The 138,335-nt window shown below is 33.4% G+C and overlaps 2 protein-coding genes and 1 long non-coding RNA gene across 3 annotated transcripts; 1 reads left to right on the top strand and 2 right to left on the bottom strand.

The window, feature by feature from the left end:
• Positions 1-18,299: 18,299 nt before the first annotated feature.
• Positions 18,300-19,425, top strand: LOC136974745 (uncharacterized). The gene is made up of 5 exons (XR_010880688.1): positions 18,300-18,429; positions 18,499-18,655; positions 18,790-18,991; positions 19,060-19,197; positions 19,274-19,425. It is a non-coding gene; the product is annotated as an uncharacterized lncRNA (long non-coding RNA).
• A 2,339-nt stretch (positions 19,426-21,764) lies between these two features.
• On the bottom strand, positions 21,765-25,832 carry LOC136974744 (cilia- and flagella-associated protein 58-like). Its single transcript, XM_067269690.1, has 7 exons — positions 25,724-25,832; positions 25,498-25,654; positions 25,164-25,363; positions 24,958-25,095; positions 24,722-24,881; positions 22,114-22,196; positions 21,765-21,978 (listed from the first exon to the last, which is right to left on the bottom strand). Exons 4-7 carry the CDS (start codon positions 25,093-25,095, stop codon positions 21,766-21,768), a joined length of 594 nt encoding a protein of 197 aa, XP_067125791.1. The 5' UTR covers positions 25,164-25,363; positions 25,498-25,654; positions 25,724-25,832; the 3' UTR covers position 21,765.
• Positions 25,833-55,967: 30,135 nt separating this feature from the next.
• On the bottom strand, positions 55,968-133,334 carry LOC136974706 (attractin-like protein 1). The gene is made up of 23 exons (XM_067269645.1): positions 133,213-133,334; positions 130,696-130,856; positions 129,142-129,304; positions 128,977-129,067; positions 126,547-126,811; positions 116,758-116,938; positions 112,119-112,273; positions 108,204-108,291; positions 106,587-106,651; positions 99,767-99,919; positions 98,026-98,189; positions 89,336-89,474; positions 80,412-80,621; positions 78,159-78,359; positions 74,354-74,431; positions 73,506-73,665; positions 73,365-73,423; positions 63,712-63,876; positions 63,413-63,638; positions 58,856-58,931; positions 58,635-58,751; positions 56,238-56,333; positions 55,968-56,144 (listed from the first exon to the last, which is right to left on the bottom strand). The coding sequence occupies exons 1-22, from the start codon at positions 133,293-133,295 to the stop codon at positions 56,325-56,327; spliced, it is 3,009 nt and encodes a 1,002-aa protein (XP_067125746.1). The 5' UTR covers positions 133,296-133,334; the 3' UTR covers positions 55,968-56,144; positions 56,238-56,324.
• Between the last annotated feature and the right edge of the window lie 5,001 nt (positions 133,335-138,335).

Genomic DNA, 138,335 nt, shown 5'->3' with positions numbered 1-138,335 from the left:
ATTTACAAAGAAACGATTACACACACTTACTAATTACTAATACAAATACATTTGGGACTGCGCGTAACAATGTCATCAATTAGTCCCCGCGTGCCGACAAGACAAAGAACTTATTCTAACTTATATCTAGCTTAACTAAGTACAGGGCCCTAGAGAAAGATAAGGTGGAAGAGAATTAAACAGAGATGATAAGACTGAAAATTGGTTCGAAGGGGTGACTGGCGGTAATAAATAAGAAAAAAAAAACCTCGGATCCGTTCCTTAATAACTTTCTTTGTTTCTGTTCGTCCCGTTTTTCTCTCTCTCCGAAAAATCTTCCTTCCTCTCGCTCCTGTCCTCCTATCTCCTCTGACGTAACCCCTCGACCCCTCGGTGTCACACCCTTTTTGTTTTTATTACCGTCCAGGCCACATGTGTCGACTAACTACCGCGTGGTTAAGTAAATAGAAAACGGAAGTAAAATTGTTACTACAGGAAGATAGTATAAGGAAAGTAAAGAAAAGAAAATAAATAAGGTTTAATAAAGCCACATACGTCCCCACCAAAAGACATATTAACAATTAACAGAAACATTAATATGGAGATACACAACCATTAATGGATGATGAACTACAGTTCATCTTCCAAAGTGAAGCCGGCGATAGTCCACTTTCTGCCCCCGTAAGTTATACGGGTGGGAGATATTACCCCTCTGTTCCAGCATGGTCTCATTACCCGAATCCTTGCGGTCTCCTTGATGCTGCTGGTTATGTTGATTATACCTATTGTAGCTCGCCCGTTGCGCAGTGGGTAGGTGAGGGATGTCTTCTTCCTCTTCAATCTCCTCGATCTCTCCGGATTGTGATCCTTCGTGTCCAATTGGGATGTTACGCTTCCGTCTAGGCTCACGGAAGTTTGAGAAGCACGGTTTTAGTCTGTCTATGTGTACAACAAGTTTTTCCTTTTTATTACAATTTTCGATTTCCGCGTTAACAGGCCCCAGGAGGCGAGAGACACGGAAAGGACCTAAATATTTTGGAGAAAACTTGCCTTGCTTCTTCCCTTTCCTTAACATCCAAACTTTCTGCCCTACCTCAAAGCTCCTCACCTTCCTCCCTGTGTTGATGCGGTTACGGTTAAGTTTGTTACGGTTGCGACTTAATTCGTATGCCGATTCACGGATGCATCGTAGCTTATCCATAAGGAAATCACGATACTCCCGAATACCCGGGTAGTCATTTGTCTGTTCAACAGGGAACGCATGAGGGAATTTAGGATCAAATCCGTAAAGAAGAAATGAAGGTGACTCACTAGTAGAGGAGTGTGTAGCATTATTATAAGCGAACACAGCAGTCTGTAAGAAGGTATCCCAATTGTTGTTGCTGCCGCCTGATATTCTGGCCAAAAGGTTACTGATGGATTTGTTCACACGTTCACAAACTGAGTTCGAACAAGGGCGATATGATGTCGTAACATTGTGCTTGACGGTAAGGATGTTGCACATTTCATTAAAGATGGAGGACGTAAAATTCGTGCCCCGGTCAGAGATGATGATCTCGGGACTGCCATATCTGCAGACTATCCTTTCGAAAAACACATTGGCTACAGAGGCCGCAGATTGGTCCCTTAAAGGGACGGCTTCTGTGTATCGAGTAAACATGTCAATTATGGTGAGAATATAACGATTACCCTTATGTGTTTGATTTAAAGGGCCAATTATGTCGATTGACACCTTTTGAAACGGATAATTAGCGACTTCCGTTTCTTGAAAGGGGGCTCTTCCTTGATGTAAGTTATGTTGTTGGCAAACTTTGCAGAACTTCACGAATCTATCGACGAGTTTTTTCATCTTCTTGAAGTAGTAGTAACGGTTGATCAGGTCACACGTTTTTTCTTTGCCGTAGTGTCCGGCTAATGGTGATTCATGGAATGCTTTAATTACGTCATTAATTGCTGTTTCCCCTACACAAACACGCCTCCATTGACGTATTCCAAACCGTCCCGGTCGTACGTGGACTAATACATCACCATCTACTTGATACTCAGGAAGTATGCCACTACTCGGGTAATCATTGTAAGAGGGTGGGAATTTAATTAAATGATTTCTCATTGGACCAAAAATTCTGTCCCCAATCTGGGACTTCTTTACCTTTTTCCACAACTCTTCACTGATGCAATTAATGACATCGCTGTTTGAGGGGGCTTCTTCTCTACTACCATGTGGTCGAGACAATAAATCAGCCACTGGGTTACTCTTCCCTTGAACATGCGTAATGACCAAATCAAAATTAGATAATTCTACGGCCCATCTCATGAGGCGGTTATTGTGATTTTTCATATTTTTCACAAAGGTTAAAGGTTTGTGGTCGGAAAGCACAGTGACCTTCTGACCAAGAATAAGATGTTTAAAGTGGCGGAGGGCTAAGATTATTGAGTAGCATTCCTTCTCGATAGTGGAATATTTTAGTTCGGGCCCACGGAACTTCCTACTAAAGTAGCCAATGGGAATGAGTTTCCCTTCGCTTTCCTGTTCTAAGACCGCACCAGCCCAGGTATCTGAAGCGTCCGAGTGCATGAAAAAAGGTATTTTAAAGTCGGGATGAGATAGCACAGGGGGTTTAGATAATAGTTCTTTAAATTTTTCGAAGCTTGATTGGCACTGGTCGTCCCATAAGAACTTTACATATTTTTTAGTCAGATATGTAAGAGGAAGAGCAATCTCGGCAAAGTTTGGGATAAAGTTGCGGAAGAATCCCACCATTCCGAGGAAACTCCTGACGTCTTTCACATTACGCGGGGGTTGGACTTCTTTAATCGCATCCACGTTGCAGGGATCAGGTCGTATCCCCTTACTATCGATGATGTGTCCCAGATACCGCACTTCTTTCACCATGAATTTCGATTTTTTTGGGTGCAATTTCAAGTTGGCTTTGTCTAATATAGAGATTACCTCCCTTAGGAGTTTCACGTGATCTTCAAAGGATTGGGAGAACAACACAATATCGTCTTGAAAGACGAAACAATTGATATCTATGAATCTCCCCAACAGCCTAGACATGGCGTATTGAAAATACCTCCCGCTATTCTTTCCACCTTGCGGGAGGCGGCACATCTGGAATTTTCCCCAAGGAGTAGAGAAAGCAAAGAAATGACGTGTTGATTCATGTATGGGTATCTGGAAATATCCAGACTTTAGGTCGATTACCGAGAAGAATTTGCTTCCCTGAAACTTCGTTAAGATCTCATCCACACGGGCTAGAGGGAACTCCTGGGACTGGGTTACTTCGTTAATTCTTCGTAGATCGAGAGTAACCCTTAACTCGCCGGACTCCTTCGGGACAATGTGAAGGGGGGAATTCCATTCAGAAGTACTCTCCTCGCAAATCCCCGCCTTCAGATATGAAACTATCATTTTCTTTAGTTCACTCAAATAACATTGCGGTATTCTATATTGTTTTGTATTAATTATTTGGTTACTTTTAATGATAGGTGTATGAAGAAATTCCTTAGTACCGGTCAAATCTTCTATTTTCCGTGCGAAACATCCGGGGTGTTCATTAAAGATACGCTCCACTTCCTTTTTTTCGTAGTCGTTCAAATGGGATAAATTAACCTCCATCGTATTATCGGATTCCTCCCTTCTGAATCCACAACACTGATAAAAGTCATCAATTTCGGTTCTATTCCAAGATGTTACATTCTCACCTGTTTCAATTAATACTTCCGGGAACCTGTTTAACACATCCATACCCAATACTCCTTCGTATTCGACTTCGGATGGCAAGTGCATGCAAGTCATTTGAACATTTTGAGTTCTCCCTCCTCTTTCGATCTTGATATTAGACTCCCATTCGCATTCGATAACCTCCCCACCGATTCCTCGTAGTCGTTTCCAACTCCTGTGAAGTGCACCGTTCGGTCCCCTACTCCATATCTCGCTCTGAGCGATCTTCAGGCTTAGCACGGACCTTTCCGCACCCGTATCGACCAGAAACTTGATACTGGTACCATAAGCATCACCAAGAATGAGGGGAAGGCCCTTTTTAGAGAAGAACACATTAGGGGCCAGGGTTAGCTCGATGCATGGGACGTGATACTGGCTATCATCACGCCCCGTAATTAGTTTAAATCATTTATATTCCGTTGAGGGCACTGGCGGGCCAGGTGGCGAGGATTCCCACAAATGTAACACCTTTTTAGGACAGATCGGTTCGGGCTATCCTTATTTTTATCTAGATTTCCACCCAGTCTTTCGACCAAACCATTAACAGTACTACATAACGACCCCACCATTTTTTCCAACCTTTCAAGTCTATCGTCTTCCTTTGTTTTCACAATATTCATCACACCATTCGGATCCTCATTAGCGGTTGGGTTCTTTATTTCAATGGTGTGTACAAATTTATTTTCTCTACTAACGTTACACTCGAGTTCGACCCGTTCTTCCCTCTCCGCTTCCTTAATTGCCTGATCTAAGGTCTGGGGTTCTCTCCTTAATACGTATCCCTTTAGCTGGGGCCTTAGGCCCTTTATAAATCTCTCTCTAATAATGTCATCCCTCAAGGCACCAATTTTTTCGTTATTGGAAGCGGCCTTCGACAACAGTGTATTCATGCGGATGACATAGTCACATACCGTCTCATCATGGTTCTGCTTAATACTTAAGAGTTGGTCGAGTGCATTCTTTTCCTTAAGTTCTCGCTTTTCGTAACATTGAATTAATTTTTGCCTAATTCCCTCAAAAGTACAAGGATCTTGGTCAGCCAAGCTGAAGAACGTCGATAATGGCCCCCCTTTTAACCGAGCTTGTAAGACAGCCAATTTCACTTCACTGTTCCACCCAGCCAGGCGAGATATATTATCTATGGTCTTGAAGAATTGGCGGACATTAACCAAATCACTGCCACCATTAGAAAAAATGGGAACCATTCCTAGAAACCCTGTGACTACCGGAGGGATCCCCTCACCCTCGCCTCCTGAGGATGTAGCAAGATTGTTCTGGTTACAATCATCCATAATTAATGATATAAAAATAATACAATTGATTACAAATTGTAGGGCCTTAAATCTACAGGCACGATAATACAATGCTACGTTCTATACAATAAAAACCGTATCCCGTTACTAACAGAATCCTGTCGCGGACGCCATTGTTAGCCGAGTATATGAAATAACAAGACCCTGAGAGTCGCTCGGCTTTGATAGAATTAAAAAAAGAGGTTTATTAATTTCAGCGAACATAAATAATTTACAAAGAAACGATTACACACACTTACTAATTACTAATACAAATACATTTGGGACTGCGCGTAACAATGTCATCAATTAGTCCCCGCGTGCCGACAAGACAAAGAACTTATTCTAACTTATATCTAGCTTAACTAAGTACAGGGCCCTAGAGAAAGATAAGGTGGAAGAGAATTAAACAGAGATGATAAGACTGAAAATTGGTTCGAAGGGGTGACTGGCGGTAATAAATAAGAAAAAAAAAACCTCGGATCCGTTCCTTAATAACTTTCTTTGTTTCTGTTCGTCCCGTTTTTCTCTCTCTCCGAAAAATCTTCCTTCCTCTCGCTCCTGTCCTCCTATCTCCTCTGACGTAACCCCTCGACCCCTCGGTGTCACACCCTTTTTGTTTTTATTACCGTCCAGGCCACATGTGTCGACTAACTACCGCGTGGTTAAGTAAATAGAAAACGGAAGTAAAATTGTTACTACAGGAAGATAGTATAAGGAAAGTAAAGAAAAGAAAATAAATAAGGTTTAATAAAGCCACACCTGGGAAAAAACCTATGAAACATGGAAAATTTCGGGAAAAAATTTCACATAGGTATTTTTCAGTTAAATTAAAATAATTAGTTTTACACAATAAAATATATGCATGTTTACAATAACCGTATTTTTAAATGAAATTTACAACTTCCTAGTTCAAATCTAATTGAAAGTACAGTATTTTGTGTAAATTTTCTAAATCATCAAATTTGTCTACTCTTAAAGGGGGGAACTCCCACCGAATTTGTGCCCAGGGCCCCTGGATTGGTAAATCCGGCCCTGCTCGGAAGGCATCCCTCCTAGGCAGATCGTCCAAGTGTTGGTTTGCCGTAATTTAAACAAAACAAAACAAACTTTTTATCTCTGACTCCTTACAACAAAAAATTTTAGATCCCATTTTACAATGAAGGTTTTACGAGACCCCCTTATAATACATGATGCAAAACAGGCCTTAGAATAAGGCCTGTTTTGCATCATGTATTATAAGGGGGTTTCCTACTTTCAGTTTTTTTTCCTACTGCACAAATATCAGTTTTGTTTTGGACGATAAATCTAGCGTTAATAAGCTGTTATAAAAGACATAAATAAAAAATAAGAACAATGTTACATCTGCATAATTATTTATTCATTTCAATCATCGTTCAATCTTAAGCCCTGGTCACACTATGCGATTTCCAGCCGCGCAGGCGACTGCAACCGCAACAAGCGCAAATCGCGCGCGTCTTCTCGTGGTCACACATTGTTCGTTGACGTTGCAACTGAGAACACGTGATCCTATAATAAACCAATAAAATTATAGTAGCTTGTTTTTGTCTACTTTCGTGAGTTTACTGACATGTGGTCCAAAGATCACGTGTTCTATTGCGTGATCCTTGGGTGGGCCGCAGGGTAAAGAAAGGATGGGCCGCGTTTTCGGAAGAAAAACAGAGAGGGGGAAGGAGATCGCGCATGCTCAAGGGAAGAAGAAGGACTTTTTCGGAAGAAAGAATAGAGAGTAGACGTGTAGACGATAGAGTCGCGAGATTGTTTTTTGTGTGTGTTGTTTCTTTTGTTTTAGTGTCTGTTATAGCGAAGGAACAGAGTAGTGATTGGAAGGACTGAAATAAACTTTAAGTTCCTTGCATTGGAGTCATAGAGTGAGTGATTTATTTCATTAAAGTTTCTTTTTATTTTGTTCCTGCACGGGGAATACTCTAAAGATCGAGTACTTCCCCACAGACATTTTACGTTCTACTGCAGAGTTTTTACGGAATTTTTACTACTTTTCTTATTAAAATAGCAAGCAGTTCCTTTTCTGGAATGAATAAAAGAAAAAAGGCAATAATTTTGTTAGAGCTGGCGAGAATATACGAAGAGAAAAATAAGAAAAAACGTTTATGCTGGGTTAAAACTTGGCGAAATGAAAATCAACAAACTAAACAATCGTGCTTTCACAAGCTGATGAATGAATTAAGGATTTCGGATGCCGAAGGTTATAGGGATATATCCGTATGAATATTATTTATACTTATATATAATTTAAACGAAATGTTTCGTAGTTTGGCATACCAATTTAGAGTAGCCCATAATTCGATATCAGTCATTATCCCAGAAGTTTTGGATGCTATTTATCAATCCTATAAAAGTGAATATTTGAAGGAAAGTGTTGTTTAGAGGAAAGCTTGAATGATTTAATTCATTTATAATCGATATATTTTTTCGGGTGTACTATAGATTACTCCCTATGGAATTTTAGGACTTTGATTATATATTTGAACTCAGGGGACCGAGACGAGTTCAACGGTACCCTATTTTTGGACCGGAGACGAAAAATAAAAAAGTTATCACACTTTTTAAGTTACCATACTTTTTTAATGCTCTCATGCAGACGGCACCGTAGTTGCTAGTATTGCCATCTTGCGGTAAAGTCTGCAAACCGTGACGTCGGACTACGGTCATCTCCCGGAGCGTTAAACACGCGATACGAGAGCGGAGAGAGCGACGCGACTTCCGATAATCGCGCGATCGCCATTTCGGTTAATGTTACTTATGGCAGCGAACATGGCGGCCCGACTGACCTCTCGTATGGGCGCCACCACACGCCGCCATGTGCTAAACTAGTGATCGATTCACGGTAGTTCTTGAACAAAGTAAAAAAAGGGGGAAACGTCTACTAAAGGCAATTTTAACGGCAAGCACGCGACTCCCGATCGCGATAGCGAGGCCGACTTAGCGACTCCCTATCATCGCGCGATCGCCGGAAAAAAGTATGATAACTTTTTTATTTTTCGTCTCCGGTCCAAAAGTAAAGTATCGTTGAACTCGTCTCGGTCCCGAGTTCAGATATATACCCAAACACACGAAATTCCATAGGGAGTAATCTATAGTATACCCATTTTTTCTTTTATATAAGCATTTATTTTATTTAATTGTATATTATTAAGAGTAATCAAAATAAATTTAACAATAACGTTTATAAATTCAGATTTGATTTACACCAAATATAATATTTAAATGTACCGAAACTGAGTTAATACGAATGTTATAATCAAGATATGTTGACAAATATACAACACAAAGTATGACGTGGCGCAAAGACGTTTTCTGATTGGATGCGCGTTTGCAACCGTCGCGAGTAGAACAAACCTTTTGTTTCTAGTTGCGGTTGCAGTCGCGCCCGTTTTCGAGGGGATTACTAGTTAACGGGAACAGCCGTCGCGGTTGCAGTCGCCTGCGTGGTGGAAATCACATAGTGTGACCAGGGCTTTAATCGTTAGACGTGCACAATGTGCACTGTGCGCCTACGTGTGATATAATTTACTATACGATAAGTGCGCTTTGGTTGTGGATTATAATTTAAATGATAATATTAATGTCGCGGATGCATAAAAAAAATATCTATTGTATATATTCAATACAAATAGTAAATCCTACCAGCATTTCTTTAGTAGCTATCTCGAGGACCAAATATATAGTAAAACTTGTGTAAAACGGAATCGCATGGTTCCGAATATTTTTCCGATTTGCCATGTTTCCTTTTTAACATATAAAATCGTTCGTTCCGAAAAATTTTTCCCTTTAAGATTGTTTCCTTTTTATTCAGGTTTCGTTTTAGCAGTGGCGTGCCATGACATTTGATGATAGGGAAGCTGTGTTTCTGTAAGAAGCCGACTTCCAGGGGCAATCAGTTAATTGCGCATCAGTGATGGCCTAGCGTCCATTCGTACGTGCGTGGTGGCGGAAGAGAAAGACGACAAGTATCTGATAAAAACCGTTTATTTTAACATAAAATAAACATACACTATGTACAAAATAGTTTCCTTTAGGACAATCAGCCGTTCGGACATTCTGGGCGTCAATGTGGTTCTTCGATGGTTGATCGAAGGTGGCTTCGGGACAGTGGCGTTGACAAGTCTGTACGGCACGGGGAGACTTCCTCTGTTGGAGTCGGGGACACGGTCAAAATCCGAAGTGGCACGGGTTACAGGTTGGCACCACAGACAAGAAATTGTTTTTTTTTTTTTTTTTTTTTTTTTATCGCGTTGACACACGGCGTTTTGGTTATTCGGAACGTTAACCGAGTGTCAGGTGTCCTCGATTGTCGGAGATTATATCAATCTCCGTTCTTTCTTTCGTCCATTTTGATTGGTCGTTCTCCCTCAATCACGCTTCCCGAGTGGTTGGTCCCTGGTTACTAAACGTAACGAGACTCTTACCTGGAGTCGCGAGAAAAGTCAAAATCGAAGATGAATTCGATCTTCCACCGATCATAGGACGACTTCCTTCCGCGATTTATGGTTTCTGCATCGCAGTTTGATATAAACAATGGGTGTCCGACTCAGGGCCGGATTATCGAATAGGCAAAGAAACAAATGTCTAGGGCCCGTAATTCGGTGGGGCCCGGCTTCAGTGCAGAAGATTTCTCTGTTACGATTTCGAAACTTGAATCGAAATGCGATAGGACAGAAAAGGCTGTATTTAACAATTCTTACTAAGCTCCGCTCGACTAGCCATTACCTAAAAAAAAAAAGGGTCAACAGCCACTCGCGCCATCTAGAAATATTCCTAGGGCTGCGTCTCGTGGTAGTACTGATGTATGGATGGTTATAATTTATTTTCTAAATCTACACTTATACGTCGCGACATCGCATATTCGATATAGCGTTCAAGTTGCTCGAGTGCGAAGATATTACAATTCAATAGTGTTTTATAAAAGAGATAAAAAGTTATGGGTGACACCACGATATCCGCACCGGGTGTCACCCATGCTAGCTACGCTAATGTCACATTATATAAGATTTGTTTAGATGCAACTTATTTAAATGGGGCCCCAATTTAAAGTTTGTCTAGGGCCCGCTAGAGGCTTAATCCGGCGCTGGTCCGACTACAAACGACTTTTACCTATGTTTTTTCAAACTAAAAATTTTTGTCTAAATTAACCGTTTTTTCGCGTCTTTCGTGACGGGTCAGACCTGTCCGGTACATGACATTTCCATAAAAGTTTTAAACAAATACTGGAAATGACAAAAATAAACAATTTATGTATTTTAGTTCTAAAATACAAATAATACATACATAATACAAATTGATATGATACAAACAATGATAGAAAAACTTGTTTAATTTTTTATAAACTAACTCTATTCGGCGATTTTTTCCGCAAAGTCGTTAATTACTTTATCATAAAAGTCGCTGGTCGTCGACTCCATCAACGTATTTAAAAGCTCTTTTTCTATCAAAAGTAACGCTAGCGACGACAATTTTTCCTCCGACCGAGTGTTCCTGGCCAATGTATGAATTTGCTTCGTGGTCGAAAAACTGCGCTCAACAGACGCACTGGTAGATGGTACCGTAGAAATTAATGATATTAAATCATATAATTCTTTTAGTACGTCTTTGTTCGGATCGACATTAATTATAATACTTTTTATGTTTAAGAGTTATTTGTCAATATAGTCCGGACACGAATATAAATATTGCGATTCAGTACGTAATTTAGATAGATCAAAAAATTTCCCATAAAATTTACATAACTTAAAATATATTTTAACCCAGTAATAGAAAACAAATTAATGAACTAACATTTAAAGAATATCATCAGGTTCTGATGATAGATAAGTTTAAAAATACAAACGATAGAGCAGTTCAAATCTTATTATACTAGTAGCTTGGGACGCCCCCCAGTGGGCATTCTAGCAGCAACGGTGTCATTCTGTAGTATAAATAATAAATATAAATTCCTATTACAAATAAAAATAATAATATACTGAATTTTTGATGGCGTGCCCTACTAAAATGCAGTCAAAAACACAAAAAAACCTCATTTAAAATAGTACAGTAGAAGCCGAGTTCTTCAGGGTAATCCTTAACTCTCTTCCCCATGGGGAAATTTTAAAAAATCCCTTCTTAATGTGCATTCTCATGGCATACCCTTCTAAAACACAGTGAAAAATGCAAAAAATTGCATCTAATAATAATATACTGAATTTAGTGTTAATTTAAATAATAGCTAGGAGTGCCCTTAGTGGCTGTTCTAGGTATACCAAGACAGATATACAAACAGTGCGATCAATGGTTTATATTATTAGATATTGCATGCTCAAGGGATGAATATACAAATTAATGTAAAATTAAAAATAAATACATAAAGATAGTTAAAATATCTAAAGAAAATAACTTAAAAAAATATATAAATGAATATGAAATAAGTATAAATAAAAGAACATTACTTACATGAGTAGACCTAGATCAAAAAGAGGTTAAAATTAATAAAAGTGTTATAATAACGAAAACATTAAATAAAAGTAGACAACTGCAAATAAAGCCCTCCATGCAGGTGATAATGGCACTATGTCTCTACTGTTAATTGTGGTCCTTTTACAAATTGCTTTATAGATTTTGAGTATTTCCAGATTAGATGAGGAATTGATGTGTGATATATTAGATGTGCCCTATCAAAAAAGACATTATTGTCCTGGTCGGAGGCAAAGGCTGCGAAGTAGTTGTAGTCAGGCATTTTTTTATTGAGTCCTGATGTTCTTTTATCCTGGTATGGAGAGATCTACATGTGACACCAATATATTCAACGGGAAGATATATCCTGTTGTCAAAGGCATTGAGTAAATGCCTGGAAGAGTAGTTAGATCGGGATCTTTGTCATTCCTGATTAAGGAAAATACATTCAGGCTCCTTTTATAAGCAATTTGAAAGTTTGAGCATTGGACGTCAATCAAAAAATGCCTGACTACAACTATTAATGCATAATTATTTATTAAACTATATTTAATTACAGTAGAGCGTCGTTTATTCAAAAGCCGATCAACCGAAACGTCGGTTAAACGAAAGCGTTCCAGTCGGACTGTGTCGTGATGAATCGAACGTTTTTGATACTAGATTAACTTCCAAAATATAATTTTTTGTTTTTATATTTTTCAACATATTTATTTTGTTTGTACAAAATAAATAAATAATTTTTAACGATTCAATAGCCATGATTATTATTTTAAAAAAATTATGTTAGGCTTAACATCGACGAAAATTCAACGCGAAGCGACACGCAACAGAGAAAAATTTCAACATGGGATAGGGTAATATATTTTTTCATACATAATCGGTTATTCGAAAAATCAACCCATAAGACCCATAGTTGATTTTAAATTTATTATATTATATAATTTGGAAAAATTCCTAAAACAAAAACTTAAAAAATATCAAAATTCGAAACACTCTATTCAAAACACAGAGGAACTTTTAGATAGTCTAAAAAACGTCTAAATAGAAAAACATCAAAAATGGCTAGCCTAGACGTGACTGATATGTACCCGTAGATAAAATGGGAACTAATTGAGGATAACCTTTAAAAAATAGAAGTAGAACCTGAAATCATAGAATTAATAGAATTTACGTATATGAGCAATTATTTCGAGTTAGATGAGAAATATTACACGCAGAACAATGGTATCAGCATGGGGTCTGTCATAGGTCCGAATCTAGCCGAAATAACAATGATAGATATCGATGAAGCGATTAATAACATACTAGGCATAAAATATTATAAAAGATATGTAGATGACGTTTTAATTATATATAATGATGCAGAAGTAAAACTTAGCACAATCCAAAACATAATAAATAATATAGATAAGGATATTCAATTTAAAATAGAAGAAGAAAATGTAGCCGATAATAGTATACGATATCTAGATGTCATAATAACAAGAAAGGAAAACGAATTAGACTTCGAACCCTTTAAAAAACCATGTTCGATTAATACTACAATAAAGTATAATTCAAATATACCATTATAAAACAATATACAGTCAAACCTGTTTTTGTGCGGTCTTTTTCTGTGCGATTTTTATTTGTGCGATTTGTTTTGTGCGATTTTTTTTGTGCGTATATGAAAATTTCAATCAAATTGGAACATAATTGACTCCTGTAAAATTTTTAAAAACTCTATTGGTTGTTTTCTATGACATCAGCAGGTTTTTTCATTTTTTATTCAGTAAAATTTTTTTCTCATACGTTTATTTCGGTCCCCTCTTATTTTAATAGCATAAAAACCATAAATATTATGTTATATTTGAACAGATGCGGTAAGCTCCCCTCCAGCTTTAGACTGCAGGTGTGAAATTTCATGCCTTGTTAAATGAAATAACACTTCCTGCAGCTATATTTATCAAATAAAATCATTATTTAACGATTATTTTTAACTTTTTAATGTTAGATTCGTATTTAAGTGGAAATAATTAATTAATATAAAAATTAAAATTCTTAGAGGATTTTTTCCCCATTAGGTGTTGCAGAAAAAGGCCCAAGGAGTTAAAAAAGCAATTCCTAGTTATTTCGTACGGTTTCGAGTTATTTTCTACGTGAGACTTTTTTTATGCGGTCCCTATTCACCTCATAAAAAAAATATTTTTTAATTGTGTCGCGGAAACTATTTTTTATAGCCACTCGTGAAGTTTCGCGCGATTTTTTTTACGCATTATCTTTTATGTGGTCCCTATCCACCGCATAAAAACAGGTTTGACTGTATAACATATAAAACAATATATAAAACAAAATATTTTTAACATGGAATACCAGAAAATAGAGAGTAGAACCAGTAAAGAAATTAATAAACTTAAACATAACGAATTAAAGAAAAAGTTTGTTCTAGACGGGTACCCAACTAGATTGATTAATAAATGGGAAAAGAAAATTAATAATAAGATTAAAACAAAGGATAAAAAAACTGAACCGAGAATAAAATATGCTAGCTTCCCATATATAAGGAACCTGTATTAAGAAATCGATATGGAGATGAGGAAAAATAATATAAAGCTTGCCCCTAAATACGAAAATTTGTTCACCAGACTTAAAGGTAAACAAAGAAAAAAGAAACAGAAGATAGAGAAAGATGATATGAGAAACATAGTTTATAAGATACCATGTACTTGTGAAAACACTAACTTCTATATAGGAGAAACGAAACGCAAACTTAAAGAGTAAAAGAACATATAGCTGACTTAAAGTATAATAGACTAAATTCTGCATTCCATGACCGTTGTACATTTGTAAAATCAATAATAATAAAACAAGTATTCTACACAGAGAAAAGAAGACATATAACAAAAAATTCAAAGAAAGTGTAGAATTCGTTAAAAATAAAAATAAGAATTGTATAAATACTAACTTAAGTATAAAAATCAATGAAAATTGGATAAAAATGCTATAAAATATAAAAAATGTTTTCAATATTCGATATTATGCCATTTGCATAATGATAGATATTAAAATTTAAAAATTAAACAAAAAAATTGTCAATGGGCATTTGTTGTATATTAATAAGCCCTAAGAATTGTTGTGGAGAAATGTTCTGGAATAATTTTGTTGGAAGAAAAAATTCCTCTAGTCACCATGAAAAGGTACCCCCAAATAACATGATGGGAGACAAATTTCAGATTCACACTGTTGGTCTACTCGTACTCTGTCTAAATTTTTTTGAGCGAGGTGCGGTCCATTCTTTAATGGTATACAAGCTCTCAACACCAAAGTAAATATTCACGAGGTAACAACCCGCAATAAATGCTGTGCTATTTGTACACATGTATTTGTAATATGCACAGATAATTTTAAGTTGGCTGCAGAGGGGCATCGGCCTGAAACGCGCAATGTAAAAAGCGTTCCAACCGAATAAAGGATGAAAATTTGCCCAGTGTTTAAATTAACTGTCACTGTATTGTGTCTGCGCAAAAAAGAAAACATAAAACATACGGTTTCATCAAAATAAAATTTTCACTTTCAATCAGTATCAAGTCAAAAATTAAATCACCTAATGTTAAGTAACATACAGTGTTGATTCAGGCATTTTTTGGTTACTCTGTCTAGTCATGGACAGGGGGTGTCCACTATTAAACCGTGAATGTCCGTTTATTGAAATGAGATGTTTCAATAGTGGACAAAACATGTGTGAGGGCGGGGTTAAACCTGCCCAACATATCTTAAATTGTTATTGTTCAAATCCCCTCGGAGATATCGGAGAAGCGATCAAAATTCAAAGGATGTGCAGCCTTCCGCCGTCGAAACGCACTTCCCTCCTCTCCGGATCCGACCTCTGAGTCACGGAGAGAGACTCATCACCCACCATCGCGATTGGTGATCGCAGCGGACTGAACCTGGAGTATATAAGGGGGAAAAAGCTGAGAACTGGGTCGATGAAGGTCTGCACAAGACACCCGACCTGTAGGATCCGTCCCGAGAATCGAGGGCCGAGACACAAAGAAACCGAAGCCCGCCGAACGACGAGCCGCCCCGACCGATCCTCCTGCTTACCTCCATGACCAGGGAACTGAGACGATTAATCCTACGATTACAGCTAATCCTTCGACTAATCCTAGGAAGAGGTATGATCCCCCAAAATTTGTAAAATCTCTCTCCCGCAGTTAGGAACGGAACGTGTTAGAGCTTTTGTATCTGTTTACCGTCTAAATAAATCGTTATTTGTTTTCCTCGTGGTTCCGTTTATTCGAATATCGCCGTAAACTTATCGACGAACCCACACACTTCCTCCACTCGACCTGACAATTAATTACCCGATCCCGACAAGTCGGGATATCGCGAAAAATTTAGCCATCCTTGACAGTGGGGTGGGTCTTGCCGACCTGTTCGCCGAAAAAAAGGAGGTACGACTCCGTCCTACCTCCCGGCGTTCCCACAAATTGGTGTCAGGAGTGGGGTTCGACTTCTTTGGACTATCGATAAGAAAAAAAAGCCATATTTGAGTAACAAGGTCGATTTAAGTCAAATTAGGGACTTAATTATAAGTAGAAATAATGGAACCCAATCCGCAACCCGCGGCAGGGCCTGCTAATCCAGCGAACCCGCCACCGATCCCAAATCCAGGACAGAACCCTCTTACGTTAGGCGGTCTAGACGGAATAATTCCATTGCTGCCCGTATTCTCTGGAGACCCGCAAGGCCCCCGTGTAATAGACTTTTCCGATTCGTTAGCAGATATTATGAAAGTTGCCGCATGGTCGAAAGCGCAAATGCTGGCAGTAGCGAAATTAAAACTAGCGGGGATAGCCCGGGAATTCGTAAGAAAGAATCGGCGAATCAAGGAAGTTGACGATTTTGATGAGTTTAAAAGAATTATGCTCCAGCGCTTTGATCAAGTGCCTCTTACTTTTAGATTAAATAGATTTTATTCTTGCGTTCAACGAAGGGATGAAGATGTCCAAGCGTATGCTGCCCGGTTACAAGCGCTAGCGACAGAGATAAAAATCACGCCGAAAACCGGTGCAGACGCGGCGAAAACCACTATTATTCAGCAAGTGCAAAGAAAAGAGTTAGATGAACGCCTAAAGGTCCAATTCTTGAACGGAATCACACCGAGGATCCAACAAAGAGTAATGAGCCATGCCCCTAAATCCTTTGATGAGGCGCTAGAAGCTGCAATTAATGAGGAAACAATTGAAGAACTCACCGCGCATTCACGCGGGAACATGCGAACAGTTAGAACTTCGGAGCGATTGACCGATCACCTCTCGTTAGACAGTTTAACCCAGTTAACTGAGACGCTGGAAGAAGTTAAAAGTAGAATGGATGGGCTCACTCGAGGTACAATTCCACGTGATTATAGGACCCCATTCAGGAGACGAGACAGTCGAGGAAGTTTTGCGAATCCCACCAATGTCAATCCCAACCGCAGACCCAACCAACCGAGCGACCAAAATCAACACCGGAATCAATATCATAACAATAACGACATAGGAAATGATAGAAATAGAGTTCGATTCAGATCCCAGTCTCCAGCAGAGGATCGAGATCGCTGGAGAGGCCAAGTGCGAAGTGTCAAAGGTCAACGACCTCGAATTAGACCTAAAAGAAATCCTATAGTTGAGCGGAACCGACGATATACTGATTCCTGCAGAACTTTTTCTCCCCCTTATACCGATTCGACAGGAGAGAAGAGTGACACGAAATGGAAAGGCAGGATCGGATTAATGAGAATTTCTTCCAGACCTAAACCTATCATTTTAGTTTACATTAATAATGTTCCTGTGAAGATGCAAGTTGATCTCGGAGCTGAAGGCACGCTTATATCAACTAATCTAGCAAACAACTTGAAGGGTAAAGTGCCCGTTAAATTTGGTATCAAAAAGAAGATGGCAGGTTCACAGGGGAATTCCGTTCTGACCGTAGGCACGGCGGTTCCCATCTTTAAATTAAGGGGACACAAGTTCCCCAGGTTTGCAGAATCGTTCGAGCAGAGATCACCTCTCCGTGTGACGGCATAATAGGGCGAGACATTATCGAAACTGTGCGATTGAATCTCGATTTCCATAATAGCCAAGTGATTCTACCGGATGGAAAAGTCGTTCACTTTTGTTCACCTTCCAAACCTGTAAAACGGAAGATAAAAGGATCCAAGAGTCAGGAGAAACGTCCTCCCGAACCAGGGCAAATACGAACGCTCCGAGCGCCTTTCACCAGGGACGCTATGACACATCGGAAAAAGAAACGCCAAAGAAGTACGGCCCATCGGAAGATTAAGCGACCGAAAATACAGCGGAATGACGCTGACATGACCGTCGATCAATCTGAGGTATCACAAGGAGAAAACACATTAAACACCTAGCGAACTACCCGACCCTTGGGATGAAACTATTCTGGCCTCCGTACTCCCTCCACTACCGAAAGAACCGTCGGAACCAGAAAGCGAAAGCGAGTTAGAGGAATCCGAGCTAGAAAGCGAAAGGTGTGAAGCGGAAACGACGGGGGACCAAGAAATTATGCCTCCATATACGCTTCGAAGTCGCGGCCCGGTGGAAGACCCACCGTAGGTTATGCCTAGACGTAGCCGCATACCTCGATTAATTTCTCCCTCCACGAGTCGAGCGTCCTCTCCTTAAACTTTAAGTTGACTATTGAAATTATCGATAACACTATAATCGCATGCTGAGCGTAGAAAAAGGTCTAGAAAAAGATATAAAAGAATAGTGAAGCAACTTCTCATTCATCATATCTTTCATTAACCTAACCTTGAATAAGATTTTCTTTGTTTTTTAATACATTTTAGCAATTAGAAGTTTCTCAAAATAAAGGAAAAATATTAGCAGATCAGTTATTCCAAATGAAAGAAGGCGGTACTTCATTAAGTAAATTAAAAACTACGGCAGAATACATAGAAGAAACGAAAGAAATAAATAGAAAGTATGAAGCAAATAATTCATTAAATTTAAAAATTCAAATTATTTTAAAATATGGAAATTATTGTGACAGGTTGAAAAAAGAACAGCACGAAATCGATTCCCTCAACCACCATATAAAAAACATGAAAAATAAAAAAATTGAACTGAAAGAAAAAATTTCAAATCAACTTAAAACAATATCGTCTCTCAAATATGAAATGGAAAAACTAGACTCTAAAATAAAAAGGGTTAGTTTATTTTAATACAGTAAAATCTCTATAAACCGGCGCGAATTTTTCCCATTTTATTCAGGTTTCGCTTTAGACAGATTTACCGTAATAAATAAATTTATAAATTGTTAATTTTTATACAATTATTAAAGGTAAATAATCAAATCGAAATAGCAACAAATGCTGTTTCTGAAGGGAAAAATACGTATGAAAAATTACAAAAGGAAGACGAATCATTAAGGCAAGAAATTGAGAAAAAAAAAAAAAAAAAAAAAATTTGAATCAATAGAAGATGAATTGTCTGAGAACTTGAAAAATCTGGACTTAGAAAAAAATGAATTAGAACAAGAAAGGGTACAAATTGTTATTAACTTCAAATTAATTAATTAATTTTATGACGTTTTCTCCTGTTCTTACTTCAGATGCAACTCAGAATTTTAAAAAATAAACATGAAACATTAAATGCAACTTTAGAAGAAGATAAAAAAATATTTAATGCACATCAGAACACAATAGCAAAATTACAAGTTGATTTGGCAAAACTTGTTACAGAACACAAGGTTTGTAAATGTTTAATAATTTAAAATGAAAATGAAACTAAATAAAATTATTGAAAATTGCAAATATAATTTTAAGAAAAGAGAAGAACTTTCATTAAATTATAAAGATCAACTTCATAAGAAAGCAAAAGAGAAAAGTTTATTAGAGAAAAAGATACAAAAATTAGAAAATTCTGTAGCGTTAATTGAAAAAAAAAATGATAGTGATGATGCTACAATCAATGATTTAGAAAAAGGTAAAATTTTAAATTTGAAATTACAAGTAGTATATAATATGAAAATGCAAAATTACATTAAATAAAAATATATTATTTTGATTATTTTCAAATATTCATCATGTTTATAAAATAACAATATTAAATAACATTTATTTCAAATATGTACGAAGTCACATGTGCCGTAATTTGTACCAGCTTATAATTATAATAATTGAAAACAATCAGAACAACGGATTGTAGAAAAAGATTTGATAATACGTTAGGCTTCTATCCTGCCAACTTGGAGAATCCGGTTCGTTCCGGGTTGGGAACATAGTAGATTTAATGGGCGGTGCTGTCTTCCATGATCTAGCCACCTCTACTGAGGGCCTGGCCGAACCCATAATGGGCACGATGTGGGTTACACACGACTCAAAATGTTTAAAAATTATAATGTACACGCACGGGTTTATTCAGTACTGAGAGTCGGGTTGTAATACTCACCTGTTGGAGGAAAATATTTTAATTAGTTCTATTTTTGTCCAGCTTTAACATATGCGCATGTGAATCACCAATTTTAGTTAGCCAGATAATTTACGTTGCACTGACAAGAAAATTCAAACCACTTATCTTGATGCCACTGGTTATTAATAGGTAACATAATTGATTTGAATTTTCGTAATCATATGGAAAGCTGAAAGTTATTTACTTTCCTACCAAAAGCATCTGTAACCTCATAAAGAACACCCTATTCGGCGTAAGGCTTCGTAATGCTGGTGTAGGCGATGTTCCTTAGCGTTAAGTAATTTATGGAAATCTCCCTATGCCAGACGAAATCATCGATGATTTCGTCTGGCATAGGGAGCGTCTGGCAAAGAGACCATATTCTACTCCCCCGACATCTTGTCAACTCAATCAGCCTTAAATTCAGCAATAGAAGCCATAAAACAAAGAGGGACTAATTCATTTATTACGATACAGTTATTACGATATCTTCTAAACGGGGCCTTAACCATAATATATATCCACTAACTCCCGGAAGGTTACGCGATGTTCGAACCTATACATCCGGTTTCGCTATTTAAATATTATCCAGTGTAGTCAAACGCGGTAGCCCTAACTGTCAATCTAAGCATCTTTGCAAGTCGAGACTAAACATCCGAGGATCGCGCTATCTAGGGACAGGCAGTCCTATATGCTATGGCAACGTCATGACTTAACTACGCGTAAGACCACTTACTTTCCTATGTGCTGCATTAGACTGCCCCATACAACGAGAGCTGCAGAAAAACTGTGAATATTCACTATTTAGTAGCAAGGAAACCAAGGTCAAAGCTAAAGCAATTTGCGATAATTGTTACTCTTATTGAGGGTTCCTCCATAACCCCACTAACCCAAACATTTATCCATATATGTATATGTTTAGCACTTCTCGTATTCATAGTTTATATCTTTCTAATTAACAATATTAAAGTTTCGTATATTCATAGGAATATCAGAAATTGTATTCGATTATTAATTTTTACCTTTAGAAGTTTTGAATTTTAGCGTTTAGAGAGAAATGTTTATATTTTGTTATCTAAATAATTAGCTATAATTCTGCGAGAGAGAGTAATATCCCGATCTACATATGTGTTTACATACCTCTATCCTCTCTACCAATGAACTTTAATCCAATTACTTTCTATGCTAATACGTTTTTGAATACCAAGACAGATACAAAAGCTCTAACGCGTTCCGTTCCTAACCGCGGGAGAGAGAGTTTACAGATTTAGGGGGGTCATACCTCTTCCTAGGATTAGTCGTAGGATTAACTGTAATCGTAGGATTAATCGTCTCGGTTCTCCGGTTGTGGAGGTAAGCAGGAGGATCGGTTGGGGCGGCTCGTCGTCGGCAGGCTTCGGTGACTTCGTGTCTTGGCCCTCGCTTCTCGGGACGGATCCTACGGGTTGGGTGTCTTGTGCGGACCTTCAGCAACCCCGTTCACAGATATTTCCCCTTTACAGGTATACCTGTATACCTGTAACAGGTATACAGGTGTCGTCCGCTGCGATCACCAATCGCGATAGTGGGTGTGAGTCGATCTCCGTGACTCTGTGGTTGGATCCGGAGAGGAGGGAAGTGCGTTTCGACGGCGGAAGGCTGCACATCTTTGAATTTTGATCGCTTCTCCGATATCTCCCGAGGGGATTTGAACAATAAAAATTTTAAATTTGTTGGGCAGGTTTAACCCCGTCCTCACACATGTTTTGTCCACTATTGAAACATCTCATTTCAATAAACGGACATTCACGGTTTAATAGTGGACAAAAATCCAAGCCAATCAGTGATCGAATGGATAAAACTGAACACTCGTAGTTGGTACTTATTCTTAATTATCATAAATTAATACCTGTTTAACTAATGCGCAATTTTTTATATAAAAATCTGTTGTTTCCTTTTCATTTCTCTCTATTATTTTTTCTAATTTGTTATTTTCCTTTTTCACATCTTCAACATTTTTTGTAATTGCTTGAACTTTTCTTTTACTGATTTTAAGAAGATTTTCTTGTAACTCTTTTTCTGCATATATTTTTTGCAATTCCTAATAAAAAAAAATAAAGAAATTTATATAAATTTTAAATATTATTTACTCATTATTATATTAAAAAAATATAAAAACTATTGTTCTAATTTTATGTCAATTTTCATAAAATAATATTTAAAATATGATACTTACGTCGTTTTCAATGGATTGCTGTTTTGTCATATCTTGTACGATGTTCTCGAGTTCAGCAGCTGTATGTTTCATATTTGAAATATCTAATTGAATAAAAATAAATTAATTTTCCAAACGCATTTTATATATAGGGTTTCAATCACATTGTGTATGTTAACACGATGAAAAATATTTTAATTTTCTTTGGTATTAACTAAAATGACAATTAAATTGACTCCTGAACATAGATTGTAGGCTTGTATTGATAATGACAAACTTGTGAAAACTTGACCATATGTTTGATGTGACTAATTGTCACTCTGTTGCTCTGGTGGATCTAGGTTCAAGTTCAGATCGTATTTACAGATATATTCATGAATGATCTACCCCTAGAAAGTGATAGATAATACCCTAATACATTTTCTCTCTTTACACGGTCGCTCTAATGTGACTCTGTGGTTCCTTCAGGGCGGAAAGAGGTGTTTTTCGTCAGAAAAAAAAGAAAGAAAAAGAAAACTCTGAAACTGAACAAATATCATATTACATATAAAATACGTATAATCCATTCTGTTTTCATTAAACACAATAGCCCCATGTACTATGTTACCATTTTTATGGATCATTCTATTCAAGTTTTTAATTTCTGATTTCAGCGCTGTATTTATTACGTTACACATTAAAAAAAATTATTTATTGAAAATGTACTTTTCATATATTCGATGACAGTAATATTTGAATGTTCTTCATTTTTAATGTGAAATTGAGACTTTAGATTGTTTCAATATCTACATGAAGAATCTTGAAAATACATGCATTTTATACCTGATATATAAAATAAACATATATAATTATATATGTTTAATTTATATATCAGGTATATAATTTATATATAAATATATAAATTTGCATTTATTTTATTAAACCATATGTATGTATACACCGGTGGCATAGCATGGGTGTCAGCCGCCTGGGGTGGAGGAAAATTTCGCCGCCCCTTTATTTAGGTATTTTTACAAGATATTATTATTTATTGTAAAATTTTGCCGCCCCCTAAAAGTGCCGCCCGGGGCGGCCGGCCCTGCCGCCCCCACTACGCTACGCCACTGGTATACACTATACAGAGTGTCCAACAAGTCTGGAAAATGGAATTATGTTGATTTTTGTTTATTCTTTTACAGCTAAAGCATGGCACTGAGTAAGGAGGAACGGTATTCGTTCCTTCTTACTCAGTGCCATGCTTTACCTGTAAAAGAGCAAAGATTAACATAACACTTAAGCTTCCAGACTTATGAAACAAGATTGAAACTAATAATATTGAAAAAGTATACAATTAATGCAGCCGTATATCAGTATTCGTGTCTGCCATGTGGCATTTGCGTTCACTACGAGGTTTATGAAATGGTATTATTCATATCAGACTGTAGCAGAATCAAATAGCGAACTGTTATGCGATTTTTGATAGCTGAAGGCAGCGTTACACTACAAATTTTTGTGCATACATGCTGCGATGGATCTCACTATGGATAGTCATGCATGTCGCTGCAAAAATCTTGTAAATGGGTTCGAAAGTCGAAGAAAGGCTGAAGTAACGTAGATAATGAGATAAACGCATAGACTTTTGAACCAAACTTTCTGTAGCGACATGCACGACTTTCCATATTGTGCTTATATCCTGCGATGAATCTTACTAGCTCTGATGCCTTCGGCTTAATGTTGGGTAAATTAGGCATTTGTAACAAGTAACGGTTTTATTTAAAATAACAGGAGAAAATTACAACTGTTACTAAGGCTGTGCGATGACTTCATCGATAGATTTGTGCAATCATCGATGATTTCGTCTGGCATAGGGAGATTTCCATAAATTACTTAACGCTAAGGAACATCGCCTACACCAGCATTACGAAGCCTTACGCCGAATAGGGTGTTCTTTATGAGGTTACAGATGCTTTTGGTAGGAAAGTAAATAACTTTCAGCTTTCCATATGATTACGAAAATTCAAATCAATTATGTTACCTATTAATAACCAGTGGCATCAAGATAAGTGGTTTGAATTTTCTTGTCAGTGCAACGTAAATTATCTGGCTAACTAAAATTGGTGATTCACATGCGCATATGTTAAAGCTGGACAAAAATAGAACTAATTAAAATATTTTCCTCCAACAGGTGAGTATTACAACCCGACTCTCAGTACTGAATAAACCCGTGCGTGTACATTATAATTTTTAAACATTTTGAGTCGTGTGTAACCCACATCGTGCCCATTATGGGTTCGGCCAGGCCCTCAGTAGAGGTGGCTAGATCATGGAAGACAGCACCGCCCATTAAATCTACTATGTTCCCAACCCGGAACGAACCGGATTCTCCAAGTTGGCAGGATAGAAGCCTAACGTATTATCAAATCTTTTTCTACAATCCGTTGTTCTGATTGTTTTCAATTATTATAATTATAAGCTGGTACAAATTACGGCACATGTGACTTCGTACATATTTGAAATAAATGTTATTTAATATTGTTATTTTATAAACATGATGAATATTTGAAAATAATCAAAATAATATATTTTTATTTAATGTAATTTTGCATTTTCATATTATATACTACTTGTAATTTCAAATTTAAAATTTTACCTTTTTCTAAATCATTGATTGTAGCATCATCACTATCATTTTTTTTTTCAATTAACGCTACAGAATTTTCTAATTTTTGTATCTTTTTCTCTAATAAACTTTTCTCTTTTGCTTTCTTATGAAGTTGATCTTTATAATTTAATGAAAGTTCTTCTCTTTTCTTAAAATTATATTTGCAATTTTCAATAATTTTATTTAGTTTCATTTTCATTTTAAATTATTAAACATTTACAAACCTTGTGTTCTGTAACAAGTTTTGCCAAATCAACTTGTAATTTTGCTATTGTGTTCTGATGTGCATTAAATATTTTTTTATCTTCTTCTAAAGTTGCATTTAATGTTTCATGTTTATTTTTTAAAATTCTGAGTTGCATCTGAAGTAAGAACAGGAGAAAACGTCATAAAATTAATTAATTAATTTGAAGTTAATAACAATTTGTACCCTTTCTTGTTCTAATTCATTTTTTTCTAAGTCCAGATTTTTCAAGTTCTCAGACAATTCATCTTCTATTGATTCAAATTTTTTTTTTTTTTTTTTTTCTCAATTTCTTGCCTTAATGATTCGTCTTCCTTTTGTAATTTTTCATACGTATTTTTCCCTTCAGAAACAGCATTTGTTGCTATTTCGATTTGATTATTTACCTTTAATAATTGTATAAAAATTAACAATTTATAAATTTATTTATTACGGTAAATCTGTCTAAAGCGAAACCTGAATAAAATGGGAAAAATTCGCGCCGGTTTATAGAGATTTTACTGTATTAAAATAAACTAACCCTTTTTATTTTAGAGTCTAGTTTTTCCATTTCATATTTGAGAGACGATATTGTTTTAAGTTGATTTGAAATTTTTTCTTTCAGTTCAATTTTTTTATTTTTCATGTTTTTTATATGGTGGTTGAGGGAATCGATTTCGTGCTGTTCTTTTTTCAACCTGTCACAATAATTTCCATATTTTAAAATAATTTGAATTTTTAAATTTAATGAATTATTTGCTTCATACTTTCTATTTATTTCTTTCGTTTCTTCTATGTATTCTGCCGTAGTTTTTAATTTACTTAATGAAGTACCGCCTTCTTTCATTTGGAATAACTGATCTGCTAATATTTTTCCTTTATTTTGAGAAACTTCTAATTGCTAAAATGTATTAAAAAACAAAGAAAATCTTATTCAAGGTTAGGTTAATGAAAGATATGATGAATGAGAAGTTGCTTCACTATTCTTTTATATCTTTTTCTAGACCTTTTTCTACGCTCAGCATGCGATTATAGTGTTATCGATAATTTCAATAGTCAACTTAAAGTTTAAGGAGAGGACGCTCGACTCGTGGAGGGAGAAATTAATCGAGGTATGCGGCTACGTCTAGGCATAACCTACGGTGGGTCTTCCACCGGGCCGCGACTTCGAAGCGTATATGGAGGCATAATTTCTTGGTCCCCCGTCGTTTCCGCTTCACACCTTTCGCTTTCTAGCTCGGATTCCTCTAACTCGCTTTCGCTTTCTGGTTCCGACGGTTCTTTCGGTAGTGGAGGGAGTACGGAGGCCAGAATAGTTTCATCCCAAGGGTCGGGTAGTTCGCTAGGTGTTTAATGTGTTTTCTCCTTGTGATACCTCAGATTGATCGACGGTCATGTCAGCGTCATTCCGCTGTATTTTCGGTCGCTTAATCTTCCGATGGGCCGTACTTCTTTGGCGTTTCTTTTTCCGATGTGTCATAGCGTCCCTGGTGAAAGGCGCTCGGAGCGTTCGTATTTGCCCTGGTTCGGGAGGACGTTTCTCCTGACTCTTGGATCCTTTTATCTTCCGTTTTACAGGTTTGGAAGGTGAACAAAAGTGAACGACTTTTCCATCCGGTAGAATCACTTGGCTATTATGGAAATCGAGATTCAATCGCACAGTTTCGATAATGTCTCGCCCTATTATGCCGTCACACGGAGAGGTGATCTCTGCTCGAACGATTCTGCAAACCTGGGGAACTTGTGTCCCCTTAATTTAAAGATGGGAACCGCCGTGCCTACGGTCAGAACGGAATTCCCCTGTGAACCTGCCATCTTCTTTTTGATACCAAATTTAACGGGCACTTTACCCTTCAAGTTGTTTGCTAGATTAGTTGATATAAGCGTGCCTTCAGCTCCGAGATCAACTTGCATCTTCACAGGAACATTATTAATGTAAACTAAAATGATAGGTTTAGGTCTGGAAGAAATTCTCATTAATCCGATCCTGCCTTTCCATTTCGTGTCACTCTTCTCTCCTGTCGAATCGGTATAAGGGGGAGAAAAAGTTCTGCAGGAATCAGTATATCGTCGGTTCCGCTCAACTATAGGATTTCTTTTAGGTCTAATTCGAGGTCGTTGACCTTTGACACTTCGCACTTGGCCTCTCCAGCGATCTCGATCCTCTGCTGGAGACTGGGATCTGAATCGAACTCTATTTCTATCATTTCCTATGTCGTTATTGTTATGATATTGATTCCGGTGTTGATTTTGGTCGCTCGGTTGGTTGGGTCTGCGGTTGGGATTGACATTGGTGGGATTCGCAAAACTTCCTCGACTGTCTCGTCTCCTGAATGGGGTCCTATAATCACGTGGAATTGTACCTCGAGTGAGCCCATCCATTCTACTTTTAACTTCTTCCAGCGTCTCAGTTAACTGGGTTAAACTGTCTAACGAGAGGTGATCGGTCAATCGCTCCGAAGTTCTAACTGTTCGCATGTTCCCGCGTGAATGCGCGGTGAGTTCTTCAATTGTTTCCTCATTAATTGCAGCTTCTAGCGCCTCATCAAAGGATTTAGGGGCATGGCTCATTACTCTTTGTTGGATCCTCGGTGTGATTCCGTTCAAGAATTGGACCTTTAGGCGTTCATCTAACTCTTTTCTTTGCACTTGCTGAATAATAGTGGTTTTCGCCGCGTCTGCACCGGTTTTCGGCGTGATTTTTATCTCTGTCGCTAGCGCTTGTAACCGGGCAGCATACGCTTGGACATCTTCATCCCTTCGTTGAACGCAAGAATAAAATCTATTTAATCTAAAAGTAAGAGGCACTTGATCAAAGCGCTGGAGCATAATTCTTTTAAACTCATCAAAATCGTCAACTTCCTTGATTCGCCGATTCTTTCTTACGAATTCCCGGGCTATCCCCGCTAGTTTTAATTTCGCTACTGCCAGCATTTGCGCTTTCGACCATGCGGCAACTTTCATAATATCTGCTAACGAATCGGAAAAGTCTATTACACGGGGGCCTTGCGGGTCTCCAGAGAATACGGGCAGCAATGGAATTATTCCGTCTAGACCGCCTAACGTAAGAGGGTTCTGTCCTGGATTTGGGATCGGTGGCGGGTTCGCTGGATTAGCAGGCCCTGCCGCGGGTTGCGGATTGGGTTCCATTATTTCTACTTATAATTAAGTCCCTAATTTGACTTAAATCGACCTTGTTACTCAAATATGGCTTTTTTTTCTTATCGATAGTCCAAAGAAGTCGAACCCCACTCCTGACACCAATTTGTGGGAACGCCGGGAGGTAGGACGGAGTCGTACCTCCTTTTTTTCGGCGAACAGGTCGGCAAGACCCACCCCACTGTCAAGGATGGCTAAATTTTTCGCGATATCCCGACTTGTCGGGATCGGGTAATTAATTGTCAGGTCGAGTGGAGGAAGTGTGTGGGTTCGTCGATAAGTTTACGGCGATATTCGAATAAACGGAACCACGAGGAAAACAAATAACGATTTATTTAGACGGTAAACAGATACAAAAGCTCTAACACGTTCCGTTCCTAACTGCGGGAGAGAGATTTTACAAATTTTGGGGGATCATACCTCTTCCTAGGATTAGTCGAAGGATTAGCTGTAATCGTAGGATTAATCGTCTCAGTTCCCTGGTCATGGAGGTAAGCAGGAGGATCGGTCGGGGCGGCTCGTCGTTCGGCGGGCTTCGGTTTCTTTGTGTCTCGGCCCTCGATTCTCGGGACGGATCCTACAGGTCGGGTGTCTTGTGCAGACCTTCATCGACCCAGTTCTCAGCTTTTTCCCCCTTATATACTCCAGGTTCAGTCCGCTGCGATCACCAATCGCGATGGTGGGTGATGAGTCTCTCTCCGTGACTCAGAGGTCGGATCCGGAGAGGAGGGAAGTGCGTTTCGACGGCGGAAGGCTGCACATCCTTTGAATTTTGATCGCTTCTCCGATATCTCCGAGGGGATTTGAACAATAACAATTTAAGATATGTTGGGCAGGTTTAACCCCGCCCTCACACATGTTTTGTCCACTATTGAAACATCTCATTTCAATAAACGGACATTCACGGTTTAATAGTGGACACCCCCTGTCCATGACTAGACAGAGTAACCAAAAAATGCCTGAATCAACACTGTATGTTACTTAACATTAGGTGATTTAATTTTTGACTTGATACTGATTGAAAGTGAAAATTTTATTTTGATGAAACCGTATGTTTTATGTTTTCTTTTTTGCGCAGACACAATACAGTGACAGTTAATTTAAACACTGGGCAAATTTTCATCCTTTATTCGGTTGGAACGCTTTTTACATTGCGCGTTTCAGGCCGATGCCCCTCTGCAGCCAACTTAAAATTATCTGTGCATATTACAAATACATGTGTACAAATAGCACAGCATTTATTGCGGGTTGTTACCTCGTGAATATTTACTTTGGTGTTGAGAGCTTGTATACCATTAAAGAATGGACCGCACCTCGCTCAAAAAAATTTAGACAGAGTACGAGTAGACCAACAGTGTGAATCTGAAATTTGTCTCCCATCATGTTATTTGGGGGTACCTTTTCATGGTGACTAGAGGAATTTTTTCTTCCAACAAAATTATTCCAGAACATTTCTCCACAACAATTCTTAGGGCTTATTAATATACAACAAATGCCCATTGACAATTTTTTTGTTTAATTTTTAAATTTTAATATCTATCATTATGCAAATGGCATAATATCGAATATTGAAAACATTTTTTATATTTTATAGCATTTTTATCCAATTTTCATTGATTTTTATACTTAAGTTAGTATTTATACAATTCTTATTTTTATTTTTAACGAATTCTACACTTTCTTTGAATTTTTTGTTATATGTCTTCTTTTCTCTGTGTAGAATACTTGTTTTATTATTATTGATTTTACAAATGTACAACGGTCATGGAATGCAGAATTTAGTCTATTATACTTTAAGTCAGCTATATGTTCTTTTACTCTTTAAGTTTGCGTTTCGTTTCTCCTATATAGAAGTTAGTGTTTTCACAAGTACATGGTATCTTATAAACTATGTTTCTCATATCATCTTTCTCTATCTTCTGTTTCTTTTTTCTTTGTTTACCTTTAAGTCTGGTGAACAAATTTTCGTATTTAGGGGCAAGCTTTATATTATTTTTCCTCATCTCCATATCGATTTCTTAATACAGGTTCCTTATATATGGGAAGCTAGCATATTTTATTCTCGGTTCAGTTTTTTTATCCTTTGTTTTAATCTTATTATTAATTTTCTTTTCCCATTTATTAATCAATCTAGTTGGGTACCCGTCTAGAACAAACTTTTTCTTTAATTCGTTATGTTTAAGTTTATTAATTTCTTTACTGGTTCTACTCTCTATTTTCTGGTATTCCATGTTAAAAATATTTTGTTTTATATATTGTTTTATATGTTATACAGTCAAACCTGTTTTTATGCGGTGGATAGGGACCACATAAAAGATAATGCGTAAAAAAAATCGCGCGAAACTTCACGAGTGGCTATAAAAAATAGTTTCCGCGACACAATTAAAAAATATTTTTTTTATGAGGTGAATAGGGACCGCATAAAAAAAGTCTCACGTAGAAAATAACTCGAAACCGTACGAAATAACTAGGAATTGCTTTTTTAACTCCTTGGGCCTTTTTCTGCAACACCTAATGGGGAAAAAATCCTCTAAGAATTTTAATTTTTATATTAATTAATTATTTCCACTTAAATACGAATCTAACATTAAAAAGTTAAAAATAATCGTTAAATAATGATTTTATTTGATAAATATAGCTGCAGGAAGTGTTATTTCATTTAACAAGGCATGAAATTTCACACCTGCAGTCTAAAGCTGGAGGGGAGCTTACCGCATCTGTTCAAATATAACATAATATTTATGGTTTTTATGCTATTAAAATAAGAGGGGACCGAAATAAACGTATGAGAAAAAAATTTTACTGAATAAAAAATGAAAAAACCTGCTGATGTCATAGAAAACAACCAATAGAGTTTTTAAAAATTTTACAGGAGTCAATTATGTTCCAATTTGATTGAAATTTTCATATACGCACAAAAAAAATCGCACAAAACAAATCGCACAAATAAAAATCGCACAGAAAAAGACCGCACAAAAACAGGTTTGACTGTATATTGTTTTATAATGGTATATTTGAATTATACTTTATTGTAGTATTAATCGAACATGGTTTTTTAAAGGGTTCGAAGTCTAATTCGTTTTCCTTTCTTGTTATTATGACATCTAGATATCGTATACTATTATCGGCTACATTTTCTTCTTCTATTTTAAATTGAATATCCTTATCTATATTATTTATTATGTTTTGGATTGTGCTAAGTTTTACTTCTGCATCATTATATATAATTAAAACGTCATCTACATATCTTTTATAATATTTTATGCCTAGTATGTTATTAATCGCTTCATCGATATCTATCATTGTTATTTCGGCTAGATTCGGACCTATGACAGACCCCATGCTGATACCATTGTTCTGCGTGTAATATTTCTCATCTAACTCGAAATAATTGCTCATATACGTAAATTCTATTAATTCTATGATTTCAGGTTCTACTTCTATTTTTTAAAGGTTATCCTCAATTAGTTCCCATTTTATCTACGGGTACATATCAGTCACGTCTAGGCTAGCCATTTTTGATGTTTTTCTATTTAGACGTTTTTTAGACTATCTAAAAGTTCCTCTGTGTTTTGAATAGAGTGTTTCGAATTTTGATATTTTTTAAGTTTTTGTTTTAGGAATTTTTCCAAATTATATAATATAATAAATTTAAAATCAACTATGGGTCTTATGGGTTGATTTTTCGAATAACCGATTATGTATGAAAAAATATATTACCCTATCCCATGTTGAAATTTTTCTCTGTTGCGTGTCGCTTCGCGTTGAATTTTCGTCGATGTTAAGCCTAACATAATTTTTTTAAAATAATAATCATGGCTATTGAATCGTTAAAAATTATTTATTTATTTTGTACAAACAAAATAAATATGTTGAAAAATATAAAAACAAAAAATTATATTTTGGAAGTTAATCTAGTATCAAAAACGTTCGATTCATCACGACACAGTCCGACTGGAACGCTTTCGTTTAACCGACGTTTCGGTTGATCGGCTTTTGAATAAACGACGCTCTACTGTAATTAAATATAGTTTAATAAATAATTATGCATTAATAGTTGTAGTCAGGCATTTTTTGATTGACGTCCAATGCTCAAACTTTCAAATTGCTTATAAAAGGAGCCTGAATGTATTTTCCTTAATCAGGAATGACAAAGATCCCGATCTAACTACTCTTCCAGGCATTTACTCAATGCCTTTGACAACAGGATATATCTTCCCGTTGAATATATTGGTGTCACATGTAGATCTCTCCATACCAGGATAAAAGAACATCAGGACTCAATAAAAAAATGCCTGACTACAACTACTTCGCAGCCTTTGCCTCCGACCAGGACAATAATGTCTTTTTTGATAGGGCACATCTAATATATCACACATCAATTCCTCATCTAATCTGGAAATACTCAAAATCTATAAAGCAATTTGTAAAAGGACCACAATTAACAGTAGAGACATAGTGCCATTATCACCTGCATGGAGGGCTTTATTTGCAGTTGTCTACTTTTATTTAATGTTTTCGTTATTATAACACTTTTATTAATTTTAACCTCTTTTTGATCTAGGTCTACTCATGTAAGTAATGTTCTTTTATTTATACTTATTTCATATTCATTTATATATTTTTTTAAGTTATTTTCTTTAGATATTTTAACTATCTTTATGTATTTATTTTTAATTTTACATTAATTTGTATATTCATCCCTTGAGCATGCAATATCTAATAATATAAACCATTGATCGCACTGTTTGTATATCTGTCTTGGTATACCTAGAACAGCCACTAAGGGCACTCCTAGCTATTATTTAAATTAACACTAAATTCAGTATATTATTATTAGATGCAATTTTTTGCATTTTTCACTGTGTTTTAGAAGGGTATGCCATGAGAATGCACATTAAGAAGGGATTTTTTAAAATTTCCCCATGGGGAAGAGAGTTAAGGATTACCCTGAAGAACTCGGCTTCTACTGTACTATTTTAAATGAGGTTTTTTTGTGTTTTTGACTGCATTTTAGTAGGGCACGCCATCAAAAATTCAGTATATTATTATTTTTATTTGTAATAGGAATTTATATTTATTATTTATACTACAGAATGACACCGTTGCTGCTAGAATGCCCACTGGGGGGCGTCCCAAGCTACTAGTATAATAAGATTTGAACTGCTCTATCGTTTGTATTTTTAAACTTATCTATCATCAGAACCTGATGATATTCTTTAAATGTTAGTTCATTAATTTGTTTTCTATTACTGGGTTAAAATATATTTTAAGTTATGTAAATTTTATGGGAAATTTTTTGATCTATCTAAATTACGTACTGAATCGCAATATTTATATTCGTGTCCGGACTATATTGACAAATAACTCTTAAACATAAAAAGTATTATAATTAATGTCGATCCGAACAAAGACGTACTAAAAGAATTATATGATTTAATATCATTAATTTCTACGGTACCATCTACCAGTGCGTCTGTTGAGCGCAGTTTTTCGACCACGAAGCAAATTCATACATTGGCCAGGAACACTCGGTCGGAGGAAAAATTGTCGTCGCTAGCGTTACTTTTGATAGAAAAAGAGCTTTTAAATACGTTGATGGAGTCGACGACCAGCGACTTTTATGATAAAGTAATTAACGACTTTGCGGAAAAAATCGCCGAATAGAGTTAGTTTATAAAAAATTAAACAAGTTTTTCTATCATTGTTTGTATCATATCAATTTGTATTATGTATGTATTATTTGTATTTTAGAACTAAAATACATAAATTGTTTATTTTTGTCATTTCCAGTATTTGTTTAAAACTTTTATGGAAATGTCATGTACCGGACAGGTCTGACCCGTCACGAAAGACGCGAAAAAACGGTTAATTTAGACAAAAATTTTTAGTTTGAAAAAACATAGGTAAAAGTCGTTTGTAGTCGGACCAGCGCCGGATTAAGCCTCTAGCGGGCCCTAGACAAACTTTAAATTGGGGCCCCATTTAAATAAGTTGCATCTAAACAAATCTTATATAATGTGACATTAGCGTAGCTAGCATGGGTGACACCCGGTGCGGATATCGTGGTGTCACCCATAACTTTTTATCTCTTTTATAAAACACTATTGAATTGTAATATCTTCGCACTCGAGCAACTTGAACGCTATATCGAATATGCGATGTCGCGACGTATAAGTGTAGATTTAGAAAATAAATTATAACCATCCATACATCAGTACTACCACGAGACGCAGCCCTAGGAATATTTCTAGATGGCGCGAGTGGCTGTTGACCCTTTTTTTTTTTAGGTAATGGCTAGTCGAGCGGAGCTTAGTAAGAATTGTTAAATACAGCCTTTTCTGTCCTATCGCATTTCGATTCAAGTTTCGAAATCGTAACAGAGAAATCTTCTGCACTGAAGCCGGGCCCCACCGAATTACGGGCCCTAGACATTTGTTTCTTTGCCTATTCGATAATCCGGCCCTGAGTCGGACACCCATTGTTTATATCAAACTGCGATGCAGAAACCATAAATCGCGGAAGGAAGTCGTCCTATGATCGGTGGAAGATCGAATTCATCTTCGATTTTGACTTTTCTCGCGATCCAGGTAAGAGTCTCGTTACGTTTAGTAACCAGGGACCAACCACTCGGGAAGCGTGATTGAGGGAGAACGACCAATCAAAATGGACGAAAGAAAGAACGGAGATTGATATAATCTCCGTCAATCGACGACACCTGGCACTCGGTTAACGGTAAACAATTTAAGTTTTTATTAATTAATTTTTTAATTGTATACTTTTAAGAATTGGATATTATTTCAATTTAAAATGCCTCTACAGTGTACTTTTTAAGTGCCACAGATTTGCTGTATAGTGAATCTTTAAAAAATGAAATCAGGGAAGTATGGTGCATTTGTGGCTCTCGGGAGTATAAATATATATAATATATACAATATACAGTCAAACCTCAATTTAACGTTGCCATTCGTTTGTGGAATTAGTACTAAATCAAGGGTGTGTAAACTGAAATATGTCAATCAATAAGGATTATATATTTAATTGTAATACACAGTAAGTCTATACGAAAATTTTGCAAATAGAAAGTATAATTAACTCATAAACTGTCAGAATACATTTGTATTTAATAATTTTAAGCTCGCTTATTCGTTTTTTAAATTTTTGCTTGTTATGATATCTCACATATTGTCAATAATCAATATGTATATCTGAAAATTCTTTATTTGTCAGAGCCTGTAATATCTGGAATAATTGGGCTTATGCTTTCTTGATTTTTAACCATGCCCAGTAGCTTTAATAACTGCGTAACGCCAGGTTGTGCAAATTGGGCAAGGATACAAACGAGTGAAAGTATGCAAGTATGAAGTTTTTCTTCATAAACCTGATTATTAAAGTCAAACGAACTGCCGAATTATCAGGCTGTAAGCTCGATACCGCTATTAAAGCAGCCGAGGTAGACAAATGAAGAATAGTTGAGAGCAAAAGTAGCACTGCAACGAAAACGAAAGTAGAAATCTTCCAGGTGAAAAAAACACATAACATTTGTCTTCTCTTAAATGCATTAAAGACGATTCCACCCACATCCATTGAATCGAAAAGAGCATTCTCGGTACCGGGACTTTTCACTATTAAAATAATAACCAGATTGAGTGATCGGAGTATTGACCACCTTTGGTTTTCAAAAATATTATAAAAATTTACAATAATATTTTGTATGATGTCTAATTAAAAAATGAAAATTATCTTCTAAGTTAATTTTTTCTTTAAATTTTAAACTCAACAATTCAAAGGCATTTTTTGTTTTTTGTAAGCAGTTTCCAACAAACTTTAATAAATTTTTTCTATTTGTGAAAATTTCTACGTAATTCAAAGGTAATTTTAATATATATTTTACACAGCACTATTAATATTATGATTTTGGAGGTTGCAGAACGTATTAAATTACTTATAATTATATTTCATTTTTAAATCATTCGATTTCAAGACACTTTTTATATTTTAAAAATAATTAATTATATTCCGGGAAACAGTTCACTTTTTTCCCGGAATCCCGGGACAAGCAAAAGACCGGGAAATGAGTAACCCTACATTTAGTAACGAGTGACGACCAATTAGAAAACGGGGTGAGTAGAAACAACCAATCGGAGTGGTCGATCTGGAACCCAAATAAGTTATAAAAATCAGAATTTCAAGGACACTGGGAGTTTCTCTCTATTGCTTCCTATTGTGCCACGCCTTCCTTGGAAGAATTATCTTCATCCTCAACTAAAAACAGGACCAAACATCCCCACTTCGGACTTCCTACAACTACGCCCCGGGGCCGTCGACTCCGAAAGGAACATCGAAGGACTTTTCTCTTAGGACTTTCGTTCTCAGTTAGAAAAGGAAATCTGAAGGTCTAGTCTCCGCTGTCAGATCGAAGAATATTGTTATTGTAAGCTATATTTTTAAGTTACAAGAAATCGGGAAGAAATTTATGTAACTGGAGAGTTGTCTCTGTGCCTAACTCTCCCACATACGATTCAGAACTGCTCGGATATCCTGTTATTACGCGCGGATCGGCAACCTCACACTAATACAGTATTGTATTTAGAATTTGAAAGTAGAATGCAGATTAAAACAAAAGAATGGGTGAAAAGAAATATATGAATTACAGTGAGAAAGTCTGTAAACGTCTTTAATATAATTTTTTTAAATGTGTAATATATTAATGTGTATTTTTTAAATTACACAGTATCAGGTTAACTATTAGAGAATTCGTTCCATTGAAAAATGCTTTTTGGTCGTGTTTTCTTTGATGGGATAAGGCGACACAACACAAGATCCATCTGCCAGAGAGGGATACCATTCTAGGTAGATTTTCTATGGAAAACTAGCCTGCCTTATCTAGGTGTTCGACATCTGAAAAAAAATTAAGAAAATCCCACACGGCCAACCCGTTGATCCTGCTACTGCAATTTTACAACCCGACCGAGATTCGTAAAACGAGCTGTAAATTTTTCTTTTATCCGTAATCATTGCACGAATTCTACGTGGCGATTAGATGATTAATAAATTTGACGTATTTCCGCAAACTTTTACTAATCTTGAGCACAGTTTACATAATTCAGCTGTATTTATTTATTTATTCATTTCCAGTAAAAAAAAGTCATACTAACAATTGGATCGAATTCTTAAGTTTTTCATTTGTTTTACTACGCTTTGCCGCCATCACCATTTTATTCCCATCCAATGCTAAATCTATAGTTTCCGAGATATCAATTACCACGCGCTTTTAAATTAACTAGAAAGAATTTTTAAGCGATATGCCGATTCAAATTTACAATTGAAAACTAATTGATCAGTTGATGAGTAATCGAAAAACAATTTAACCGATTAATTGTTAATCGATCAAAAAAAAAATTAATCGATTAACGCGTCCATAGGTTGCTTTTTCATTTTATTTAAACACGAGTAGAGAAAACATTAAAATTAAAATATTATCATTTTTATTTAATACTATCATTATACAAAATTAATAAATTAAAATAATTTTTATATATGATTTTTAATTTAAAAAAATTCAAAAAATTTGAGTAAAAATAAACATCTGTCAGGTGGCGATTGTGGTCATCTGAAGCAGTTTAAAAATGTGGTTGAATGTTTTGATGATCGGAATATGTAGTTGTTTCTCTTTAGCAGAAGGTTTTATAGAAGGTTTATATTGTGGTCAACGGGATTGTTACGAAGGTTTGAATCTTAATTTTCACGCTTTTCATAATTAGAATAATTTATTGCATTATTTCCTATATTACTCAAGTGTTACGAGGATAAAACTGGAGGATCTCTAATGATTAATTATAAAATGAATATCTGATTGCGAAATAATTACAGTTTTCTATATTAAATTATTATTGGTTTGTATTCGATTAAATGTTCATTCATCTCCGTCATTATTTTCCGGTTCGAGATTAATAAAACCAGATCCACGTGGTGCTATGGAAAGCAAAACATTGCCTGTTATTTTGGAGGTTATTTATTCTTAACCAACAGCTTACGTCTTTATAATTTCATAATTATACAAGAAATACTTTATACAAAATATTCATCTTAATTATTTATATATATATATATAACAAATGGTTTTTTAATTTTATATGTCTTTAATGAACTGACATATTTATTAATAAACTAATAATTATTTCAATATTTTCACACTAGTCAATACATGTCATCTAAAATAAATGCTGGAGTGGAATATTAAGTAAATATTAAAATTCAAATAATGTGTTTTTGATTTTTTAAATTTATATTATAGGGTAATGGCATCGGTAGTTGAGAATTTAAAGCTGTTTTGGTCTTTGATATTTTTTATTATGATGTGTAGTAACATGAAAAACAAAATTCATATATGAAAACAAAGTTTGTTCTATACTTGCAGACACCTTATACCTCTGAGAAATTATTAATTTAATAATGCAAACGTTTTCCACCTGTTCCACAGGTCATCTTCAAGCAATTTTTACTTTTGGAATGTTATCTCGTGCAGGATCGAATATATATGCGCAAGATATTTCAAATTTTAAAAAAACCGTTGGAACATTCCAAAAATATAAAATATAAACAATAATAAAAACATTAATAAAATTAATTAAATAAACGTATTGATCCGTTAAATAATAAGTTAAGGAATGTAAGCTGACATAATATATATCTATATTCTATACGGGATGAGGATATGTTGTATGCTTGATTAAATGGGGTGTTTGTCAATCATGAATTTCCACGCAGTTGGCAAATTCGTTGCAGTCTTTTATAGTTCTTCAAGTATAGAAATGGCGTCACCGGCCACATTGTATACGAAGTATAGGAAGATATCAGTTAAAGTGATAAGAATGGATACTAAGTTGGAATTCCTGAAGGAGTACAAATTAAATGGGGTGTACCCGATGTCAATATTTCGGATCAAACTGCCGGAAGAATGCAAGTCAGTAAGAAGAAGAATACAAGAGATTTGCTTAAATAGGTCAGTCAGACACACCAAGAATGTTAGGTATGAAACTCTAAATAAAAGTATTCAACTAGAGAATCAAATAAATGTACAAGACCGTAGTATGCTTGTAGATATCAACGCGGGTGTTACCGAATTAACGGACAAACTACAGCATAAATTAAGAATGAAGTATAAGAAAAAATTTAGTTGGCTATGTGCCAAGCAAATAAGGATGATTACAAAGGAAAAGCCAATTCCGTATATATTATGGCACCAGATATCGATTCCACCGGATATTAAAAGCGTACTAGAAAAAGGCCCCAACTATCCTAGACCAGGGGTCCCCAACCCTATGCCCGCGGGCACCGTAGCGCCCGCCGATCGTTTTACGTGTGCCCGCCGCTGTGCGACCACGATAGAAATAAAAATATTTCAGTTTTCAATAAATTGCTATGTAAAAGTTTTTCCGTTTTTAATGATTAACCACTCAAAAGTAGAAATGGCGTCCAACACAGATAAAAGCACAAAGCGAAATGCGACCGATCTCTTTTTCCCCTCGCCAAATCTTCACCAACCAAATTTCCCATACCTGAAATGAAATAAACCGGTCCGTTCTGAATATCATAAAATCAAAGTACAGATCACGACTTACAGATGAACACCTTGACGATTGCTTACGAGCAGGAATATCATCATACTCTCCTAATTACGAAGCAATGGCCAATGAAATGCAATGCCAAAAATCACATTTACTTTCAGATTTATATTTTTTATAAAGAATTTTTATACTTTGTAGATTTTGTATGCATTGTTTAGTAATTACTTGTTTTGTAAAAATTATTGTTAATAGTCTTGTGTATGTTTTATTACATTTTTGGAATTAAATGTTTTCTGTACATTATGTGTATGTATTATTAACTATGTCCAAATATAAATTCACCTTGAAAAAATAAATGGTGCCCGCCGTCCGGCCGGTATTCTAGAATGTGCTCTTAGTTACAAAAAGGTTGGGGACCCCTGCCCTAGACAATACCAAGGACTGGAAAAGCACCATGGCGGAAATTGAAAGAGGAATCAGAGGCATGGAAGAAGTAAACAAAGACTATTTTCGTTGGAAAATAATCCTTAAGAGCATGAACCAAAGACCAAGTCAAACAGAGGTGAAACAAATTAAGCGCACGAAACGGTGGTTGGCCGACAACAATTTAATATTGACACGAGCGGACAAAAGCAAACACAAAGTAAAGAGTATTCAATGTTATTTTTATGTACGATTTTTGCAAAGTTATATTTAATTATAATTTTTTTTTTAATTATACTGTAATTATATTGACAGATTTTCAGACATAAAATCTTTAGAATTTTTATCACTTAGATGTTAATAATTTTAATATTATGAAAAACAACTTTTTCAAGCGTGTTTTAATTCTATAAATTAATTATAATACATTCAGTTTTTTGCAGTAATTAATACTTTTATTAACAATAGTTCAATCCTCTACATTTCCTAATAATAGTAAATTTTAATATGTCAAAAACTGATGAAAATTTAGTTTTCACTCAATTTCTGAATGTATTTGTCTTAAAAGTGTTGAAGTAGTTATTAATAAACTAGAAAATAGTGATACAAATCACTGCAGCAGTTAAACAAAAATTCTATGGTAATTTTGATCAACAGTAATCTCAAATGAGAATGACAGTATTTGTCACTTCACTTTATTGTGCAATTGATTGTTATGAAAAAAGGTAATTCCAATTTATATGAATTGCATATTGGATAACAGATTCTGGAAAGAAAACTTTAACTCAAAAAATAGTTACTCAAACTTTATTCTTGAATTTTCTACTTAAATTATAAATGCTAATTTTGATTGATTTTTAATTCCATATTTACCATTTTATTTTCTTGGCGTCTTCGAACAACATGAGGTCGGAAATTATCTCCATAGTGTAAAAAATAGTAATAAGAAGTAAATCGATCTAAAGGTTTTCTAATAAGATTTATATAAATTGGTTGCTCTTTAATACCAAATCTGAAGTTTAAAAATTATAAAACAAATTAAATTTTTATAAATTTAGTAAAAACTATAAAAATATCTAAGAAATTTCATAATAAATGACCCATTGCTTATCTCTGAAAGTCTAAAAATGCCATATGTCCATGATATATAGCAGGCTTTTTTAACCCCCAAGATGTTATATTTTGTACAATTCTTGCCTATGATAATAAATTGCTTTGTCTTAAAAATATATATATAAAAATTTTTTAAATATATATTTAAATTTCTTTTTTAATTTAAAAGCATGCTGAATTCACTATTCTTTTATGTCAAACTGTATATGCTATATGTAAGGTTAGCCGATGGGAGAGAAAGAATGTTACGGCGGTCGAGCGGTCAGACTGTCTTGTGGGAATGGACTGACATCACTGAGACGGGTTACCATCTAAAACCGTTTAATAAACATAAAAATGGAGCTTACAACAACTCTATAAATTCGGCGTAAGGCCACACAAAGGGATGGATCAGTCCGTGCAATCGTTCAAAAGTCCAGTCGATCGTTTACACTTCCGATGAATTGAGGTGGATGGTGTCGGCCCCGGGGCGCACAGCACAACTTGAAGTGATGCTTTTCGACGGCGGGGTGTACCTGGGCGCAACTTTTCGGGAGCAGAGGTCGGAAACAAATTCGAAGCGTCGATCCAGATTTTGTTGTTAAACCTTAGCAAGAATCCAGTAGCGAAGCACTCTGAATCAAAGACCAAGAACTCCGAATGTCCTTGAAACGACGATTTTATAATTTTTCTCCCCAAATCGCCTCTCCATTGGTCTCTCATTGTCACCTGGTGCCAATTCGAAACCCGATGGAGGGCGCGGGAGAGGTCATCGTCGCGACAGAACTTGATTCCTCTCTCGGCGCGTGTTTCTCGAATTCGTTCTTTTCCATTGTTTAAATATAAAAAAAAAACTTCTATTAAACAATGGAAATCTCAATTTTGTCCCTTTTAGTCGACCCTCGTTCGGGTCCTCACATATATTTACAAAAAACACCTGAATTAAATGGTTATACGAAGTTAAATTAGAATAGCAATATGAATAAACAAGTTATAGTATAAGTACTCCTCACTTTACGACCGAGTTCCGTTCTGACGAATACGTCGTTAAGCGAATTGGTCGATAAGCGAGGAGCCGAGAATATAGGATCGTTGTAAAATTATGCAAATTATGCAACAAACTTCAAATTTAATCATAAAAAGACTATTATAGTACGCTATTATCCTATTATAGTACGCTTAGTGCGCATGTCACCATATGCCACTGACCGACACTCAAGCCGAGAAAGGGGATTCCCCGAATTGCAAGTCGAAAACTCGATTGGTCGTAAGTGCGAGTGGTCGTTAAGCAGATAGGTCGTAAAGTGAGGAGTACTGTATTTTCCAGAGTAAGAATGGAGCTTACGTCCTAGATCTTGAATATGTATCACTTCGCTGTCGTAGCTAAGCAGTAACTAGGATGCGTATTTTGAACGACAAAGAGACTGTATACAATTGTATTATATTGTAGGAAAATAACGGTCTTAGACTGTTATTAATTTTAAGACTTTATAATTACTTTAATAATGAAATTTATGAATTATTAAATTATTTATTATTTTTGTTATTGAAATTGTATAATATTTTAAAAATAACATAAACGGATTTTCCTTTCGTTCGTTCGTTTTCTGATGATAATCACTATTGCCATTTGATGCAAAAAGCAGAAGAGAGTGCCATTCGCAAATGCATTTTCATTGTCTTCATAAACAAAAATTAAGTGTTTTCCGCTTGGATTTTTTTTAATCCATTTGAGAACTCGCAAAGAAATGCATCTTGATAAGACTTCGCAGTTCTGTCTTTCTAACGTTTAGACGGTATAATCAGCACTAATAAATGAAAGTTCAAATGCTTTTGACAATATTGACAAATTGTTCTTAAGTAACGATGCTTCCATGTGATCAGTTCGGTTGATTCTTCCAGTTTTGAATTCCGATTTTGACGATCAAACACAAATCCAATTTCCTTCAATACACAATGCAAACTTGGCTTATTAATATTCGGTAAATCGGGATTGTCATTTATTTCATGAAAAATGAATTTAATGAAAGACTCGTTTCTAAAGAAGAATGGTCACGCATGACAAATTCATCACTCGTCTTTTCATCATGCGAAACTCTTTTTAACCGGCAACGTCACCCTTTCATGTGACCAGGACCGTTCCGACCCGGGGTGCAGAGGGTGCGGGGCACCCGGGCGGCAAGCCTAGGGGGCGGCGCGAGCCGCCTTAAAAAAAGGGAAAAATTAATATAATACATAAATATTATTCTAAATATTATCATTAAAATACTACTATTCTAATATTATTTGAATATATGTACTATTCTAAATATTATTAATTATATTTCAAATTCAAATTTTATATACACAACTTATTCAGGCCACAAGTGGCAAGTATAACAGTTTCTTGTTTTAAGGGCTGTTTCACACTATGACCGACTGGGCCGACCGGTCCGACTCCTAGTCGTATTGCCATGGCAACAGCAGTCGGTCGACCGACTGGTCGTTCCAGTCGGACAGATTTAAAAAGTTAAATATTTGTAGTCGCGTCGGAGCAGTCGGTGAGCTACAGCCAATGAGAGCTTCGAAGCTATAACCAATCAGAGTTTAGATTTATCCGAAGTTAGAAAATGGCGGAAGGTAAAGTTTCTCGGAAGCTTTAATAAACGAAGTCAGAAAATATCCATGGCTTTATGATATTCGGCGAGCCGATTATAAAGGCGACATTGAAAAAAATAATTGGTTAGAGTAAAGCGAAAGGTATCCAGCTAAAAAATAGTCTTAAACTTCATATTAACGAATAGACGTAGACATATCTAAATGTAATTTGATACGCTGAATCGATTGGTATTAAAAAAATATTACTTACGATCAACCGTTTAAAAGTTACGAACGATTTTTTATTTCCGTCTATTTGCTTCGTTTAAGAACAACTTTATTAAGAAATACGCAGGCACTTATCGATATTAACAAAACGAATTACTTTAATTCACCATAATACATTTCATTTACAAGAGAAAGCGACATTAAAAATGCTAAAATGGTGTCGTTAGCCCGCGAACACACGACAACCTTTCAAAGACGGCCATGTTTTCTGTTTAAATTGAAAAACTTACCACGATTGGCTAGTGTTCTGATCTGTAAGACGCGTTCCGATTGGTCCTTACGAGTCGGCCACCGACATAATCGTACTCAGTGTGAATTCTTTTACTACTAGTCGGTCCGATTATAGGCTCGGTCGGGTCGGACCGGTCGGTGACAGTGTGAAACAGCCCTAACTCGTCTTAAGCTATTTTTCACGTCGGTTGCGAGGAAGATTTTACAGGAAAATACTCGTCTGTGGTCAAAGCATAGAAATGCACGCGCCGGGGTAATTTCTTTTATTTTAATTTTAAACGTGTAATCGTGTAAATCGCAACAGCTTAAAAAGTTTTTGTTTGATATCGTGGTTAGAGAGACAGTAAAAATTAAAGGTGAGTACATACATTAATTTGATTATATTTTGCTTTTGCGCGGTTAAATAAAATTTAAATAATATTTTGTTAAATTAAATTTATATTGTGTAACAAATTTATAACTTAAATAATAATACCAACATAATAACAATAGTAAAACATTTTTCTTTTTTTTTATTAGTAAAATATAGTTTAATTAAAGATTAGCATAATCTTAATATTTTTTTGTTTTGATTAAAAATGTTGAAATTTTCAGACAAAATAAAAAATTTTGTAAAGTTTCCTTTCAAAAGTTGGTATTTTTTCGAAAAACAAAGCTTAATTAATTTATGCTTCTTTAAATCTTCGAAAACAAAATTTTTTCGACGAATCATAACTTGGATTCATTTTTTTTTTTTTTTTTTTTTTGGTAGATTTGGTAGATTTAGATTCGACTCTGATTCATTTTTTTTTTGGTAGATGTCTGATAATCGAAAAAGGCTTTCTGGCGCACAGTACAGAAAAAGAAAGCGTGAAAAGGAAGAATTAGTTAAAAAGGGTAGTGGTTCACTCGAAACGTTTTTAATCTCAACAACATCACAGGAGGCACCATCAAGTTCCCAAGCTCGAGATGTAAATGTGACGGAGACCGAATTCATAGTGGTCAGTAGCGGGGAAAAAAAGGAGGACTCGTCGAATACCAAAACTACAATGGAAGCAGGTGTTTTATTAAAAGAACAAAGTCCTGAAGAAGTAAGTTTTGAAAATGAAAATCTTCATGTTCATGAGGATCCTAACTATTGGCCTGGTGTTTTATTGGATAAAATTAAATTAACTCTGATAGAGTTAGGGCCTACCCAACTGACAGAAGCTGATATAACGTTTCCTTTAAATAAATACAATAGAGGTTTCTCGTCTATTTATTATAAAAAAAACTGTGTAATGGGGAAATAATTCCAAGAGTTTGGCTGGTGTATTCTAAATCAAAAGACTGTGTATATTGTTTTCCTTGCAAAATATTTAAAACTTTTTCTAGTGGTTTAGTTGAGGGTTATAATGATTGGAGACATTTAAGTCAGGTTATAGAACGACATGAAAAATCAAAAGGTCACATTTGTAATACAAAATCTTGGATTGATCTAAAACAATCAATTTCTTCTAAAACGACAACTGATTCACTAAATGAGAAATTAATAAACATGGAAAAAGATAGATGGGTTTCTGTTTTAAAAATTATAATTTATGTTGTTAAATTTTTAGCCGGTCAAAATTTGAGTTTTAGGGGTGAAAATAACAAGATATATGAGCAACAAAATGGAAACTTTTTAAAATTAATTGAAACAATTGCAAACTTTAATGATACGATATCCGATCATATTAACAGGATTAGAAAAACTCCATCAAATATGCCTCATTATTTAGGTGTTCATATTCAAAACGAACTAATTTCCCTTCTGGGAGAGAAAATAAGACATGAAATTATATCTATGTTAAAAGCTAGTAAATATTTTTCTATTATTTTAGATTCGACTCCTGATGCAAGTCACAAAGACCAACTTACTGTTGTAGTAAGGTTTGTTTTATTAAATAATAAATCAAAGCAAATAAAAATTAGGGAGCATTTTTTGGGATTCATTTCAATATCAGATTCGACAGGACAAGGCTTAACCAATGTTTTATTGGATTTTTTGGAGACTCACAACATTTGTTTAGGAGATTTAAGGGGGCAGGGTTACGATAATGGTGCGAATATGAAGGGTCGCAATAATGGTTTACAAAAAAAAATTCTTGAATTAAACCCTAGAGCTTTTTACGTGCCTTGTGCGGCCCATAGCTTAAATTTAGTTGTTAATGACGCTGCAAAAGCGTCTTTAGAAATTACAAATTTCTTTGCTATTGTGCAGGAACTTTACGTTTTCTTTTCTGCATCGACTAAACGTTGGCAAGTTTTAAAAGATGAAATCCCAACTTTATCATTAAAACCTTTTTCTAGTACTAGATGGGAAAGTAGAATAGATGCTTTGAAAGTTCTTAGATACAATTTGGCAAAAATATATGACGCTTTATTTGCACTTTATTCTGATAATAGCAGAGACCCTGAAACCAGAAATATGGCAAATTCATTACTCTTAAAAATCAAGTCGTTTAAATTTATTTGTTCTATTATTACATGGAATATTGTGTTAACAAAAATTAATATTGCAAGTAAAGTGATGCAGGAGTCAGATTCTACACTACCTAATATCGTTTTAATCTTGGAGCAGACGAAAACTTATTTATCTAATATTAGATCAAATGAAGGTTTTAATATTCTAGAAGAGGCCAAAAAAATTGCCGATGATATCGACTGTGACCCTTCGTTTCCTCCGATTAATATTGTGAGACCCCGAACAAAAAAGCGATTATTTGATTACGAGTGTGAAGACGAGGCACCTAAAGACCCGGCTGACCAATTCAAAATTAATTTTTACTTTGTAATATTGGACACCGCATTATCAAAATTGGAAGAAAGGTTCGAGCAAATAAAGCAGCATGATACATTGTTTAATTTTCTTAACAACCTATATAATTTTCTTCAAATGGATAAATCAATTAGATTTGCAAAATGTAAAGCTCTAGAGAATAGTTTATGTGATCCATGTAAAAATCAAAAAGATATTTTAGCTCAAGATTTATATGATGAAATTGACAATGTTGCACCCTATATTTCCTCTGAAATGAACGCATTGAATGTTATTAACTACCTATTCACAAATAACCTCATCTATCTATTTCCAAATTTAGTAATTTCTATACGAATTTTCTTAACATTACCTGTCACAGTAGCTAATGGGGAAAGAAGCTTTTCCAAACATAAAATAATAAAAAATTATCTACGATCCACAATGGGGCAAGAAAGGCTTTCAGACTTATCCATTATTAGTATTGAAAAAGAGCTGTCAGAAAATATAGATGTATCTAACATTGTTAAGACATTTGCATTAAAAAAGGCTAGAAAAGCAAACTTTACTGTATAACTTATTAGTAGAAATAGTAGATATGTTAGCATCCTTGCCTGTATGTATGAATTATGTATTTATTTCTTTATTACATTACAAATAAGTTGTAACATTATATTCTATTAAATAAACTGTGTATATTTGTACAATTTTTTTAACTTAAATTTACTTTATCTTTTTTATTTGTAAATTTTTAACAACTTTAGGGAAGGGGCGGCAAAATTATTCTTGCACCCGGGCGGCAGATACCCTAGGAACGGCCCTGTCTGTGACCGCCATTTTTCAGAGCAAATATGCTTGAAACTGACATCAATCAGAGCAGGCCGTATTCTGATCATCGTCTCTCGTCTTTGAGAGACAGTGTCTACGTCACAAGCCTGTCGCTGATTGGCTAATCATTTGTTTACGTCTCGAGAGATTATCGCGTCTCTCCAAACGCGATTCTGGACAACCTTTTCTCTCGAAGATTCTCTCGTCTTTTAGAGACGAGCGGATAATTGTCTTTTGTCTCGATTTCGTTATATTCAATATGGACGACTGTTTGCTACTCGCGCTGTACAGTACCTGTACAATCGCATTAGAGAACGTTCTCTATCTCGGGAAAGAATAATTCTTCTGATTTTTTTTCATTGACTACTCGAGAACACCACTGACTCTATATTTTTGTAATGATCCTATATCAATTACTGAACTATTGTATATGCTGTTAATCGTATCCGTCTCTATTTTTCAAAATTATTACCATCTAATTTCTCCTTAACTAAGTACGTACGCTTTTCTACGGTTATTAAAAATTTTATCTGTTAAGAGACAACGTTACCCGACACATTTTGACATTACAATCTGAAAAGTTATAAAACAAAAACATTACGTGCTTTATTTGAACTCGTGCCTTACCACGTGATCTGTAATTTCGTACTCTGACATTTTCGAAAGATTTCACAATTTCATTGTTATCTTTCATATGTGAATGATCTTGTTTGTTTAAAAATAAGTAATATAATCTTTTTCTATCATTACTTCATTCATAAATGTTTTTTTAAAGAAATTATCAATTATAATTTTGTTGGTTTGTGGAATTCAATTCTCACTTAACAGTTACTTAATTACACAAATTAATTTTAAAATGGAAGTGTTTGAGATATAATAAATCAACTCCAGAATTTAAAATATTGGAAATAAAAAGTAAATAATACATGTAATTAAATAAAGGGCTATTTTGTTACTTTGAAAGTTTTATATTTTTTAAAATTTAAATTGCTTTTTTGTATGTAAATTTTTAAATCATATTTTATATTTTTCAATAGCTATTACTGTAGCAGAACTTCAGTTGCATAATGGAAAGGAACAAAATTCTAAAATAATAACAAATCCCATGATATCAATGTTACAGGAAGATTATAGTGTTTCAAATTCCATGGAGAATGCAGTTATTATTTATAATCGTGTGCCAAAAACCGGAAGCACAAGTTTTATGGGGATTGCTTATGATCTTTGCAATCGAAAAGTTTCATGTTCTCCATATAAATACCACCAAAAATTCTCATGTTCTTTCCCTTTCAGATCAGGTAATCTTCTTAAATTAAAAAAAGAAATTTTAAATATATATTTAAAAAATTTTTATATATATATTTTTAAGACAAAGCAATTTATTATCATAGGCAAGAATTGTACAAAATATAACATCTTGGGGGTTAAAAAAGCCTGCTATATATCATGGACATATGGCATTTTTAGACTTTCAGAGATAAGCAATGGGTCATTTATTATGAAATTTCTTAGATATTTTTATAGTTTTTACTAAATTTATAAAAATTTAATTTGTTTTATATTTTTAAACTTCAGATTTGGTATTAAAGAGCAACCAATTTATATAAATCTTATTAGAAAACCTTTAGATCGATTTACTTCTTATTACTATTTTTTACACTATGGAGATAATTTCCGACCTCATGTTGTTCGAAGACGCCAAGAAAATAAAATGGTAAATATGGAATTAAAAATCAATCAAAATTAGCATTTATAATTTAAGTAGAAAATTCAAGAATAAAGTTTGAGTAACTATTTTTTGAGTTAAAGTTTTCTTTCCAGAATCTGTTATCCAATATGCAATTCATATAAATTGGAATTACCTTTTTTCATAACAATCAATTGCACAATAAAGTGAAGTGACAAATACTGTCATTCTCATTTGAGATTACTGTTGATCAAAATTACCATAGAATTTTTGTTTAACTGCTGCAGTGATTTGTATCACTATTTTCTAGTTTATTAATAACTACTTCAACACTTTTAAGACAAATACATTCAGAAATTGAGTGAAAACTAAATTTTCATCAGTTTTTGACATATTAAAATTTACTATTATTAGGAAATGTAGAGGATTGAACTATTGTTAATAAAAGTATTAATTACTGCAAAAAACTGAATGTATTATAATTAATTTATAGAATTAAAACACGCTTGGAAAAGTTGTTTTTCATAATATTAAAATTATTAACATCTAAGTGATAAAAATTCTAAAGATTTTATGTCTGAAAATCTGTCAATATAATTACAGTGTAATTAAAAGAAAATTATAATTAAATATAACTTTGCAAAAATCGTACATAAAAATAACATTGAATACTCTTTACTTTTTAAATCTTAAACAATTCACTTCGATAACTCCCACCCAGTGGCTAAGGGATAGAATCGTTGGAAGCGTTACACGTGTGTAGCTTCCACCAGCTAAACCGGGTAAAGTTGGTGCTCTGTACAGCGCATGCGCCAATGCCCTCTGGCTGCTTTACACCACTCAGTTATTCTCGCCGTGGAAACTGTCTCGTGAGCGCTTCCATTCCGCCACTGATATTCGAATATACAATAGCAATCTTATCGTTTACATGTAGTATAGAAATTTGTAATAAGATACATAATGCGGTTATAATAAAATATTAATTTTAATTAATTCAAAGTACGTTAAAATATGAAAATTTATATTTTAGAAAATACAAGGGAAGGTCATTGGAAGGTGAAAGCGGCGCTTCCACCGCTTCCAATGACGGCACGCCACTGATTATAATTAACATAACCAGAAGAAAGAAATACTTTTAAAATCCAGAATCGGACAATTAATTACTGCACAAATATAAAATTCCCTCTGCATAATTGTATATTTTGTGTTCAATTAGAATATGCTCTGAATGGGCATATCTAAAATCTACCGTGTCCTCATACAATTTCAACATATCAAACATTTAGAATGAATTAATTAACCTAATAAATAGGGATGTAATAGATTGGAGGTCTTATCACATCAGGCACACAATAAGTACACTAGATTTTACTAAAAACAACCTTTAATTACCTCAATCAAATTTTTAGCAGGAATGCATTTCGGATACAAAGACCCCTCATCAGCCTACATACACACATAGAGTATAACACCAGACAATTTTGTTTAAATAAGAAAATTGCCGATTGAAAACTAATTTTTAAATATTAATAGAAATTTGAATGCCAACACTCGTTACTGGATGGCGAGATAACGACGAAATGCAACTTCGGAAGGGAATTTAAGACGATTTATGGAAGAAACGATACACTTTAAAGAAATTTTCGTACGAGTAAGACGTTTCAGATGGAATTCAAATAAAAGTTTTAAAATTTGAGAAGCCGTTTTGTAAATAAATGAGTTGTGAAATATTAGCAATAAACGCGCAAAATTGTTAATAAAAGCCAAAGGTCAACAATAAACTTATTATTGCCAGGTGCTTACAATCTGTAATGCAACAGGCATCCGAGCTCCTTCGCTCGGCGGGGTTTTCCCCGGGACAACTGCCTGCTTGTTGTGCGGATTCGGCGCCCTGCGCTGAACTCGCAGTTGGTCGATTACATCCGGATTAAGATACGGATTCTGGTTCCGCCCTGCAAGCCCCTTTTGTAGCTGGGCCGCTCTCCGGGCGTATCCCGTTCTTGAGCCGCCCTCTGGGCCCCTTTGGGATTTTCGCTTTATCGGCAGCCCTGGGGCCCACTGTCCCGTTGGAAGAACCCCTTCAGACCACCAAAAAACCAAAAAGTAGAAATAATATAAATATGAACGATGCACTGGGCCGTGTTCCAGTCCGTCGTCGCAGCGCGTCCTTCCATTTATTCTTACACACACACACTTCCTGCATTTCCCAATCAATTTTTCTGCTGTACAACAATGTAATCCCTTTCCAACTCCCCTAAAATCTCCATTTTTATTGTAAAAATCGTCATTTAGTCTCCAACAATGCAAACGACAATGTATTTCGTAACAATGATAACAATTGCTTAACAATAAAAAAACTGAATTAAATTTTCCATTCGGCATAAATATGTTTATTTTTTCATTTTACGTGGCCAAATTATGCAAAAATGATTATCGTCCACTTAATTCTCTCAAACTTTACTCTATTCATTACATCTAAGTACTAAAATCTTATATAAATTTCTTTATATAGCAGTATAGACTCAAAATTCGTATATACATTTTTCGCATAAAACACAAGGCATTTCTAATTCAATTATCATTTACACCGAAATATTACAAGACATTTTTCATTAACATGCTACCATTAAAGAAAATGGAAAGTCTATAAAGCTATTCGAAAAAAGTTGAAAAGCAAAATGCCTGATTAATTCTTTAGTTGCTTCGCTTCTCAAACTGTTTTAGGATATTTTAAATTTTCCTATAGTTTATAAAAATTTTCGTTATGTTAATATAACTTACCGTATTTTACGGACTATAAGACTCATGTTAATTTTTAAGCAATTTTTTTAAAAAATACCTATAAGACGCTACGGACTATAAAAAGCACCTGAATTTTGGAGGCAATTTTTCGAAGAAAAAAGTGCGTCTTATAGTCCGTAAAATACGGTATATATTGATTCTTCTATCTCCTACTTCTTTTAGACTGTGTTTCGGCAATTGCGATTCTGTTAACCGCGCATTTTACTTGTATTCTGAATAGGCAATCTCTCTCTCTCCCACGTTAGCTAGGTATGGATTATATAGTGCGATGGTAAAGTGTCTTCGTCCCTAAGTGGCTGGGCTGATTTGCCGACGTCATAATTTACTTTGTGTCTTTTTTTTTTTTTTAACTCTTTCCGCCCTGTGGGCACTAAGAGGGCCTCTTTTAGTAGGCCCATTATGGGTTCGGCCAGGCCCACAATGGGGCGACCGGGTGGTGAGGGACGGGGCCCGACATATCCGAACGGACCACCCCCCGAAAAATTCCTGGGGATTATTCGACCCGTTCGGATTCGATCCCGGGTCCCCCAGAGCGGTAGGCTGCCACCTTAGCCGCTCGGCCATCCGGCCGTCTACTTTGTGTCTTTGGACGCGCCAAGTCATTATTTCGTTCCTGGAAGCGCCTGTCGTTTCCACGCCGTGCGGACGAATTTTAAATCGCACTGTTTTATCAGTGTGTCTATTAAATCTTAGGACCATAAGATTTGTGTCTATTTTTGTTTATTTCTTTATAGGCAGATAATGGTTTTGAGTAAAGCCCCTTATGGAAAAAATTGCGGAAAACGTATTTAGAGAAATTTTCCCTTTCCGTTCCACAAAACCAGTGCAGAAAATCGTGTCTAACTTTTCCTTTACGGAATATGGAAAAGGACTTTCCTGCACCGATAGCAATCAAGTAGAGATTTATGTCATCACCACTGCATAATAAAAAGTTTCGAAAGAATATAGTATTTGAAGTAAAAGAGCAATCGGGATTTTATGCAATCGTCTGTAGAAGAGATTCTCATCCATTGACACGCAGACATGCCAACTAAATGCTACAATAGCGTTTTCCTCCATCTCGGCCATATCGGCTGTGACGTCATTACAATAATATCCGATTGCTTAAATTATTTTCCGGATCTGACGAGGACAAGATGTATATTTCGCACAGAACCACTATAGAATTACTTTTCTGTATTCTTTTTCCGCATTACTTTTCCGTAGTGATTTTTCTTGCGTGAGAGCGGTCTTAAGAAGAAACGCATAAAAATTATTCTAATCGTAAACACCAGAAATCAGCGACAAGTCGTCAAAGATTTGACAAGCTGCATTTAACCTTCGCACCCCTCATCCGCGGCAATTTGGAGAAGAATTTCCTGCGGAAAATGGAAATTTGAATACGAAAGAAAAACTGTTTTATATTGGTTTTATTTTAGATATATTTGAATTATTCAAGTCTCAAAATTTATTATTTATTACAAAAAATATTGCGTGTTCCTTCGAATTTAAATTTTCGGCAGTTGGTCGATAGGAAGGAGTTGAAAATGTTTCCCTAAGCCTAAAACAAAATAATATAATTGTTCTTCGAGCGGATAAAGCAGAATAACTTAGTTTAGTTACTAACGAATGGGAAAGAATGAAGATTTTATAGAACTAGAAGAGGATTCTGCACCTGAAATTCTATCAAAGAGTAGAACGCCTATTTTAAAAATTACATTCAAAACTCATAAACCCGGGGGAAAATGTAGACCGTTAGTAGATTTTCGCAATTCTACTTAGAAGAATATCTTGAAAAGAAATTACACGGTGGCCCGTACTCGGATTACAGAAAAACACGGGCAGATGCAGTGAATTAATTAACGGAATATTAAGTGCGGAGATCCGTTCGAGTTTAAATTAAAAAATATCCAATCACCTTGGTTTATACACTGCAGTAAAAATAATATTAAAATTTTATTTCTACAACACCATGCATATCTACGGAAATTTGCAGTGATTAAAAATAATTATAACTTAATTTGAATAGCGGAATGTTAATACAACCTAACACAAGTAGTTAACCAAGATTAAAAGATTTTTCAGATATATACAGTGCACTGTTTACATAATATAGTTAAATCATTACAATATACTAAAAGAACCAAAAAATTAGAGCATATAAATTTTTTTTTATTGATGCGTTATGTTTTATCCGAGACCAGTAAATTTCTTTACCTTTCTTTTTTCAAATTCCAAAAGATAATTTCAATATTAATAATAAATTATTGTTAATTATATTATAAACATAAAACAGAGCGAATTGAATTTATGAACTTACATTATTAACAATTAGTTTTCCTTTAATTATCATTACATTATGATAATGTATCAATCCGATCTTTTCACACACTGTTGTTATGTTAAATTTATTTTTGAACTTATTTAATGAAAACAGCTTAATGAAAAATAAATATTTCGAAAAGAAAAAGATGGATGAACAATTTTTAAATTTCTGTAGGAATTTTAAATAACTAAATCAATCATAAGATTACTTTTGGATACTATAGATTACCACCTATGGAATTTCGGGACTGAGTATATATCTGAACCGAGGGGACCGAGATGAGTTCAACGGTACCCTACTTTTGAACCGGAGACGAAAAATAAGAAAGTTATCATAGTTTTTAAGTTATCATACTTTTTTAATGCTTTCATGCAGACGGCACCGTAGTTGCTAGTGCTGCCATCTCGCGGTAAAGTCTGCAAACAAATAAAAAAAAGCACTCTGAAAGGCAAGAAATTGCACGAAAAGTCGAATGCCACTTCCTTAGTTTTTTTATTAATACCTACCGTGAATCAATAACTAGTGACGTTAAACAATCGGCGGCTCCCTTCCGGGGGAGTCGTCGGGAACGCGAACACTTTATTCAGGGTACTGCACATTAATCAACAAATAAATTGAGTTCAAAATTGTCAACGCAAAATACAGCTCTTACGAGTCTTGTGGTGGCTGCCATCTTGTTTACTGGTGTATTCAGCACCGAAAAAGACACTTGCAACTCGCTAGCAGAAACCGGAAAGTTGCCTGAGATTTTGCACAGAGATGCTGAGAGGAGTTGGCTACTTGCTGAAATTTTGAAAATGCCCATAAACCAGAAAAAAAGAGATGAGCCTTGCACTGGCCGGTCATAGACAGATGATCATTTGCCGCCACGGAAAAGGCTATCCTTGTGCCTATCAGCCACAGAGAAGCGATCCAAAAGAGAACAAAACACATGAACAAAGCAATCAATGCCAGTATTCTTAAGTTTAGTTCGTTTTTCGCGCCCATTTTTCGTTATGCGTATGCAATTTTTTTTTATTTCGTTACTTTTAGGCACGTACAATCGCGTCAGGAAGTTTGGACATTATCGCTTTGTCGCCCCTGTATCTCGCAAACGAAATCGTGGATTCCCATTTTTTATTAAAGTTTTGGATTCCTCATCGCAATTAATGGAAAATGGCAGTTTAATCAAAATCGATCCATCAAGTTTTAAGAATGAAAGTGATCCTGTAAGCCACCAAAAGAGACTTCGCTAACACTCCACCTCAAATATATTGCAAAGATTCTTTGCATTGACAAATTAATCAGTCAATTACTTGAGAATATAACTTTATTAGTATATTTAAATATTAAAATTAACAATTTTTACTGAATTTTGCTTTATATGTTTAATTAAATTATATTTTTTAAATTTATAGCAGTAATGGAAACAGTAATGCTGATAAGAGAAAGGATGCTATATGGGCAATGGGTTGATTTCTGGATCCAGCTGCAATACAATTATATTAAGAAATAAACGTCAGAAAGAAAATTTAGCAAAATACATTTTGGTTTTAAATCCATAAAAAAGAAATTCACTTACTTGTAGCATTCTTTCCATTCCCTTCATCATCATCCATAGTTCCTTTAATATTGGTACAAGCAAATGTTTCTTTGGGTATACTTTTGTCTATTTTAACTATAAAGAAAAAAGAAATTTGAAATTCTATCTTGAGGAAACCGTGTTTTGTATTTTCTTTTCTTTTCTTTTCTTTCGAAGACACAATGTAGTGACGTAAACTTAAACACTGGGCAAATTTTTCATCCTGTTTATTCGGTTGGAACGCTTTTTATTACATAACGCGTTTCGGGCCGATGCCCCTCTTCAGCCAACTAAACATTAAAAAGTAAGAGATGGCTATATACAAATATTTAAAATAAATACCGTGACAGTATACATAATTAGTTTTTAGAGGTTGTTACCTTCTAAATCCTGGTGGTGAGAGCTTGTATACCATTAAAAGCTGGTCCGTACCTCATTCGGTAGTTTAGACGGATGTAATAGTCCAAGGGTACAAATCTTGATAAAATTCCATAAAAAAGGTTTAGTATCAGTCTGTAGAAGTATACTGGGTTATTCTTCACAAATCGTATTCGTGAAACCATACCTGAGATTCGTCTACCAGTGTGTTGTCTAACGCTAATCTCGTACTCCTCCACCTCAACTGCGGAGTACGATCTGTTTCTAATTTGCATATGTCTGGTCGAGCATCAGCAGGGGAATATAAAAAGGATGAAAAATTCGCCCAGTGTTTAAGTTTACGTCACTACATTGTGTCTTCGAAAGAAAAGAAAAGAAAAGAAAATACAAAACACGGTTTCCTCAAGATAGAACTAAATTATTATTATCGAAACGGCGAATATCATCACCTAAGAAAAGAACCCAACCGAATAAAAAGGATGAAAAATTCGTCCAGTGTTTAAGTTTACGTCACTACATTGTGTCTTCGAAAGAAAATAAAATATAAAATTGATATATTATATCAATAAAAATTTTTTATTGATATAAAATATACCAAAAAGTTTTTAATAAAATATCATAACAGATGGTGCCAACACAATTTTAAATTCTTTTGCCAGGAAAGTTACATAACTTATTGCAGGATCTTTTACACTGTATTTGTTTGCAAACTCAAGTGAAATGGAAGTGGAAATGGATGCCCGCAGAGAATGAGAGTTGGAAAAGCATTAGCGTGGAAAACACATTATGCCATTCTTTGTAGCTACACCTGATATACAGGATGGGTGGAAAGTAACTAGGCATCAAGAAATTGCTATAATTTCTATATTTTGAATCCAAAGATGAAAATTATTTGATATGTACCTTATTAAGTGGAAATAAGGATGCATATCTTAAAATTCAGGCACTGACACCAATTATCAACTTCCTCAAATGATTGGGGATCATGATATGAATGGACAGCCATTTCTCTGTGCAACCACAACCAAACCTGTGGTCATTAGTTTCAAACAACAATTTTTGATTGTTTCTGGACAGATTGTGACATGACGTAAGCCACCGTCTCTAGAAACAGCAACCACTGATTTCCATACCTCAATGTACTGTACAGCAATCTGTGCTCACTGCTGAATAGTGAGCACAGATGGCCATGAAAAAAGTGGTTGGCCATCTTTTTCACCACTACATGCAACCTCTCTCTGTCACTACCCACACGGGCCACACCACCAATGCAGGAATAATTTTATTATTCCTGCATTGGTTAATATACATGTACACACAAACTTTATTATGATTGAATTATTATTACAAAAATTATGGCAATTTCTCAATACTTTCTACTAGTTACTTTCAACACTAGTTACTTTCTACCCATCCTGTCGGCATGTATATTTTTATTTATATAAAACATGTACAATGCCACAATGTGTAAATACCATTTTCTCTAAATACATTTTATTAAAGAAATGAATTTTAAACACACTGCTTTCTGCTGTGTAAAAATATTGTGGTGATAGCGGTGCTGTGAGTGGTTGTATTTTTAAGTTGAATTTATGTTCAGGCCATAAGGTTTTAAGCACCAAAGTGTGAGTCACGTGTCTTTTCACATTTAAAATGCTCCAGTTTATGTTTACATCATTTTGTTATTCCAGAGAATTTGTAACTTACGAGTAGTGAGCGAGTTTTTCTACCATTTTCCTTCAAGACTTGAAGGAATTCATTCACTAGAAAAAGTGTTTTTTTTATCTCTCCTGAAAAGTTTGTTTTTAGAATTTACAACATTGCATGCATCATATATTAAATTTAAAGTTTTTCTAATAAACAGTTAATTACTACAGGACCAATAATTTACAGGAATTTTAAATGAGATACAATGAACAAAAAATAGCGACAGAAATTCCTCTCTCTCTCTCTCTCTCTCTCTCTCCTAACAATACTTTCTAAATAATTAAAATTTGTAAATAAGAAAAATTATAATACTTTCTTTCTCCCATCTAGTACATTCTTATCAGATGCAAACTGAGCATGCTTTTCTGTCTCCAAAGATACATCTGCAAAAGGATGACTGGACATTTGTTCCATTTCCACAAACTGCCGCTGACAATAATGATTATTATTAAACAATTGCTAAATTATTAATAAAAAAAATAAACACAAAATAAAATTATTAAATATTATTTCAATAAAAAAGTTTAAATTACCTGTCTTCTATAAAGATCATATTTTTGTTTAATTTTCCATAAAACTGCAGCGATAATTAGGACAGATAAGATGCAACTAGACAAGAATAATAATTTTAAAATATAATTATATATAATATTTATTTAATAACTAAGTACTGTGGTACCTTATACAGTGAGTGATCAGTTAATGAACAAATCGGATAACGAACACTTCTGTGAAAGATTTTTATGCTCGGATAACGAACACCTCACAGGACAAACACAAGAAGAAGCGATGTCAAATAATAAATACCAATTGGTCTTCCTTTGTCTTCAGGCAACAATTTGAAACTTTTAAGAGCGCAGGAGACGTCGACATCAACGCTCAACCTGGTATATACTGATCGAATAGTATTCCTCCAAACTTTGAAACTCTCCCTTGTAATTCCAGCCTTTTATTTTTCTGACAGAAACAATTCTTTATAGTATTTCGTGAGACTGTCAGGTGGACACTCATTAAGTTTTGTGTCGGTTTTTATTTTTGAAAGATGAGAGTATAATAGTAAAGGTAGAGAGTGGGCAGATGTCTGATGTTGCTGGGCAATATGGCTTGAACAGGTCTTCAGTAGGGCACAGTTCAATCTTATCTAAGAAAGATACAGTATAATGATGGAGACTCAAGCAGCTAAAGGAGTAACAAAAACCACATCTGAGAAATAAAGAACATTGAAGAGCTCATAATGGAACCTGAAACTGATATGACGACAAAAAAATGCCAAGAACTCTTGAATGAAGAACACCAAGAAACTCGGCTAGATATGCTTTCTTCTGAAAAAGAGGATTAATGCCGATATCAGCTATTAAACATCTTTTGAAGAAGTGGGAGAATGTCAGAACAATGATCTTAGAATGGTATCCAAATCAGGTTGAGGTTAATAGGCTTGAGGATCTCTACAATTACAATGCTATTAATTACTTCTGAAAAATCCTGAAGAACAGAGAAAAGCAATCGACATTAGACAGATTCTTTAACCCCCACAAATAGAAAAAACATGACTAATAAAAATGCAAGACTGCGTATATATGTATTTTTATTATTACATATAAGTAAACGTAGTAAGAAAGTATATATTTTTTATTTTTTGGGGTCTCCAAAACAAATGAATCAAATTTCCATAAAAACCTATGGTAAATCGATAATTAATTAACGAACAATTTAGATGGTGAACAAAGTCTTGGAACGGATTATGTTCGTTAACCGATCACTCACTGTACTTTGAACAACTCTAACTTTGAATGTTCCAGACTTCAAACACTAAAGTTAAGGAATATTCAACCTGAAATTTGAATGATGCTTTTAAGCTAGACTTCAACCAAAATTCTATTGGACTAGATATGGCTAAATACAAAATAAATACTAGTATTTAACCATATCTAGTCCGATAGAATTTCGGCATTTGGTTGGAGTCTAGTTTATAGTATATCGGGTCTAGTGATGTTGTTTAGATGCTTTTAAGTTCAAACTGCACATGCAAAAAATGCACTTGCTGCATAATCATCATCTGTTGTGCATCAAGCAGTCTCTTACTCTCACTGTGAAAGCATCTATTGCATGCATGTTTTCAATGCTTTTTTTGCTTCATTTTTGATGTGTTTGATTTATATATATATATAAAACCCCTACCTATTAACTATGACATCCAAGAAATGTGTGAAAGCAATGAAGCCCGAGAAGAAGGTTATAATATTGACAATTAAAGTTGTAAAAAAACTTATCGTGAAGCATGAAAGCAATACGTATGTGGTGGATCTCGTGACCATGTTTAAAATGTCAAAGTCAATGGTGTTCAACATTCTTAAGAACAAGGAAGCAATAAAAACAGCAAATGTGAGTAAAGGAGATAGCCTGTTTATTGAGGAAATGAAAAAACACCTAGTATGGATAAATGAAAAGCAATTGGCTGGTGATATTATCTCTGAGAGAATTATTTATGAGAAAGCCAAGCAGCTGCATTGTGACCTTAAGTAATGGCATCACCACTCCTTGCTAAAATACAGAAGATGCAATTTTCATTTTGTTATCCACTATTTATATATTTTATTTATAGTTTTCATGTTTTAATTTATCATTTAGGCATTTAATTGTTTTTTTACCTTAAATTATGTATTTTCTGGCTAAGTTTATCAAAATAGTTAATGTTTAGAATCTGGAAACAGATTAAATCACTATCCTTTATTTCTAATCAGGAAAATTGTTTTGACTTCAAACAATTTAGAGTTCAAATGGCCTCCTAAAATGAATTATATTTGAAGTATGAGACACCATTGTATTTATATCTAATCTAAATGTATAAATTAATAAATAATCTGATTTTGTTAATGCAATGCAACAATGTGTTGTTTATGAAATAATTCAATTAATTAATTTGTTTTTAACTTCTACATTTGTAGAACTATTTCGCATTAAAAAACATTTGCTAAACTTATTTTTATCAAAAATTTTATGTACATATATACTTTTCTGAATAAATAATCTATTCTAATAAATAATCATTGTTTAAATTTATCCCTATTACATGTTTAATAATATTTTCTTTGTTTCTTTTGTCCATGATCATTATTATATACAGTGAATGGCAGAAGTCAGGAAGCTTCTATTTTATATTTTATGATGCATTGGCAATGTCTAGTAGAAATGCTTTATTGAACTTTGCAACTTTTCAATCATCCAGCTGTCAGCCTGTTATTGATCAAGAGCCAAAAAGTTTTTACCAAAACAAAAAGAAAATTTTCTGTTGGAAGAAAAATTCCATTTTAATATACAAATTTTGTTGCTCAGAGGAACTGCTTAGATTTCCTTTTGTACAGTTGAATTGTTTGGTTCTAGCATATAGAGCGACACAGAAATAATGTGTTGGGTTTTGATATCAATTCAGTCACAATGTCAACACACAATATACCCAATAAATATGGTGAAGTATATGATTGAGAAAAGAGTTTTTTTTTTTTTTATAAATAATTATAACAGAAATAGAAGTTTAAAAGAAACAACTATAGAGCCTTTCATACCCAGTACTCTGCCTCAAGTCTAAAACTTTTACAATAATTTTTTGTAGATTTTTATATTCTAATTCATATCATAAAAATAGTAAAAAGAAATGAAAGTTTTGTACCAGACTACAATATAAATAACCATAACTTGAGTTGAATCAGTTTGTAGAATTATTTGTATATCAAACTAAAACTGATCTGGCTCAAGCTGTAGCTAATTTCCAGGCTAATTCTGAGAAAAATGGAGGTATCTTTTATATATTGCTCATATTTCTTCTTCTTCACTATCCATAAATGTTTTGTGGAATTATATCTATGCTTTTTTTAAAAACTATTTTTGTGCTATGGGCACTAAGAGGGCTTTTTTTAGCAAGCCCATTATGGGTTCAGCCAGGTCCACAATAGGAAAACTGGGTAGTGAGGGACAAGGCCCAACATATCCAGATGGACTTCTGCCTGAAAAATTCCTGGGGCTTTTTCAACCTGTCTGGATTTGATCCCAGGTCCCCAAAGTGGTAGGCTGCAACCCTGACTGCTCGGCCATCTGGACATCAAAAATCTACGCTTTGGGATACTCACTCCAACACACTGATCAATACATTAATTTGATTATTTGACAAATATTCAGCTTTAATTATTAACCAAAGACAGTAAAGAAAATCCAACTTATCAGATTTTTACATAAATACAAGACCAACTTCTGTCCCAAATTTCAGTAATGGCAATGAAAATGTGTGTGTTAGAGTCCAATTTATGTTTTTTTCTCTATATACTCCCACTCCACATACTGACACTTCTCCTATTGTTTTAGCAATGATGTTGTGTGTACAATCTAAAAGTATTTTGACTAGTGTAAGAGCACAGCCCTGAACATGGTGAAGGTAATCATCATACTTACATAGGAAATTCTGAATCATCTCACATAGTCTGGATCTGTAATTGTGCATTAATCAGTTGTTTGGCCCTTTAAATAAAGTCTTGGAAAACAGAAGCATTGGAAGACAAGAGCCACTGCATGAAGAATCTTGAAGTCTGAGTTCATCATGTAGTGGCTCTAACACTATCCAAAATACTTTTATTCTGCATGCAGAGAATTTTTGTCAAAACAATAGGAGGAGTGTCAGTGTGTGGCAAGGGAGTACACAAAGAAAAAAAAAACTATAGATTGGAATTACATAACAAACACAGTTCCATCACTATTACTGAAATTCCAAACAGAAAGTGAACTGATCTTGTGTAAGAACCCAATATGTTAAATCTTTATAGGTTTCGGTAAATTGTAAAACTCATCATCCACATTTCTAAATCTTTAACTATTGTTTATTTGTGTTATCATCTCTTCTTTGTTGTTATTTGTATATTACTATTCTGTTTTAGAAAAAATATAATGTTTATTGTGTTAGTTTAATGTTGAAAGCATTCTATATCATTTAATTAACTAGATTTCATAATTATAAAATTAGTATTACTTCACATCTTATGCATCAGTCAAATTAATTCAGATTAAATGTAAAAAAATATCAAAATCTAAGTTTATTTAAATACCTTGAAAATATGATAAAGAATTGCGACAGATCTCTGAAAATGATCTGTGAAAATGTTCTGTGAAAATGTGAAAATGATATTTGTAACAGAAATGGTGTGCTAAATCCAAATACACGAACATAAAAAGTTGTATTGTCTGTACCAAATATATAATCATCATGAAAAAACTGCACTTTAAAATTGTTGCATTTTTCACCTTCATGAAGTAAACGTTTAGTCGTGGAAACTGTAAATACAGAAATAAAATTAATTTAGAAAATAGCTTAACATTATTTCTAAACTTTGTTTAATTAACTCACAAGATGAAACTGTTATATTTATAAGAGCACTACAAGAACATATTATAGTTAACTCAACATCTGCATCTGGTTTGACAGGAACATTCATAAAATTAATTTTTGTAAAATGTTTATCTTTATTTTTTGACATATTAAAAGTATACTTGAAATCTGTAGAGAGATTATCTAAAAAGAAAAAAACTTATATTAAAAATCTGAATGAAATGTTTGAGTGTAATTTATCAAAAGATTTTATTTTATAAATTATATTTGATGGAAAAAATCATCAAATTATATAAATTTTAAAAGATTGATCTCTAATCATAGCAGAAAAAAACCATTGATTATAATTACAACTTCAAATTTTCTTCAAGAAAGTCAAAGATTTAGAAAGCTGTTGTTTTTGACTTCATGAAGATGTTTGGAAGTTGTTATTGTACTGGATAAAATAATTAATTAATTTGCAACTTGAACACCAACTATATAGTGTATTCACTCGGACACATGGCAAATTTCATCACTAATTTTTATTCAGTCAACTTATTCCATTATTCCATGCACCATTATTCAGGTGGTAGCCTGCTTTGAGCACTCTAATTTTTTCGAAGTAACTTTGAAAAAATTAGAGTGCTCAATAAGTGGATAAATTAATTAATTATATTATCCAGTACAATAACAACTTCCAAACATCTTCATGAAGTCAAAAACAACAGCTTTCTAAATCTTTGACTTTCTTGAAGAAAGACCCGGAACACTTAAAATTAACGGCTTTTAAATCATGGATAAAGAGAGCTCACCACCACTGCACCAGCATATATGATACATACAGAGAGTTAAATTACATACGCAAAATAGCGCTTCAACATGGTTACAGAAGACAAACGGTGGATACCCTTATTAAGACCTTCCAGCCACACAACCGACGTATAAAGGAGAACGAGCAGAAAGAAAGGATTGTCCTTAGTTACATACCGTTTTTAAATGACCGAGTGAATACACTATATAGTTGGTGTTCAAGTTGCAGAATAAGTACCAGCACAGTTTCATAAATACTAGAATTAATTAATTATTTTATTTTATTTTTTAATTTATATTAATTATTTTATTTTACTAATTTGATGTGCTGACAATTATAGTACGTTCTATATTCTGATTATAAATATTGATATTGCCGAGTTTTTATAATTAGAGATTATTGAAGCTATAATTTATTATTGCAAACATTTCAGGACAGAAGAGAGAATTTCAAAGATTGATCCAGTCAATTCTGTAGCTGTATGAACAATAAAACCTACTAAACACAGATAACTTAGGAATTAAATTTGTTTTAGTACAACTAATTTTGATTTTTACCCAAGTAAATCTGACCTAGAAAAAATTAGATAAAAGACTTGCAGCCAATTTTAGATTCTTGAAGTCTAGACAAAACTAAATTCTAATATAGTTACTGTCTGCAGATCAGTTTAAAAAATTTGATTAAGTTTTAATGAAAACTCCTGTTGAGAAATCTATATCTGAAGTAGTCATAATAACAAACAGTCCATATGATGACAACATTCCTTTTAAAATAGAACTTGTTACAGACATGAAGTTCAACTTTACATCAATACATGTACAGACTCTATAATAGGATAAAAAAGTATAAGACACTTTTATGCAAGGATAGGTTCTACTTGCAAATTACAAAACAATTTATTAAATATATCTAATTGATTCTGTAATATTGTTTTGCAGTATCTTATGTCTTGTCTTTTTTAGAGTTTTTCAATGCCTTTTTATTTTATACAGATCTTTATTGATTTGACTTGCGTCTTTACAAGGAAGAAAAAAGAAGGACAAAATAATTGGTACACATAACATATAAATATCGTATACATATATTAATAATAATAATTATTAACATCATATCATAGCATGAAAAATGCAAATATATAAAGTAAATAGAATTAGTAGTTAATATTATGCCATAAGAAATTTAATGAATATTGAAAACATTTATATACCTTAAACAATATTAAGGAACTTACATTATTGTCAAGTAACAAATAAAAATGAAATTCATACCCTAACAAAGATTCCTTTAGATATTCTAAAGGTTCACAAGAAATAAATTATTGTATTAATGTATTAATGTAATGTATGTAATTAATGTAATGTAATGTAATTAATGTATTAAACATCATCACTAAACTCGATATACTAAAGCTAAACACCAACCAAATGCTGAAATTCAATCGGGCTAGTATAAGGCTAATTACTAAATAAATTACGTAAGCAATTTGACTCTAGAGGGAGGCGTTAGGCACTATCTCGTATTAACATTAATAATTATAATTTTTAATTAATTAATTTAAATAATTTAGAAACGCTGGGAGAAAAAATTGGCCCGGAGCGGGACTCAAATCCACAACTCCTGCTTACCATGCAGATGCGTTGCCAGTTACGCTATCCGGACCTCCAGTCTGGTCTCCCTTTCCAGCATATATAAGCTAACGATATAACCATTGACGGTTATTATATCAGGTTTAGTGATGATGTTTAATATATATTACGCCTTGCCGGGGCTTATGATGGCCGGTTGAGTGCCTTAGAGAACGTGGGCATGGATGTGTCCCCAGCCGGCATTGTAATAATCGTCAATGGTTATAAGGGAAAGCCGGACCAAGGGAAATCCTACCAGCTAATCGCCCAACACCCGGCAAGCAACCACTTCCTGCGCGACGGCCTTTATACCTCTTTTGCGGACTGGTGGTTTGTTCACTGTGCCCGCCTTAGCGTCGTGCCTCTCCACGGTCACCGTCGCTTTGGTAATAGGTCTAAGAAATGTAGATAATGTAACCACCCTTTGGAGACGCTTGCTCATGTTATCTATCAATCACTGCCGCCCAAACCTGCGTTTCGTCACGCAATGCCACAACGCCGTTTTGGACCGCTTAAGACGCGCTACCGACAGCAGAAACCTTAAGATCTTCTGCAACCAACGTATTCCTGGCTTCGACGATCGGTGCCGGCCCGACCTGGTAGCAATAAACGACATCGCCAAGACCGCCACCATTGTCGACATGGCCATCCCATTTGAGAACGGGCAAAATGCCTTCAATGTAGCCAGGGACACCAAAATTAGTAAGTACTTTGCCTTAACTCAATTTTTTAAACAGCAAGGCTATGACACGTTTTGTGATGCCTTCATCGTGGGATCTCTCGGCGGGTACGACCCAAACAACACCTCAGTTTTGCAACGCCTGGGAATCAGCCGCGATTACTCTAGGATGATGATTAAGTTAATGGTAAGCGACTGCATCAGGTGGAGCCGGGAGATCTACTGCAACCATCTTCGTTATAGCGCCGGTCCACGCAGCCACCAACTCACCACCCTTGACAGACCAAGACATGACAATCATTAGGACTTTCCTTCTTGTACCATCTGTCAGGCTATGTGCCCATGTCGTGTTATTCCTGTTCCTGCTGGCTGTGTGCCCATGTCGCGACTACCACTTATTGTCGCGGCATCTAGCTCCAATTTGAGCTATTCTTTGTAAATTTTCTCTCAGTTCTGGCAGGCTTTGCGCCCATATCACGGTCTCTGTTACATCCAGCCACCCATAGGCTGTGATCTTGTACTTACCTGTTCACCTTTGTTGTCGCGGTTCTCAGCTCCAATTCGAGCTGCTTTGTACATTTCACACCCCACTCTTTGGCAGGCTTTGAGCCCATGTCGCGTAGACCACTGCTTGGTCTTTCTTATCCAGCCACCCATAGGCTGCGATTTTGTAAATACTTGCATTCTTTTTCATCTTGTTTATTTCTGCACAATTACTTTTTACACCCTTGTATTTTGATTAATTTGAATAAAAATATTTTAACTCTAACACACTAAAAATAAAAAATTTTTAGTTAAGAAAACAAGTAAATATTATACTCTTTCCATTTCCGACTTCGAGGATTCTATGAGTCAAAACAAGACAGACAAATGGCAAGGAACCATCATTACTTTATTAATTTATCCATATGCATTTCGCCATCTAGGCCTCCTCAGTGGATACATCAGGATGTTATTCGTTGATTACGTTTTATGCCCAACAGCCATTCCCAGCATGCATCAACAACTACTCCAGCATTCAAATTAAGTAAATTTACATGTTCGGCGATACAGAAATGTTCTACAATTTTTCTTTCTAAGTTATTTTCTATTCTATACAAAATTTTAGTATTTTTTATATTTATATTACAATTAAATTTATTGCAATGTAGAAACCATGCTGACTCCGTTCTTCTCAGTCTAATGGCCGCCTCATGTTCCTTTACTCTCAACTCCAATCTTCTTCCGGTTTCTCCAATGTAATAATTTGGACTTCCACATGTACATGACATCCTATATACGACACTGGCGATTTTAAATTGGTCTCTGGGCGAATTTTCACTATTCATTATACTAATAATGTTAGACATCTTATTCTTTTGGCTTGCAACTATGCATACAGAAAATCGTTTAAAAATTGGTTTATATTTTTCAAAAACCTTAGCAACATAAGGAAACTTTGCATAAGAAGAACCTTTTATCGAATTTATATTTTAACTCTGTTCTTATCAGCTTGATCGGTCTCCATTAAGCTGATCTTCTGCCACCGGCTACTCGTCGCCCGGATTCCGAGCCTCCGCTCCCCGGGGTAAGTATTGCTCTTTTGGTTTTTCTGTCCTGCTTCTTCTCTCTTCCGCTGGAAGAGCGGCCTGCACGGTTTAAACACACCGTGTATTCGCTGCTCGACCAGCAAAACTTTTCTATCGCCTCACTGGCCTTAAGCTGGTGAGGGCTCTAGTCTCCTTCAACTAGTGGAAGTCATAGCACTCCCGCTAGTCCTTTCTTTTTCTTCCCGCCTCTTCTTAGTTGGTCGCCCTTGCGCCCCAGGAGGCTTCTTCATACCCTTTCCTATCCCAGCTACACTTTGGTCTTGGCCATGCCTCCTAGCGATGCTGAGGTGACACTTTTGGTTCCACTATGTCCACCATATCACTGCCCGCTCTGCCTTCCAGTCTTCCGTGACTATGTTGACCACAATGGGCTCTGCAGACACGTTCGTCGCATCCACCGAGATTTTCTCACCTTCGAGTGTAGGGCATGTCACCTCAGGCTTGAAAATTTAAAAGCCCTTAAACTACACCAAGCTAAAAATGCTAACTGTGCCAGCCAGATTCCGGCTGTCTCTCCTAATTCCACATGGGACTCAAGACCACGTGGCTGTCTGCCCAACCACAACAGCAGTCGTCACCGCCGTGCCTTTGCCTGGGCTGAGTCCTCTCTGGTGGACAGCCCTCAATCTGTCGCCTCTTCGTCTGCACAGTCTTGCCTCGACACTCCTCCATCAGGTCAGCTTCGTCCAAGACCTCTCAGGAGAACAAGAGCCATCTCCTCTGTCACGTCCTCCCAGCAGACACAGGTATGTGAAGAAGCTGCCCCCTGCAGTACCTCACCATCTCAGCCTGGTCCAGCCCCTCTTCCAGCTGCGGTCAACCCCGGTTCCGGCTCGTCGCCGTTGTCGTCGCTTCATTAGAGGCCTAACTCCGATCCTGCAGCCACTGTCATCTACTGCTGATGCAGGTTCTCCTACTCTTGGGTCCTCCAACCCCCTGGTGACAGTTGCTCCCTCTCCAAACACCCAGCCATCGCCATCTTCACTCCGCCAGCCTACGGCTCCAAGTCAGCCCTCGGCCTTCCAGGATTCCTCTAACTCCTCACCTCCAGCTACAGTTCCTCCAGCAGCCTGCAGTCCCGGCAGCCTGAACAACGTTTCTCCTTCCCCCGGCAGTCCCCTCCTAGGTCACAACCTGGGAGGACCGCTTCAACTCTGCTGTCGACAAGGACATGTTAGAATCCATCCTGGGTGACTTCATGACCCTTGTCTTCAACATCTGCTCCATCTCGCCGTCTTCTCGTAACCGCACCATCCAGGCTCCTTCATCGCAAGCCCCCCAACGTGACCAGGCGAGCTACATCCAAAAGCTCTATCGTGCCAACCGCAAGCGGGTCTTCGACATTATCACTGGAGGTAGGTCCCGTTTCTGCAAAATCAATCAAGACTCCATTTTTGAACATTTCAGCCGCTCCTGCTCTGCTCCAGCTACTCCTGTGGACCCTATTGCTACCCCAGCCTCTCCTCCTACCTCCTCGGAAGATCCTTTTAGTCTCCCGTTTTCCTCTAAGGAAGTCGCCAATCGCCTCGCCAAGGGTAAGAACACCGCCCCGGGCCCAGACAAGGTCTGCTACCTGCACTGGCGTAAGGTAGACCCCCAAGGTGTAATCTTGGCTGCTATCTTCAATGCGGTGAGACAGATTGATTACATCCCACATAGTTGGAGGTTGTCTTCTACCATCTTAGCCTACAAAAAGGGCAACGAAAATGATTTACGAAACTGGAGACCAATCTGCTTAATCAACACCATCTGTAAGTTGTACACGGCCTGTTTGGCCGACCGTCTCCTGAGCTGGTGCTCAGTCAACAACCGCCTTTCCACAGCTCAGAAAGGTTTCCTCCATTTTGAAGGCTGTCTTGATCACAACTTTCTTCTCCAGTCAGCCATCCAAGACGCCCGTCGTAAGCGGAAAAACTGCTACATGGCCTGGCTGGACATAGCAAACGCCTTTGGCTCAATCCCTCATTCAGTAATCTGGGAGTCCTTAAGATGGCACGGCCTGCATCCTGACGCCATCTCTACCATCCGGTGTCTGTACGATGGCTTCTCCACCTGCGTACGTACTAGTGAAGGCTTCACGGCTTCCATCTTGGTCCAAGCAAGTGTGAGACAGGGGTGCCCCATCAGCCCCCTTCTCTTCAACCTTGCCCTGGAACCGGCCATCTAGCAAATCCAACGTCTCAAATCAGGGTATAACCTTTTCAACTATCAGATCGACGCCCTCGCCTACGCCGATGACATTGTTCTACTAAGCGACAGCGTCACAGGTCTCCAAGCTATGCTTTCATCTATCTCTGAGTGGGCTGCCTGGGCGAGCATTTCGTTTAATATACACAAGTGCGCCACCCTTGCGGTCTCAGATAAAAACAAAAACTTGAATCCAGATACCTTTAAAATTAACGATACTTCCCTTCCTAGCCTCTCACTTCAGGACTCTTACAAGCATCTGGGGGTTCCCACGGGTTTCTCGAGGTCTGACACCAAAGAGGACATCTTCCACTCAATCTTTAAGGACGCAGACAGCCTGGACGCCTCACGCTTGGCCCCTTGGCAAAAGATCGATGCCCTTAACACGTTTGTTCTCTCGAGGCTCCCGTTCCACCTCACCCTTGGGTCCACCACCAAACGGACACTGGACAAAGTCGACAAACATACAAAAAAACTGGTCAAGAAGTGGATGAGCCTACCGCAGCGTGCCAGTCCCGAACTAGTCTTTCTTCCGCACAGCCAAGGAGGTGCAGGCGTCACACCAACATCGGTCATCGCTGACATTACACAAATCAGCCACGCAATCCACCTGTTTGACTCTTTGGACCCAACTGTCACTGATATCGCGGTTGGCTCCCTCTGCTCAATTGTAGAGCAGCGTATCAAGCGCCCGCCATCCCTCACTGACCTATGTCAGTTCCTAAACAGCACCTTGGAAGATGACCTCAGGTATACGGACTTCTCCTCTATGTGGACCAGGCTATGAATGGCAACTCGGCATGTAAGGAAAAATCCAACATCGAATGGTCTGACGTCGGCCTCAGCACCCCAACTCTTACCTGTAATGAAAACATAGTCAAGAAGAAGCTCTGCCATCGCAACCTCTGCCACCAGTTGAACTTCACCTTCCTGGAAAGCTTACTGCGTAAACCTGACCAAGGTAAGGTTTTTCAAATTACTGCTGGCAACCCAGCCAGTAACCACTTCTTAGGTAACGGGCACTACACTCGTTTTGCTGACTGGCGGTTTATTCATCGCGCAAGACTGAGTGTAGTCCCCCTCCGTGGCCTTAAACGCTTTGGTTCCGGTCCTAAGTCCTGCCGTCGCTGTGGCTACGCCCAAGAGACATTGGCGCACGTCTTATGCCACTGCCCCCTGAACTTCTCCACGATCACGAAGAGGCACAACGCGATTCTAAACAGACTCGTCTGAGCTTTCAACAAACAGGACGCCCAAGTCTATGTCAATCAGCGGCTTCCGGGTTACGACGTGAATTGTAGGTCTGACCTGGTGATCCTTTATGACCCCACCATGACCGCCACGGTGGTAGATGTGGCAACGCCCTTCGCGAATGGCAAAGAAGCTTTCGACATCGCCCGGCAGGAGAAGCTTCAGAAGTACCAACACCTAGTGAGCCACCTACGCGAAAAAGAATACAATACCCATATCAGCGCCTTCCTGGTGGGGGCCCTTGGAGGCTATGACTTGGAAAACGAATCCACGCTCCGCAGACTCGGCATTGGTAAAAACTACTCAAAGTTAATGCGTAAGCTCATGGCATCACTCACATGGTGAGTGATGCCATCAGGTGGAGCGGTGAAATATACCGCCAACACCTGTCTGGCCAATGCTCCTCCTAACTCTGTATTCACTCCTTTGGTTGTAATGTATTCTTTTGGCTGGCTAGTGCCCGTGTTAACCGCGTGTTTTGCTCTGTATCCTTTTGGCTGGCTGTGCGCCCTTGTTTCGTGACACTGGGCTTTGGTCCTCCTTTTCCTCTTGTTTTGTTGTCCATTGCCCAGCTTCCAACTGGTTAACATTTTCAGTTCCTTTGCATTATTTACTGTTTATATCAATCTCTGTACATATGTTTGCATATTCTCTAATAAAGGCTTTTTAAATTGTTTTTACAATACTCAACTAAAACATTAAACTTCAATTGCAGGGAAACAACAAAGTTAAATGGCAATATAATATCATCTGCAAATAAAAGACAGTCCAACTCAATATGCAAGGAGAGTACAATACCCATAATTCCTTTTTCCCATATAAAATACAGAAGATCGTTTATAAATAAATTAAAGATAACAGGACTTGGGTTCATCCTGATGTAAACCCTTATTCAATGTACAAGAATCCATTCTGATAAGATACAATGCAACTAGTGTTAGAAAACAGCTGTTTCAGTAGATTAATAAATGAATTGGAGATGCCTCTCTTAGCAAGTTTCCACCATAAAATATCATGATCTACAGAATCAAATGCTTTTCTCAAATCAATAAATCCTACATATCACTTATGATGTTTTCTTGATAATGCTAACTGACTAATTCCCTGTAAAATAAAAGATTATAGCCAACTCCTCTGTTTTTAAAGAAAACCCCAATTTGGGGATACAATATTAAACTCTTCAATCCAGAGATTCAAATGGTTTACCAAAATACAAGAAAAAATTTTTCTAAATACATTAATTAAAGATATTGGTCTATAATTAGTTAACACAAATCTAGTATAACATTTTTAAACACACTTCCTACCAAGAGGAAGGAAATCTGCAGTTTAACTTAAAATCATTAAACAATTTTCAATGCCTTTTTATTGGCCTTCTTTAAAGATTTCTGTCTAAAGTTCCAGACCTTATTTATTAGTATACACTAAGAAATAGACCATAAAGATATACAATATCTCTGAATGGATGTATGAAACAATTACAATAAAAACAAAATAATTTTTCTAAAATATATTAAGGTAATAACAGACAAAATTCATATACTCACAATAACAAGAACCACCTTCTTCTAAAGGGTTTCCAAAATAATGATTACTTTCATCACATCTAAAATTATTATTATTTTAATTATTTCACAGATTATATAATATTTTTCTGTAAAAAAGAAACAAAACATTAAAACACATGCCTTTCACAATGATTTCCAGTCATTCCTTTAGTATTACAATGGCATTTTCCTGTTTTTTGTTCACATAGATGACTATGATTATTGCAAAAACAAGGTGTACAATTCCCACCATTTACTGGATTACCATAGTATCCAGCTATGCAATGTTGGCAATAAGGACCTGTAAAAATGCATTAAAAATTTGAAAATATTCTTTATAAAATACTATAATAAGTAAACTAGGTATTTTCTAGGAAAATGAAACCAAGCTCCATGGCATAGATTTTTTTCTGTTTCAACACCACAGGAAGATACAAATGTGATGATATGCTTATAACATTCTGTCTAAAGCAGTTTACAGTATGCAGGTTCTGGGCAGTACATGCATGTACAATGTAATAACTGACAAAAACAACAAAAAATGTTTAAAACACCTACATGTGCAACCAGCAGCTTACAAACTCTAACAATTGGTTAAAACACATATGTATGGCTGCAAGCAATGCATGTTAAATGCCCATTTTAAAGATAAAAATAACAAATTGTCATAGAAATCAATGTAAATTGACAGTAATCAAAAACTTGAATGAATTGTAGTGTGTGACCAACTTATACCAGCAATTGGCCCATAGACATCACTTGGAAAACTTTGACCCAGAATAAACTGACAGATAGATCAGATTTAAAAATTCCAGCTTTGTCGTGACATCAGCCTTGCCGAGTTATACATATTTGCAAAAAATCTTGTTTAGTGGTTGTGTGATTGATTTAAACTTTAATCACAGACAAAACATTTTGTAACTTACGCTGAGTTCCACTCAATTTCTAACTTACATAGCTCCTCTCCATAAACTTACTAATTTACTAACCTTGAGTAAGATTACTACATGGTTGCAGGCAAACATCTGTATCATTAATGCATGTACTGTGTCCATTGCACTGGCACTCTGGAAAATAAATAAATAATTTTATGAATGAATACATTAAATTTGTCACAAAATATTCACTATCACAAATTTCTCACTTATTGCTTAAGACTTATTTGCTAGAATTATAATCTCATAAAGAATAACTTACTAATTAACATCAGAAAAACATTTTACACACAATCCATATTCTAGTTAATAAATATATAATCCTAAAGCATACATTTCATGTAGCCAAAACTTAATTTTAATTAAGATTAGAATTCATTTTCACAAAATGATTATACAGTGGTACCTTGGTACTCGAACATAATCCGTTCCAGAAAGAGGTTCGAGTACCAATATGTTCGGACTCCAAATCATTTTTTCTCATTACAAATAATGTAAAATGGATTAATGCGTTCCAATCCCCAGTTGATTCGCTAGTAACATAACAGATTAGAGTATAAATGATATTTAGTTTTTAGGCAAGCAGTAAATAACACATATATAACTCTCAATAAATAGTAAAAACATTAAAAAAGTCATTTTAACATACGAAAACTTACCTTTTTGATTGCGATATGATGGCATAAGTGGATAGAGGTGTGAGGAGGAAAAGCGGGAGTTACTGCCGAGAAGGGGAATCCCCTTCCATAAAAACATCTGATAATGGAACTTCGGAGGTTGCTTCCCTTTTCTGTCGCTTTTGGGCAGGTAAATCTTTAATTAAAAACTTATCCATTGTCTGTCGCTTCTGCCTTTTTTGCAGAATTTTACGGAAATGAGACATGACATTTTCATTGAAAAGGTGTACAGCCCTATTGGCTACCATGGTATCAGGATGAGATTTTTCAACAAAAGCTTGCACATCCCCCCACTTAGCACAAATTTCTTTAATCACTCAACTTGAGATATCCTCCTTCCCTTCTTCCTTTCCCGAAGACATATCCTCAGCCAAAATCCTTTGTTGCTCATTTTGAAGGTGCTTCAACTCTTCTGTATTAAGCTTGGTACTGTGGTCTTCTACGAGCTCTTCAATATCCTCATTGTCGACGTCCACGCCTATGCTTCGTCCAATGAAACAATGTCATCCACAGTTTCTTCATTAAAGCCCTCAAAATCTCGCTCTGGTATACAGTCAGGCCAGAGTTTCCTCCATGCTGAATTCATGGTGCGGTATGTCACTTGGTTTCATGCATTGTCAATAAGATGAATGCAATTAAGAATATGGAAATGATTTTTCCAAAATTCTTTCAAAGTTAACCGAGTGTCATTAGTGACTTCAAAACACTTTCGAAACAAGGATTTAGTGTACAATTTCTTGAAATTAGAAATGACCTGTTGATCCATTGGTTGTAGCAAAAGGGTTGTGTTAGGTGGCAGATATTTAACCCGAATAAAGTCGATTTCTTCAACTAAATCCTCCTCCAAGCCTGGAGGGTGAGCAGGAGCGTTATCTAATAGGAGAAGGCATTTTATTGGCAAGTTCTTTTCTTGCAAATATTCTTTCACACTTGGTGCAAAAACTTCATGCACCCACTCAACAAAAAATTGCTGAGTCACCCAGGCCTTTGAATTAGCACGCCACATAACAGGCAATTTACTCTTCATAATATTGTTCCTTTTGAACACTCTTGGATTGTCAGAGTGATAAACCAACAATGGCTTAACCTTAAAATCTCCACTTGCGTTACCACACAGCAAAAGAGTAAGCCTATCTTTCATTGGCTTGTGTCCTAGTAGTGCTTTTTCTTCCTTTGTAATATAGATTCTTTTCGGCATTTTCTTCCAAAATAGCCCAGTTTTCGTCTGCATTGAACACCTGTTGAGGTGCATAACCTTCATCCATCATAAGTTTACTAAATACTCGGCGACAAATTTCTCAGCCCCTTCCTTGTCTTAACTAGCTCCCTCTCCATGCCTTACTACATTATGTATTCCACTTCGGTTCTTAAAATTTTCAAACCACCCTCTACTAGCCTTGAATACAAAAGCACTCGTACTTGTACCAGGGGTTTTCTTCACTAAATCGTCATAGAATTTCTAGTGCCTTTTCACAAATAAATGTCTCACTAATGCTATCACCTCATTGTTTCTCATTTATAAAAATAAGTAGCAACTTCTCCCTTCTTCAAGTATCTGAGGCCTTTGCTTTGTCAACGTAGTCACTCCTTTTGCAACATTAGCTCTTTTTATTGTTTCTTTATTCTTTAAAATAGTCGATATCGTCAACTTAGCCATAGAATATTGGACAGCAAAATCCGAAACACGCACTCCATTTTCGTGTTTAGCAATGATTTCTTTTTTCAGTTTGATTGTTGTTCTCACTGTTTTCCATTTCACTTGACCACTTTCACTTTTATTCTTCTTGGGACCCATATTTAAGGGCTAATAAATCAAAAGAAAAGGATGCTAATCCAAAAAATATAGCACTGCGTAACTTAATGTGCATGCGAAACAATGACTGTCTCGTAACTGACGCCACCACCGTCGGCTTGGCGGGCTTTCCCGTTCGAGTACCAAAATTTTGTTTGGAAACAGGGGCATCTTTTTTTCGAAATTTTTGATCGGGTACTGATTTGTTCGGGCTTCGAAACATTCGAATACCGAGGTATGACTGTACTTGGTTAAAAAAAAAAAATTTCCAACCCGAAACCAGTTTTCACAACTCTAAACTTACATCTATAAAAAATCTTGCTTGGTAATAAAATAACTTTTAATCCTTTTTTTCTAGATTAGGCCTTGACTAATTAAGGCTAGTCTAAAAAAAGGATTGAAGTCTAAAAGATAGTCTAGTCTACAGCCTTTTAATGTTAGTTCTTGTTAACAATTAAAAGGCATAATCTATTACATGTTATATATATTGGGTTGTATTCAGTAACGCAAAATGCAAAGTAAAAAAATCTAATTAGCTAGAAAGATGAAGCAAAGAACTGTTCTGAGTATCTTTGAGCAATATCCAAAGTCATAGAGTCATACTTGAAATAATGGAAGAAATAAAAAATGATTATCTATTCATTGTAATCATAATTTTTTACTGCTATCAAAAACATAGCTTCCCCTTACTTAATGTGGGATTTGATTAATGTGTGAAATTAATTGTGGCAATCCCTTTATAAATGCAGTTTTAATTAACACAGCTTTCACAGTTATCTTTACTTAACATAGATATGTTTTTGTCAGCAAACAAGGTGTTGGAGAATTTGCTATTTTCATGATGATGATGATTTTGGATATGGATATGCAAATTTAATTATGATAGTTGTGAAATTTAACACATTACTGTTAATGAGATATTGTATTCTTTTCTTAGAAGCTTATTTTAAAACTTTACTTCACATTTTGTTTGCATAAAATAAAAATGTCTGCAAATAAAATGCATAATCATGTATGCTTTTTTATGAACCTGATGATGGCCCGTAAATCAGGTTGAAAACGTTTGTTTTCGAAATAAATATTTTCTCGGCAAGGATAAGGTGTTATTTGTATGTTATGTTTGGTGTTTTGCTGAGTACTTTCTGATACGTTAGCTTATTCAGCTACAATGTTGAAAATAAGCTAACCTAGATTTCATTCAGAAAGTAGTTCATAATGGATTTTAAATATATTATTCTAATAAAAAATAAATTATTCAAATTTAATTTCATTAATTGTGATAAATTATTTTGAAGAATTTGAAAAAACCTTCTAGAGTTATAAAATTTGTAACTATTTCATAGAAATAATCAATAGAGTAACTTATTCAAATCAATATGTTTATACTAACTAGGACTAGATGTGAAGTGCCAATGTGTTGAAGGACACAAAGTATTATTTAGAAGATATGATAAACCATTAAATGTCATTGGACCTAAATCAGAACCATCATAACACTGCCCTAATCCTGTTCCACTTCCATTATCACACCAACCACATTTTGGATTTTTCTGACAATCATCACATGTCTGAATATCTTTACATAATAATCCTGTAAATACAAAATATGTTTAAAAATATAATTTAACACTGATAAACAAATTTAACAGTAATAAACACTAGTAATAAATTTATTTTAAAAAATATTTTAAAATAATTCTAACCCATTAACATAATTGTACATATAATACAACATATAATACATATAATTTAAAAAGAACAAATAATTTCTAACAAATACTCAAATTGTCAGCACAGGATATATTCACTGAACTTGCCAAATCAGAGTTTCGTTTGGAAATTACAGGTTAAGCATTAAATTTATGGCTCCAGATAGTTCTGTAACCCATAATCTGGATAGAATAACAAGAGAGAATTTCACAATTTCCTTAACTGCCAGACTTGTTTGCCAAATGGCCACAGATTTTTCTTCCAATTTCAATGTCCAACCATTTACTACTTTCATACAACAACCATTTTCATATATTTTTAAAAGCAGCTGTTTTTTTTTTTGACTGTTTACATATTGATGTTTATCTTAAGGGGAGGGCATGACCTGGGAAATTCACTTTGGGATGAGACTTGGTATATAGGTAGTACTCCTTTAGGATGTTCAATCCTCAAAACAAGAAAGTGCAATGGCCAGCCAATTTTAAGAAAAAGGCCTTTAAAAATTTGAGCTCAGCTTATGTACTAATAAGTTTCGCTAGGTCAGCAGCTGCTGAGCAGCTCAGTCGACATTGTTCTTGGCTACCGCCAAGTCGTTCAGGGTTCAAATCTCGGTCTCAATTAGTATTTTTTTTTTCTTTCTAAAAATTTTTTAAAATAAGTATTTTGAATATATATAAATATTAAAATTTTATTATAATAAATAATTTCATTTAAAAAAATGTTTAACACATATTACATGTCATTTTAATTATAATAATACAAAATAATTAATAAGTGTATTAATAATCATCATCATCAACTGTTGGTAAACTGATAGTATCTTCATTCACAGACATTTTACTGTAAAATATTGAAACTATTTGTATTATGGTGTGATATATTACGGAACACTATGATCTCTTTCGAAATCCAAAAGTAAACTGACACTCCAAATATCAGGTCAGTCCATAAGTCCATGCGCATTTTTATGACCTTGAGAAAAATCTTGTTTTGCTGTTGAAAATGTCAGTCTAATGTGATACTTTTCACACTGAAGTGTTAAATTGGATCTCGATTTATATAATACTGTTGGAATTGGAAACATTTTAGTTGTTTATTTTTGTTAAAATGGAAGTAAAGGATGAATATAAAAGACATGTTTTATACTTTTTATTTTTAAGTGGTGAGAATTAATAAGAATAGTAACCTTCGAAAAATTTGATACAATAGAATAATAAATGAAAACTGTTGTTCCATAACTAATTATTTATAACTATTATTATTAATTATTTTGTATTATTATAATTAAAATGACATGTAATATGTGTTAAACATTTTTTTAAATGAAATTATTTATTATAATAAAATTTTAATATTTATATATATTCAAAATACTTATTTTAAAAAATTTTTAGAAAGAAAAAAAAAATACTAATTGAGACTGAGATTTGAACCCTGAACGACTTGGCGGTAGCCAAGAACAATGTCAACTGAGCTGCTCGGCAGCTGCTGACCTAGCGAAACTTATTAGTACATAAGCTGAGCTCAAATTTTTAAAGGCCTTTTTCTTAAAATTGGCTGGCCATTGCACTTTCTTGTTTTGAGGATTGAACATCCTAAAGGAGTACTACCTATATACCAAGTCTCATCCCAAAGTGAATTTCCCAGGTTATGCCCTCCCCTTGTTAGTTTAAATTACACTTGATAGTTAAAATTTTATTTAGAAAGAGAAATATTTTGAACTGATAAAAAAAAAATAACTCCCATCTACAAACAAAATTTGCATGTTTAATGAATATATGATAAAATTCTTTAAACATAGATATCACTATCATCATCAGTGAAGAATGGTTATTTAATTTAGCATCACTTTTACCAATTCTTCCTGCCGATAACAAATAACACAATAATTGTTAAATTATTATAATAAAATTTATATAAATTGAACACATACCAGGACATTTCCATTCTGTCGTCGTCCATTCCATACACTGTGCAATGGCAAATACAGCTGCATACGCATTTGATTCAATGCACAAACGTTGGTTGCTACACCACATGCAAGGACCTTTTGTACAGTTTTCACAAGTTGTTCTACTACTACAAGGTAATTCGCATTTAACTCTATAATCATCTGACAATATTGCTTTTTCAGTGCCATTACCTGTAAATTCACATTTGTATTTGAATGTATATTTTTAAAAACAATTAACAAAAAAAATAATTTTTATGGTTTAAACAATTTATAGTAAAACTTATATTAATTAATGAATTTGACAAAAAATAAAAGTGGTTAGGCACATAAAATGGCCAAAGTTAATACAAACAGATTTGAATTACCATATTTTTACTTTCCTGATTGTTATATCTAACTACACATCTTTATCTCAACACCGGAGAATATTAACAAACTTTTCAAACCTGTAAACGGTGCATTTTCCTAAATCTCACAAATTAAATAACTGGTTAAATTAAATTAAATTAAATTAAGAGAGTCATATGTTATATATAACAGAGGGACAAGTATGGAAATCGGTCAAAAAATGACTCCTCCAAAATTTTTGCATTTGATCCAAGACACCTTAAATGTAAAATGCAAAAAAATTTGGAGGTTTTTTTTAAATGTATGGATGTTAGTGTGAGTGTGAGAGTGTGTGTGTGGAACACAATTTTGTTCATCCTCTTTGAAGCTTAATAACTTCTGTACTTTTTGTTGAAAATTTCTGAAATTTTGTAGAGAAGTTTTTTATTTTAAGTTTTTTTAAGTATTAGGAAGAATTGATACTATTAAATTTTGGTGATTAAATGTTGAAGGAATGAAAAAATAAAGAGGGTCATATGTATCTCCAGTAGGGTCTGACTTAATGATGATTTTACTTGTTATTAGCATTTATAATTTTTTTATAAAAACCTATCCCTACTCAAAATTATGCTTTTTGCCATTTTATAATAGTTAAAAATATTAAAATAAAATATGATAAGAGATGGCACTGGGAAAGTTAAGCAACTCTTGCTGAATTTTTCATACACTTTGGCTAGTTACTAATTAAATTAACTAAATAATTTGGCCAAAAGATGGCTCAGTTAGGCTGCCACCTTATATTAAATTTAATAATATAAAATAAAATGAGATAAAAATCAAATAATTTAGACGTTTCTGGAAGAGAAAATCAAATCTGAGCAGGAATTGATTTTTATTTCTACATCAGCCAAAACAGTCTAGCCCAAAAAATCAAGAAATTAGCCAATTGATTATTAAATTTCAGATGTAATGGTTTAAAACATTATTCAAACAGACTAACTTCTTACCATGTTTACTGTAAATTATTTTATGTAATTTACATAAAATAAAAACAGTTATTGAATGATGGTGAGTAAATTTTGTCATTCCTTTTATAAAATTTTACATTTGAAAACAAATTACTGCATATCAACATTTGATATAGTGATTGAGATAATCAATATAATTTACATTTAACTTATTCTAACTCAAAGTATTCAAAACTTTTTTCATTTTTCTCTTCAATTCATTATTTTGTATTCAATATTCTATATTTTATTTTATTTTTTAAATCTAGAATTATGTAAATATGATCAAATCTTCTTAATTTGACTAGAACAAGTGGAAAATCCAAAAAAGTTTGAATTATCCATTTTAGGGAATTAAGACAGTTTTCTGCAAATTTCTACTGATCATCACTATTGCACATTTATTGATATCACTTTTCTTCTTAAAAGCAGTAGAAAGAAAATAATGTTTTAAACTCTCAATTTGAAGACGATTTAGTGTACACTTTCAATTAGACATAATAAGAATATAGTTTAACAACTCCACTAGTCTTTTGGTGTTAGTAGTGTAGTGATATGGGATCTACTCGTTTCCCTCTCCCCGAGTGTGGTATGTGTTATATATATGTATGCTGCTCTATGGTATATACTTTGTCAGATTTATATTTATATGTTACTTTATTTATTGTTCTAAGGATGCTAAAGTTTAAATTAAAAACTTAAAAAGACTGTTAAGAGAAAAAGTTTAAAATTAAAAAAAAAAAAAAAATTTTGAAATGAAAAAAAGGCATAACAAGATTTGAATGTTGGAAAGTCAAAGGAGAGAGTTTGTTTTTGGGAAAATTAATGAAAGATGTTTCAAATTCATTTTCTTTGAAAGATTTTTGTTAAAAAAGGAACCTGTAGCGATATTATATTCTCTACAAATAGAAAAATATACCGGATTTTATTATTGTTTCTTTAACAACTTCCAACACTTTTAACACCAATTTAAATGTGAATTTCAAGGAAAATAATTAAGTTTACATAAGATTATGACTAGAAAGATGCTTCTCTGTTAAAAATAAAAATGATTTGTTCTGCTTTTTCCTGAATGAAAGAGGACAAGCAATAATACTTGTATATAAAGCTGACAATGAATTAATAAAAAGAAAATTAATTCTGATTAGCAGAACAGAAATGAGAATTATACAAATGATTATAATTGTGATTAAATATTAAGTATTATAAAATAGAATTTGCATTGATTAATAAAATGATATATATTTCATAATACATCATCTAATATTGCAAATTTAACAGGATAAAAAAAACAAACGATTTTACAAAAAGGTCTAACAAATATAAATTTTATAACGTTATCTGAATAATTGCAAATTTCTTTTCCATTTTGCTTATGTCACAATAAAACAGAGGCAATTGTAAAATAGTATATATCTTTTAATACTGATTCATTTCATAATTTTTTCATATGATATCAGACAGACAGAAAAGATATGATTACCAACACTGGCATAACTAGGATGGGGCTAGTGGAGTCTACGTCCTGAATACCAAATTTGAGGGTGTCATTTTTATGATTAAAAAAAAAATATAAAAACTAAAAAAAAAAAAAGTTAAAATTTTCTTTTTCCACATACAGTAGAGAGTTGTTAATCAGAATCAATTGGGGACTGGGGTTGTTCAGATTAGTGATTTGTTCGGATTACCGATTATGTACGAAAAAATATATTAACCTGTCCGATGTTCAAATTTTTCTCTGTTGCGTGTCGCTTCATGTTGAATTTTCGTCGATTTTAAGCCTAACAAAAATTTTTATAATAATAATTGAGGCTATTGTATCGTTAAAAATTATTTCTTCATTTTGTACAAACAAAATAAATACATTGAAAAATATAAAAACATGAAAATTATACTTTAGAAGTAAATCTAGTATCAAAAACGTTCGATTCAGCACAACACAGTCCGACTGAAAATCGTTCCAATTACCGGGGTTCAGATTAACGACTCTCTACTGTATTTCAATGTTTTTCTTCTAAAAAGAAAAAGGACATACTTTTTCTTTTTAGAAGACATACTTTTAGAAATGTATCAAACTTCAGTCAAAATTTTAAACAAAGTTGACTTAAAAGGACACTATTTTTGATTTGTCACGAGAGCAATCAGCTTTGGTTAAACATCTGTTAATAAATTAAATTGATTACAATGTTGTTATCTATATATATAATCGAGATGAGTTAATAATAATAATAATAATAATATTAATAATAATAATAATCAGTGCAGAGCCCAAACGGTTAGGAGTTGAAAGTTGAAATTTGGTACACAGTTAGGGTACGTCACGAGAATGCACAATATGAAGGGATTTTTCGAAATACCTCCCCACGGGGGAGAGGGACAGGATTAAGGCTTAACACTTCCATCAACATGGAAGTGTTAAGTAACAATGGAAGTGTCAAGTAACAATGGAAATGTCAACAATGGAAGTGTTACGTAACAATGGAATTGTTAAGAGGCTTTCTCTTAACAATTCCATTGTTACGTACAAGATGCGCAAGACGCAGATGTAGTTTTTTCATTTCTGTGGAAAATCGAACATATTTTTAGACCCATCTAAAAATTCTGTAATTAGTCTGCAAACAGGGAAGACCCAATTCTTGCATTCTGTGAAAACGGGTAAGGTTGACTATAACGGAATAATCTTAATTTTCGCTAAAATGGTAGGAGTTAAAAGTTGAAATTTGGTACACAGTTGGGTACCAAATTTAAGTACCAAAGTGTTAAGTAACAATGGAGAATGATAGAGTAAAGCGACATGAAAGTGTCAAGCAATGGAAGTGTTAAATAACAATGAAGAACAAGAGAAAGCAACATGCAAGATTTACGGGCTCTGGAAAAAAAAAAAAAAAAAAAAAAAGAGTAATATGTTAGAACACATTCGATTTTCAAATTTAAACAGATTAGTGATTAGTTCAGTTTTTCTCAATTTTTCTTCTTTAGAACATTTGATGAAAATCGAATGATATAATCAGAACACGTCGTGAAAATCGAACAATATTAGAACATTCGATTTTCAAATTCAACCTATCTTTAGAAAAACTTAGTTTGTTGATGAAATTACTCTTTTTCTTTTGTAACTATAACGTAATAATCTCAATCTTTGCTATCGTTGCTATCGTTGCTTTTGCCCGAGCCTACCTGCTAGTTTTATTATAATTGGAAGAATTTTTTTTTTTACATTTGATTAACAACTAATTTTGTTACATCTGATTTGTTACATTTTATTTTTTTAGTTGCAGTTTAACACACATGCAAGTAACCCTAGGGTTTCCGGCATGTCAGTCATTTTGCAAAAATACAGTACATGGTAGGGCATAATGGAGTCCAACATTTATGGAGGTGAATTTAAAAAAAACGGTACAATAATATGAAAAAACTTATTTATTTATTCAAAGTACAGTACATGTAAGAAAGTTTTTTTTTTGGTTAGGTTTTAAAAATGATGTCGTTAAATCTTTACAGCTGTGCCTCCTAGAGGTATTGTGTGGAGTAGCAATGAAGCACATTTTCATCTGTATGGCACAGTGAACAAGCAGAATTTTCGTTATTGGGCTGCTGGAAACCCGAGAACTCCACAATGACCTTTTCACAGCCCAAAAGTCACCATTTGGTGTGTTTTGTCGTGTGTGGGCATCATAAAGCCTTTTTGTTTTTTAAGAGGATGGCGTCAGTGTTACTGTGATTTCAAACCGATATTATGACATGCTGAAGAATGTTTTGCAGCCCAAAAGAAAAGAATACAATACAAGTGGCTTTTGGTTTCAACAGGATGGAGCCACAGCCCATACAAACTGTTGTTCTCGCACAATTTTGGCAGAGATGTTCTCCGGTTGTCTAATCTTTACAAGAAGCCATTGAATGGCCCCCCATGCTCCTGATTTGAGCCCCCGTGACTTTTTCTTATGGGGGTATCTCAAGGCAGAAAACCCTACAAGAACTCAAAGAGGCCATTCATGAGGAAATTGCCAAAATTCCACCAGATATGCTGGTGAGAGTTGAAGAAAACTTCAAGAAATGGCTCCAAATGTGCATCGCTCATGAAGGCCAACATTTGGATGACATCATTTTTAAAACCTAACCAAAAAAACTTTCTTACATGTACTTTGAATAAATAAGAAGTTTTTTCCATATTATTTTACCATTTTTTTTTTTAGTTTACCTCATAAATGTGGGACTCCATTATGCCCCACCCTGCATAATCCAAGTTGTTAACAGGGATAGGGAGTCAGTGAAAAAATACACAACTCAAAGTATTAGGAGTAGGAGTTGAGTTTTTTAAAACTAACTCTTACTCCTGACTCCCATAAAAAGATTTGACTCTGACTCTCTGTCCCTGGTTGTTAATGTGCACTTTCAGTTCAGCGGAAATTTGTAAAATTAAATAGCTTTATATTTTGATTTATTGTAATTTTTTTGAACAATTGCAAACATTGCAAAAATTTGATAACGTTATGTGATCTATAATGAAACTCAAAAGCAGGTCACTTTGTTTACTATGTACTGTACACTATGTGACTTTTACATGTAAGTTCTTTCGTAATGAATAATGTCCAATATACCGTATTAGCCTGAATATAACGCGACCCCGAATTTAATGCAACTCCGAAATTTTCATAAAAATATTTAGAAAAAAAAATAATACTCATAAAAGAATTCAAAGAAAGTAAAATTCAATCAGATAAGCATTTATTTAGGTAATTATAGCTAATAATACAGGTTAAATTCATGTCAATAAAATTGAGTAATGTAAAACAAAATTAATATTACGTAAGTAACAACAAAAAACGGAAATGTTTATTCAGAATCAGAACTGTTTTCAAAATGAGAACTCATTGATGTCACATCGGCATCATCAGTATTTTCATTCTTGCTTTCAGTCTCCCACAAAATGTCATCTTCCGTCCCATTTAAATCATCGGAAATGCAGCATTTCTTGAAACCTTTAACTATCGATTCAGGTTCGATCTTCTGCCAGGCAGTGGCAATCCATTCTCCTAAAAGAGAGACTGAGGGTTTTTTTATTTTTCCTGAAGGTGTCAATAGATGATTGCCCGATAATAGCCAATTGTTGTATTCTTTTCAAAAATTCTCTTTAAATGGTTTATTAACCACCACATCCAAGACTTGAAACTGAGAAGTCATACCACCCGGTATTATTACAAGATCGGAATCCAATGCCTCAATTTTTTCCTTAACACTTGTCTTAAGGTGGCCTCGAAATGCATCAAGAACTAGCATGGAGAGGGGAGTTTCTCAGAGAACCTGGCCGTTTCTCCCGTATCACATTCAACTCCTCTGTCATCCAATCTTTTTCTTGGACCCGAAAAACAATTCCTGGACACAGCGTTTCTTTGGGCATTGTTTTATGTTTCAATATAACGTAAGGTCGAAGCTTTTGTCCGTCAGCAGTAACAGCAAGCATAACAGTAATTCTAGACTTTTCATAAACCAGCTGACTTCAATAAGACCGTTTTTTCACCTTTCTTATTTACCGTAAGGTCAGAAGGCATGTCAAAATAGACTGGTGTTTGGTCTGCATTTCCCATATTTCCAAGACTGTAGTTGTGCTTTTTGTGTAATGATATAACATGGCACTGATAAGCCAACAATTTTTCATTAAAGTCGTCAGGAAGTTTTTGCGTGAGGGTTGTCTGCCGTCATAGTGATAAACCGTTCCTTTTCATCATTCTTCTACACCAAACCATACTTGCCTTAAAGTCCTTTCTAGGAATGTTTAAATTAGCAGTCTCTTCTGACGCTTTAAATCTTATGACTTCACGGGATATTGGGCACCCTTCATTTTGCTTTTCTATTACGAATTTTATCACTCTCTGCTCAACTTCATTAATCCTTCCTTTTTTAGGTCCACTAATTTCTTGAAGAATTTGCATTGTTATATTTCCTTAAATCTTTTCTCCATAGGCGGATGTTTACTTCTGGAACTTCGTATTTCCTCGAAGCTCTCAAGTTGTTTGTTCTTTCTGCTTCGTTTGCAATCATAATTTTAAAATTCATATCGTAGGTTCTCCTGGTACCTTTATTTATTTGACTCTTTGATGAGCCTTTTTTCTCAACACTGCCTTTATTACTCTCACTCGTTTTTTATGGGCAATAAAGAAAAAAGTAAAGTAACCGTCGCTAGTCACTAGAGCAAAAAACAAATGAAACAAAACAGTTGCATGAGACGTTAACGAGTGGAGACATAGCCTTACTATAGTAGTGCTATGCAAACAAAAGCGCAGGCCTACTAACTAGATCACATGGTTGTTTTGAAGTGGTCAGTCGAGCTAGGAATTGGTCGGACGTTCAGTCGCGTTTCATCCTCAGTAGGAAAATGTCCTTGTTTATATTACATTCCATTACTTAAACCCCGAATTTAGTGCGAGTCGATTTTTTAACGGAAAATAAATGGTCGAAAAATATCGCGTTATATTCGGGCTAATACGGTATTACAATTTTAATATATTTGATACATAAATCACTAACATTGTTTCTTCATATTGTGGAAAGATTTAATATATACTTTTTATATCTCTTGATCAAAGTATTTTATGAGAAGAAATACTAACAATTAGTATAATTAGCAAAATAATTACAGTGCAACATAATGAAAAATAGGATCAAATGATCAGCACATATTAAAGCATTTTATATGCTTATTATTTCATGCTATTTTTCATTTATTGTAGTTAATTACTTGTTTAAATTAAATAAAAATAAACAATTTATATTGATTCTGTTACTAAATATCGTCAATTTTGATTTTCTAATTTCCAAAATGGCATATTATTTTTTGAAATAATCAAAAATTTTGTAAACCATTTGAATAAATTTAAAATCAAATAAATAATTCATTTCCAAATTAAAGCAATTATAACATATTAATGTAACAAGCATCATAATGATTTTTCATATAATTTTGTAAAAGTTTCTCAAATGTGTCACAAGAGACTGTGCAGAGAAGCTTGTAGATAAAGTATTGGGGATAAGTGTATATTACACTGGTTATAGGATGCATCATTTTCAGTCTGCAATACTGGTAAGCAAAAATTAATTATACAAAATATATATGATGGTTGAATCACTTTCAACTATTATGGGTGCAGCTGCATAGTTCTGTAACTAACCAGTATGTTGTAAGAAATGAACTTGTTTTTTAATACTTGATATCAAGATGATAGCAAGAACATGACATGTTATCCATTTTTTATTACTATTTTCAGTTTTATTTACTATAAATAAACTTAAACATGACAATAATACAATAATAGTAACACTTTGTGTATTAAATAGATGAAATAAAATGTATCATGCAATTTCAGTGTGACAATATCGCAGAACTGAAATGATGCGTCACAACCAATACATTATACACTTACTCTTAATGTTTTGTCTGTAAGTTTCTCTGCACAATCTCCTATGGCACATTACTTTTCAAAAACCATGTATAAAATACAGATGCATATTACTTGAAATCTTGATACAATATTTTTATAATTTATTTAAATTTTATTTGAGTAAAAATATTACCTGCTTCTCGAACAAAAGTATAGCATTTCTCATCTTTTTGCCAACCGCAATGATATTCTGTGTGGCAAGCATGGCAATTATGTAATTTATCACAGTTACTACTTTCAACTTCTTCACACTTATCAACAGTCCTTATTTTCTAGATGAAATAAATGAAAAATAAATTTAATATTTAATACAGTTAAGGTAATAATTTACAAGAATATACACAATGATTGTTATACATGAGAATCTGGCAAGATGATTTTCTTGAGCAGTTTTAAGACACAAAAAAGACAAACTAAAATATTATGATTAGAAAGTATAGTTTATAACTTAAATTTTCACAATCAAATGTTTTAGTTTTTTCAACTATAAAATTATTCTCTGGCACATCTTAATGCAAAATATATAAAGTTTCACAAAAACTGCATCATAAAATACTTTCTCAAAAGCAATAAATTACTTTGCCTTGACATTTATATACAAATTATTAGGTTTTAAAGTTAATTTAGGTTAATACAAGTTCATGATTGTTTTTCAGCAATTCTTTTAATTCAAAAAAAAATTACAAGAAGGCACTTAACATTTCTGTAACTGTCACTCATTTATCAAATAGCCACAGATTATATTGCAAGTGACAAGCATTCACTTAGATTATCTATGTTGCAGTTGTTGCCATCCTTCTATTCAGTACAATTTTTAGCTTATTTTACTTATATTTAACATTAATTATGGTTCTTAAAATATTGCAAGCATCTGTAGTATTAAACAGTTCACACTATATTAGTATATTAATTCAAGTTTCTAAAAGTCTATAATGTAAATTTCACAGAAAAAACCAATATAGATATGTTCCAATTGGAACCCAACAAAAACAAGGACAATTCCTTAAGGCCAGACTACACACTTGTTGGATATGCAAGACCCCCTCCATCACATCTATAAAGAAATTAGTAAAGCCACTGGACAAAAAATCCTATACAAAAGGAATCCAATAATCTACAAGCTTTTATATAATGATAAATAAGGATCCCCCAACTCTAGCAATGTTCTGAAGTATAACTATTTCTCTTAAAGATGAGAAATTGCACATGACATTCAGTACACAGTGGCCACTTCAAGATTTTTAGAAGCAGGACTGAAGAAGCATAAGTATGACATTCAGAGGTCCAACCAAGTTATGACCCTTGCAGCCTATGCTCTTTCTGATTCTGTTGATGTGGGCTGGCAACAAGCTAAAGTCATTAAAGGCATTAGAAATATGATCATATATGTTACATGGAAGCTCTCTACATTTAAAAATCTGTCCAAAAGGTAGTCCTATCAATTATAAGGACCTCAATGACCTTTTGACTGCCTGGAAAGCCTGCTATGATTAGCATATTGGGTGACCTTGACACCCTTTACTGTCTCTTTCTTCACATTCCCTTCCCTCTTTTACTTGCATTCTTTATTTAATTTATTTAATATTCTCATTTTTATGTATTTTTATTTTATTTTGTTATTTATTTCTTTGTTCATATTTTTATTCTTTTGTTTTAATTTTTTAATTTAAATTAACCAGTATTCACTGTTCCAAAGCTTTTATATTATATTCTATTCTTTTGTTTTGTTTGATTCTGTATTTTACTTAAAGATGGTCTTTAAAAAAACCAATAGCATTTGTAATTAAACTATTTGTGTTGCAAACAAAGGTTTGTGTAAATTTTGAACATCCACACTTGTAATCTATAATGCTTTAGAAACATTGGAAATATATAATTAATAATTTGGGATATATTGTTAATTTATTACAGTATCACATAATCTTAAATTGATCTGCAAAACTACCAATCTGGCAAGTCTTTGGAACAAAGCATACTAGAAAATTGACATTCAATTTGTAACAATGTCTGTTTTTTCAGTTAGTCACCATTCACTTTCATAAAACTCTAAAAACGCTTGTAATAATCATCTATATTCTTAATATAAATGATATAATCATGATGATAATTATTACAATTGCATTATTAACAAAATAAATTACAATAATCTGAGTGTAAACTGAAAATATTTATTGGTCTATGAAGTATCTATCAAGTAGAAAATCCATATCTATGTAATAGGTAACGTATAGAGTCAATACATTATGTTTAAATTTATAACTGCATTATATCACGGTTTTAATTAAAACTGTTTCATAGTAAACCAACATAAGAAATAATTTTTACTGGTATGTCTTATTATAGGTGATCTGACTTTACATAATTTTGGCATAATTCAATTTCAAAAACATATCCTGAATTGAATCACCTAGCACTTGTATCTGTAATTCAACCATCATAACATGCAGTGGCATTATAAGTGTTTAATCTCTATCATCCATAGAATCCAAAAAATCATAATTATGCTACCTTTATTAATCACAAAGGCTCTGGTTCTATGACAATTTCTTCAACAGAGTTGAAAATAGCCAATTACCATTGCATAACCATCAAAAGTGCAAAAACAGATTGATTCAGATTCTGTTTATGTATTAGTTAATCCAGTTAAATTATTAGATTTCCAGATTATCCAGTTAAATTATAAATTTTATTATTGAAAAAGTACATTTCTTTCTAAATTTTACAAATTTTTTCATTTTAGAAATGTCCTATTTATTCTCCTATAAGTCAACTTGCTTTATATGGCTTCACTTTATGCAACACTTGTTTGGAACCAATTAATTTCATAATGTGAGGGATACTTGTATTTAGAAAAATAGTGTAATTAAAAAAATTAAATTTTCAAAATAGTACAAATACAATATAATTCATCTTGCTACAACATTTATATATGTATTTTAAATATTTACAAATAAATGAAATCCATGAAAACAAGACAATACAAAAATAATTATTTTTGTGAATTATAATTTTAATTTTACTCATAGATGCTGTATAAAGTGAAAGAAAAGAAATAGAAATAAACTTATCAAAAATAAATAAATAAATAAGGCTAGTATTATGTAGACTATTCATTGTACATTGAGAAATTATACTTTAGTAAACAAATTATGAAGAATAGCCAAATGAATGGCTTACTATATTTGCATCTTGCCAAAAGACTCACAATAACACTAAAAACATTTATAAGTTGAGATCTTTGATGGAAATGTAAGATTTGTAAAAAGTCATCTAAATGCTACATTTGTAACAAATATCAATCAAAATATTTCTTTGTCTCCATTCATCTGAAGACTTACATGTCAAAACATGTAATGAATTTTGAATACAGTAGAATCCCATATAACGTGATGAAAAAATTGCGACTAGTACTCATACAGCGCAATAAACAGTTCCATATAACGCATAAGATAAATTTAACATTTTCACATAGTTTCTGATTTTTGTTTAGAAAAGCAAATGTACACACTTACCTGTTGTTTATATAAGAACAGTGAAGCTGACAGTTTAAAAAAGTAGCAGTTTATAAAAAAATAATAATACACACACATTTAAAGATATAAGAGGAAAATAATTTTATTCAACTTTTAATAAAAATAAAAATATGTACTTCATTTAACATTTATTCACTATCGGAAGTATCAACAAATAAGTTCCAACGACACTGTTTTGTTAATATTGGTTGTACAGATTCATTGCTTGAATAGTCCATAGTCTTGATTGTTATCATTATTTAAAAACAGTTCTTTCTCCAGATCATTTTTAGATTGAAAATATGGGGATAGACAATCATTCAATTTTCTTTTAAATTCTGTAACCTGCTCTATTGACGGATCAATTTTCATAAAATGTGTTTCTAACGTTTTGGCTATTTGTAACCCTTTATTTATATCTTCTAAACTCAAAAGTTGCTTTGGCACATTAAACGTCTGGACTGAGTTTTCCTCCTCATTACTAGAATGAGAACAATTTGCTAATTCTATTAATTCGATTTCATTAATATCTTCATTGTAATTAATTAATTCGGTGATATCTGTCTCATTCATATCAACAAAACCCTCTCCAATATTTTGTCCAGCAGTTATTACACGATCTGCATCTGTTTCTGATAGAGTTGGAGAAATTGCAGTAATAATGAAATTTGGCCATAACTTTTTCCAACAGGTGTTGAGGGTTGACGATTTCAGTTCTTTAAGAGACATGTTTATTATTTCTATGCAATTTAGTATTGAAAATTCTTTCCAAATTTGTGGAACCATTGCATTCGAATTACAATCAATTTTTTCTAAAATTTTAAATTTTCAAATGTACGATGTAAATAAAAAGTTTTAAATGTTTGTATTATCCCTTGGTCCAATGGTTGAAGAATTGATGTTGTGTTGGGTGACAGACAAATCACTTTAACATTAGGATGATTTAAATTTATAGGATGGCCTGTCACATTATCCATCAGTAACAAAACTTTAAAACTAATATTTTTTCGTTGTAAATAATCTTTGACCTCCGGTATAAAACAGTTCTAAAACCAATTTCAAAACATTTCACATATGATCCATGCTTTTTTATAGGCTCACCAGTGAATAGGAAGTGTTGATTTTTCTACATTTTTCATTACAAGTGGATTTAATGTACAATTAATTAACATCAGCTTAATTACATGTTCTCCAGCTGCATTAGAACACAAAACCAAAGTTATTCTGTCTTTTGACACCTTGAAACCAGAAGCAGAAGTCTCATTTTTCACAATATATGTCCTGCCAGGCTTTTTTTTCTAATACAGAGCAAATTCATCAACATTATAGACTTGTTCCACTATATAATTGCCCTCCACTACAATTTTGGAAAATCTTTAAGCTGCTTCTGTATTGGCTGATGCACTTTCTCCAACAATTCTCATATTACACAAAGAAAATCTCTTCTTGAATCTGTCAAACCATCCTGTGCTGACTTTAAATTTGAGTTTATGCAATTCATTAGATGAAACGCTCTCAGAATCTTTTAAACATTGGTAAACCTTGAGTGCCTTTTGTTTTATGGCAACACTATTTACTGGTATATTTCTCTAGTAACAGTCTTTAATCCATATTGTCAAACACTTTTCTACCTTAGGCACTAACATGTCTTTTATTTGAGCAACTTTCTTCAAATCTAATAAAGATGTACTAGACATTATGGCTTGTATTTTGCTTTCATTTTGTCTTATTGTTCAAACTGTTGACTCTTGTAAGTTCAATTCTTTAGCAATGGTTGCCACTTTTGCACCAGATTTCAATTTATCCAAAATTTTAATTTTGTCATCCAGAGCTATATGTTTTCTTCTCAACTTCTCAGGTATTTTATTTATTTCCATATGCATGGCTAAAATATATATTTTTCTTATAAAAATATTATTATAACACATACAAAACTTTTTTTATAATTAAGTTACCTGTATTATGTTTTGACTTCCCTTTATTAAAAGAAACTTTATTTGAAACAAATTAGTTACGTATAACACTAACAGTCTGTTTGCAATGAAATAATATTTCAAACTGAATCACATCTCATTAACATATTGCGACAACCATTACAATTTACAGACATGCTTGAATCTGCATAAATTGGTCTTATAATGTATATCCCGTATAACGTGATTTCCTACAATGTGGAATGTATCCCTGTATTGTACAAGACTCTACTGTAAATGATTCTAATGCTATTTCTAATGTCTTTTGGCAAGATGAATATATAGAAAATCATTCATTTGGATCTTCTTCGTAATTTGTTAACTAAAAAAAATTCATCAACCATTTAGAAGATGTATACTTTACTAAATAATCAAAAATACACATTATTGTATTTCTGATTATGTAGGGTGTGCACCTAACAAGTGACCAACAGCTAGGAGTCTATTTGGAAATGCTTATCAATTGGTTGATTGGTAGCAGCGTATGATCTGTCACCAGTAGTTGGTAGGTCATTCTTTAACCTATCTTAAAGATTGGTGTGTATGATAGTGTGTGATAACAATCAGCAAATCACCAGAAACATTATAGGTGTTTTAAATAAAATTAAAAATAAATTTAACATGGCCAATGGTAATTTATGTTTAATAATATAATAAATATAATTACAACTTTTAACAAAGATTAAACTTTGCTTCAGTCCTTCATTCCATTGTTTGCACCATCCGCAGTTCATAAAATCACAAAACTCACGGAGATGATCTTTCCTTGTTGGCTACTGCCTCTGTAGTAAAAAATGTAAAGTATGATAAAAGTGTGGGAACGCTGGGAGATAGGACGAAGTCGTACCTCCTTTTTTCAGTGAACAGGTCGGCAAGACCCACCCCACTGTCGCGGATGGCTAAATTTTTTTGATATCCCGACTTGTCAAGATTGGGTAATTGTTTGTCAGGTTGAGTGGCGAAAGTGTGTGGGTTCGTCAATAAGTTAAGGTGATATTCGAAATAATGAAACCATGATGAAAACAAATAACGATTTATTTAGACAGATAAACAAAATATAGAAAATAGATCTACGCTGACGTGTCCAGTTCCTAACCGTGGGGGAGAGAGAGAGTTTACAAATTTAGGGGTCATACCTCTTCCTAGGATGTATTGGCTGTAATTGTAGGAATAATCGCATGGATGGCAGGAGGATCGGTCGTGACAGCTCATCGGCGGCGGGTTTCGGAGTCCTCAGGTTTTGGCCCTCGATTCTCGACTCGAATCAGACGGGACGTGAGTCTTCTTCGGACCTTCAGCGACTCCGTTATCAGCCTTTCCCCCCTTATATACTACAGGTCACGTTATCTTCGATCACCAATCGCGATAGTTGGTGAATCGCTGATGATTCAATCTCCGTGACTCAGTTTGGATCCGGAGAGAAAGGAAGTGCTTTTCGACGGCGGAAGACTGCACATCCTTTGAATTTCGACCTTTTCTACAATTTCCCACGAGGGGGTTTGAACAAAAAAGATTTTGGGCCGGGTAAACCCGGTCCTCACATTAGCATCATCTGGTGTCCTGGCCACACCAGACTTGTGGCTAGGACACCAGATGACACTTTTATCATACTTTACATTTTTTACTACGGAGGCAGTAGCCTACAAGGAAAGGTCATCTCCGTGAGTTTTGTGATTTTATGAACTGCAGATGGTGCAAACAACGGAATGAAGGACTGAAGCAAAGTTTAATCTTTGTTAAAAGTTGTAATTATATTTATTATATTATAGGTGTTTTTGAATGATGCCTGGTCTCAATGGTTGAATCAATAAGCATTTCTGAAAGACTCTAAGTAAGCAAACCAATGAAATAATATGTATCATATGAAACCAACTATATTGTTGGCTTACTTATTTAATTGCAAGTCACCTAGATGAAACCAGAGTATCTAAGTGCATTCATTTCCAAAATCTCCTGCAAAGCATCACTACTCCCAAGCTGGTGTGCTTTGCAGGAAATTTTAAAATAATCTTTATTACATATAGTCTAATACTCTAAATAATAAACATACAGGGTGGGCCAGCGAAAACGAAATGGCAGAGTGTTCGTGTTCGTCCAAGCAAATCGCTCGGACAGGTCGATTTTACTCTCAAGGGGACATCTTATGCAATAAAGTTTTTGCGAATCTGAATATTAACTAAACAAACATTTTTTTCGAAATAAATGTTTGTTTAGTTAATACAAAATAAATGAGTTTTTAAAATTTTTTGTTGTCTGTTGTATTCAGAATCGCAAAAACTTTACAGCAAAAGATGTCCCCTCGAGAATAAAATCAACCTGTTCAAGCGATTTGCTTGGACGAACACAAACACTCTGCCGTTTCGTTTTCGCTGGCCCACCCTGTATTTTAATTTTTAAAGAATTAATGCTAACAATGTAAAATTTGAAAATATTTCCTTTATTTACAGTTTATTGAAATGTCCAATAATCCACTTAACAAATCTCTAATTTTAAGAATCTTTATTATGTAATACCAAACAATCTGCTGAATTATTGGGCTTTTTTGGGCTATGTTAATGATTAGTTACTAATTAATTTGACTATAGGTAGGCAGATATGCTTCCAGTTTGTATTTTAATAATATAATAAATTAATTTTTAATTTAGAAATTTCTGGAAGAAAAGAATTAGGTCTCAACCTGCTCTGGCCATAAGTACAGGTATACCTCGCCTTACATTGGTAATTGGTTCCAGAAGGTGACACAAGTCGAATTTACTTGTGTACTACGACGTAAGTTGAAACTATGGTGGAAAATGCCAATAATGGGCACTTAAAGACCGATAAATAAGACAACACAGAAACACAGATGTTTTCATGTTTTGTTCTCTAGGATTTATGATGATTATATTAACATTTACTGTAAATGTACATATTTTAATATGATTTTATGTGCTTTTAATGCTTTTCTAGTGATATTACGACTTCAATATTTGTGGCAGACGGATGTAAAGTCGAATAAAATGACTTAAACTTGATTTTTTTTTCCATATACTTTTTTGACAAACGACGTATAATCGAGAACGACGTAACTTGAGGTATACTTGTAATTCAATCAGATTGAGTTGTTATCTTAATTATCATGACTAAACAAACACAAAAACTATAAACAAGTAATTAAGGAAACCAATGGTAAAATAAAAATCTTTGATAAATGTTTTTGGTCTTTATTATAACCAGCTTTGGCTACATTCAAAATTATTCAGATCGTATTTAATAATTTTAAGTAATTAAAATCTATAATATTGCATGGTAATGATTAATAATTTTAACACTTACTGATAATTAACAGTTAAAAATACCTTCATTCCTGTATTGCATTTTCCATGATGGTATGACGTTCCACACCATGGTTTTCCACACCATGGTTTTCCACACCATGACGTTCCACACCAAACACAATTGTAAGTATTCGCAATACAGCTTGGACATAACGTTTGCTGTCCACAGAGATATGTAACATTTGCTAATATTAAAAATATAAATACTCATAATTAGATACAATAACAGTACTAAATTCTGCCAATACAATACAATACCAATATAAATAACCTCAACTAGACATAAACACCAATAAACCAGCAAAAATAAAAGAGATAAACATTTTTTAAAATTTTAAATGGTCATCCTCAGGTTTAAAGAATGCAGATATAAACAAACTAATTCATTTATATCTGCATTCTTTGAACCTGAGAATGACCATTTAAAATTTTTTTTAAAGTGTTTGTTTTCAGTTTATCTCTTTTATTTTTGCTGATTTATTAGTATTTACATTTAGTTGAGGTTATTTATATTAATTTACACCAGTAGTTTTGTAGTGATTGTACCAATACCAATAATTTTCTAACTGATCCAGTCCTATATCCCCTTCTATCTATATTTTAAAGGTGTTGTAATATATGAAAGCATAAAAACTCATTGAATTAGAGAATATTCACTAACCATTCAAATTCAAACAAAGAAACAAGGACGACGCCAGCCAATGGGCCAGGGGAGCAAGATAATGTAAATTGATAGAAGATATGAACTGTATGTAGGTAAAATAAAAACGATTCATAAAGTTTTAATCATTTACTATGTACCGGAAAAGAAATATCTTAATTAAAACATTTTTTTAAACTTACAAGAAGCCTAAGAAGATTATTTTAATTAAAACTTAGCATTTAAATAATTTTTTCGAATTTCTAGGAGAAGGCAGCTGCCCCTCCTGCCCCCCCAGCGACACCCTTGTAAAGAAATAAAAGTTTACAAATCAATTTATAGTCTTCTTTCAGCTTACTGTAGACAAGGTCTGCAGTAAGCCATTAGGATTTAACCTACACACTGTTGTATTTCTGATTATATAGAGTGTGCATCTAACAAGTGACCAACAGCTACGAGTCTATTTGGAAATGCTTATCAATTGGTTGGTTGGTAGCAACAAATGTCACCAGTAGTTGGTAAGTCATTATCTAACCTTTCCTTAAGATTGGTGTGCCTGATAGCAACCAGCATATCACCAGAAACATTATAAAACTGTAAGTAAGCAAACCAATGACATAATCTGTATCATACAAAACCAACTATATAATTGGCTTTACTTATTTATCTGCTAGTCACCTAGATGAAACCAAGGTATGTAAGCACATTCATCTCACAAACTGATTGTCACAATCGGTTCGATTGTTCGAATAAAAATCTCCTGCAAAGTAGCACCACTACCAAGCTGGTGTTTGCCAAAAGCAACAACTGTATGTTATATGGCAATCAATGGCAAATCAAACACAGAAAGGGCATTCTATCTACTGTGGATTAGTTTTATAGCACAGTACGTCCATCCCATGTTCAAATGCCTGGCAAAATGTTATCAAAGATGCATATTGAAAAAAAGACTGGAACATCAGTTTGTAAAACAAACCAATTCTGATAAGTCAATATATCAGTATCAGATTGGTATTGGTTACATCTCTACTCATAAGGTTACAGTATTAAGCAAATACATAAATTTCATTTTAATTACTGTATATAAAACAATAAAAAAGAAAACAATATTTATAAACGTACCTCCTCTTTGATAACATGATGTACGGTATGCTTTAACATGATATGGAATAACTGAAAACAACTGGCATAAACTCATTTCGTAATTCCAGACACATTTAACACCTAATGCAGATTTTTCACAAGCATCAGCACTATGATATTGTTTACAACTTCCTAAATATAAAAATAATCATTTTTTAATTAATAAATTATAAAAAATATATTCTATAAATAAACACTATTTAGGTTGCAAATAATTTCAGTCATATTAATTGCTCCTTTCCAATGAAAAGGTAAACTGTTATTATTATAAGGAAAAAAATAAGATAAATTTATATAATCCTGCATAATTAAATGAAATAATAGAATTTCAAATCCACAAATGACAATCAAAAGTTAAATTTTTAAAAATTTCAAACAAAGTTTTAAAAAATATTTACAATACAAACATTTTAAAAATATATACATATAATACACATATATCTTTCAGTTATCTTATACAAATCAGTACATATAACATATTAAAATAATGCTTTATAGTTATTAATAATTACTTCTAGCTTCAATTTTTCTTTAGAAATTTCATCCTTGATTTTAAAACTAATATAAAAAAATATTTATACATTATACGTAGAAAAATTCTAATGATGAAGGATTAATTTCTCAAAAGCACTTAATGTAAGATAACAATAATTATAAAAAATGCAAAATGCAAAAAGTTCAGTGCATTCTTGAATTCATAATGCATGCATGAGAATAAACTGAATAAATAAGAAAACAGAAGTAGTCTGCTTTCAGATATGTAATTTTCTTCAAAATCATCATAATAACAGGAGATAAACAGTAAGATAGTTGGTAAAAAATCGATTTCGTGTACTTCATTTAGATGGGAAGAAAATCAGACATTGTTAGACATTTTGTGACTGGTTTCAATTGGAGGTAGATTAACAAAATCCTGGATAGACTAAAACTAGTGTTGCAACAAATAGTATATTTGGCCTCAGACCGAATACTGAATATTTGGCCAAATTATTCGGTTTGATTAATGCACGTATGAAAATTGGTGTGCAAACCGCATTATGGCAAGCACCCTGCTCTCTATTGGCCCACTGTCACTACGCTTCGCCAATCGCGTTAATTCTTGACAGTTGTAGTGGACAGACAAGAGCATCATGGCAGTATGTGATAAGTGATGATATCAAAGGTGGATAACAATGAAATGACCTACATGTGTAAATAACGGAAAAAGAACAGAGAAAGACCGCAAAGTGAAAATGTGAAAATAAATATAAAATTGAGTTGATAACATAATCAAACAAGTTGAGGCAGCTTATTGACGCGAAATTTGTGGCCATCAATGCCAAATAATTGTTCTCATAGACTTCGGAAAGCTAAATGCTTGTAATGAAAGTCACTTAGCGTGCATGGACAAAAGCCTGGAGTCGTTCAAGCTACCGAGTTGTCCCGAATCTGTGAAATCATAACTGTGACTTATACAGACGTCCTACCTGTCTCTTTTCTCCATTATCACCAGGCTACGAATCACGTAATTGTAAAATGGAAAATCTACGATGGAAAAGTGACGAATAGAAAGTATTGTGCGCACACATTATGATGTATGCCTATGCATACATCATAATGTGTGGACTAAAGCGATAGAGGAAAGAGAAAGGGAAGAGCAAAGACAAGCACTTAAAAAGAAGGATAGGCAGGGTCAGACCCTCAGATGTGTGACGATTTTCGAATGAATAGGTGTGTATGTGTGCTGATCTTTGTAATTATAAATTGTGAATACGTGTGATCAGAGTTACCACTCCTTGATTTTAAAACCCAGATCTGGGTTTTTCAACCTTCTCTAGGTTTCTAGGTTGTTTTTTTCCAATTTTCGTAAAATATGAGTTTTTTTTAAATATGACTTTACATATACAGTAGAGTCTGGCTTATCCGACCTAAACGGGCGGGCAAAATGTCGTATAAGCAAAAATGTCAGATAATAGGGAAGAATTAAGAAAAAGATCATTAAACATCAAATTACACTATCCTTTTAAAAGTTAAGCAGCTAAACATTATATTTTACAACAAATCAACAGAAAAAAAAAATTAATACACAGTAAGGTTATAGTCATTTCTAGTATAAACATTGGTTCTTTATACCATTTGGTGGTTCCATTTTTACATAGTAAATTATACAGAATTTGATGACAGCTGATTCTGTGTTTGCCGGTAACTCTGGCATCTGCTTCACTATCATAGACTGATTGCAGTCTGATTTGTAGTCACTGTTGGAAAGAAAAATGTCATCATTGGAGAAATTGCCATTTTTCTCCAAAGGTTCTGAAGATAAATTTTCATAAGAAACAGGATAATAATATAAGTCATTTTATATTTATTGAAATAAAAGATATCTGAGACATCTTTTATTTCAATAAATATAAAATGACTTAAATAATAAAAAATTTTAATTTTATAAACAAAAATGAAAAGCATGGTACTTTGTTGACTGAATCCTGAATCACGTGGAGTTAAAAACACTCAGATACACTTAAGCACTTGCTCAAGCTATAAAATCATACCCCACAATAATTTGCTATTGCGACACAAACAGCAACATCTTAACTCCAGCTACTTAAAAATCCAGATGGCTTACGCGTATTTTGAAATTAATACAGCAATTTTGAAAACACTGGAGTTAATTTAACTATTGAATCATCAAAAAACAGGTTGCTTGCTAAACAAGCGATCAGTAGGAAAAACCTTAGCTGTTTGCTGTATGAACCCGAACCTGAACTAATTAGAGATGCAGTACAAAGAGTTTGCCACCAAAGGTATAAGAAGTGACAAGAAGAGCATAAAGATTGTGCAGTACTGCTAATGGAAAAAGAACAGAGTAGCTGTGAAATAACATAACAAATGTGTAAATTAGGTAATAAATGGTTTTTTAAATTTGTATTATAATGTCTATAATTATAACGGCATGAATGTACTAGATAAAGTATTTATAATGATATTTTAATCATGAATTTTTCTGGATAAATAATCTGGGTTTTTAAAATCCCCATCTGGGTTTTTTCCTATCCAGACCCAAGTTTTTTCATATGTTGCAAATGGCAACCCTGCATGTGACTAATATTATTTTGTTTTTTTATTTTGTGCAGGTTATAAGTTATAAATAAACATAAACAAACAACACTAACCAATAACATTAAATCTAAATACCAAAATGATTAATTTACTGTGTTTTTGTTATTTTTTACCCCTGTTTTTAGGTATTCAGTATTCAGCTGAATAGTGATTAAATATTTGGTATTCAGCCAAATAGTGATTTAAATATTCGGCTGAATAGCGAAAAATAAGCAGAATACCAAATAGTAACCGAATATTTGTTGCATCGCTAGATTGTGACAGCAGTAGAAATTTATGTTTTTGGCCAAATAAAAGTGAAATTAGAAAACAAAGACAAATGCAGCCTAAAACATATACTTAATACCAAAAGTGATCTCAATTTCAATTTGTTAGTCTAAAAATATGGCTTAAGACAAAATTATGAAAAAAATAGTGATAGACAGATTGACGTAGCACATATGAAGAGAAGGCAGTAGTCAGCACCAAACATGAACACAGGTCAAGAATGGAGGAAATAGCAGCAATTGTCTACTCTCTACAAAAGCAACCAGAAATACTGTTTGGTTGGAAATACAGATTTGATCTCTCCATGATAAACCAAGAAAAAATTGTTTTTTAAAAACATTGTACAGTAGCATTAATCAACAACAATGTAAAAGATAATGGATTATTCAATAAAAAAACACAAAGATATTATTATGCTTATAAATACAAAAATTATTAAATGTCATAATGTCTTAGTAATAAATTAAACAATGTATTAATAATCAAAATTATATGACTAATACAAACAATAATACAAGAACATTAAGTCACAGTAATTAATATTTATGTAAGCAATTCTATAATCAGTTCTCAGTACCTCTCTCAATCAGCATCAGATTAACAACTATTTTTGGCATGAGAGTATATACAAAATATAGACCCATACATGTAAATTACTGATCTGATGGCCAAGGTGGTTAAGTCAAATATGGCTGCCAAGAAGATGGCCACCACTGTTCTCACTCAGCAGCACTAGCAAACTTCTCCTTGATATTCTCACCTCATCCATCTATTTATATCTACTGGTATAGTAATGTTACAACTGCCATCTACCTCATATACCTCATGTACAGTATATATCCAACTTGGATCTATACTTTATGTTCCCTGTTAGCAGCAACTCTAGTTCTGACAATTCTGTAATTATTATTTAAAGATGAAATAAAATTACATTTATGATATGTTTTTGCTTGTTTCAAAGTTATACCAGAAGTTCAGAAGTCACATGATAATGGTGTTCTCTGTAGCAACAGGTTGAACAATAAGATGCTTTTAATTTTTTTTTTCAATCAGGAGTGTTTAGTAATCATGCTAAACTATACAATATCCCCAAAATATAAACAAACAAAAATAAATAATAAGAACAAAAGAAAATCAGGTTCACTCTCACAATGCTCCTTTCATACTTCATGTAATCATACACAACAAAAGATGCTATCTTATCATGCCTCCTAGCTTACTTTGTAAAGAAAAGAGAAATACCCAATCACAAGATAAAGCTGTGCTGTAAACCAAAATTTAGACAAAAGTTGCTGACCTTGCTTAAAGCTGCATCACAAGAACCACCAAACTCATTTTTTATGGAATTAAAAGGAGTTGTAAACCAGGACAATTATGTAACTGAGTACATTGAAAACAGATTAGTCACTTGTATCCAAAAACACTACTCAAACACTTATGAACAATAAAAATTTTAAGATTAGGCAGACATATTCTAGAACAGGGCTTCTTAAACTATGGGTCGCTTAGTGAAATCTTGGGGTTGCGAAATTTTAATGCAAAATATTGAAAATAATTTGTGAGAGTTTGAAAATGTTCTTCTGCCATTCAACACCACATATTTATGTGAAATTACTTTTTCAGCTTTAACAGATATCAAATCTCAATATCATTCATTGCTAAAAAATGTTGAAGAGATTTTATGTCCAGCAGTGTCAAACATTGCACCAAGATTTAGTTTGTTATACAGTAAAAAGCAAGCACATCTGTCTCATTAAAAAACAATTTTCCTTTAATTTTTGTATACTTAACCATTTAATGGCTGCGCTCGAATGTATTCGAACAAACTAAGACGGCCAAAATGCCCGGGCTCGAATATATACCAGCAATGATATATTTTGCCTAATATTCTCTTTTATTTATGTTATTGCAAAAAATGCAGTTTTGATGAAAAATAGGGTATATAATTTTTGTAACTATAATAAATACAATTTTACAACTTTTTGTGCAATTTTTAATTTTATATTTTTGTATGTTTTTAAACAAATTCTAAAACTATATTTTTTCATATGTATATATATTGTTACCTAATCAATAAATCATCACAAAATATTTATATATCTTTATTTTATATTTTTTGAGTTGTGAAAAAAATCACAATCATAAATGGAGTCATGAATAAAAAAAGTTTAAGAAGCCCTGTTCTAGAACATTGTACAGATAGATTGTAATAGTTTGATTTACTATTTAAATAATTTTCTGTATTTATGGTCATCTTTTGTATAAGGATCATTCAATTAGATTTTTATCAAAAAAAAAAAAAATTTCTTTGCCTACTTAATTCTTTTATTGAAAAAAATCCTTTATCATCACTATAAATAAACTTAACTTTTAGAATTTTTGTACAATTTACTGTCAGACTTGATTAATAGTAAACTCAAATTTTTTTCTAATAAATAAAAGTTTGAATTAATTACTTAAATGTAATTACTTTTTATTATACATTTAGAAGATAAAATTTATTATAAGCAGAAAAGTCCAAAATTTGTGATACAAGATAAAACACAATTAGTCACCAAAAAACTTTCTGAAAGAAAAATCTTATTTGTATATACCAACAAAAGATATTTTTTTCTACTTGTTTAACAAATACAATCAGCTAAGCCATAAAGAAAACTGCACTGAGTAACAAAAATGTTTATTCAAGGAGTTTATTACATCTAATTGTTTTTCCATTATTATAAATAAAAAAAAAATTATACAATGATATGACTGCTGTTAAGTTGCAGAAGCTGCACATAACCTAAACGAAGCTCTAAAACATTTAAAGAAAGCATATATCTGCAATCTGACATATGATCCATAACCTGTTGAATTTATAATCTGCATCCTTCACATACAAATGTAAACTTGTTATTGCACAATACAATAGGCTATCTAAGATTTGTGACACTCTGTATCTCATTACAAAAAGTCAAAAAATATTCTATATTTTAAACTAAATTTTTCATGTTGAACCATCTTGCTTCAACCTATATCATTATTCCTATTAACCTATATCATTATTTGCATTAACCTATATCTGACTAATATGTATAATTAATTTTTTTATATGTATAATCTCATGTTATGTTCTTTTAAGTTTATGAAATTCAAAATGTATTTCCTATCATATTATATATAGAAGTTTTAATTTATAAATTGAAAAATTTTTGACATGATATTTAAAAAATAAAAAAAAGCATTTCAAACATTTGCATTTTCATAAATGGAAACCACTTACATTATTTCCATTTATGAAAATTGTTTCTATATTTATAGCATCTAAATTTAAAAATTAAATTGCAAGTAAAATATTACAAAATTTCAAATTTATCACAAATTTATAATCTAAAAAGTGCTGAAATTGTTTAATTAACCAATAAATTTTAAACACATTTAAAAAATTATTTACCAGGTGAAAATCTTTGAATGTCATTCAACATTTGTCCATTAAATCCTCCAAAGACATACATAGATCTAAAAAAATTAATTATTATTATTTCAATATTTATAATAAAACTTTATTATAAAATGCAATTTTTTAATTAGGTTACCAATATATTAATTGTTATTTAGTTGTCAAAGCATTTTAAAGTGCATGAAGACTTCAAAATTCTAAGAAGTTGCTCAGAAATATTGTACCAAGTTTTCCTGATACAACAATAAAAGCTCAACTGATAATTTTGTTTATGCAATGTTCATTCATTGTTTTATCAAGTCTAAAAAACTTTTAAAAGATAATTTAACTTAAATATCTTAAAATAAGATAATTATTAAATATAAATATTAAGTCTTCTAACAGAAACATTTCAATTCAGAAAAGTAGAGAATATTTAAATTACAGTGAAACCGCGCTTAATGAGCATAATTCGTTCCAAAGTCTTACTTGTAATGCAAAACACTCGTTAGGCGAAACAATTTTTCCCATAGAAATTAATGTAAAATACAATAATGCGTTCCACGCCAAAAATATGCTCAAATGTTTTATGTATAACATTTATTCAAAAAAATTGTACAATATACACTGTTAAGGAGCGTGAATCATCATCATCATCTTTTCTTCTAGTGTAGAATGAACCATTCTGGAATGAGAATTCAATTTGAGGAAACAAAAAAAAAAATCACAGCTAATATGTTTGATAAACACTCCAAACAATATGCCAAATTCTTGGATTATGTAAAGTCTATAATTAAATATTAGAAATTAATTAATTTGACTAAAGGTAGGTAGTTATGTTTTCATCTCGTATTAAATTTAATAATTATAAATAGTTAATTTTTAATTTGGACATTTTTAAAATTTAATTTGGAATCAGTCATTACATTTAATGACCCAAGAATTTGGCATATCGTTTGACATGTCTATTATATAATGGGTTATGGTTGATGATGTTTATAAGTAATATGTGTAAATACAAGTTTGGAAAAATGTGTGATTACAAGCAACACTAAGATGCTAGCGGAACGAGTGCTAAACACAGACTGATGAAGCATGCCACATGCACACAATCCAGGACTTCCCCTCTCCTCATCACTCGTTATGCAAAATATTGCTCATTAAGCGAGGCAAATTTTTACAATTTGTTTTGCTCATTATGCAAGGTGCTCATTAAGCGAGTTCCACTGTATATTGAGTATGATATTTGTCTAAGTTAAAATTTCCTACTTTTATATAAATTTCTATAATTTAATATTTAATTTATTAATTTTAAATTTATTTAAAAATAACAAAGCTTTAAAAATAGAAGCTTTGTTAGAGAAGAAAAACCAAGAAATTTATAAACAGAAAATAAAATTACTCATTTACAACACACTGTTCACAACACACTTTTAATGATTACATACTGTTTATAATAACATTTCAAAATATTTTAGAGCTTTAAATTCATCACACTATACTTTATACATATAAATTTTAATGTCTTGTCTGTATGTAAATTTTTATTTCATATTACAATTATATTTATTTTTGCAAAGATTATTAAAAATTTAATTATGTAAATTAATAAAATGAAAGCTTTAAACATACTCATTGTAAAGAACTGCAGTATGACCAAATCGCACAATATTCTTTTGTTGATCTGTTGGAAATTCTAAAGTTGTCCAAGCATCACATTCTAAAAAATAATAAAATTAATTATTCATTCATCAGAAATCAAAATATTTTAAAACATGATACTGAGTACTTATTATAATAAATAAATACAGTAGAGACTTGTTAATCGGAACCCCGGTAATCGGAATCGCCGGTAATCGGCACGATTTTCAGTCGTACTGTGTCGTGCTGAATCGAACGTTTTTGATACTAAATTTACTTCTAAAGTATAATTTTCATGTTTTTATATTCTTCAATATATTTATTTTGTTTGTACAAAATGCAGAAATAATTTTTAACGATATGATAGCCTCGATTATTATTATAAAAATTTTCGTTAGGCTGAAAATCGACAAAAATTCAACACGAAGCGACACGCAACGGAGAAAAATTTGAACATTGGACAGGTTAATGTATTTTTTCGTACATAATTGGTAATCAGAACAAATTACTAATCTGAACAACCCCAGTCCCCAATTGATTCCGATTTTCGGTTTGCTACTGTATATAAATAATTGTAATAGTAATAATAAAAAAACACAATTATATAAATACTATCCTTTGTTTTACTTTATAAATAATAATATTTAATTATAGAATTTGTGTTTTCAACTTAACAGGTATGGCCTAATTAAATTTCAGAGATATTACTTGATCTACAACTGAAAGTTGTGAAGTTGTAATTACAAAGTTCAACTAGTTACAAAATTTTTATTAATATGCATCATTCATTATATTATAAATACAGTAGAGACTCGTAAATCGGCACCCTGATAATCGGCACGATTTTCAGTCGGACTGTGTCGTGCTGAATCGAACGTTTTTGATACTAAATTTACTTCTAAAGTATAATTTTCATGTTTTTATATTCTTCAATATATTTATTTTGTTTGTACAAAATGCAGAAATAATTTTTAACGATACGATAGCCTCGATTATTATTATAAAAATTTTCGTTAGGCTTAAAATCGACAAAAATTCAATACGAAGCAACACGCAACGGAGAAAAATTCAACAGGAAGCGACACGCAACGGAGAAAAATTTGAACATCGGACAGGTTAATATATTTTTTCGTACATAAACCGTAATCAAAACAAATCCCTAATCTGAACAACCCCAGTCCCCAATTGATTCTGATTTTCGGTTCACTACTGTATATCAATCTAAACATCATTGTATTTTGTTATACATTGCTGGGGACTTTATACAGCAAAATAAAATCAAAATGCTGTAATGGAATACAATTTTGTATCGGTTATATATTGACATAAAATGCCAAACCCACATATATATATCCAGTGATAATACAGAAAATCTTCTTAGATAGTAACACTACTTGTGAATGAAGTACAACAGAAATTTCAACACAAACAGAAATAGATGGCTTCTTATAGAGTCAAAACTGAAATATGGAAGTGAATAAACCAGCCCTCTACTTCCATGATACTATAAATTATATTCTGTACTATGCTGGAAGTAGAATACTGGTTTATCCACTTCCAAATTTCAGTTTTTATTCTAATTATAAAATATCATTTATTTCAATTAGTTTCCTGTTTAGTGTTTAGTGTAGTGTCCAATGTCAGTAGAACTGCATCACAAGTTTTTGAGATGATTCAAAATTTTAAATTTGACTAAAAAAACGATTTGATTTTAGAACTGTTTTAGAATGTAGACTTCTAGAATTTGAACAAGAAGACTGGGCTTATCAGCATGGGCGTAGCCAGGAAGGGGCATGGGTGGGCACACCTCTCCCAGTTAACCTGGTGCCCCTCCCCAGAAAATTACAGCCAAAAAAGTGTTGAGCCGATTTGCAAAAAGAAATAGAAAGTTGAAGCTAATTTAATTGGGTGTAGTGTACCCACTGAAAGTCTAGATCAGGCATGGTCAATATACAGCCCGCTTAATGAATTTATGCAGCCTGTGATTAATCTCTCAATATTAGCTACTTAACTTCTAATACCAACGCCTAAAAAATAAAAAAAAAAAGTCAACAGCAAGCCCGTGTGTTAAAATTAATGACCGAAGGCAAAACTGTCAGCCACCCCTGGTCTAGATCCAGATTAAAGACAGTGAACTATATTGTAGAATGGTAAATAAAATAATTGAAATAATTCAATTTTGTGTCAGGCTGGCCTCTACTAAACCCTGGCTACACCAATGCTTATCAGCAAATATATGTGAATTTGTTTTCTTTTTTCTTTTGTTAATATTTTGTAGTTCCTAGATTCTCAGACTTTCTTCTTGTGTGTATCCTTCCAATTAAATAAGCTTATACACTACATACAGTTTCTATATTTAATTTAATTTTCAAAAATATAAATTGAAATACTGATAAACAAGATCCTGCTTTACTTAGTTAATAAATAATTTTATATATAAATAGAATACATTTTATTATCATTACAATACTTATGTCTGACAGCAATAAAGGATTTGTGAACAGACCTGACATGCTATTTTCAGTGTAATCAATGTGATATAAAAAATATATATCATCATTTTTTGTTTAATTTTTGCAAAGATAAATTAACTTATTCATAATTCTATAATTTTTCTGAACTAATTAGGTAAATGTAAGTGATAAGACCACTCTTATTCATTCAAAGTTCTGGGGAAACAAAAATAATTCTGATTTGATAGACATATTCCAAAGCCATGTGAAAAATGTTTCACAAATGCATATAAACTTTGACAATTTTTTTACAGCTTGGTCATTTTTATGATAGCATAATGTACAGAATATGTTAATGACATGTTAATTTAGAGTGAAAAAGTAATGTTTTTATAATTTACAAGTTAAATGATAATTTAAGTAAATCCATTATTCTACAGATTACATACACTTTCAAATTCAATTCAATTGTATTAAATTTTAAATTATTATTTATTAAATAATATAACTGCTAAAATGGTTTATTTTAAAAATACTTCATTGAAAAACTATTCCTAATTGATTAGAATCCTACTTTATTTAAATCTCATTTCAGAATAAAATACTATAAATATAGACATTTTTTTTATATATTATATATTAGGATACTTTTAATATCAAAATTTAGTACAAGTCCAACATCACTTTTCTGATATCCTTCATTTCAAAGCCTTACTGAATTAAGTTTTTCCAGATCAATGATCATATAGTAGAGTAATAACTCAATACATCCTGCACAACTAGTTACAGGTCTTCCATATTGTTAAAGCACTATAGACTGTTAGAAACTTCAATAATACATATAATTTATTTGGAAGAAAAGCATCACAACTCAAAAATCACCATTTTACTTTTACATTAAAAAACAAAAAATACAAAAGTAGCTGTATTTAATTGGGAAATAAATGTCATAAGTTCTGCTATTTGTCTGCAACCAAGCAAGTTTAATTTGTAACATCTTTCTTACAAAAATACAAATTTTTACAAATTATAAAAAAACAATGATTTTTGAGATATGACAGTCTTCTTCCAAATGAATAATACATTAAATGTGAACTAATGATTACATTTAATATCAGTGATGTTTGCATCTTGTTCTTTTATATATACAATATTTATAGGTATATATAAATAAAGTAAGCTAAAAATCACATAAAATAGAGGAATCACCAACAATTGTAATATAGACAATTCAAGTGAATGCAAATTACATAAATGTCATCTGTAACCAGAACAAATTTAGTGGTTATATAGTGGTTATAGGAATTTTAAGTGCCCTCTCAAAATTTTGTATGAATTAAAAGATGCCAAAAAAAAAAAAAAAATTTCTATTACACTTATATATTTAATATATATATATAATGCATAGATATAAGAATTAATCTTAAAATAATTGTAAAATAAGATCATTTACCTAAATCATATGCTAAAAAATCAGAAGAAAAGCACTGGTCGCCACTGCTATGAGATGTACCATTATATATATTTCCACCAAACACAAGCATTAAGCCATGATGAATAACTGCACTGTGTAGGTAACGATGTGAATGACTAGGAGTTAACAATTTCCTATTCAAAATAATTTTTTTAATTTATTAATTAAATCTAATTCAAAAAAAGTTAAAGTCTAAATTATTTTAGACTAATCATTTAAAATATATGAAGAAAATCTTGATCTAAAAATTACAACGAAAAATTAATAAAATGTCCAAAATATTTGTTGTTTCATAATTTTCATTTACATGCATATTTATAATAAATTTCTAAGTTTTCAAATTTTGTAGTTAATAAAAGATATTTTCAATTAATTTTGATCTATATGAAAATGAAGTCAATTTTTACATTCTAGCAGATTCTGTTGCTGCCAGGCAGATATTTTATACTGATGCAAATTTCTGCATTAGTATTCAGAACTTTGTAATCAATATAAAATACTAGCTGACCCGGCCAGCGTTGTTGTGGCTCAAAATGTATCTATTATAAATGTGTAACACTTCCCCCGTGGGGGGAATTTCAAAAAATCCCTTCTTACTTGTTAGTGTACAGTACATTCTCTTGACGTACCGTATTAAAACACAATCAAAAACGCGTTTAAAATAGTATAATAAAAGCAGAGTTCTTCACAGTAAGCCTTAATCCTGTCCCTCTCCCCGCAAGGAAATATCGAAAAATTCCTATTTAGTGTATATTCTGTTGACGTTACCTATTAAAACGCAATTAAAAACGCAAAAAACCGCATCTAAAATAGTATAATAGAAGCCAAATTCTTCACGGTAAGCCATAATCCTGTCCATCTCCCCCTCCCCAGTGGGAGGAATTTCGACATGTATATTATATAAAAACACGTGCGTATTCGAATGCAACGTTGTGTCAAAATTTCAAAGGAATTGGTAGGAACAAACGAACGTTATATTTTATTTATTTATATAGATAGATAGAAAGTGATCTGCTTTAGTCCATTCTCACAGAAAAGCAAACTTAGGTCGTCGGAAGTTAGCGCCATCTGTTGGACATAAAAGCCTTAATCCATATATAAATATATTTTTGAACGGGGGGAAATGGTGGTCTTCATATGTGCCTAGGGCCGGATTTACATAAGGACATTTGGGGCCTGTGCCCAGGGCCCCCACAAAATAGGGGCCACCACAAAACTAAAAAAAAATTATGTTTAAACATAATTTTTTTTTCTATTACTGCGACAGCCTAGTGTGGCCTAATCATGAGGACAACAGGCAGAGAAAACCAAACCCGAGAAAAAACCTATAAAAATCGGAAAATTTCGGGAAAAAATTTCACATAGGTATTTTTCAGTTAAATTAAAATAATTAGTTTTACTCTATAAAATATATGTATGTTTACAATAACCTTATTTTTAAATGAAATTTACAACTTCCTAGTTCAAATCTAATTGAAAGTACAGTATTTTGTGTAAATTTTCTAAATCATCAAATTTGCCTACTCTTAAAGGGGGGACCCCCACCGAATTTGTGCCCAGGGCCCCTGGATTGGTAAATCCAGGGGCCCTGGGTTGTGCCAGAAACCTTCTGGTATGTGCCAGAAACCTTCGCGGGAATGTATTAAACAACTTCCCGAAGTTTCATGGCAATCGGATAAATGGTGTGGTAGTGCATGAAGGACAAACACACACACACACACACACACACAGACATACATTCATTTTTATATATATATAGATAACAGTTCACAAATACATATATAAAGATATTTTTGGAAGGGGAGAAATGGTTGTCTTCACATATGCCAGAAACCTTTGTGGGAGTGTATTAAACAACTTCCCAAAGTTTCATGGCAATCAGATAAATAGTGTAGTAATGCATGAAGAACAGACAAACAGACAGACATATTCGTTTTTATATATATAGATACTTCCCCCGTGAGGGGAATTTCAAAAAATCCCTTCTTAGTGTACATTCTCTTGACGTACCCTATTAAAACGCAATCAAACACGCGTCTAAAATAGTATAATAAAAGCCAGAGTTCTTCACGGTAAGCCTTAAACCCGTCCATCTCCACCCAGTAGGGAGAATTTCGACATGTATATTATATAAAAACACGTGCGTATTCGAATGCAACGTTGTGTCAAAATTTCGAAGGAATCGGTAGGAACAAACAAACATTGTATTTTATTTATATAGATAGGTAGAAAATGATCTGCTTTAGTCCATTCTCACAGAAAAGCATAATGCCTCACAGAAAAGCAAACTTAGGTTGTCTGAAGTTAGCGCCATCTGTTGGACATAAAAGCCTTAATCTATATATAAATATATTTTTGAAAGGGGGGAAATGGTGATCTTCACATATGCCACAAACCTTCGCGGGAGTGTATTAAACAACTTCCCAAAGTTTCATGGCAATCGGATAAATGGTGTGGTAATGCATGAAGGACAAACACACACACACACACACACAGACATACATTCGTTTTTATATATATAGATACTCCAAAACAAGAACTTTTTAATAAAGAAATGATATTTATAATATAGTTCTTGAAAACTTTGCTTCCAAAGTAAAAAAAATCCAGCAACGAGTTGAGTAACTTTCCTGGCAACAGTAAAAAATTGTGTGCTGCATCTTGAAAAACTTTTTATATTTTTAATTATTCTAAAGGGCAAAAAGCTTAATTTTGAGAGTAGAAATGAGTTTTAAAAAATTGCACATCCTAATAACATAAAATCTTCATTAAGTCTGACTACACTTGAAGTATGATATGCAACCCCTGTATATCCCCACCCCTTGACCTTTAAATATCAAAACTTAATAGCATCAATCATCCTAATACACAAATATTCTTGCAAAATTTCAGAAATTTTCAACAAAAAGTACATGAGTTATTAAGCTTCAAAGTGTATAAATAAAATTGTGCCCATGACACACTTAGACAGACAACCATATACAGAGAAAAACCCTGAATTTTTTTTTTTTGCATTTCTTGACATTTCAAGGTTACAAGTCCAAAAATATGAAAATCTTGGTAGGGTTATTTTTTGACCAATCACTATACTTTCCATCTGTTATATATAAGAACCAGGAAAGTAGAAAAAGCAAAAGGACCCTACACAATCATTGTGATTCAGTCACAAGAAAGTGACTGAAATTTTAGTAATTTATCATTCTTAATTAACTGATGAAAAGTCTCAATTGTCAGAAAGCTTGAAAATAGATAGCTTTTTGCTAGAGCTGAAATATGAGAAGTTATATATGAAAATATGGAAGGTGTGTATACAAGATGGTAAACAAAAGTTTCTCCTCAGCTAATTATTTACAAAAATAATAAGTCAATCACTGTAGATAAAAATATGCACTATTATCTTTTAATTCATTCCAAAATATCAAGTTGGATTCCAGAACAAGCTATCAAATACAATTAAAAAGTGCTTTGCTGCAGAACACACAAAAGTTAGCATGCACTGCTGTGTAACACAAATGCAATACAGGAGTGGTTGAATATGCAGTTAGGTTAGCAAAATATAAATATGAAAATGGTTCACTTTAATAGAAAATATTAAAATGCTATTAAATAAAACAGAACTATATAATTGCTTATCTAAACCTAATCACACTATTAATCACTTCTTCATTACCCTATGTTATGCAATAATGAATGCTATTCCTTGTGTGTTGTGCAGCAATGCATTTTCCTGTCATATTGACAGTGTTCTGGAATAGTACTTGATATATCATAATGTATTATATTTTTCATCTACAGTGATGCCATATTACCTTTCAAAAATAAGTTGTCAGAAAGAACCACTTTTGTTATCACTGTGTATATACACTTCCCAAAAAATTACATACCCAGAACCTTTTACGGTGTGGTAACTCATAAATATCATCACACAAACGTTTTCAAACCCCTTCTGGGCTCTGCTTCAGACTCCAAATCGTTTCTAGATGAATGTTCGTTTAAGGACATGCCAATCGAACTAATTTTTAACAGCAATCGAACATCCATCTAGAAACGATTTGGAGCCTGAAGCAGAGCCCAGAAGGAGTTTGAAAATGTTTGTGTGACAATATTTATGAGTTACTACACTGTAAAAGGTTCTGGGTATGTAATTTTTTGGAAGTAATTCCAGTGTGATAAGTAGTGAGTTATATACACTTCCCATATATTCAAATAGCTCTAGCAAAAATTCCAGCCATTTTCAACCTTTCTGGTTTTGAGACTTCATCAGTTAGTAAAGTATAATGTACTAAATTTTCAGCCAATTTCACCAATGGCCAAAACCTGTATGTATTGTGGAAGGTCTTTTATCTTTTGTTTAATTTATATTTACATTGCTTCCCATGCTAAGAAAAAAGACCATAACTAAAACTTTTCAAAACTGAGTTAGGATCATTTTTAGAAATTTTACTAGTATATCTAACTTACCTCCAATTGATAAAAACAAATATTTAAGTGGTCAAAACTCATGTTTAATTTACCATATCTACAAGAAATGTTTGAATGCAAGGTAAAATGACTTTATCTACAACTAATAAGAGAAAAAGCCTAAACTACTTATCATTAGGTACAAAAAATATCTTACCATTCTCGTTGCCAAACATTATAAGCATACAAAAAATCTACTAAAGCACTTTCAGAACCAAAAGAGTGATAACCTCCATACACATATATTCTCTCTGTTCTCTTGTCATAAACACTTGTGTGTCCAAATCCTCCTTTAACAATAGCTCCTCTTGTTGAAGTAAGTTCCCAATTTCCAGTAGCTAAAATGAAAGAAATAAATAATTCAAATTTTATTTTATAAAAAAGATAAAAATAATGATTACACTAAAGAAAATATAATTTCTAATACAAATGATATTAAGTTATACATAAGCTCAAATATAAGTTCTCTGCACTGGTTTTTTGTGTCTTTGATTTCAAATATAAGTTGCTAATTAAACATTTTTTTGTAATATAAAAATAATTTTTGTAAACTATAACTTTACTTATTCAAATCATATTAAAAAAAATTATCTTTTATTGCAATATAGCAATTATAAAAATTAAATAATAAAGAAAACAAATTTATATTATCAATTTTATTAATGGGTGCAGAGGCTAATTGTATGATGGCTTAAAAGCAAACTATTACAAATTCCATTTTGTAATGTAACAGTGTAACAGAAAATGAAAATAAATGAGAAAAAAATCAGCATCAAATTACTCTAAATTATATGAAGTTAGAAGCAATACTTTTGAATTATGGATAGTTGCAACACTAAAGATTGTTGGTAAAATTAACAATAGAAAAAACTAACAAGGTATTGACATATACATAAAAGTATTTTCCAAACATAGAAGATAACAGATAATAAACAGAGAGCATCTCACATTATTTATGTCTAGCAAAAGCAATATTCACTGTCAAAAATGTATTTGCAGTGTAAAATTCTTAATTGTCAACACTGAAAGATTGAATTTGCTCTCCTAATATCATTAAGTACAATATATACAAAGGACAAATTTCATATCAAATGAAAAAATGAATTAAATCTCAAACAGATAATTTTAATAACTACACAGATTAATTCAAAGTCAAGCACAACTTTAAAAATTCATATCTCAGCGATTTTAGATCCTAAATAAATGCAGTTTTCACAATTTTTTCTAAATTTAGAGGCATTTTATAGACAATCAGTGAAAGGAGTGGCATGTACCGGTACATAGGCAGAAATGAGGTGCAAAAGAAATTCAGAAACCCACTTCATTACATTTGAGCACTACCTAGTACAGAAACAAGTTTCATAGACAAATCTTTGCTATTCTACAGAAGTTAATTGAAGAAATATAATGGTAAAGGTGAAAATGGAAATTTTAAAATGTATGAAACATAAGCATTAAACTTCAGCTATAAATCTAAATTATTTTAGAAGAAACTGTGTAGATATGATATTGCGAGTAGGGATTGCAATTGCTGGATCCCTCATCCAGTAATCCAGCTGGATAATGGCACAAAAGTCTATGTTGTCGGCATTGCCGCTTTGCTACATGTGCTATCACTCAGCAGCAAGAGCAACGTTGCCGTTCAGTGTGGCATGTGCTACACCCCCTCTCTACACTGCACCGCCCGCTCTTTTACCTCTGCTGATCTAATTGCCAGTTGACTTTCCACTCTTGCTAAATAAAATAAGTAATTCCTCTCCTAGTCCTGGTGCATAATTCTAATTTATGGTCGGTTGTGACATCAATGAATCACATAACGGAACGATTTATGATTATTTGATGACCCTGAAACCAACTAGTGTAGAGGCAGAAAGGGCCTTCTCCACAGCGTTATATATATGCAGTTTATTAAAAAGCCAAAAAAATAACAGAAGTGATTGATTTAATTTTATTTAATCCTTTAAAATACTTTATTCAAGACAAGGCTAATATTTTATAACTTCTACTCTAATTCTATTAAGTAAGAGTTTTTAACTTTTATTCTATAAATGGTTAGTGGGCTAGGCTATTTTATTGTAGGCAATTTTATTGTAAAAATTAGTGAGAAACCGAGACTACCTAGTTAGTTAAATAGTTAATTAAATTAACAAGTATCAGTATCTTAGATATATGATGATATGAATGTATGTGATTCATGATTGTGATAATAATAACTAACTACAGTGGTGCCTCGTATAACATATGCCTCGAATAACAAATGCTGCAAACAACAGACTTTTCGTTTGGCAGTTACCTGAGGCAAACAACGGACTTTCTGTGAACAAGTGCAAATAATGTTTCCACTCTTTTGCCGTTGCCAGGAGTTGCCAAATCCCTGCTGGTTTACCCATTCTGAAAATCCCAGGGTTTTCAAGAAGAACTGCATTGTCAAGTCCAACTTGCCTGTCCATTGGAAGTCTAACCAAAAAGCCTGGGTGACCAAGGTTGTCTTCAAGGAATGGATCCTGGAAACCTTTGCTCCTGCTGTAAAGAAATACCTGCTGGACAAAGAGCTGCCACTCAAAGCCCTGCTGATACTGGACAATGCCCCTGGTCACCCAAAAGACCTGGAGGATATCCTGGAAGAAAGCTATCCTTTCATCAAGGTGCAGTATCTGCCAGCAAACACCACTGCCATCCTTCAGCCAATGGACCAGCAAGTCATTGCTAACTTCAAAAAACTGTACACCAGAGCTCTCTTTCATGAAAGTGTTTGAAGAATGTCAGCTTTGTGAAGACATGACTGTCCGAAAGTTCTGGAAAGAGAAGTTTGATGTTCTTGTGGCAATCAGACTCGTCCAGAAGGTCTGGGGAGAAGTCATGCAGAAGACCCTCAATTCAGCCTGGAAGAGGTTTATTCCAGAATGGACCCAGGAAGAACCAGCTGAGGATACAGAAGTGGTGCAGGAGATTATCTTAATGGCCCGAGAGTTGGAATCGGAGGTGGCAGTGGAGGATGTGGAGGAGCTCATTGAAGAACACCAAGAAGAGCTGACAACTGAAGAGCTCCAAGCACTTCTGGCCCAGGAACATGATGAAGCTCAAAGGGAAGCTTCATCTGATGAAGAGGAGGAGCAATCCAATCAACCAATTTCAACTGCTGCCATCAAAGACTTCCTTGTCAAATGGGGAGAGGTTCAGGAGTTTACTAACACTCACTATCCAAACACAGCTGAGGCCAACAGGATCAATGATCTCTACAATGACACCCCGACTCATCATTTCTGACAGGTGTTGAAGAGAGAGAGAAACAGACCACCTTAGACATGTTTTTCAAGAAGCCAGCTGCCAAAAAACAAAGAATGGAACAAGCCCCAGTAGCCTCTCCTGAATCTGACTCCGATTATAAAACAATAAAAAGAGATCTGCTGCAATGTGTAAAAAGTGTGTGTCTGCATGAATGTGTGAAGAAAGTGTTCCTCCACCTCCTCCTCACAACATCTGACTACTCGGCATAATTGGTGACTGCTCAATTTTCATTTTTTTTAATGATACAGTATGGTTATTTTGGGCTACGGAACAAATTAGATGTTTTAACATGTATTTCTATGGGAAAATGCATTTTGTATAACGAACTTTTCACTTAACAGATTGCACCTGAAACGGATTAAGTACGTTATATGAAGCACCACCATACTAGACTACTACTCATTATTTACTCACTACTTTACTAACACTAACAATAAAATTACTTATAAATAACTACAGACTGATATGTAGAGCCTATATTAGAAAACTGGTAAGACTGATAGCCACTTAGCCACTGATTATGCATTTTTACATTATTATAAAATATATTATAATCCGTTTTTAATCTTCTGAAACCATGTTGTCTTAATTTCTTTGATTCATTAACACAAGGTGTGTTACCATTTCAACACTTGGTGTTATTTCATCTGAGGAGGGGCAGTGCCCAAAACGTGTTATCTTATTTGTAACCGTATCAACTAAATAAAGATGAAATACCACCAAGTGTTGAAATGGTAACACATCTTGTGTTAGTGAATCAAAAAATATATTATAATAATGTAAGGACGAATATCGGACGGATATTAATTTATATTATTATAAATTAATTAGTAGAATTACCTTTGTTATTATTTAACTTAAAGATTACATTATAATTATAATCTAACTGAACATTTAAAGTTAATTATCTCTATCTCAAGTGTTAAACCAAACCAAAGTTAAATTTACTACCTAAATGTGTAAGAAGTTTTACTGATTTATAGTGACTAATCTAAATGATAAAGCTTCTTAAGTATTTTTTAAAAAAATTGTTTTATTTCTTTAAAAAAACCACAAATTGCTGGATGGATAGATAGATAGATAGATAACACTTTACTGCACCAAAAATACATCTGCGCTGGATCCAGCTGGAATGATGTTGGTCCAGCAAAAATCCAGCTGGATTGCAATCCTTAATTGTGAGATGAAAGAGTGAACTATGTAGACAAAGGAATAACATAAAAATTGAAATTTATTATTCACTCAACACAATACAGGATTCTTTGAGGATGCCAACTAATACCTTTCCCACAAATTGATACACTCTAGTAACCAGATGAAGGATGATACAAGATTAAGAAAAAGACCACCTTAATACTCATAAAACAGAAACAGTCAAAACTAGTAGAAAACCTTTATATTAATTGCTTCTTGTCCTTATTGTATTTCTCTCTCTCTGCGTGCCATATCAGAAATCCTGACATCGGCAAGCACCTGGTGCAGGTTAATAAGTGATTAGTAAGGCGCCAAGGTGTATCCTGGGGGAAGTTACAACCAGAGTGGTTCCCCATTGCCTTTTCTGGTGCGCGATGTTATGCAAGAAAAAACGCCTTCCGGGAGGTCTTGTAAGGGAAACTGGCCCCTATTCAGGTGTTACAAACGGAGAAAACTTGGAAAACTCCATGTGGTCAGCCTGTCTGAGCCCAGTCGAACTCCCAGTGTTTAGCGACAGAACTGCTTGATCACTGGTGGGCTCCTTGTTGTATAAGTATTATAAAATTGTCCACAAGAACCACACTTTATTTAAGGACATACATCAAGGAGGAGTCCACAAGAATTAGAGGATAATAATCATTAATCATATAATAACTGCTGTCCTCTAATTTTTGTGGACTCCTTCTCAAGGTAACAAGTCTTAAATAAAGTAAGGTTCTTGTGGACATTTTTATAACAGTAGTAAACCTATCTGTTAATGTTGCCTTTGTATCTTCAATAAGGACACACAAATGGGTGTCCAGACTGCATTAAAGTCAGAATTAGAAATAATGTGAGAATTTATACGTGTCCACTCAAGGAAGCAAACTCGAACAATTTACCTTTCTTGCACTCTAATCTGAGTCTTGTTATACTTGGAAACAGAATGGTCACCAATTGAAAAGCAAAGAAGGAAGAGCTAAATTAATCAGAACCCTATTAATCTACTAAAATCCTATATAAACTGCAGAATCAAGAACACTGGGTTTTTCCCACCAGTTGTTCACCTATATCCTCTCCCATTTGCCCTTCTTCCATAACTGCTCAAAGTCAGTGCAAGTTCTAATCTTTTAGAACTTGCACTGACTTTAAGCAGTTATGGAAAAAGGGCAAATGGGCTGCTTCATCTTCTCAACTGAGACCACCTAGGACTTTCTCCAGCTCACCTATTTAACTCCATATAAGCTCCACACTTGAGATCAACACACCCCAGGGCATCCTTGCCAAGGGACACATCAAGGGAAATCACACATATTCAAACTTAAGAGATATTTAGAAGTGATTTTAAAAAATTATTGTAAGCTCCTTTTGAATGTTTATAATAAATGGGTTAATCTTTTGAAGGAGACTCGTTTCAGTGCTCACATTCCTACAAACTCACACTGCTCATCCACTCTGACTAGGAGACAAATAATCCATTCCCCATCAGCATCCATAATAACTAAGAACTCAAAAAGCAACAGTAATGGTTATTCAGTTTCAAAATTTAATTATTTACACAACAAAATTAAGCACAAATTGTTTTCTCAAATATATTAACACCAGACAAAAACCTGTGCATCTCTTTCATTCCCACAATCTTTGTTTGTAGCACAGCATAAGAAATAGATTATTAAATTGTTCAAGAATCTTCCATTTCAGCTACATAACAGCTGGTGAAAAAGTAGAGAAAAGTTAAATAAGGAATCAAAACTTTAGTGTATATTAGTTCAATAATAAGACACTAAAACAAATATATTACAGATCATGAAATAAATGCAAAGTATCAAAAAACTACAACAACTTGGCCATTTCAACCCAGAGCAAAATTACAAACCAAGTTGGATGATATGAAATTGTTAACACCTAGAAATCAAGAAACTTTATTCTGCACAGAAGACATATTAAGACAAATAATATATACAAGAATTCTGCACTAACAAATTTAAATGCATGAGATTATATTATTCTTTTCTGTACAAAAAACACAATATTTCCAAACCTTGTACAAAATGACACTTCTACAGCACAGTTTTGCTCTAACACAGTTGGAAATTTGGGAAATTTGGAAAATAAACATGGTTTCCAGTTTTGCTCTAACACGGTTTGAGAATTTGGAAACTTCTTCAAACAAAATTTTACAATTTTTTAAGTACAAACTCCATTATTTGATATTTTTTAATTTAAGTATGCATGCATGTTGTCTCAAATTTGCTCATGAATTTTAGAATATTAAAATGTTTAATTTATTTTGTGCTTTTTGTCAGGTGTACTTTAATGAAAAATGACAATGCAATTTTTTTTTTCTTGTTCTAGCTTTTCTATCAACCAAGTGTCATTGTCATTACTTTCACACTTTAGCCTTTAAGACTGTCCTGTGTTTTGTTATTGTAGATTAATCTTTGTATTTAGTAGAGTTTATTATTTTAAACCCATTTAGTTAAGTGTTATTAAACTGTTTTAACCATAAATAAGTAATCCTTTGTAAAAATGGCATGAAATACAGTGGTATTTTGATACTAGAATTGTTTCTAACTTGAATAATTCTGTATTTGAACATAAATTCTGGAAAAAATCATTTGGGCCTTGATTAAACAAACATGACCTGTCAGAACAAATTTTCAATTAATAACATATTTTTATTTTGTCATACATAAAAAATTTTATGGTAAAAATACAAAAAATGATGTTAATATTTCTGATGAAAATCAACTAAAATGCTCAGATGATGATAATTTGTAAGAAGAAAATACCTTCATTTAAAATTAATATTAACACACAGGCTAATACATTATGTTTAATTGTGATTTTTAGTTAATTATTGATGAAAAATAAATTGTTGATTGCAATTTAAAACATATTTCTCTTAGTGGCAGAAAAGAATAGTATACTTTTGCTAATTTTTGGAACCTAACCCCATGTTTCATATTAGTCCATTCATATAACATGGATTTGCATAACACAGAACTTTTTTGGAATGTAACTACTGTGTTATACAAGGGATACCTGTATTATATCATAAATATGTTAAATCTTCCAAACACTTAATTAGTTTTTTTTGAAAAAAATTAATTGAAGATGCTTGAATTGAGTATCTAAGCAAAAGTACTTTTATTTATGTTTCTTGAATAAAATATTAAGTATTGTAATGTGGGTCATGTCAAATGCATTATGTTCATATTTTTAAACTTGTGTATATTCAAATTCTATATTTCTTATCATGCTTCAGATATTAAAAACTAAATTACTCTAACTGTGTATATGTTTTTGAGTTTTTATGATTGTAATTAATTTGATATTGCTGAACTGTATATATTTTAATGTTATTATACTAAATATATATATTTTATCAGAAAATAATTAATATTTCTTACAGACAGTATTTTGAAATGTAAGAATTTAAAAATAAACCTGATGCAATTAGTTTGAGTCACAGTGCATAGTAAAGTGTATTATCTGTATTAAAAATAAAACATTCCATTTCTGTTATGCACACAGTTGAAATCCATTTTTATAGTTTTAATTTCTTTGTGAAAAACACCTATAAATTGTTATGTATCAAAATCTAATTTCCTTAAATACCTTCTAAAACCGATAACCGATGTGAAATATTTTTCCAAAATGGCGAATGGGGCTCCTGGGCTCTTCCTCAGGCCAATTCTTTTTGCTGGAACTGGATTCGATAATCGAACAGCATAAATATATGGAACGTGTTCCTTTTTTTTTTTAAAATTCGAGAACGTGCGGCAACCGCGTGCCGTTCTAAACATTTAAATTTCTTTTATTCCGTTGGGAAAACGATGCGCGCATCTTATGATAATTAGGTGTGACGTTTGCCGATTTACGACCTTTCTTCCAATAAAAATTGCCAAGCAGTGGATAGGTTCATTTCTTCTTTGAAATTGATGCATGTTGTTGTGCGATCGGCCTTGTAAATTTCTATCTCTTCCAAAGTTCTCAGATGTTCTTGATGTTGGGTGGTGCGGATCACTTTTGCCTCATTAAAAATCGGTGTTATATCCGGGTTTGCTGCATAGCGTGGACAATGCCGTTGTGTATTTATGGCGGGTAATGTCGGATTTATGCTCCTTTATTCTAGTGCATAGTGGGCGTTTAGTGGACCCTATGTGCAGTAATTGTTTCTGCCATCTGTCGTCCTGTAAAGGGATACTATATACTCCCGGAAGTCTATACGGGTTATGTGCGTCTTTTCCGTTTCTCAATAGGCTGTATATGGAAGGGTTTCTCCGATAAGCGATTTTAATACCCCTTTTTCTTCGCAATTGCGTTGTATATTGTTTTAAGGTGTGGGTTGTATGTCACCGGGGTCCTTTCTGTGTTTTCTTCTCTGGCATCTTTTTTCACTACGCTTTCTTGGTTCATTATACTGCTTGTATGGAGGTGCCGGTTATATAACTTTTTTACAGATGTTACTGGAATTAGCGTTTATCAATAAAATAGCAAGAGAACATGGTTACAGTAACATCGTAAAAAAGTTATATAACCGGCACCTCCATACAAGCAGTATAATGAACCAAGAAAGCGTAGTGAAAAAAGATGCCAGAGAAGAAAACACAGAAAGGACCCCGGTGACATACAACCCACACCTTAAAACAATATACAACGCAATTGCGAAGAAAAAGGGTATTAAAATCGCTTATCGGAGAAACCCTTCCATATACAGCCTATTGAGAAACGGAAAAGACGCACATAACCCGTATAGACTTCCGGGAGTATATAGTATCCCTTTACAGGACGACAGATGGCAGAAACAATTACTGCACATAGGGTCCACTAAACGCCCACTATGCACTAGAATAAAGGAGCATAAATCCGACATTACCCGCCATAAATACACAACGGCATTGTCCACGTATGCAGCTAACCCGGATATAACACCGATTTTTAATGAGGCAAAAGTGATCCGCACCACCCAACATCAAGAACATCTGAGAACTTTGGAAGAGATAGAAATTTACAAGGCCGATCGCACAACAACATGCATCAATTTCAAAGAAGAAATGAACCTATCCACTGCTTGGCAATTTTTATTGGAAGAAAGGTCGTAAATCGGCAAACGTCACACCTAATTATCATAAGATGCGCGCATCGTTTTCCCAACGGAATAAAAGAAATTTAAATGTTTAGAATGGCACGCGGTTGCCGCACGTTCTCGAATTTTTAAAAAAAACGGAACACGTTCCATTTATTTATGCTGTTCGATTATCGAATCCAGTTCCAGCAAAAAGAATTGGCCTGAGGAAGAGCCCAGGAGTCCCATTCGCCATTTTGGAAAAATATTTCACGCCGGTTATCGGTTTTAGAAGGTATTTAAGTTTATACAACCCGGTGTGGGAGAAGCGTTAGTTTAATCTAATTTCCTTTAAGCTCAGTGTCATAAACTTAAGTTTGAATTTATAAATTGATATATATAAATATTACTTACTTAAATCATATTCTTGTACTGTATTTAAGTAACCATATATTGGATTATGACCAAATATTATTATTATTTTATCACCAAGCATATCAGGAACAAGAGTAGCAGTGTGACCAACAGCAGCTAATGGGCTACACAGTTTAGTTGAACACTGATGATTTGTTTTGCTTTTCTCTAAAAAACTCCAAAATTTATTCTGAATATCAAACTTCCATAATTCATTTTTAACTGTTCCATTATAAAGCATTCCTCCATACATATATAAACAGTCCTAGAAAAATATTTTCAAAGTGTTAAAATGCATTAAAATTTACAATTACATTCACAGATACATCAATATACAGTGTTCAAATGTCTGAACAAATGATAAAAATATCTGTGCTGCAGCCAATCCCAATATAATGGAAAGAACACAAATGTACTGTACAGTACATGACATAGTGATTCAAAGTGAATGGAACTTCACAATAGATATATGAAGCCATGATGTAAGTAAATAAAAATAGATATGGAATATGCAATAAAGCTTATGCAGTGTTTCCACACTTCAAACACCCAATATATACAAGAGTGATTCAATTCCCAACTGGAATTTTGCCTGATGCTGAGAAATGATAAAAAATTTGAATTTTCTGAGGAAAAATTCCTCTAAAAATTTGTGTGTCCAATTGGATTGCTATACAAATATAGTAAGTATTGTATACAACAATAATAAATGTTACGCTACCCATACCTCCTTTCAGTCCCTCGCTTCCAAACATATTTAATTTATATAACCATACTAGTGCCATTATAGGCCTAGGATTCTGAGTCATCCCTTGTCATCATTATGAGTAACTAGTATTGTTATATAAATGATGAATGTTTCAAATAGGAATAATTAATGATGTATTATTAAATTCTTTGCAAAAGAAAGTATCAAACTAGTTAAAATATTCAAAAGATTAACCACACAGTTTGGTAATAATACTATATCACAAACATACAAGTGAGATAGCAAAAACTGCATTTGTCAAAAAAATAGAAGTCAAGAAAAAATGATGATGCTGATGTTATTCTGAGAAAATAAACATATGATAAGCATTAACTTCTTGGATCATGCAACCGCTATTAATGCTGAATACTAAAACTGTAAGTAAATTGTTCTGGAAGAAACATCTGCAAAGTTAAACAAGAGTAGCAACTGGCTAACATGGCTAAACAGTCTAACAAAGTTAAAAATGCACTATTTTTAACTTTTCCTTTACAATAAAACACAGTCAGTCAAACACTAATGTGAAATTGTCCTTAACAATCAATTCTCTATCTTGAGAAATTCTAGAAAACTCAATTCATACAGTCTAAACTGTTTACCAAGTGATTCTCTTCTCTAAGTGAGTGTCCAGTTAATGAATATTGAGTAACAAACAGTTCAAGTCCAACAAAAAAGAATGAAATGAAGCAGTGGTCCAATAATTTCAAAATCAACAAAATCATTTTTGTGTTATTAGAATATAAACACTACCACATTGATGGAATAAATACAGTGGTACTCATACTTCCAATTTAATTCATTCCATGAGGCAGTTTGAACTCTGAATCATTCAAAGTCTGAAGCAGTTTTTTATATTAGAAATATTGGAAAGCAAATTAATCTATTTCCAGATCCTCACTTCAAAAAATAATCATTTCGATAAACTTAAAACAGCAAGTACACACGATTTAAGGTAAAAATAACACAATCAAGTGCCCTAATAATAAATTACAACTCAAAAACAATAAAAAGAATGTGTAAATAATGTATAATAAAATGAAAATTGCATTTACTGGTTGCACACTCAATTTTGGCATCTTAAACATGGTTGCCAGATTCACCACTTGTACCACTTTTTTTAAGTTCTTTTTTCATCTTATCCTTTTCCAATCCCTCCTCTTACTAATTTGACTTCATTGTTTCCACACACTTCTTGGATGCCATGATTAACATGTAATGGTTATATTGGATTGAAAAGAAAGTTCTTTTTACTTAACATAGATGTGTAATTTAATTATAATACCTGAAGTTGTAAATTTTAACACATTATTGCTAACTTGAGATTATATTCTTTGTTCATAAAGGTATTTTACACTTTAAGTGCATTTTCATTCCATGCACAGTTTGAACTTAAAAACAAATTTTTGTTAAATTTGGCTTTTGAACTCTGAAGCATTTGAAGTTCAAGTTGTTTGAAGTATGAATAACAATATTTAATAATTTGTAGAAAAAAAATATCTGGAAAAAGAAACAAACTGAAAGCAGATAGAATATTTATGTTTTTACATATAATCAAAATTCCAGTTAGAAACTGAATAATCATCTGCATAATCAAGTATTTAAGTAAAACAGATACAGTAATTCAGAATATAGTTCTATATAAGAACTATAAAAAAACAGATCTGATGCTGAAAGTTACTTACTTCAAATGCTATTACCGAATGACCATATCTGTTAGCAGGCTTATTAGATGTAACTTCTACAATTTCCCAAGTATTAGTTGTAAAATTAAACCTATCAAAAATTATAATAATTACTATAATATTAAGTCTCTTACAGAAATTACTTTTTGAAACAAAACATTTTACATTATAATATCCTGGAAGATGTCATGATTAAAATTCTCTCCTCCAATAATCCACATGCTGTCTTTCACAACAACAGACTGATGTAATGCTCTTCCTTGCATTACAGTATTTGTAATTACTTCTTCCCACCATCCATTTTCTATTTTAAAACTGCAATCAGACCCTGTATATAAACAGTAAAAAATTATCTTTATCAAAATAAGAATTTTAAAAAGCTATTATAATAAAACAGTAATAAAAATAAAAATAAAATGCACAACTAAGAACAGTTCTTTCTTATAAAATGCATACTATTATATAAATGTGATCACAATCATTGAGCATATGACTATTAAAACTGTGCACTATGTATTAAACCTATACGATCCTGCATAGAATGGATCTGTTACCTGTCTGTCATTATGTAACAAAAATCTGCTTTATTCGAGTTCAATTTAACCTGTTTTTCTCATTTTTGAACAAGTTTTTTTAAATTTATTAAATTCATATAATATATAAAACAATATATAAAAACAAAAACTAAAAAAAAAAAAAAAAAATTATTCCCATTCTCAAAATTTGAAATTAACAAACAATAGTTACAGTACAATCATCACTTCTAACTGAAGTTAACCAGCTGGATAAGATGATACTGTCCTTATTAATAATATAAGGAACAATATAATTTATTTATGAGATTATTTAATTTTAGGTTATTACTAGGAACATTTCTAAACACTACTGTATTGATTAATGACAGACTCATTCTACTGTTTCCAGTATATCAGCTTGACCGCCATTTCATACATTTTATATTTGTATTCATTAAATTTTAATGACTATTAATGTTTAGGAGAACATTACTGTTTTAGTTATTATATTTAAATAAATTAAACCAATATTAAAAAGAGTAATAAAGAATAATTGCAATTCAACTGCTCAATTTTTTATTAGACTATATTAAAGCTAATTTAATAATTAGAACAAATAAATAAAACAATTTGGCTAGAGAAAGGCAGTTAAGCCACTATCTCACAATACATTTAATAATTAGAAATAAATTAAGTTTGAATTTAAATTTAAATACTCTTGGAAGAAAAGATCAACCTGGAGTAGGACTCAAACCTGCAACTTCAATAAATACAGCCCAATAACTAATCCAGCAGATCATTTGGCAATGCTAATTGAATTGGGTTATTATATAAGGAATAATTAAATTTAAAGCTGGAAGAGATATCAATTTCTATTTCAATAATTTTAACTTTTTATATTTCAATTACATCTTATAAAAACCTATAGTAATTTGTTTTAAAATATTTTTGTCTTCATTTTATTCATTTATATAGTTTAAATGAAAATATTTAATGTTATTAATAGTTAGACATGTTTATTATTCTCTGAATTAATATTTAAATTTATTTTAAATATTCACTAAATTTTTAATGGTGTATAATTTTTTACAAAACAATTATATTCAGGAATTCATTAGGAAAATTTATTTGAAATTATTAATTGAGTATAGTATTTATAATTTAAAATAAAAACAAGTTTTAATCAAATGTATAAAATAAATACCTGTATAACCAGGATCGCATATGCAAATATGCTGTTCTTTTTCACAACCATTACAGCATATGGATATGTCACAAGCTTCTCCAGTCCAACCTGCCAAACAGGTACAAATGCCATCTATGCATGGTCCATGATCCGAACAATTCTTTGGACAGCTGTTGATACTGTTAAATTATAGAAAGTAAGAATTACAATTTAAATTTTTTCTTATGAATGTGTTTCATGATGAGTCAAACTACACGAAACTTCCATAGCTACCATTACAGATGATAAAATGACAATTAGCATTTGAGCTGAAAGCCATTAAAAATTGTATTTAGCATAAAAATTCCTTAATTGCATTTGAATCGTTACATATGATATTTTTGACATGTTCAAAACAAATTCACCCAGCAAATCAAATATGATCACTGGCTAATCAAATTCTATGTAGGCATGTAAAGAAGAGCCTGATTGTCAGAACAATTCAGAAGTTAGTCCAAATGCATTTGAACAAGACCAACAAGTGGTCATTCAGTTTTTGTTGCAGAAACAGTTTCTTCAATGGAAATTCATACACAGAAAGTTCTGTATGGCACCCCAGATGACAATGAACAACTAGAGTGTCAGAAATTTCTTGATGGATACAAAACACATCAGATACAGATTGATTCAGGACCCTATACTCCTCAATTGAAAATGTTCAATAAGTGGACACACTAATTCATGGAAATTGACATACAACTATACAAGCAATAGCAAATGCCATAGATGTCAGTGTCAGAACTACTCACTCTGTTTTGCATTGCCTGAAATACCAAAAAGTGTGCAGCCAGTAGGTTCCCCACAACTCTTACCAGAACAGAAAAGCTAATTACATGGCAATGTCACTGGGATATTTGATGCAATAGAAACAAGGTGATTCATTTTTAATGCAAATAGTAGGCAAAGATGTAACAGGGTATCATCATCATGAACCAGTTAGCAAGTTGGCAACTATACATTGGAAGCACCTGATGTTGCTTCAAAGAAGAAAATCAAGGTAAGTAACTCTATGGGAAAGTAATATTAATTTTCTTCTTTGACCACAAAGGTCTACTGCTGGTGATGTGACCAATGTAAATATGAATGCAAAACAGTATGATCAAATCCTGGATGATCTGTGCAAGGCCATCAAACTCTATCAAAGTCATCATCAAAGCCAAAATCATAAATATGCATAAAATTTTTGCTTTCTAAATATGTTCTGAGTATCTTTTATTTTGCAAATATATTATAGTATTTAAAAATTCACAAAAATAATTGAAGAATACAAAAAATATCTGCACATTTTGTCCTTTCTACACCTCAGGAACATAACATTCTTACAGCAAAGTCAATCTTTTATACAAGGCTCTAAACCAGGGTTGTCCAAACTTTTTTCCTAATGGACCAAATTAGAAATTTAGGTATATTCAGCAGGCCACAAAGATACTTTATATAAATATATACTTTCAAAAAGTTTAAAATATGAAAAGTGAGTACTTAATGTGAATATCAAATTTTAATAACAAATATATATTATTACAAAAAATACTGCATTATTGACAGTAAAAGGAGAAATTATATTAACACAAAATAAAAATAAATTCAATACAATTTTTGACATTGCTTTCCTTTTATAATATTGTCAATATCTGCTTTTATAATACTAGTCTTAATTCTAAGAATGTTAGCTAAATGGGAATCACTCAACCTATTTCTTTCAGCAGTTTTGATGTTTTTAATACACTAAAAGAATTGTTCACAACAGTATGTACTACCCGATATTCATAACAGTTCTCTAGATAAAACAGTTTTCTAACACCAATTATGTCATTAAGACATCAAAGTGTATCCAGTGAAATAAGAATAAGTTTTACAACACACTTTACCAAAATAAATGAAAATATATCTAAAAAAATTTAGAGTGCAGTAGGTACATAAAAATATTAAGTGGGACGCAGGTTGTACATCCCTACTCTAAACTGTCTCAATATGTAAAATGTGCAATTGCCAAATGAAATTTTTTAAACAATTTTAAAAATATATTAATCAAATACAACATACTATGTTTATTCATTGTTTACAATTGAAATTATAAATAAAAATATTAATTTTAAAAGAAAATGTAATGTTTAATAATTACACTCAAGCTTGAATCTTCGAAGATTACCAAATACCTAAAGCCAGATTTCATCAAACTATCTTCTGCTAGACATTACTTAATTAATTTAAACCAAAGGTAAGAGATTACGTCACTATCTTGTACTAATATGTAGAGCCAAAAATACCTCTGAAATCCAGATTCAATTAATATTTTAAAATATTACTTTTTAAGAGAGTCAATTTAAATTATGTAATTTCATATAAGACACATCAAGTACATATCAAGGAATATATTTTAAATTAACTACATTTTATACAGATGTTTACTTTAAATGTTAAAAACAAAATTTACAATAATTTATCAAGTTTTAGAATTAATAAATAAAACTTAATATTTAAATAAAAAATTCTCACCTATAACTAATATTAAAACCACTCATATTATAAGCAGCATCACTGTAGAAGTATAAATAAACTCTTCCAGAATGAGCAACCATTTCAGGTAATGTATTATTTTCTCCATCTTTTAAGATTACACCACTGAAAAAATAAATAAATTTTAATGTTTTATATATAATTAAATAGATTTTTATTACTATATATAGTAATAAAAATCTATTTTAAAAAACAAAAAATTTACTTTAAGTTCATATTATTTTCTTTTCAAATAAAACAGTGATTCTTTAAACAAACACTGACAGAAATTAAATAATCAACAATAGAATTTGTCTTCAATAGATCATTAATATTTTATTTGAAAGAATGTTCATCTGGCTTAACATCTTAACTTTTTTATATGTATGATACTGTGTTATTCACCAAGAAAAAATTCTCTGTATCGTTCAGTAAATTATAAGTATAACAGATTGCATATTCTCAAAAATGATAATTGAAACAGTTACTTGTTGTATAGTATCTCTATAATTAAACCATATTAGAATTTGTTTGTAGTAATTTGCAAGAAAAATGCTTACTTCTGCTTTATGACAGCTCATAAAAGCAGGGATAAATAACATAAATTTTCTATTAAAAATAATGACATGTGGAACAGCAGGAAAAGTAGAAATTGCTTACCTTTTGTCACAAGAGCATAAAATGAACATAAGCAGCAAGTTAAACATTTAATCATATGCAATAATGTAACTTCTATAGTTGACCATTATGTTTGTTTCAAAACAACATTCTATCATTTGAGTAAATGTTTCTATATGAAATACTGAGTTTTGATGCAAAACTATTTCATAACATGGCATAAAATAAAGTTTTGCAACAAAACTCACTATCAACAATCACACTGTTACTTTTTGCTACTATGCCCTATATTTATTGTCCCTCGTCCCTCATAATTATATAAAATGATGTATTAATTTCAATGAATGAATTACAATCAATGAACATTTATAAAGTTGTTCACGTGAAATAAAGTTGGATGTTGGATAATTTAAAAATTTCTTTATTGAAATTTTATGGAAAATATCCAAAGTCACAGAACTTTTACTAAATTTACATAGCTACAGGCGGGGAAGTAGCCTATAAGAAAAAATTAACTAGGCCAATGTGAATCATGTTTCCTGTGATTGTCAAAAGGACAACAAGGAAGACTACAAGATTATTTTTATTTGTGTAAGTCTTAATTATTTGTATTTTTTACAATACTAATCCTTCTTAAAATATTAGAAATTTATTTTTTAAGGTAAGTCCTGGGTTTTTCCTATGTTCCTTGAGTACTTGTCTTTCAATGAGGCAAACTTATAAGATAAGTATATGAGGAGTACAAACTGCAAACATTGGAAATATTTAAGACAACCCTAAAAGGAGAGTGCATAAATAATACACTGTATTGGCCGTGCACCTTATTTTGATATATTTTGTATATATTACTCTTAGTATTTAGTCCATTTTCTTCCTCTTTGTTAGTTCTTTTGTCCATCTTTTTCTAGAAACTTCTGTCTTCCCTAACCCTTCCCTGTTCAAATGGGGGTGACCTAATTAGAATACAAAGAAGAGGTGGTAGCCTGGGGGCTAAGTGGAGGAGGAGAGGTCACTTTTTGACTGAGACGTCGAAGGGACAGGACGTATTGTGAAGACCTCCAGGTTGTTCTAGCATCAACTGGAGGACAAAGGACGGTAAGCCTAAGCCAACGTTCGTGAGAAATCCGAAGTATATTCTGATATAGGAACTTCGAAAACCTTTATTGGGAGGATTGGAGAGACGTCCAAAATCAACAACACTGAAAATTATCAATCTAGTATTCGCAACCATCACCCCAAGATCGTCGACACTTTGGGTACCCATTCTTTTCTATCATACTTCCAACTATCCTATTGTCTATCTTTTCTTCCCTATCTTTTTTAGTCATATAAGTAGTTTTAAGTAATTAGTCTTAGTCCTTATATTTTGTAACGCGCTGAATATTCTTTTGTCGCGAGGTCGCATAACGATCCTATCCGAGCATCTGCCGGAATTATATGTGGAAAGGGTTATTATTGTAAAAACGAGGAGTGTCGGAAGTGTAAAGGAATCCTGCAAAGTAAATAAACACGGGTGACGAGAACATAATTTTGTGTTATATTCCATTGTGAATCACTCACCACGTGCATATCCTACATTGGCGTCCGCGACAGGATTCCGATTATAACAGCTCCTCAATAATCCTGTATCGGTAGAATCCCTTTTTTTTGTGTGTATTATTATAATTTTTGTTGATTATTTTTTTTTATATATATATATTTTTTTTTTCTTGTTGGTATGGCGACAAATAGCCAAGTCGGAAGCACCGTACATAATGACGGGGCCAATGGTAACCCTCCCTTTGTAGTAACGGGATTTCTGGGAATGATCCCCATGTTTTCTAATTCCCAGGGTGACTCGGTTAACGTAAGACAGTTTTTTCAAACTGTGGAGAATATCGCTAATCTAGCGGGCTGGAATGATGTGGTGAAAATAGCAGTCCTCCAAGCCAGGTTAAAAGGAGAACCTTTGGCTACTTTTTTTTGTCTTTTAGAGCAGTACCCATCATCTTATGAGGACATAAAACGGGATTTGGTCAAATGTTTCGATAAGAGAAGGGCCGGGGACAAGAATATTATCGATCAACTTCTAAATTTAAAGCAAGGGGTCAACGAATCCGTAACGGATTTTACAATACGTACTAGAACTCTGCTATCAAGAGCTGTAAAAGATCATAGTAAAATCGAAGCCCTGCGTGACGATATAATATTAGAGAGGTTCATAAAAGGATTAAGTGGACAGATAAAAAATAATGTATTCAGACGATCTCCAAAATCTCTGGAGGAAGCGTTTGAGTTTGCAGAGATTGAGGAGAAGATTGAGATGGAGTGTAGTGGCCAAAACGAGCGAAGGGGAATTAATACAGCGACAGAAGCGAATCTTAGACCTTTTACTAGCGAGCATGATAACACCCCAAGCCCCAGGGTTGACTGCGAGGACAAGATCGACAGGTTAGAGAGACAGATCGAAGCCCTAACGGAGGCAGTTAGTAAACTCGTAGGTAATCAGGATAAGAAAGATAGAGTCACAAATAAGAAATGCTTTATTTGTAGCGATGGCGGTCATTTTGCTCGTAGTTGCCCAAAACGGGGCAGGTATAATTTAAACTTGTAAGGGAACGTAATAATAGCCAGTATTGCGCTCCTAGTATTAAGATAAAGCTGGCTAAGCAAGTCTTCCAATCTAATAAGGGTCTCCCCCTCATTCAGAGTACAATAAACAACATAGATATGACGCTCCTCATGGATACCGGAGCAGAAAAGTCCCTATTAAATTCACTAACTTTAAGACGGATACCAAGCGCCTATCTCCAAAAAGCTATCGTAGCAGAGAAAAAAATGGGCATCCGGGGAATTAATGGAATTGTAACTGAATGTGAACAAATCCTGCAGGTTACGATAACTCATAGCAATCACACGCATACCACGACCATTGCATGTATGCCCTTCCCTGATCATGTTGAGTATGAGGGTATTGTGGGGATGGATGTTATTAATAGCATCCCTGAACTGGTGGACAGTCTGAGGAAATCGATGAATGTTGAACGGCACAACCCAAGTAAGAATCCAATTCTACCCATTAATTGTCTTGATAATGTCCCTGTGGAGATCCAAGGACTTGATAGTTTAGACCCGGTTGAAAGGGAAAGGGTTTATAGTATCTTTAGAAAATACCCGCGGTGTTTCGCTAACACAATCGAGGAGCTGAAGGGAATGATAGGGCCGTCCCATAAACCCATAATCAATTCTACCCGCCCTATAAATACTCGCCAATACCGAATCCCCGAATGTTACCTAAAAAGGTTGAAGATCTTAATTGAATCATACCTAAAGGCCGGCATTATAGAGGAGAGTTCATCTGAATGGAACTCTCCCATACACATTGTGGAAAAGACCGCTGACGAAATACGGATGACCTTAGACCTCAGACGCATTAATGAAGTGACCGCTTCACAAGAGTTCCCTCTTGCCCGAGTTGATGAAATTCTGAGTAAGCTTCATGGCAATAGATACTTTTCTGTATTGGACCTCAAATCTGGTTATTTTCAAATCGACCTCGACCCATCTGTGCGTCACGTATACGCCTTCTCGACTCCTTGGGGGAAGTATCAGATGTGCCGCCTACCCCAAGGAGCGAAGAATAGTGGTCGTTTCTTCCAAGGTGTAATGTCTAATCTCCTGGCACCATTCATTGGGATCAACTGTTATGTGTTCCAAGATGACATAGTCATCTTCTCTAAATCTTTTGAGGAACATATAACGCTGCTCGATAGGATTATCGGAATTCTTTATAATGCCAATCTTAAATTACACCCGAAGAAAAGTAAGTGGGTAGTCGAAGAGGTACGATATCTGGGACATATTATCAGTCAGGAGGGAGTACTCCCGGACCCAGATAACGTACGTGCAATTCGTGAAGCACAACCTCCTCGCAACATCAAGGGCGTGCGCAGTTTCTTAGGAATGGTCGGCTTCTTTCGAAATTTTATTCCTAATTTCTCGGACATAGCCTTACCGTTGACAAATTTGACAAAAAGGAAAAGTAAATTCAATTGGGATAATAGTTGCCAAGTTAGTTTCGAAAGATTTAAAATGTTGTTAACAAAACCCCCCTTATTAAAACATCCCGATTTCTCAGCCCCTTTCCATTTATTCACTGATGCGTCAGACTATTGTGCTGGTTCTGTCCTTGGGCAGATGGAAGATAACTCATTTTTCCCGGTGGGCTATTTTAGCAAAAAATTCAATGGCGCTGAAGTGAACTATTCTACGATCGAAAAGGAATGCTTAGCAATCATATTATCTTTCCGCCACTTCAAACCCATCATTTTGGGACACAAGGTAGAGGTCCACTCTGACCATAGGCCTCTGGTATTCATAGGAACCATGAAAAATCATAATAAACGGTTAATGAGGTGGTCTATGGAGTTAGAGGATTATGATTTTAATATTAACCATATCAAAGGAAAGATAAACCTAATAGCTGATGCATTATCTCGTCCCGAACCCTTTGAGTCCAAGAAAAC

This window comes from Centruroides vittatus, unplaced genomic scaffold (assembly GCF_030686945.1).
Source record: "Centruroides vittatus isolate TY-2023 unplaced genomic scaffold, ASM3068694v2 contig_355, whole genome shotgun sequence".
Lineage (NCBI taxonomy): Eukaryota > Metazoa > Arthropoda > Arachnida > Scorpiones > Buthidae > Centruroides > Centruroides vittatus.
Note: the sequence above shows the minus strand (reverse complement) of the source record. Positions and strands in the feature narration are given on the sequence as shown.

Excerpts from the sequence above, each read along its gene's own strand:
- LOC136974744 (XM_067269690.1), bottom strand. The coding sequence starts at position 25,095 with ATGCAACTCAGAATTTTAAAAAATAAACATGAAACATTAAATGCAACT. Across the intron at positions 24,882-24,957 it reads AACTTGTTACAGAACACAAG|AAAAGAGAAGAACTTTCATT; the intron begins GTTTGTAAATGT and ends TATAATTTTAAG. Across the intron at positions 21,979-22,113 it reads AGCAATCCATTGAAAACGAC|GAATTGCAAAAAATATATGC; the intron begins GTAAGTATCATA and ends TTTTTTTATTAG.
- LOC136974706 (XM_067269645.1), bottom strand. The coding sequence starts at position 133,295 with ATGGTTGCTCATTCTGGAAGAGTTTATTTATACTTCTACAGTGATGCT. Across the intron at positions 112,274-116,757 it reads AATGTTTGGCAACGAGAATG|GAAATTGTTAACTCCTAGTC; the intron begins GTAAGATATTTT and ends TATTTTGAATAG. Across the intron at positions 74,432-78,158 it reads GCACTTCACATCTAGTCCTA|AGTGCCAGTGCAATGGACAC; the intron begins GTTAGTATAAAC and ends TTTATTTTCCAG.